This window comes from Mesoplodon bidens (genome assembly GCF_964165515.1).
Source record: "Mesoplodon bidens genome assembly, contig: HAP1_SCAFFOLD_417, whole genome shotgun sequence".
In the NCBI taxonomy this organism is placed as follows: Eukaryota; Metazoa; Chordata; class Mammalia; order Artiodactyla; family Ziphiidae; genus Mesoplodon; species Mesoplodon bidens.
In genome coordinates this window covers 179994-324172 of record NW_027671800.1, presented here as the reverse complement: position 1 = coordinate 324172, position 144179 = coordinate 179994, and the positions used below count along the sequence as shown (strand labels likewise).

The window sequence follows — 144179 nt, the reverse complement described above, 5'->3', positions numbered from 1 at the left end:
CACTTTGAGCATCAGAAAATGGATTGTAGAAATCTGGTTCATCTTATTTTAAACTTCTCATTCCCCAAATTTGAAATAGTATTTATTTAAAAACCAGGTTCTTTATAAAGATCGCAAAAACACTATAAAGTATTCATTGAAAAGAACCTAACATTTACTACTGTAGTACATTATGTACAATTTATTGACTATTTCTACTGAATATACATGTATGTATTACATAATCTAACATTTATATTAAGTATAACTATAATATGATTTTTTTTTAAATTTATTTTATTTATTTATTTTTGGCTGTGTTGGGTCTTCGTTGTTGCATGCGGGCTTCCTCTAGTTGTAGCGAGCAAGGGCTACTCTTCGTTGCGGTGCACGGGCCTCTCATTGCGGTGGCTTCTCCTGTTGCGGAGCACGGGCTCTAGGCACACGGGCTTCAGCAGTTGTGGCACGTGGGCTCAGTAGTTGTGGCTTGCGGGCTCTAGAGCGCAGGCTCAGCAGTTGTGGCGCACGGGCTTAGTTGCTCCGCGGCATGCGGGATCTTCCCGGACCAGGGCTCGAACCCGTGTCCCCTGCATCGGCAGGCGGACTCTCAACCACTGCGCCACCAGGGAAGCCCCTATAATATGATTCTTGTGTCAACCCTGACAAAGCTGGTGAAATCCTTTGCTACAAAAATATGTCTCTGCCTTATATTTTTGTTTCAGTATTAGTTTCCACATTTGCCAGCAAGATACTTTTCATCCTACTAAACTAATAGGCCACTTAGTTGAATACTGGATAAAATACAAATGGCAGAGAATTCTCCATTTCTGTTTATAATTTTAAAAATTTCAACTAAAAGTGCAAAGCTTTTATCAATTTCTGTAGCTTGCTCTCTTCCTAAACCTACTTGCTTCTTCCATCAATATTTAAGTTTCTGGTTTTAAATAACTGTGACTCTCCTTTAACGTGTTCTCTGTTAAAGGCTTTCTCTCCCTTTAGAATTGTTAGTAGGAGAAGTGGTACTTTTGTGGGAAGAAAACTGCATCTTCTCTACTACCCAGCTGTCAGGACTATAGAGCTACATCCTCAGTTGTATAATCAGAAACCTGGCCTGGCATCAACTAGTGGGATTAATAACCACTTTTTCAATGCCTTGCAATTAAAAGATTTACATCAACTTCTCTTTGTTTTAACAATAGCATATAGAACCCAGTGTGGGTGTGGCTCATGATTCTGCTTCTCTGACTCATGATCTTAGACTTCTTGCTTCCAACTTCCTAATGAATGTGCCCTTTAGCAATTGCTGGGGGCCAGGTTTGTTTACTGCTACTCCTTTCCAACAGTTCAATGCCACGAGGCATCTCTTGAATGTATTTCTTTGCTACAACGTATTTCTCTCCCCTGCCCTCACCCCACTCTCAGGTTCTGTTGCTTATTTAAGATTTGCATCTGTAAAGAGTCCTTTGGGTTTGTTTCCTTGGTGGACTGGCTGTCTTCCAAGATTTTGTTGTTAATCTTGTCTGACCTTTTAAAGATGACCTTTTGGTGTTTTTATAAAACTTCTCAAGAAAAGGAAAACAGAAGTGCTCATCTAACCCTCTTCTAAAGACTAGGCAAAAAAGCCAGTTGTTTTAAAACATTATGGCTGGTGATATAAATGGCTGCAGCATATTATATCTACACCTGCATGTTTTTAACTTCCAGAAACTAAAAATCAGCTCTGCAACATGCAATCAGCCATGAAGAAAGAAACAAACAAAAACCCAGTATTGAAAGTTTTTTGCCTGATACCTGAATGTATTGGTGAACAAGCCTGCTACTTCTAGTATTTACATAAAGACAGTAGTCAAATAACCAATGCACTAAAACAAACAATTCTTCTGTGAGAAAAAAAGAATGATGCTACTTAGAGTTGATGGACATGAACTTTAGGAATTTTAGAGCTGAAAGTAATCTTGGAGGCCTCCTTTTATAGATGAGGAATATGAGGTCTATGGTGGTTAAGTGAATTGTCCAAGCCAGAGATGGGACTAGGGTCAAAGTTGAGGTCTTCTGCCAGGATGTTGAGCTTACTCTTTGAACTTGCTGGGTGTTTACATATTGCATCAACAGAGCCCATATGTACTGGATTTTCTTCCATTTACTAATAGAAGCAAGTTAGTGCCTTTACAGGTATTGTAGTATAAAATCAGCCCATTCAGTCAAACTAGTCAAAAATTAGTCAATCTAGGAGTCCCAAAGAGACAATGCTTTGCAGGCTTTTTCTTTTCTTTTCTTTTTTTTTTCCACTGGAAATGGGAATTAGATAGATAATGCATGTTTGTGTGTATGTATGTATGTGTGTGTATATATATATATATATATATATATATATATATATATATACTTATATCTTGTTCAAATTTAAAAGAATACAATTTTTTATAGTCTATGTATGACATAAAAATAGAACGTCATTAATCAAATACATTTGCAGTATTTATTTTTGTAAGTAACTTCCTTTCTTTATGTATCTATACAGTTTTAAAGATAATGGGACAACACAGAAATATTATTCATTTTCAAGCTAACACTGATAAATAATGTTTTGTAAGTGCCCTAAATTATGTAAAGACTAAAACTTCCATTGTTCTATCTATTCTATGGAAAGTGGTTGATGTTTAGCTATGAAATAATGTATCAATCTCAGGAAACAATTCTTAGGTTAAAAAACTCATTTTCCCCGTGATGTCTTTTCACAAAGATTTAATTCAAAGAATTTGCCTTTGTAAGATCTCCATCACTTTTCACCATTGTTCCCATGCATGTTCCTGTTAAGAGTGCCTGATTCTGTTGCTAAGCAACCTTGCAGTCTTTTTGGCTCATGATGATGAACTAATAATTATTTAAAATGTGTCTGTTTGGATAGAGTCTTTTAAAGAATATCATGATACTTTTGTGTAAGAGGCTGGGTAAGAGGGTTCTTCATTTCAACTTACAGTTCTACAGGAATATAAGTGATAGAATGATGTTTTCCAGAAGAGTTGGAAGAATGCCAAGAGTACACTAAAAAGCACTAGGTCTTACTTCCTCCCGGTATGCTTTTTTTCTAGAAAAGGGTAAAAGTCAGTCAGATGAAAAGTCAAGAAATTTACCAAAGGACTTCAAAGAAATATGAGGAACATCAATATTCCTTTTATTGACTAGATTAAATTATTATGTTTTTCCTTCTCATCCCAAATTCTTAAGAAAAATTGTCAAGCCATACTATGTTGAAAAATAAGTCCCATGTAAGCAAGACATGGGTATTTGAATTTTATCAGGCTTCCAGAGAAAACTAAATTGTTGATTAAATCCTCATCCTGCTTGCTCTTGTCCCAGACATCCCTCTCCAGTTCAGGAATATCCTCCTTTAAATAGCTTATTTAACCATATGGGACTGATGCCAGTAGCCTTAATATTTTCTGTACGGTATACTGCGATATATAAGGGGACTACCATCATATCTCTAGCATGTAGTGAGAGTTAGTAAATAGCATTCCCAGTGTGTATCTGGAAAAACAAAAAGGTTGTTCCTTTAAACCATCTTTTTTGGTGATAAAGCAAAGAATCAAAGGTATTTCATTACTAAAGAATCCGAGAATGTCCTAACTCTAAGAGAAGAGCACTTCTAATGTCATCTCAAAATCCATCCAATCCAGAAGCAGAGCTGATGGTGCTACCAAGAGACAGAGTCTCCTTGTGGTGACACCACCTTCAAAAGTTTTGCAAGGTACCCCCAAACATCACCAGTTTTCTTTACAACCTTGCTTGTCTCTAGTATTTAAAGACACATCTGATACTTATTGATTCTATTTATATTTTGAGGGTGATCCCTTCTTAGGGATATCATCTCATATGCAAAGTTAAAAGTATTGGTCATTTTTCTCTCCTAAACTTAAACTATTATAATTTATGTTTAAGGCAGCCAAATTTAACAGCTTTGGGGCCATAAAGGTGAGTGTTTAAATCTTGGTTCACTGTTCTGGAGGTGGTATATGGCCACTCCAGGTATCAGTTTTCTTACTTATAAAATAGGGTTTGCAGTGCTTTCTTCACAGATAAAGGATTAAATTTGATATGCTAACATAGTGTCTACCATATAGTGTACATTAAATGTGAGCCCTCTTTCCTATCTCCACTGGGTGTGGCCAACTTCTAGTTTTCTAGGATTTACTAGAAAATTTCATACCTTCTAGGAATATATGGCTTCTGATCATATTCCCTTACCATCTTCATTTTACTAAACTAAAGGCTCTTAATTTTTTTGTAATTCCCACATTCTTATTTCCTATCTCAGCTACTTTTCTGTTATTTTTTTAGAATTCAGTTTATTTTAGCAGGCATGAATTGAGGTAAGGGGAATTACAGTAGGTCCTGTGGTTACAAATGTCAACAGGATCCCTGTTCTCAGGTACCTTACAGTCTAGTGTCAAGAGTAGTAAACAGACAAAAAATTGCAATTTGACCTGATAAATTCTGTGATATTGGTAAGCCTGTGACAACACAAGGGAAATATCTAAATCAGATTAGGGAGGATGGGAGATTAAAGGTAAAGGAGCTTGCCGTACTTGTAGGCTTTTCTCTAGAGTTGGCAAACATCTTTACCTGTGTTCAAGGTTTAGATGGACCAAGACAGCCTTCACATTCCTTTCAGCTTAATAAAACTTTAGACAGGTTTCTTCCTGACTTATAGGCCCTTGACCTCCCCTTATTTAGAACATTCACTCTAAAAAACATGCAAATTCTTTTTTCACCCCTTTGACACGTAAATCTTCTTCTAGTAATCTTGCCAGATTTACAACCCAGGAATGTCTTTCTCACGGACATGGGAGCCATTTTTCGAAATGTAATCATCAAGAAAGATAGCACCGCATTCTCTGTGGGAGGGCAAGAGTCTAACTTCAATAAGTGCTGATTAGCAAACACAGATGGCCTAATCACATTAACCAGTCTCCTCCTAATGTCCTCCAGTACCAGTCCACTAGCTCACTCCAGAATTGGTAAACTGTCCCACCTTTTGTTTCAGCAGAGTTTAGTCCAATCTCTCTCTCCAATTGCAATCGTTTTCAATAAACTTTCCCTTGCCTGTCTAAGTCTGTCCTTGGACAGGATGCATCCAGGTTTTGTACAAGGGGGAAAGACTGATTTTTGCCCAATAATCTACTCACTGATGCTTGGCACTTGGTCAACTTTTGTAATTGCTGATTAAAATAAGTCCATCATGTCAATGTCTAGGGGGAAATGTTTTCAATGGCTCTAAACACTTTGAGCAGTGATCAATGAAATCTCTGAGTTCACCATCTTCTAACTGGAACTAGAATTATTTTTCCAAAAATATATTTCTTTACACTTATGCACAAAATGAGCCTCTGCCTCAAAGAGACTGTGAGTAGGCTCAAGTATCCACTCGTCCTAATAGCTTTATACTCGTTCTTTTGGTATTTCAATTATCTCAAGTGTTCAGAATCATGAATAAAGTTGGGAGCAATTCATGATGATGTTAATCAACTATAAATTACTCAACAAGGGCTCCCCTTATTATACTCTCCATGAAGCTCCCTAGAGGATCAGCTCAGGTACTGGCCTCATGCACAGTCTACATTGAGAGGATTTCCAATAATTGATGGTTTTAGCCAAAATTTTGAATTCTAAAAATGGATGGAAATTTGGAAATTCTAAATCAATCATAGCAAATTACAAATTATCATCAAGAAAGACTGCATAATAAAAATTTCTAAAGGTTACTGTAGAAATTAAGCTTAAATTCAAATTTAATTCTAAGGTAAATAAAAATATGTACTCCATTTTCTTTTTTTCATTATAAAATTTATAAAACCAGAATTTTCCTTCTAATGTGCGCATTGGGTGTACTTGCTTTTTCTTTCCAAAAAAAGTTTCACTAACTTAAGGACATATACAACATATGGCACCTTAGAATTAAGGAAATATGGGAGAATGATTTTGATTACCTCCTCATGCTACATGAAAATTCATTACTTCAAACTTTCTTGAGCAGTTTTTTAAAAGATGCCAGTTATCTAACTCATACAAACACCCATATACATATGTACATCTTTCTTGTTGGGGAACAGACTTATATTAGTGTAAATAAGTGGTCATTAAAGTTAATGGGTTCATTTTATATAGTTATAATTTAAGATATAGTAGAAATTGGTTTGAACATGATATATACCTTTTTAAAATATATTAGAGACTTATAGAACCACCTCACAGTGACTGTATTTGTCCATTATGAGGTTTAGAATATACTTTACTACTTAAATGAGTTGAGTATGATATTTTATCATTATACCTTTGCTTTTATCATATATTGTGGATGTAGAGTCTTTGGTCAGAAACACCCTCTATATTATAAAAACATCATTATAGAAAAATGCAGTATTCTTTTAATATATAATTTAACATGAAACTAGGACAGATTTTCAGCAGAAGAAGGGAGCTGCATATATTTGGCTTTTACTGGCGGGCCTGTTTCTGCCCAGTAATTACCCAGTCTTTACATACATGTTACAGTTCAGTGCTTTTAAGGAAATCCAGCTTTCTTTGCTCTCTGATCTTTTCTGCTCACAAAATACTTAGCAAACACATAGCTATTAGCTCCAAAGGAAGTGGTTGTATATATCAGGTATTTTTCACAAGCCCACTTAACCAAGGTACCAAGTAATTTGACTAAAATCCAAACCAAATCAGTTGAAGAGCTAAGTGTGCAAAAAATCCTGTAACACACTACATTCCAATGAGCCACAGTTTTATTAACACTGCATCACTTAGCAAACTCAGATGGGGTCTTTGGGTCTTTATGTTGAGTTTCTTTAATTGGCAAATGCTTAAGAGCACACTTTATTTATTGATTGATTGATTTATTAAAGAATCATCTTTTTTTCTAATTTATTTATTTTTGGCTGTGTTGGGTCTTCATTGCTGCACGTGGACTTTCTCTAGTTGCGGGGAGTGGGAGCTACTGTTCGTTGTGGCGCGCGGGCTTCTCATTGCGGTGCCTTCTCTTGTTGCAGAGCACAGGCTCTAGGCACGTGGGCTTCAGTAGTTGTGGCACACGGGCTCAGTAGTTGTGGTGCATGGGCTTAGTTGCTCCACGGCATGTGGGATCCTCCCGGACCAGGGCTCGAACCTGTGTCCCCCGCATTGACAGGTGGATTCTTTTTTTTTTTGCTGTACGTGGGCCTCTCACTGCTGTGGCCTCTCCCGTTGTGGAGCACAGGCTCCGGATGTGCAGGCTCAGCAGCCATGGCTCACGGGCCCAGCCGCTCCCCGGCATGTGGGATCTTCCCGGACCAGGGCACGAACCCGTGTCCCCTGCATCGGCAGGCGGACTCTCAACCACTGTGCCACCAGGGAAGCCCCGACAGGTGGATTGTTAACCACTGCGCCACCAGGGAAGTCCCTAAGAGCCCACTTTAAATGCAGTTACCCAATGACATCATGATAAGAAATGCTATAGGAATATAGGCATAGAAAAAAAAATTATCATCACTCACATATGCCCTGAGCATTTTCTGCTGAAGAGAGAATCTGAACTCCATAATGAGGGTACTAATACATTACATGCTTCTGACAGTAAGTTCTTATCACTTGAGAAATATCATTAAACATTATATCTCTGCAGCTTAATCCTTCTTAACCTGAAATATACCTTTAGAAATAATATTTTAACAGTTTGAGAAAATTCAGCTATTACATAGCTATTTATCTAAATATTTACGTGAGATAATTATGAAGGCATTCTATTAATAATTTTGTGAAGACATTGTAATAACAATTTAGTCTTAGAATTTTAGAAAAAAAAATAAACCAATAAAAAGGTACTTCTTCTGGTTCAAACTGTACAAATGAAAATTCTGAAGCTAAGTAAATTGGGCAAAGTATGTTGCTGTTTCATAAGTTAATGAAAGTAAATTTATTTATTAAATTTTTATTTATTTATAGTTTCATGGGTTTATCACACATAAGGTTCAGGTGTATAATATTATATTTTGACATTTATATAAACTACAGTGTGCTCACCACCAAAAGGTTAGTTGTCAACTGTCATCATATTGTTGACCCCCTTTACCCATCTTGCCCTCCCTCCACCCCCTTCTCCTCTGCTAACCACTACTCTGTTCTCTGTATCTATTTGTTTCAGTTTGGTTTCTTCATTCATTTTGTTTTGCTTGTTTTTATATGCCACATATGAGTTAAATCATATGGGATTGGTCTTTCTCCATCTGGTTTATTTCACTTAACATAATACCCACAAGGTCCAGCCATGTTGTCCCAAATGCCAAGATTTCATCTTTTTATGGCTATTCTTCCATTGTAAGTGTGTGTGTATCTTCTTTATCCATTCATCCATCAGTGAACACTTAGGTTGTCTCCACATCTTGTCTATTCTAAATAATGCTGTGATGAACACAGGGGTGCATATATCTTTTCAGATTAGTGTTTTTGTATTCCTTGGATAAACACCCACAAGTGGAATAGCTACATCATATGATAGTTCTAGTCTTAATTTTTTGAGGAATCTCCATGTGATTTACCATAGTGGCTGCACTAATTTACATTCCCACCAAAAGTGCACAAGGGTTCCCTTTTCTTCACTTCCTCTCCAGCACTTATTTCTTGTCTTTTTGATAATAGCCATTCTAATGGGTGTGAAGTGATATCTCCCTGTGGTTTTGATTTACATTTCCCTGATAATTAGTGATGTTGAACATTTTTCACATGCTTGTTGGCCATCTATATACCTTCTTTGGAAAAATATCTATTCAGTTTCTCTGCTCGTTTTTTAATTGGATTGTTAGCTTTTTTGTTGTTGAGTTGCTTGAATTCTTTATCTATTTTGGATATTAGATACATGATTTGCAAATATCTTCTCCCATTTGGTAGGTTTTCATTTTGTTGATGTTTCCTTTGTTGTACAGAAGCTTTTTAGTTTGATAATAGTCCCATTTGTTTAGTTACGCTTTTGTCTCCTTGCCTGAGGAGGCATATGCAGAAAGATATTGCTAAAACCAAAGTCAAAGCGAATACTGCCTATGTTTTCTTCTAGGAGTTTTATTGTTTCAGATCTTACATTGGAGTCTCTAATCCATTTTGAGTTGATATCTATGTATGGTATAAGATAGTGGTCTAGTCTCATTCTTTTGTGTGTGGCTATCCAGAAAAACTAAATTTAGATGCTCTCCATCCTTTCATCAAATTTTCAACCCATTCAGATTAATCTGCAAAACTGCATCAAGAGGTTTGAAGGTAGAGAACTTTTTACTGTCTAGCTGATTTTTAAGAGTGATTAGGGCAGAGTTATAAATCAAATTACTGCAAAAAACGTTCTGGCTAGTCCATGTCAGTCACTTTCCTAAATTTCAAGGTTATTGACTGCTCAACTTATCTTATGACTTTAAATTTGAAAGCCTCAAATTAGCAACAAGTTCTCATAGGATTCAAAGCAGTAGGGGTTTTACAGAATGATTCTGTTAAATTAATCTTTTCCTCATTTGAAACGTAGATGATTAAGATACATATTAATTTATTCAGAAAAGTCATACATTTTTTCAATGGAAAAAATCTTCCCTTCTGTGCTCCCTAGGGCTATTTGTGTGCAAAATTTAACAAATATTGGTTCAACTCTTTTTTTTTCTGATTCAAAACTTCAGCATGAGTGATGATTAGTTGGATGGCTAACGAGACAGTAATCTCCTCAAACATCTTTTAACCCACTTGTACATTCTACATGAAGCAGCAGCTCAGTAACTGTTGAATGAACGAGTGGACAGATCCCACTTACCCAGAAGACTGAATTCTTCTTTAAGAATCTTCTTTAAGAGGTTTAATTTTGCGGTCAAATGTTTAGAAATGGAAATCGAACTCAAAGTTCCACTTGACTTATAACGTGACTTCTGTCCTCAGCAGATGGTTAAAAAGGTTAGTTCTACCAGTGGCTTCAGAAAACACACAAAAGGTGTTAGCAGAACCATGATATTTACGGTATACATTTGATTGTTTCAAGAACTGAGTGAACAGGTAGTACTTGTAAGGGCAATCAGGTGCCAGTTTCAATGGTCAGGCCTGAACTGCAGGGGTTCCACACTCAGCCCTGCTACTTGTTAATTCTGGCTTCACTCATTATGCTTCCCGATGCTGCCACACAGCTCCTTATTTTGAGGTAACAGGTGATCTGACTATGCTTTTTTGTTTGTTTGTTTTTCTAACGTTACACAGAAAGCTAGAGTCAAAAATTTGTGTGTAGTCTGAGAATGATACTTTGGATATATTGCTATTTATGATAAGCCCAGATTTACATGTTTACCTCGAACTGGAAAAAAATTGCTAACTAGCATTTTCCCCGTAAAAGTAATTACTGACAATGTCTTCCTCCTTAACCACATGGACCTATATCAAGGCTGCTTATCTGTGCAAGATACCAAAGTTGTTACCACAGGACTATGCTATCAGAAGCAGATTTTCTGCCAGTGGGCTGGGCCAGCTTTTGCAAACTACAGGAAACCTGGGCTCCTAAAATAACCTAAGGGACACTCCTGATCTAAACTCAAACAGAATGGGGTTAATACATAAATCCTTGCAGGAAGTTTGGACACTGAAAAGATCTGTCACTGAGGATGGCGATTCAGCTTAACAAATGAGGCAATGAGACTGATGGAATACGCCCTTTCCAAAGAAGTTACAATGATTTCCGTTGACACTATCAGTATTTCCACAGTCCTCTGTTTCCAGGAGGTTATATATAGTATCACAGAAGAACCCTGAGAACAGATAATCAAGCCTTTATAAAGAATCAGAGAAATATATTAAATGTCTCTTAACAAGGAGAATTGAACTTTTTTTACTAACAATAACCATTATTATCATTATAGAATTATTATATTGTTCTTAATATTTTATTATTAAATAAATATTATCTGCAGGGAAGGCAGATTGGCATCACATAAGTGTTACGTCACTGAAAACTAATCAATACACACACAAAATAATGTGCTAAGGCTACACTAGGGAGTCTCACTTCTGATCTCAAGGTTCTGCCAGGTTATCCCAATTTCTCAACAAAACTCTTTATCAAACTTATTGTATCTTATCCCGCACTATATCGGAACTGTTTTAAAAGGGATCTTGTTAGTCATTTTCCTTAAAAAAAAAAAAAGAGAAATCCAAGTCATGCCTTTTCTATGAAATCTTTGGAGGTTGCTATGACAATGTTATTTGTAGCTCAGCCCACAATTCATATTCTTCAGCTTTTACCCAAAGTAACCTGGTTCTGCTTGCTAGGTATCATCTTCTAAGACTCCAAGAGATATTGCCAAAGCTTTCTCCAGAGACTAGGATTGGAAAAATGACGGCATTATTAAATGCTGAACTTTACAAAAATCATTTCTATTTTGAGCACCCTAACATAGTTATCTTCATTTTGCATAATCCTTTTTTTTTAACAAGGATGTATATTTTTACATGGTTGCAATTACAGCAAACACAGAGTTTTGTGTTATTCCTTCACCATTTCCAATAACGAAAGCATTTTTCATATATTACAATTGGGGGATTATTTTAATGTTAAAGAATACATGATATTTAATGGATACAATCTATATTTAATTTAATCCGCTTCCTATTACTAGCTATTTGTCTTCATTTTTTCCTTATTACAGATAGATTCACAAATAATATTATTATGAATATTTTTTTCCTCTACAGAATTGTTTCTTTGAATGAGACAGGGGTTATGGTTTGTTTGGCTTGTATCGACAGTATTTATAAAAGTGTAAATCTGAATGTGTTTAGGTGAGGCAAGTACAGTAACCTGTATTCCCATTGCCTTCCCCCAGGCCAACATTGTACATTTAGATTACCTGCTTGACCCTGAAAGCATTTGAATTTTTGACTCCTGGATTACTGGGTCAAAGGCGTAAGTATCTTTATGACTTTCAATAACAATGATCATTTAACTCTTCTAAACCAGTTATACATGTATTTCAATGTCACCAACTTTCATTTATTTGAGTACTTTCCAAACGTTAGGTGCTGTATAGGCATTGGGGACACAATGAGCAAGTAAGACAATGAACAGGGAGTTACAATGCAGTCTGAATTAATAGAACTTAGAATAGGGTACTAAGGGAACCCATAAGAGAAGCAGAAACAAGTCTTCTCCAAATCGGGTCATTACATGGGGAAGTGGTAGCAAGTAGAAGAACGGAGGAAGGAGAGAAGTCCAGGCAAAGAGAGCACCACATGCAATGGCCTGGACAACATAAAGCAAGCATATTTTAAGTATTATGAGAATGGAGAGGGTGAGGTTAGTGTTGAAAGACATGAATATATATGAAAAAGCATATATATATGATTTTATAATGTAGTCATCATTAGGTATCATTTAATAATTTTTTGTCAAATTTACTAACTATATAAGCATGTTATACGTGTAAAGTAGATTTAGTATGCATCGCATCTAAGAAAATCCGATTCCTGACATAATCAGCAGAATGAAAAGTGACACAGAGATTAGAAAACTCCCCAGCACTTGAGAGAAGAGAGGTTTGTGCAGTTTGATGGCAGCACAGGCCCATGTGTAGGAGAAGGGGAGGTGATGGAGCAGCAGGGATAGGTTAGAACAGTTGGAGTGCCTGGAGGGCCAGGCCAAGGAGTTCACTTTGTATTAACTCAATGGTCAATGAAATTACATAGCCATTTTAGAGGAAACAAAATTATAATTAAAACTGTAGAGGAAACACTCATTCCTTTCACTAAAGCAAAATGCAGAACATCCTGGTGTCAGCACTGGAAAACAATCTCCAGGTAATTGAAGCAGGAAAACCACATCCATTTAGGGGTTCTCTCATTTTCATTATGACTGCTACCACCATAGCAGCCTCTAGGCTTCCATTCTAACACTTTTGTCCAGGTATGGAGCAATCAAAAACATCTTGCTTTGTTTCACTTTAGTACAAATGATATAGAAAAGACATCAAAAGAATTTATTAAGTGATAAGAGAGAATAACTGGGAAACAAAGCGTGTGTATGAAATATATAAACAGTCTAGTTTACAAAGAACTACTTTATTCTTTATAGAACACTGTTAGCCCATAGTCCATGTTATTCTACATTGGACACCAAGTATCTGTTAACCCTATGAAATAATATGTAAGACATTATGTGCACTTATATAGTCTTTGTATACAGGATGTGATGGAAGAGGACCTCTACCAATAGATAGAAAAGAAGTTCTTGTAATTGTGTGTTATGCAAGCCAAAAGCGGATGGGGTAATTTGCCAGAAATAATACTATAAGGGATATAAGTAATTTGGTCCAAGTACTCCACTCTCTGGGTTGCATTATTCAAGAGTAAATTTTAGAATGTCTGGAAGCAGAGGTCTTACCCAGTGTTCGAGACATATGAGGTCTCTGAGAATTTCTCTGAAATCACACTGAACATCTTGTGTACATGTATGTGTGTGTGTATATCTCCTGGGAAGTCTTTAAAAGGCTCATAAGCTCTTTTGTGGCACTTCTTCAATTCACTTCTGTGCTGGACCTCCCCATTTATGAAAGCAGAAGTTTCAGCCTCTGAGACTTTGGGCACAAGTCAGCAGGTGGTGACAGCTTTCTCTTCCAACACTGCATCTTTTAAGCATTCTTAAGAAAGCAAGCAGCCATCAGTTATGAACATCATTCAGGTGACGTTCTGTATGTATGAACTGTATTTGAGATTAAAAGACGGGGAAGAGATGGGAAGTGAGTAGACATGAGACTATTATAGGGCTCAGGAGAAAAGTGGCAGAATCTAATTACGATGGGATGAGTGGGAATACAGAAATGAGGATGGGCAGAGGATGCACATCTTGGTATTTGGTATATACCGCAGGGTTTTTTTTCACCAAGTTGTCATTCTGTGTTTGGAAAACAAAATTGGGGGGAAAATGAAATCAAAGAGTAAGTCAGTGCTTGGCATATAATAGGAATGTAATAAATTTTGGAAAGACTCACACTACCATGGTGAAACTTTTAGTACTAAACATATATTTAGGATTAAACATATATTCATTTGCAGAACAGACAGAAGTTGGACTTTTATATTACTAATGCTTACAATACTTCAACTTCTGGTCATCTTATACAAGTTCATTAGACCACTGATCGTTGTTGCAATGGAGTTCTGAAAGTTTAATTTTGAGATGTGAATGAGAAATGAGGTCATGGCATAGATGAAGACAGGCAATGAAACTATAAAATTGGTAAGCTTGGTCTATGAGAACCTATATGAGCAAAGAATCTGAAAAAGAATAGATATATGGATATGTATAACTGAATCACTTTGCTGTACACCTAAAACTAACACACTGTAAATCAACTATACTTCAATAAAATTAATTTTTAAAAAATTAATTAGTTAAAATTAAAAAACATTAAGCTTGGTGAAGTGTAGTTGACCTCATTCAGGAAAGTAGAAGTAGGCGCTGGTTCTGGAGGATACAGGAGTGGTTTGAATAGAGAGAGGGCCAACTTTACTTCCTAACAGTAAGTTAAAATTAGGGGAATACAGAGATTATAGAATAATAATCAGAAAGTGGCCTAAATGTAAGAAGCAGGCTGGCTCTTCTTATACTAGAGAAAGAGAAAGCTAAATTTGTGGTGGAGATGGTAGGGGAATCATTTGAAACAATCCAGATTTCAATTGAAGTGAAGAGGTCAGAAAATATTAAGGATAAATAAAGCTTAGTTTATTCATTAGGAACATGGAAATTAGGAACATGGAAGTTAGAGTTAGTAAAAACCAGTCTCAAAATGGTAATTCTCTAATTCTGAACTAATCAGAAAAAAATATGAACTATAGTGCACATTAAGTCAATGTTGAGGAAAATGATGTATTTATTGGAGTACAATTCAGTTGTTATTTTACAATGCTTTAACAAAAGTACACACTAAATACATAGAATTTATATATACTATAGTATAAGTATACTTTTTAGCATAGAAAATTACAAAATTATCTAATCACTTAAAAGAAAATAGCATTATCCTTCTCACAAAGTTCTGAAATTAAAGAAAAAAATTATGAAGATATAAACTATTCACTGAAGTTTCTGAAATAATCAGAAAGCTTGAATCAAAGAGAGATTGCATTTAAGGAGGATGTGTTATTGTTTAATTCAATGGTTAAAGAAACAGAAAAATTAAATGGGAACACTTTTCTGTTAAACTTTCCCCTCGGGCAGCTGGTATAAATAAGGGAGCTAGCATGGACCCTCCATTTCCCTTGAACAGGTGTTAACTTCTTCCTGTTTAGAGGGTTTCACTTCATGGTTAAGAGCATGGCCTCTGGGCTCAAATCTTTTGTGCCTGAATCCTAGACATGTCACTTGTTAAGTGTGCAACTTTTGGCAAGTTTCTTACTTTCTCTAAGCCTCAATATTTAACTGTGTAGTGTGGATAATATTTGTGAGGGTTAAATGCCACTGACAAATGGTAACTGGTATACATTTAAGCGCTCAATAAATTTGTCTATCAGGAGGAGTTTGGACATAGAGGGAGATGGTAGATAGATTCAGAAGGGAAATGTGAGAATTCGTTTAGAGTGAACAGTTTCGAGGAAGATGACAACTGAAAGGGGGGTCCTCCTTCCCATTCAGCTGCTAGAAAAAGAGGTGTGTTTAACAGAACAGAGAAAACAGGCTGAAAACTGGTGGCCCTGTGGGCATTGGAGGAGGGGAAGCATGTTAGAAGTGTTTCACACACAGACCGAAGAAGCTAAATACTACACATCCAACAGAGCTGCGGATATCTATTTCAGTATGTCTGTGGGTCTATCTGTACAATAAAAATGTTTCTCTTGAAAAGTCAGCAAGCGCTGTGAAGATAGAGCTCCAATCCTCTCTGACACTTGTTTAAGGGAGGGGAGGCAGCAGAGAAATCTCAGGGTGGAAGACAACCTACAAATACCTGCAGGGACATACATGACTACTTTCCACTTTCCTCCTGGTGTCAGAAGGCAAACAAGCTAGCACCTCTGTCTTGGACTTCCCAGCCTCCAGAACTGTGAGCAATAATTGCTGTTGTTATAATCTACCCAGTTGGTGGTATTTTGTTATAGCAACATGATTGGAGTAAGATAGCATCTTTCTACCCTAGAGGAATAAGTCCTAGACTAATTACCTAGTAAAATTTGTGCATTACCTCAACATACACCAAGTGATGCTGGATGAGGTAAAATCCAGAAACAAGGTTGCTGAAGAGTTCTGTCATGATCTACTCTCACATACTATCACATACCTCAGAGATACTACATATTTACTTGTGTTAGGAGCTTCACATGGCAGTGGTTTTCTTCATGGCAGTGTGAACACCAGCATCACTGCTACTTGCTACTCCTAAAGGAGCTCGAATGCCTCACTCCTCTTCCTTGGGAGCTATTCAAGTTTTCACTTGGCTGATCTTCAAGCTACTTACCATAAGTGTCCATTCTCTTGATTTTCAGGAACACTCATTACTATTATATCCCTCAGGGCAATTTTAGAAGTTTAAAGCAATGAAGAGTAGCTTCTTACGATAAGAAAAAAGAATAAGGTGGGTTGTTGTTCATTTATTGATCATTTATGAGTAGCTGTCATATGCCAGGCATTGGGGCATTGTGCTTTTGACGTCAGAAGCAGTCCCTGCTTTCAAGTGGTCTCTGGTAAAGCTGGGAGGAGTTTCAACTGGACAGAATAGTATAACATAATGAGTAGATAAGTGCCAGGACAGGGTGCCAGGGTGGGAAGGAGGACACAGAGAAAGAATGAGTTCATCATGAAATATTTTTGAAGAACAGGACACCTGATTTGTGTTTTGAAGGAAATGTAGAAGTGTGAAAGACAACAAAAAAGTTTCAGAAGTGAACATTCTAGGCAGAGGCTACAGCAAGATTTAAAAAGCAAGAGGGCACAAACCACAGAGCTGATCTCCCTGTGCTACGTGGCTGCTTCCCACTAGCTATCTATTTCACATTTGGTAGTGAGTGTATATATGTCCTGTGACCACCTAGAGGCGTGGGATAGGGAGGGTGGGAGGGAGACGCAAGAGGGACGAGATATGGGGATATATGTACATGTATAGCTGATTCACTTTGTTATAAAGCAGAAACTAACACACCATTGTAAAGCAATTAGACTCCAATAAAGATGTTAAAAAATAAAATTAAATTAAAAAAAAGACACGAGGGCATACAGAGCAATGGTGGGCCTAAAGAACTGCCAATAGGTACGTATGGCTGGAGTGTAAGATCATTTGAGCAAGTAATGCAAAGGATACCAAAATGTGCAGTGGATAATCTAAGGTAAGGATATATCACCTTTCTTTTTTTCACCCTAGAAATATTTACTGAGTGACTCTTATGTGCCAATGATTGTTGTAGGTTCTGCAGTGAAAAAATCATGACTCTACCTGCACGGAATTCGCATTCTACCTAGGGAAGAGACCGAAAATAAACCAATACCAAAATATTGATATATTGTTTGGCAGACGGGAACAAACATATGGAGAAAACTATATCAGAGATGGAATGGAGCATGTGTAGGTTAATGTGTGCACCTGCATGGGGATGCACAACAGCTGTTTTTTATAGGATGATCAAGGTCTCACTGATGTGGTGACATTTGACCAGAGACTTGAAGGTAGTCATATCCTATCTATTATCATAACCTCTAGTATCATATTCTATTTATATGTGTATGGATTACTTTTCTAGAACATTTCCAGAAGATGAAATCGTAAATGCAAGGGCCTTTGGATGGGAGAACGTTGAGTGTTGAAAGTACAAACTAAGAGGCTGGTGTTCCTGGTGTGGAAAGAGTGAGAAGAGCAGTGGATAAACTGGAGAGCTGGTGGTGGCGAAGCGGGTGCAGAAAAGATAGGGCTTTTTAGAGTCTCTTTAAGTACTTGTTCCCTTGTGGCTCCCCACCTCTTAGACAGAATCAAGGAACTGTCTAGCCCCAGGCAGTGGAGAATAGGCATTTGATAGTTTTTGCTAAAGAGTTAAGCTTAAAAGCCTAAAATCTTTATGGACAGAGAGAAATTTTGCTAAATTTCTTCTTTACTACATCAGAGTAATAGGTGGATAAATCCAAAGAATTTTCCACAAAGGGAAAGCACCATCAGGATTTGCGTATTTTTTGTTTTGTCTTGTTTTTTAACAAGAGGGAAGGGAAATTACCGTTACTGTTTGTAATCTAGAAAGACTGGGGTAAAGAGAGGTTAAATGGCTCATTCACTGCAAACCTGGGCTTAAGAGGACAGTCGAGAGTGTTCAACATGATGCCCTCGGGCAATCACTTACTCAGAGGAGGGCCAATTACTTTTTAAATTAAATTAAATTTATTAATTTATACAGCAAGTTCTTATTAGTTATCTATTTTATACATATTAGTGTATACATGTCAATCCCAATCTCCCAATTCATCCCACCACCACCACCCTTGCCCCGCTTTCACCCCGTGGTGTCCATACGTTTCTTCTCTACATCTACGTCTCTATTTCTGCCTTGCAAACTGGTTCATCTGTACCGTTTTTCTAGATTCTACATACATGTGTTAATATACGATATTTGTTTTTCTCTTTCTGACTTACTTCACTCTGTATGACAGTATCTAGGTCCATCCACGTCTCTACAAATGACCCAAGTTCATTCCATTTTATGTACGTACTACGTCTTTTTTATCCATTTGTCTGGCAATGGGCATTTAAGTTGCTTCCATGACCTGGCTATTGTAAATAGCGCTGCAATGAACATTGGGGTGCATGTGTCTTTTTGAATTATGGTTTTCTTTGGGTATGTGCCAGTAGTGGGATTGCTGGGTCATATGGTAATTCTATTTTTAGTTTTCTAAGGAACCTCCATACTGTTCTCCATAGTGGTTGTATCAATTGACATTCCCACCAACAGTGCAAGAGGGTTCCCTTTTCTCCACACCCTCTCCAGCATTTGTTGCTTGTAGATTTTCTGATGATGCCCATTCTAATCGGTGTGACTTTCAATACGCTTCCCTGGGGCAGTAGTGATTATCTTCCCAATAGCTTGGGCAGCTTGGTGAAGAAGATCAGAAGCTGACTTCAGCTTTTCATAGCTCTCCATCTTTCTACTTCCTAAATTCCCATTCCTTTTACTTGAGCAGTGGTTCATCAAATATGTAACAGCAGCAGAAGCTTCTCCTAGAAACTTGTTAGAAATGCAAATTCCCAGCTGAGGCTCCGGAAATCATTGTTTTGACAAGCCTTCTGATTCTAGCTAAAGCTTGAGACCCATTGCTCTTCTTCTGATCTGAGAGAGAGCGAGGGGTGGGGGAAAGATAGAGAAAGCCCAGGAAAGAATGCTGGAAAGTAAATTCAGAGAGCTTTTTATATGGGGTTTTTACTGTGGTAACTTACAAATGGTTGAAAAACACCCACAAATTGAAACATGTAGCTACTTTAAGGACTCTTTAGCAGAAATCAATCTTATTCCCGATCTATTACTTAATAGGTCATTTCCTCATGGGGATGACTAACAGCAATTCAACAGGAAATGCTTTTTTTTTTTTTTTTTTTTTTTTTTTTTGCGTTATGCGGGCCTCTCACTGTTGTGGCCTCTCCCGTTGCGGAGCACAGGCTCCGGACGCGCAGGCTCAGCGGCCATGGCTCACGGGCCCAGCCGCTCCGCGGCATGTGGGATCTTCCCGGACTGGGGCACGAACCCGTGTCCCCTGCATCGGCAGGCGAACTCTCAACCACTGTGCCACCAGGGAAGCCCAGGAAATGCTTTTTATATTTAAATAACACTTTCTGTTCCAAGATGTCAAAATGTTTGACAAGTGGTCAAAATGCAGCTCACTAATATTCTCAACCCCATGGTAGTAAATAACCCACATCTACCATCACTGCTGTTTACTGGTGATTGCTTTTCTGGGAAAGTTGAAGCGCCTTTGCTATCTCTGTAGAAAGTCAATGACTAAAGGAGGAAACGTCCTTCATCTTGGTTCCCATAGGAAACCAAATTGATAAATCACTCACTGACTTCTATTATTGCATCTCAAGGATAGTTAACAATGCTCATCAAGGAAAAATCCCAAAGAACACTCTTGCCCTATCTCTGATTAAACCTGATTTTGGAAAATCATCTGGCTCAATCTACATTTAATTACAATATGAATGCTACTTAATTCCCTATTACTTCTGATTACACAGGATCAATGCCACTTGAAGAGTAAGAAGCAAAGGTTCACTACATTGGGGTCTCCTGGACAGCCAAGCCTGTGCCTTAGTCATTTTGACTCCCTAGTGACCAGCTTGGTATCTGGAATAGTATATGTGATCAGTAATTATTTCTTGAATGTATGATGTATGAATGAGTCAAGATATTTTGAGAGTTGGACTCATGGGTCAAGAGGAGAAAACGTGGTTTAAAAAAACCCACTGAATTCTCAGAAGCCGGTGCTGCAATGAATGCTAGTAACAACTTGACAATGTCCTCTGTCATTGCAAATAATGTGATACCAACATCTACTAATCAATCAAAAAAAGACTTTCAGAATTCAAATTTGGATAGGATTTTGAGCTGGGGATTCCTCTCACCCACCTTTTCTTATGATAAAACTTGGAACTGTAGTGTCAATAGATAATATGCCAGGTTTTCACTTAAAATTGGAAAATTTAATCTAATTTCGGAGGCATGAAATAAAACTGATGGGCAAATATTAGAATTTCCATCAGTGAAAAAGCTTAATTTCTAAAATGCTGAAGGTTAGTTTATCAAAATAGTGAAATTGCCTCATATCATAAGTCAAAGCACCCTCTCCTTACTAAATAAGGAGCTACAAAGTTGTACAATTACTGTCAATAATTTTTTTACTTGGTTTGAAAAAAGGTTGCTTGTTTTAAATAAAACAAAGTTCAACTGAAGTGACTATAATACCATCAGTCTTGTAAAACTCCTTGTGTTAGATTTCTTCTATCCCCAAGATGCCAACCATGCATATTAAACGGACTCTTGTTTTTTGCGTATGATTTCTGTACATCTTTCCTATATGAATTTTCATGTTAAGTACCCTTTCTTAGAGTGTGGATTGTAACCACTCTGTTTAAAACTCTATCACCAGTACCTAGAACCGTGCCTGCCACATAAGAAACACTTAATAAAATTTCTAAATTATCTTGATTAAAATCCATACTCATCCTAGCCTTAAGCACATGAAGACAGAAATAGGTTCCAACTGCATAAGAACACGTGACTAATCCAGAGTAAATGTTAACTATACGTACAAATTATCTGTTGATTAAAATACAGAACATGTCTGAGATTTGGAATTCCTTCCTAATAGCCCTGAGTCGGAGCTGTGGTGAAGGCTTACTGGGGGCATGGTACCATTTTCTGAGGACACACTCGGACGAGGAAGAAGTTGATGAGACAGCATGCAAGATTTTCCAGGCTCAAAATGGAACTTGACTCATCTGCATGGAACCACCCAGCGAAACACAGAAGAGCTCACTCTTCTGCTGGATTAAGCTCACCCTGGTGGAACGGAATGGAACAGAAACAAGAGACTGAGGTCGAGGTTTTGAGGATCTTCACTCCACTTACCTGCTGTCACAGGACCAGGCAACGGACAAGAAGAAATGTGGAACTGTTGCTGTGTACCTCTAAACAAATACAGTCACCCTACGTAATAGAATGTGTCCTAAATCTGACCAATTAGAATAATTCCTCCATTCTTGGTGGAGTAGCTCTGATAGAAATGGACAGAGCTGGGCTCGGGGTGGGAAGGGGGTGGTTTCCTTCTGTTACAAGCTCTAAACTTTCTTCAAGTTTCCTATGATTTAAGCCTAACTACAACTTATGGACTTTTGAAAAAGAGTAGGTACTAAAATTAAATAAGCTGAGAGTGTTGAGGGTGAAAAACATGATAACAAATTTAAGGAAATGTAGAATTATTACTATGAGAATTAACAGAACTGTGTTTGTTCCAAATATGAGCCTGCTATAGCATTTTAATTATGAATAGAATTAAACAGAAATTCACTTGCTGTCACCATCTGATAATATTACCAGAGACTTCCCTTAAGGAAATTTAAAATTATTTCTTCTATGTAAATCTCTACAAGTCCTTAATTTCAACCTTATTATAAGAAATAAAACACAGTAGCAACAAGCTGGCAGAATTTTGACAATTCTCCTGCCTCCCTCCATTCCGCCTTCTTTTCCTCTTTCCCTCCCTCCCTTTCCCTCCTCTTCCCTCACTCCCTTTCTTTCCACAAAGCAAGTAAATGGGTACATAGAAAATAGTAGGGGTCACACGCTTTCATTACAGGGGTTGGGAATGTGGACTCTCACAAAAACAGACTTGATTTTAAATACTGTATCTGTGCCTTACTAGCTGTGTGACCATGAATAATTTAATCATTCTGTGCCTCAGTTTGTCCGGCTGTAAAATAGGTGCAAACGGTACCTACCTCTTAGGATTGTTGTCAGGGGGGATTCCAACTGGTTTTAAAATAGTATTTAGCACAGAGGAAGCATAATAATTATTATTTTTCACTTCTCTGAATATATAAAACATTTAGTATTGGGATTCATAGTCTCAAAATCTAACACTCACTGATGTGAATATCTGATTGGCTAAATGGAGAAAAACATTGTTATAGTAATTATTTCTTTAGTTTCTCATTTTGTTTTTTTAACTGAAAACCAGAATCACAATTTCTTGGTATTATCTGTTATCAATGAACAGTATAAGACTGTAATATTATTTTTGACAAGGCACTGAATATTCGAAATGAAGAAAACTAAGAAATAGTAGTAAATAAAACTTTTCTGGTACTAATCCCAAGTGAAAGATGAAATTAATGATGATATATATGTGAAAACTCTGGAGAAGTCATACAGAAAGAACCTCAAGTACTTGAGGCACACTTGAAATTCAAATGACATTAAATGACTAATTCTTAAATCAAGAACCCTTCACTAAAATTAAAAACACAAATGCTTTCTTTTTCTTTATTTCTTGTAGGAAGTGAAAGAGTACTCAGTAGGTGTCAGACTATTTTAAAAAGCAGGTTATAGAGATGATATTTCAGGAGTGTAAAAATACTAAGGCGGATCTCATAAATGATTGGTATATTATTTAATTCAGGTTAGCGTCAGAATTGTCAATGTTTGTTTCTTAAGCAATGCAATCCTTTAGGTAGGAAGCATGGTTCTTTGGAGAAGTTGAGAGACACAAGATACACAAACTGGAATATGGTGAAAAAACAGACAGTATCGATTTTTTAAAATTAAACCTAGGAATTATTTAACATGGCCATTTCTTTGGGTTGAAGAAAGAAATTCATATAGATTTTCCTGGTTCAGGCTCCAGTGAGGTCTATAGGCAAATTTGCAACTAGAGCAAGATTCAGACCTATTTCCATTTTTGTGATATGTCCAGTTCCTACAGCATAGAGGAAAGCACTAGATTGGCCATGGCATGAATGGCCAGGTTAGGATTCTGGCCCTGCCACTTAATAACTGTGTACGGCTTAAATAGGCAATTTGCTAAACTTCATGAATTTCAATTCCCACTCTCCAACCCCCACCCTGGGCAAAATGCGTAAAATCCTTTTTCTACCAACTCTAGAGAGTTAGGATGGTCTGAGGAGAAAATGTACATAAAAATGCTTTGAAAATTATTTAATGCTTTAAAAATATTATTTATCATTATTATTTCAAGATGAGGGAAAACTCCCCCTCCGCTAATATATTCAGCTTTTTATGGCCACCTAGATCTTCCAGAAAGCTACATAAAAACTGAACATTTTAACAATACTCGGCAATGTTTAGATGTTAAAAAAAAAATTATCCAAACTGGCACATTTCTTCTTAAACAGTTCTAAAAGTAATACATACATAGTGCAATGAATTTGGAAATACAGAATGAGAACGGGAGGAAGTAAAGGTCACCCTGACTCTCTTATGTCTTGAGTTAACCATTGATAAATAATTTTTACATTTTCTTTGGGTCTTTTTTCTCTATGTGTGTGATATTCAAAACCAAGTTGTGAATATGCTGTATTTATTATTTAACATTCTTCTCTTCTCACTTGACATTTTACAAAAAACAATTTTAATTTGTTAACTTCTGTATTGTTTCCATTTCTAAGCATCATAAAATACTTAATAGTGAAGGTTACCTATGAGCTATTATGTAAAAAAAAGTTCAGCATCTATAACCTAAATAAATATATTAGAAATTCATATGCTTTAAAGCAGTGATCCCCAACTGTTTTGGAGCTAGGGACTGGTTTCGTGGAAGACAATTTTTCCACCAACAGGGCGGGTGGGGGGAGGATAGTTGGTTCCGGCTGTAATGCGAGCGATGGCGAGCCATGGGGAGCAGCAGATGAAACTTCGCTCGCTCGCTCGCTCGCCCGCTGGCCGCCCACCTCCTGCTGGGCGGCCCATTTCCTCACACAGCCAGGGGGTTGGGGACCCCTGCTTTAAAGGATATCCCTATGTTTTTATGTGATTGACCATTTCAAAAGTTTCATAGACAATTCCACTATTTATATTTAATTAAAGACCATGAAACTTGTTTTTAGTATTTTTAAATAAAAGATAAAGATGACTTCATTTAAAAGCTGATAACAAACCTCTAGAACACGTCCTTCTACTTAAGTGAGGTGTTAGATAAAAAAAGCACAATAGATATATAGATTATACTTGACTTTAAATAAAAATCTGAATAAATACTATAGAATTGTTATCTCCCCTTTATTCTGTTAATAATTGCTAATAGGAATATTATGGAGAATGATTGAAGCTTAATAGTCATATGTCAATTACCAAGATCACATTTGTGTGGTACAATGAATTTGCAAAGGTAGACTATCAAATGTATTTTATTGTCAAAGGTGGTCTGCCAATCGGCAAGTCATTTCGTAAGTTATGCTCTAAAATATATCATTTACCGATACCCAAGAGACATCTCGGTATGTCATTAATAGCGCAGAAACTCTAAGCCAGGGATATTATTGTCTTTATAATTAATTTGAGACAGCAGCTAATAAAAACCAGAATAATAACACTAATAACCTTCAAATTAATTTTGACCCTAAGCTATAGCAATTTCAACAGAAGTTAGTATATTTACATACCAAATTAAGATTCCTAAACTTGTATTACAATTGATGCAATGTTTTTATGAAATACTACCTATATAATATTTCATTAAGATAATAAAATGAGAATAATATAGAAATGTCATAAATGTTGGTGTCCTAGAAAGGATTTAGAGGGAATTTCTGGTAGTATAAATTAATACATGATTAATCATATTACTTTTATTTATAAAGCATCCAAACATACACATCTGTAATCTTATATGTCTTTACCATCAAGAGAAATATATTCCAGAATTAATTTTAAAAACACTGCTTTTACTGTGCTTATGTATTCTAGTTGAGAAGTCTGGACTTTAAGCATTATTAAATTATAGAACTCATCAGAAAGCAGGAGGAAAACAACAATACAACTGATGGCATTTGTTAATATAAACCTTTGTGTAAAAATGTTGTGAAACTAAGAATGGAAAAAGTAGAATTATTAAGCAACAAATGGCTGTTTTAAAAAATCTCGTTAATAGTATATACTACCTGGGTTATTCTTTTACTTGAAAAAATTACAGTATATTAGGTTGTCCTAATTTGGAACTATGTAACTGCCACTCTCATGTTTCTAGTTTTACTAGAAGAGTGCATTTTTTTGGTATAAGCGTAAGGAAAAAAAAAAAAAACTGGAACGTTCCATACTGCAGTTTCCTTCCTCCCTTTCCCCAACAGAAAAAATAAGAAATACTATACCTAACCAACAGATCTGATGATTCCAAAAGGGACAAGTCTCTATTCTGAAACACTATTCAAGTCAGAACATTCCAAATTATGATTTTGTGAGACACTGGAAAATTATGGCATGAAAAATAGAAGAATATTTCTAATGCACTATAAAATGTATTCCTCAAAGCAAAAGAGCTAATGGAAGGCCAGAGCACTTAATGGATAAAATATAATCAAATGAAACAGAAGCATGTTCCAAGCTGAAAGGCAACAATCTCACTATTCTCACATAATTGGATAGTAGACATAACCCAGTAAGATCAGGTTTAAAAACATTTAAATATATATAAATACACATATGTATAAATAACATATATAGCACCTGAAGTAAATACATATTCATATTCATATATTAAAGAATCACTTTAAAATTTAAAAATATTTTTTTAACTATTGAAAAATAAACAGCTAGTGAAAAAATAAGTTTTCTTTGCAAAACTTGACTCTGGAAACAAAGATTCTTCAAATGCTTCTCCAAGAACTTGTCTGTTTATTTTAAATATAACCAAATAAAAAAATAAAAATAAAAAGTAAATAAATATAATCAAATATTTGAAATAGAAGGCAAATGTTCATGAAAGCAGACATATATACATGCATTTATATGCATATATACACATAATTGGATAATATAATGAATATGTATAATACACATAAAATACAGATCTTCCTTAACTTACTATGGCACTGCATCCTGATAAACCCATCATCAATTGAAAATATCATAAATTGTAAATGCTTATACTACACCCAATCTACCAACCGTCATAGTTTAGCCTAGTCTACCTTAAATGTGCTCAGAACACTCACATTAGCCTAAAGTTGGGCAAAATCATCTACCACAAAGCCTATTTTATAATAATCTGTTGAATATCTCATTTGTTTTATTGCATACTGTACTGAAGGTGAAAACCAGAACGGTTGTAAGTGTGTCAGTTGTGATCGAGTCGCTGAGTGGGAGGAGTGGCTTGCTGCTGCTGCTGCCCAGCATCACAAGAGAGCATCATGCTGCATATCAGGAGTCTGGGAAAAGTATAGTTTCTACTCTAAATTCAAAGTATACTTTGAAAAAATGAAAAAATTCAAACTATAGTTTCTACTAAACGAGTATCACTTTCGCACCATGGTAAAGTTGAAAAATCGGTAAGTCGAACCATTGTAATTCGGGGAATGTCTGTATATAAATTTTTGTATAATATATGTGTATATGTGTTTGCACGTGTATATTTAAAACTGGAATTTAGACTGTTTGCTACATCTCATCTTAGAAGCAGACTGTGCCCAAAATCTATGCCTCAAGCCTTTGGTGAATAGCTAATGAATTCAGTATTCAAACAGGGATTAAAAATATTGACTTGGAAATTCAGGACAAACTTACTACTAAAAATGTTTTACACTTTTTACTTAAAAGAACATAGTTAGGTACACATGATTAGACTCTACCAACTATAATAAATTATTGCCGATTTGGCTAGAGTTGTTGATCACCACAAAATTCTCTCTTGCGGACAACTATGGCTTACATATTAAATGGAAGGCTTTAGGCAGTTTTTGTACTTGTTTCCTTAGACCTAAATGGTCCACATAATGATAAAAAGTTAAATAAGAAAAAAATGTAAAATTATGTGCTTTTCAAGCTCAACAAAATTGTTATCATACTAAAGCTCGCCTGTGTACTAACAGTGCAGTTTTTATAGGCAGGTGTTTCTGCTACTAAAGTTTTCACATTAATTGAGGCTCTACTTTTGATTTCAGTTTAAAGGTGTTGCTAGTGATTGAATCTACTCAGTAGTGCACTTTTATGAATAAGACTCTGAATATTAAAATTCTTACATGTACTCTCTCAATTCATTGAGATTCAGTCAAATAGAAAGATATCATATACCAAGAAGATTCCTTTGTATATGATGTACAATGGAGTAACAGATTAATTTTCCTTTTTGGACAACTTAATGATATTGATTAACATTAAAAAATTTCAACAGTTACATATTTAAAAAAAAGACTGGGGTACAAGGCAGATAATTAGTAGTATTACCTTTAAAGGCTTTTGTTAGAGGAAGTGAATGTTAACAACTCTTTATAAATTAAAGTTGCCCTCTCCCAGGAACTTCAATACTGTATCAGAAAAAAATAAAATAAAATTGTCAACTATTGCTTTTAAGAAAGGGAACAATTCCCATTTTCTATAACATTACTTCTGAAATCAACACCCTTATTCAACAACCTTGATATCATTTCTGATAATGAGTCAGTGAAAAGAGTGATTAGACAAATGGTACAATTCAGAAAGAAAATAAGATGCAGAAAGAAATTCAGAAAGAAAATAAGATGCCAACTGAGTTTTCCCAGGTCATCCAATCAACTCCTTGCAGAGTTAAAAATAGAAGCTAAGACTAATTCCCACAGCTACTGCCAGATCAGAGCCTGACAACTTTGCATTGTGGTAGCTTCAACCTCTCCTGCTACTGGGATTCCCTGCATTGAGACATCTTCCTATGAGGTTCAGTTATTTCAAGGTTTGCTTTAAAATGGAGAGGGGTAGGAAAAGGTTCATAATTTTAGGGAAAATCTGTGGTAATGAGATCTCATTGTAAACTGCTCACGAGAATTAGAAAGATAAAAACTGGAAATATTTACTAACCCTTACTATGTCTCAAACACTGCAGTAAGTTCCCTTTTATGTTATCTTCTTTAATCTTCGCAACAACCCTGTGATTTTCCTGTTTTAAATATCCAGAAACAATTCACAGTGGCTAAGGAACTTACCCTAAGTCATAGAGATAGAAAACAATAGAGGTAGGATTCAAACTAGGTGAGGTTCAAAGTTCAAATTCACTTCCTGAAAAACATGATTAGAACATAAATGGTAGCCAAAACTCCCCAAAATAAATTAAAAAATTAAAAGAAAGAGAGAAAGGAGGGGAGGAGGGCCTAGTGATCTGCATACCTTAAAAATAATGTTTAGAACTTTTTGATTTATCTTAAAAATGACCAAAAGCTAGCTGCCTGAGAGCTCTAAGAATAAAATTATTAACAAACTAAACAAAAAATATTTTTATACTCACTCACTTTGAGATCACCCAATTGCTTTCCTTTCATAACACCGTACTGCCATTTTATTTCATTTTCTATTATATTTATTAAGGGATAATTTAAAGACAAGTATTTTGCCTAACAGGTTAATGATTTTTTTTTCTTCTAAACGATGACCAAGATGCCGATCCTCCTCCCCTTATTCAATGGACTAATTAGTGTCAGATCACTTTAGTGTCATATTTAATTTCTGTGGTGAAATAGTGATTTCACAAACCCTGTGAAGATGTTACACATCCACTATAACATGCATGCAGGTGGAAAAAATTTTCAACTGATGTAGATTTTGCTTTCTCTATGATTGTATTCTTCACAATCAATGAGATAGAAAAAGACACAGAGATAAGAGAACTGTTGACTCATATTTTCTTATTAAAATGTGTATCTTGGGCTTCCCTGGTGGTGCTGCAGTTAAGAATCCACCTGCCAATGCAGGAGACACAGGTTCGAACCCTGGTCTGGGAAGATCCCACATGCCACAAAGCAACTAAGCCCATGGGCCACAACAACTGAGCCTGCGCTCTAGAGCCCGCGAGCCACAACTACTGAGCCCATGCGCTGCAACTACTGAAGCTGGCATGCCCTAGAGCCCGTGCTGTGCAACAAGAGAAGCCACCGCAATGAGAGGCCCGTGCGCCACAACGAAGAGTAGTCCCCACTCCCAGCAACTAGACAAAGCCCAGGCACGGCAACAAAGAACCAACGCTGTCAGAAATAAATAAATTACTTAAGAAAATAAATAAAATCTGTATCTTGCATTTTCAATTTTCTAAAAGTTCAAATCCATGGTGGTTGAAAAAAGAAGAGTAATGTCATATGTTTTCTTGTCCTGGGTAAATGGATTGTGCTTGGTTGAGTGTCTTTTTTTTTTTTGCCAAAATTTCTTTTTTATTATTTTTATATCTACTATTACTTATTTGAATTCTACTCACTGCTTTTTGTTTTTTCATCTTTATTGGAATACAATTGCTTTACAATGGTGTGTTAGTTTCTGCTTTATAACAAAGTCAATCAGTTATACATATACATATGTTCCCATATCTCTTCCCTCTTGCGTCTCCCTCCCTCCCACCCTCCTTTTCCCACCCCTCTAGGTGGTCACAAAGCACAGAGCTGATCTCCCTGTGCTATGTGGCTGCTTCCCACTAGCTATCTATTTTACGTTTGGTAGTGTATATATGTCCATGCCACTCTCTCACTTTGTCACAGCTTACCCTTCCCCCTCCCCATATCCTCAAGTCCATTCTCTAGTAGGTCTGTGTCTTTATTCCCATCTTACCCCTAGGTTCTTCATGACCTATTTTTTTTTCTTAGATTCCATGTATATGTGTTAGCATACGGTATTTGTCTTTCTCTTTCTGACTTACTGGTTGAGTGTCTTGAACTGCTCAAACTTTAAGGTCCATCATCTCTAATTTCCACCCTACCAAAACCTCAGACAAGAAACAGGAGAAAGGGTAGTGCCATCCATAATTCATTCCCACCACACCTACAAAAATAATCACAAGGAACTTGTGTAGAATACCAATTCTTTTGTATTAGGAAGGCAGTTTTCAAAATTAAATGGTATTGGTTCATTTGGTTGTTTAATAAATATCTTGCAGATGCCTATCATAAAGCCAAATACCAAACTGACCATTTAAGTTGCAGGAATTTTTATGGTCTTGATATTTTACTATTTTAAAGTAACAGTTTACATTTGAGTGCTTACCACAATATGTAATACCAATAAGCTCCCTAGAAATCTAAACATTTATAAAATACACCAAATGCTACTGTCTCATGCCCTGCTTTGCAATCCTGGATTGCTTTCTACTATGGAGATGATGTAAGAAATATAAGCTAGATATCTCTTCTATGGGATCACCAGCCATGTCTCAACTAACTTTTATCAGTGGAGACTCTCAGTACATACATATTTATTTATTATAAAACTCCTCGGTACTGATCATTAGGTAATTCCGGTAAATGTGGGCGCGTAATAATAGTTAAGAATGTCAGCCCCATTTCATTTCAGCTTGATCCACTGCAGGAAAGCACAAATTAGATGAAAGCAATTTCCCCAAGAACAACTCACTTCCTTGAGATGAGACATAAACTTGGGTGAACAGTGATTTGTCACAATTTATTTTTGAGGGTAGTCGTTTAAAAAAAGTGCTAATGTAATCTTTTCAGAATGAATCCTTTTAAAAATGCATTAATTCTCCAGTGAATATAGCTTATAATTAAAAACCTATACATGTAATTTTACTTTTCTAAATTTTTACATATGACCATATATAATAAATATGGAAATCTTAAAATCTTCATTATCTTTAAAATTTGATGGCCTTTAAATCTGAATTTGGATTTGGTGAGTCTGACGGATTATTCTTAGTGACTCTATTGGGTACCACCAATTCAGATTCAACATTATTTCTGCAAGTCTCAGAAGCATTAAGTTTTGTGAATGGATAGAGGGTATTAACATCCTGGTGGTTTTTCACTACATTGAGATGACCAGAGAACCTGAGTGTGAAAGATCATGGAGAGAAGTGTAAGAAATGGCACTAAAGGTATCACTGACTTCTCTCTATTTACTCAGATTCTGCAGTATACAACAGAAGGAACAAAGCAGGTTGTGTTGTTGCTACTGTTGCAATGACCAAGGATCCTCAGTCTCATAGCCACTGCAGTCCATTGTTTAAGATGTGAGCTTGTTGTTGCTTATTCAGGCAAAAGTCAGAATGCTTATTTGTTTTATGTCTGTTTTTTAATGAGGGTTTGATTAGACAGCAATAAAGACAAAAGTAAATAGGAGAAATGTTTATTAATAGGTCCCTCCATCCCTATCAACCAAAGAAAAGGCATACCTTAAAATATTGTAGTGTAATGTCTAGGGTGTGTCTGTCTGTGTTCTTGCCAGCCTTCACCTTTAAGTAGCTTTTCAAAAATATGTTATAAACATGTTGCTTCATCCTTGCCCTTTTAGCCTGTTAATGTCTAACTTAAGTAAAGCAGGATGCAATCCCCAGCAAGTTATCTGTTTCTCCTTTCTTGGACCATGCAAATCAAAACAGTCTTCTTCTAAGGAGGGTGGTGAAAAGTTGTGCCAATTGTGTTCGTACTTCAGCTATTCCAACGTTCTTTAGTTTATCTTAAATGAGACATTCTCATCTTTGGGCTTTAATTATTCTGTTTAAAAATAAATTTTAAAAGATACTCTGAAGAGAAACTAAGAAAAAAAACAACAAAATAAAAGATTTACCATAATGCAGGTACATAAATATGAACTAAAAATACTTTTAAATTAAAAATTAATCTTTTTTATTTTAAAAATTAATCTAATTAAAATTACAGATTAGGCTGGATAGAATTGATCCATTGCTGAAGCTTAAAAACAAACTAGCTATAAATGTTACTAGTTTTCTACACTGCTGTTACAAGACTTGACTGACATCCGTGATATACTCTGTAATATTTTTGAAATGATGAAATGTGTGATCCAGAGACTTGAAATATTTCAATACTTGTGTATAGGAATTTTCTTCCATGAACTAGAAATGAAAAAAGTGAGAATGTTTCCTTGCTCAAATCACATTAAGTGGATTCCCTTACATTACTTGCATTCATTTTTAAGATAGTCATAAATGGTTACATAAAATACAGGAATATTATCTGTTGAAGAAGTTGATGGTTTTTATAGTCAATGTATGTATTCAAATGATAAATGTTTCTGCATAATCTCTGACCCAACAATACCATTCCATGCCACTCCAAGAATTCTTCCATCAAAAGTAAAGGCTCCAGGACATAAAGACATGAACCTCTATGTCCATTACCACATTTCTTGAAATCATAAAACTGTCTGGAACTTAATAAATGTTTATCAATGGGTTTTGACTGAATGAAATTATGGCTCACTCATAGTACACATTACTGGGCATCTACTAAAGGTAATATGGTAGTGATATATGCTAGATATCATTAATATAATAGAAACACAATGTACTAAAAGTGTTTTGCAACTAAAAATCACTATACATTGTATGGCTTTAAAAAGGAATGAAATGCTGCTACATGCTATAACATGGATAAACTTTGAAAACATTATGTTAAGTGAAAGAAGCCAGACACAAAAGGACAACTATTATATGATTCCACTTATATGAGGTAGTTAGAATAGGCAAATTATAAACCCAGAAAATAGAATAGAGTTAACCAGAGGTTAAGGGGAGGGGAGAAATAAGGGGTTATTGTTTAGTGAGTACAGTTTCTGTTTGGGATAACAAGAAAGGTCTTAAAATGGATAATGGTAATGGTTGCTCAACATTGTGAATGTACTTAATACCAATAAATGATACACTTAAAAATGGTTAAAAAGGTAAATTTTACATTATGGGACATTTTACCAAAATAAAAAATAAAAATATACTATAAAATAAAGTAAAAATTTACCTCATACTAGGCATACTATGAAGTTTGCATAAAATTGCACTTATTTTAGGAGCTTATATGGTTATTATCATATTTGGAGACGTGTAAAGAAAGCAACAGCTTAAGTAGTCCTCTTGAGTTCTTTCTCTCCATCTTTCCAACCTGGTGTTTTCTAGATTAATGGTTTTGTCACGCCTCTCTTTGAATACTAGCATCAGTAGGAATGCTAGCTAGTACTCGTTTACTTAAGTATCAGCTAAAAAGTTTAATGTATTTTTATGCTGGTAATTGTTTTAGAACCTGGGAGGGATGTCATTGTTTTCTTAACTTGCCAAAAGCAAATATAGTACTGTAGACAGCATTACTAGAAAGAAATAGTAACTTTGAAGTAGACATATGTCCATCCTAAGCAAACTGAATATATTTCAAAGCAGACCACACCACTCAACTGCTGGCAATGTTCTTCCACATACTTGGCAGTATACTACTCGCAGTCTGAGAACTGTTTCTTTTTTGTAAAAATGATTTTGATTGGAAAACCCTGAATAAATCCTTTGGAATGTGTAACGTTTAGAGCTCCTTCTGGGATTCCTTTTCCATGAATCAAGGTTCTTTGATTCACTATCCTCCTTGGCACTTGCTTCCTAGTCATCTCAGCAGCCTTTGTGCCAGTGCTAATGAAGAGCTCCCACTTTAGGTCCTAAAGCAGGGAGAACAATAAAAGGAGAACCTCATTTCAAGTACCAGAAATGTCTGGGCTATAAAGGACACACATATTGTCAAAGTAAGCCCAGAGTGGGGTGACATCACCAAGGTCATTCCTGGCTCCACGTCCCCCACAGGAGGAACAACTAACAATTATTTGGAAACAGGACACTATTTGAGAGAATCCTAGAACATGGAGGTGAGGCTGAAGCACCCCCGTGCACCACAGAGACCAAGACAGACTGCATTAGAAGGGTGAGAAAAGGAGCTTGACCACACTGCCCCTCCCCCAAGCCAGTGGAGCACCATGGGTGAGGTCTCCCCTGAACCTCTGGTTCCTCCAGTAGGGGAAGAGAACTGGGGGACAGCAAGCACCACCACTAGCATTGGGGTTGCGTTGTGGGAGCCACTGCTCTAATCTGCTCCACTGGGTTTGCAGGGGAATCTGCAGGGTTTGACCACTAAAAGTTGGACTGTGATGAAGGGGGAAGGGGCATGCAACAGCCAGCACATGGATTGTGACCGATGGAATTCATACCTGCAGTGCCCAAGTAGTGATCACAACTGGCACCTTTGCTTATCTACAGAGCCAGGTTGGTGGGACACTACAACCGGGGAACTCAGCAGGGTACAGATCCACCTGATACGCATCTGGCCCTTGAACCTGGTTTGCCCATACCCAGGGAAAGAGCAGAGTCACAGCCCACCCACTGTGGAGAGTGTCTTCTGGCCATCTGACCAAAAGGGCTGGCAATAAATCCTGGAAGCTATTTGGCCCAGTCGTGCTCCAGCCAAGAGGCAGGCAGCCAGAGCTCATCACTGGCTCTGGTACAAAGCAGAGCCAGTATCAGGTGTGGAGGGATCCTGTACCATGCACAGGCAGGGAGATTAATTCATATCCAAGGCTGAGAGGAGCTCCCAGCTCCTCCCAACTGGGGAGTCTGTTTGAGAAATTAAGAGTCGCCTGGAGTGGTCCCTCCTCAACCCACCCAGGCAAAGGAACTGGGACTAGCCCCATCCCATCTGCTGTGGAGAGTGTCTTCCTGGCCCATCTGACTAGAAGGATTGGTGACAACTCCTAGAAACTGTGCGGCCCAGCAGTGCTCAAGCCTAGAGAAGGGTAGACAGAGCTGATAGTCTGCAAAGCAAAGCCAGTGGCCTTGTTCAGCCACAGAACGTGGAGTGTGGATCAGCTTGAGTTAAGACAACAAAGAGCTTTACTGGCTTTAGAGCTGCTTCTCCTGCTGCACCCAGGCAGGAAATCTAATTCATAGCCCTACTCATCACTGAATACAGCCTTCAGCACGTCCAACTGGGGAACCTAACCAGAGAACATGGGAAGCTGTACAGCCCATTAAACAGCCCTAGATACAGTGGCACTTGAACAGACAGCACAGCCTGTGGCCTCCCCCTTCTGCAGGGCAAAACCAGTGCCCTCACCTGACCAGGGAATTAAGTGCACACTCTGGCCTGATTTGGGTTCCCAAACAATGAACTATACAGGCTCTGGGTCCTGTCCAGAGCCAGGTCCTATACAAGCTCTGATTCTCTGCCAGGAAACTAATTCATAGCCCCATGTACTACTACTACTGAATATAATACCCAGTTAAGTCTGGAGGAAGAGCCCAATTATTCAGATATGCAGATACCAATGTAAGGAATCAAGGATCACAAAAATTAGGCAAATAGGACACCACCAAAGGAAAGTAATAAAACTCCAATAACTGACCTTAAAAAAATGAAGATCTGGGCTTCCCTGGTGGCGCAGGGGTTGAGAGTCCGCCTGCCGATGCAGGGGATGCGGGTTCGTGCCCCGGTCCGGGAGGATCCCACATGCCGCAGAGCGGGCTGGGCCCATGAGCCATGGCTGCTGAGCCTGCACGTCCGGAGCCTGTGCTTCGCAACGGGAGAGGACACAACAGTGAGAGGCCCACGCACCGCAAAAAAAAAAAAAGAATATCTATGAACTGTCAAAGAATTCAGAATAATCCTCCTAAGGAAGTTTAGTGAACTACAAGAAAGCACAGACAGCTAAGTGAAATTAGGAAAACAATGCATGAACAAGACAAGGAGTTTGACAAGGAAATAGCAACATCAAAGAAACAGGAACACTAGATTTTAAAAATACAATAACTGAACTGAAGAATTCAATAGAAAGTTTCAAAGGTAGATTCGACCATGCAGAAGAAAGAATCAGCAAACTGGAGGACAGGACTTTAGAAATTACCCAGTGAAAGGAACAAAAAGGAAAAGAATAAAAAGAGTGAAGAAAGCCTATGGAAATTATGGGACACAATAAAGTAAACAATGTTCATGTATGGGAATTCCAGAAGAAGAAAAGAGAGAGAGAAAGGGAAAAAAAGTATATTTAAAGCAATAATGGATGAAACTTTCCCAAACCTAGGATGAGAAATGGACATCCATATCCATGAAGTCCAAACAAGCCCAAATAGGTTGAACTCAAATAGGGCTACTCTGAGACACATTGCAATTAAATCATCAAAAGTCAAAAACAAAGAAAGAATTTTAAGACCAGCAAGAGAAAAGAGAGAAGTTACATACAAGGGAACCCTGGGATAATTGGATATTCACATGTAAAAGAATGAAATTGGACCAATATCTTATACCACTCACAAAACTAACTTGAATTGGATTAAAGACTCAAATGTAAGACCTGAAACTATGCAACTGCCAGAAGAAAACATAGGAATAAAGCTCATTACATGGGTTTGGTAATGACTTTTTGGATATGACACTGAAAACACAAACGACAAAATAAAAAATAAACAAATGGAACTACATCAAACTAAAAAGCTTCTGCACAGCAAACAAAAACAAAAACAAATCAACAAAGTGATTGAAAAGACAACCTATAGAATGCGAAAAACATATTTGTAAACCATATATCTGATAAGGGTTAATATCCAAAATAAATTAAAAATTCATACAAATCAATAGCAAAAAAAAATTACCCAATTAAAAAAATGAGCAAAGGACCCAAATAGACATTCTTCCAATGAAGACACACGAAAAGCCAACAGGTACATGAAAAGATGCTCAATACCACTAGTCATTAGGGAAATGCACATTAAAACCACACTGAGATATTACCTCACACCTGTTAGAACAGTCATCCTCAAAAATGTCAAGAGATAACAAATGCTCGTGAGGATGTGGAGAAAAGGGAAGCCTTGTGCTGTTGGTGGGATTGTAGATTGGTAAAGCCAGTATGGAAAACAGTATGGAGGATCCTCAAAAATTAAGACTAGAACTACATATATCTAGCAACTCCACTTCTGGGAATATATCCAAAGAAAATGAAAACACTAACTCAAAAAGATATCTGCACCCCCATGTTCATAGCAGCATTATTTATAATAGCCAAGACATGGAAACAATCTAAGTGCCCATTGATGGACAAATGGGTAAAGAGGTTGTTTTATATATTTATAGATATATACGTATTATATGTATACACACACACACACACACTGAAATATTATTCATCTGTAAGAAAACAAAGAAATGCTACCATTTGAGACAACAGAATTGGACCTTGAAGGCTTTATGCTAAGTTAAATAAGTCAGAGAAAGAAAGGCAAACACTATATGATCTCACTTATATGTGGAACCTAAAAAAAAAGAAAACAGTCATAGAAAAGGAGATCAGACCTGTGGTTACAGGAGACAGAGGGTCAGGGGAGGGGAAATTGGAGGAAGATGGTCAAAGGTACAAGCTTCCAATTGTAAGATAAATACATACTATGGACATAATGTACAACATGATGACTACAGCTAACACTGAGGTGTGATATATAGAAAAATCGTTAAGAATAAATTCTAAGCATTCTCTTCACAGAAAAGTATTATTTGATCTCATTTATATAAATTTGTGTGTTTGTGTGAGAGAGAAGGACAGAATACAAAAATGCAAAAAGAAAAGTTGTAAAGTATGAAGCTGCTTAGGTTTATATCTCAATCTATAACAGATAACAATTTGTTTAATTTTAATAGGTACAAAAATAAATATTAAGCATAGAACAAGCAAAAAGAAAAACTGAGCCCAGCGTAGATGTCCTTAAAGCATTTGCAAAGGAGGGCTTTATTAGGTCCGCGAACACCTGCAATTACAGGCAAAATTCTATGTGTGTGTGTTGTGTATGTACTTGGGGAGTGGACGCATAGCCTTTAGTGAATTATTAAAGGGGATGTTAAGACCCAAAAGTTTAAAAAGCACTGGAAAGCCTGACCACAAAACCATTTTAAACTACTCTGATTATGTTTTTATAGTTTTCCTTCACTCGTTAACACTTCAAAGAACAGCATGTGAATGTGGAAAGAATCTCTGCCATTTAGGTAAGATCTCTGAGTCTCAGTGTAAAATTAGCATATAGTAGAAGGATGAAATTATACACCATAGATGAAAGTACCTAGCAGAGCGCTTTAAGACTAGTACTTATTTATGCAAGACATCTTCCCCTGCTTACTTGTTTTCAGTAGAATGAAAGCATACTGAAAGCTGGTACAATGTCTTCTTTAAAGTTTTCTTTTGTAATGCTTACTATGCTTTTTGATACGGATGAGCCAATATCCACTTAAGGGCATGTAAGCTCACAATAACTTTTGTTGAATATAACTGTTTGAATGTACTTTCACTATATTATTATATAGGGATTTTAAACTAAAATGTACCTGCACACACTATTTAGAGCCTAACTTGGATATTTGAGTAGGTGGATATACACCCCTGGAAAATAATAGCTAATTTCTTCACTAAAATCAAATTGCTGAACATCTACTTTGCATATACATAGCTAGGCACTGTATTATGAGTTTCAGGTAATAAAAAGTTGTTAGTCAAAGACTCTGCTCCCTAGGGTTATTTTACAACAGCAAATCATGTTCAAACTAAAGGATAGACCAAAATAGAAAGTGCCACAGGCGTTTAGACAAGGGAGAAACACATCTGAAATGAGAAGGAAGGTGGGTATGGGGAAGGGTTCATGGAAGAGGCAGTGTATGCTGTGAGCAAGGTTTCAACGTGTAGCAGGGTGAGTGAAAGGAACAAATGAAGACATATAGTCGTGATATCATGAGGCACAAACTAGAAATAAACAGCACTTGTTCTAGGCTGGTCATGAGGTAATTTAAGGGGATTAGTGAGAAACTAGATAAAGAGATATCTCTTTATGTATTACTTATTAATAATACTTTTGAACACAAGTATTTAATTAAAAAAAGAACAATATAGGGATAGGAGACTAGGAGGTACAAACTATTATTATAAAATGAGCTATAAGGATATACTGCATAGCACAGAAAATATAGCCAATATTTTATAACTATAAATGGAGTATAACCTTTAAGAATTGTGAGTCACTATATTTTACACCTGTAACTTATATAATATTACACATCAACTATACTTCAATTAAAAATGCTATTTTAGTGAATAAAACACTAAGCAGTAAAATTTTTAAAAAAGAACTTAGAAGAGAACTTAAAAATAAAGACATAAAGAGCAGGTTGAAACAGCGCAGAAATCTGGCAATTAAGAGGCCATTGATAACTTTCAAAATAGCACTTTTTCTACCTATTCTCAGTGGAGGCAAAGCCTTATGAATCCTACTATTTCTTTTTCTGTTTTTCAAAATCTCAGGATAAGTCTACTTCAATTGTAGCTAATGGCAGTAAAGCAGCACCAGAAAATGCCTTTTGTAAAGAGAGGGCAACTTTGTGAATCCTAAGTGGGTACTCAAGTCTTAAATTACTGATAACACTGACCACCCACCAGACTAAATGTTTTTTTTTACGTGATTGGAAAGCAACAGATTGATTTCAATTCTATCTTGTCATATCTACAAAAAAGTTCCTACAGTTCATTTAGCAACTAATAGAATACATCCTTCTATTTGGTATTACTCCTCCTTAACACGGGGCAATTAATTTTTCCTTTCTCTGGGAAACGTTTTTAACAAAGGAAATAGAGTCATAAATTAATTTCGGTTAGGAAATCATACAACTATTTCTACCTAGGGCTTTGAATTTAGAAACTTTCCTCAGAAATTGTTTAAATATAACGAAGTCCAAATTCAGAAATACCTTAAATTTAATTATCTTAGTTGCACTAAAATAACAAATTCTATTTTCTATCTTGTTTTCTTTCTTCCCCAGAAGGCTTCTCCAACCCTAATCCATAACTTAATGCATTCATCTCACCTATAAAATCACTGGCAGGTATGATGCCGGCTTTGGCGGCTCCAGTCGCCTAATCCTGACCCATTTCTTGCCAAAGAACTCAGTTTCTTCAGAAACCAAGTAACAGACATTTCAATTTCTAACCATCATTAGCATATTTTCATGTACTAATACTCAACATAAAAACACCTTTCAAAATTACAGAAATTTTTACTGTACTTAAGATCAATTGCACTAACCTGTATTTCATAAACCTTGGGCTACTTTCAAAAAAATGAATTATTATTTTAATATGTTTTTCACCTATTATTCAGAATAATTATTCATATAATTAAATATTTTACAATTAGGTAAGAAAGGTGGAAAATCCGATTTCGGAGGAAGATGGCGGAAGAGTAAGACGCGGAGATCACCTTCCTCCCCACAGATACATCAGAAATTCATCTACACGTGGAACAACTCCTACAGAACACCTACTGAACGCTGACAGAAGACCTCAGACCCCCAAAAGGCAAGAAACTCCCCACATACCTGGGTAGGGCAAAAGAAAAAAAGAATAAACAGAGACAATAGGATAGGGACGGGACCTGCACCAGTGGGAGGGAGCCGTGAAGGAGGAAAGGTTTCCACACACTACAAGCCCCTTCGCGGGCGGAGACTGCAGGTGGCGGAGGGGGAAAGCTTCGGAGTAGCGGAGGAGAGCACAGCAACAGGGTTGTGGAGGGCAAAGCGGAGAGATTCCGGCACAGAGGATCGGTGCCCTCAGGCACACACCAGCCCGAGAGGCTTGTCTGCTTGGCCGCCGGGGCGGGCGGGGCTGGGAGCTGAGGCTCGGGTATTGGCTTTCAGTCGGAGCGCAGGGAGTGGACTGGGGCTGGCGAAAGGACGAGAGCCTGAAGGGGTTAGTGCACCACGGCTAGCCCGGAGGGAGTCCGGGGAAAGGGTCTGGAGCTGCCGAAGAGGCAAGAGACTTTTTTCCCTTTTGTTTCCTGGTGCACGAGGAGAGGGCATTAAGAAGGCTGCTTGGGGAAGCGCCGGAGACAGGCGCGAGCCGCGGGTAAGGCGCGGACCTCGGAGACGGGCGTGAGATGCTGGGGCTACTGCCGCCGCCGCCGCCGCCGCCACCGCCGCCGGGCCTGTGTGCGAGCGCGGGTCACTGTCCGCCCCGCCTTCCGGGGGGCCTGTGCACCCCGCCACTGCCGGGGTCCCAGGATCCGGGGACGGCTTTCCCGGGAAAGCGCACGGAGCGCCACGGGCTGCTGCAACGTCACGGCGGCCTCTGCCGCCGCAGGCCCGCCCCACACTGCGCGCCCCTCCCTCCCCTCTGCCGGAGTGAGCCAGAGCCCCCGAATCAGTGGCTCCTTTAAACCCGTCCTGTCTGAGTGAAGAACGGACGCCCTCCGGCGACCTACGCGCAGAGGCGGGGCCAGGTCCAAGGCTGAGACCCGGGAGCTGTGAGAACAGAGCAGAGACAGGGAAATCTCTCTGTGCAGCCTCGGAGGCAGCGGATTAAAGCTCCACGGTCCATTTGATGTGCCCTGTGTCTGTGGAGTGCATGAATGGACAGCGAATCATCCCAAATTTAGGAAGTGGAATTTGAGGACAACATTTAAGACTTTCCCCCCTTTTCCTCTTTTTACAACGAATTATCCCAAATTAAGGAGGTGGACTTAGAGAGCAAGATTTCAGACTTCTCGCCCTTTTCCTTTTTTTACAACGAATTATCCCAAATTGAGGAGGTGGACTTGGAGAGCAAGATTTTTGATTTTTCCCCCTGCTCTCTTTTTGTGAATGTGTATGTGTAATCTTCTGTGTAAGATTCTCTCTGTATAGCTTAGCTTCCACCATATGTCCCAGGGTTCTATCGGGCCGTTTTTTTTTCAATAATTACTTTTTAATTTTAATAACGCTACTATATTTCATATTTTATTCTATTTTACTTTACCTGCTCTTTTTTTCCTACCTTCCCTTCCTCCCTCCCTCCCTCGGCTCCTCCTTTCTTTCTTTCTTTTTCTTTCCTCCCTCCCACCCTTCTTCTTTCCACTTTCTTTTTCTTTCCTTCATCCCTCTCTCCCTCCTGTCTTTCTTTCTTTCGTTCCTTCCTTCCTCCCTCCCTCCCTTCTTCCATTCACTCTTCCTTTTACTTTCATTCCTCACTCCCTCCCTCCCTCCTTTCTTTCTTTCCATCCTTCCTGCCTCCCTCCTTTCTCTCTTTCTTCCTTCCTTCCTTCCTTCCTTTCTTCCCTTCTTCCTTTCTTTCCCTCTCTCTTTCTTTCTTCTACTAATTCTTTCTTTCTACTTTTTCTCCCTGTTATTCTGAGCCGGGTGGATGAAAGGCTCTTGGTGCTGCAGCCAGGAGTCAGTGCTGTGCCTCTGAAGTGGGAGAGCCAACTTCAGGACACGGGTCCACAAGAGACCTCCCAGCTCCACATAATATCAAGCAGCAAAACTCTCCCAGAGATCTCCATCTCAACACCAGCACCCAGCTTCAGTCAACGACGAGCAAGCTACAGTGCTGGTCACCCTATGCCAAGCAACTAGCAAGGCAGGAACACAACCCCACCCATTAACAGAGAGGCTGCCTAAAAACATAATAAGGCCACAGGCACCCCAAAACACACCACCAGACGTGGACCTGTCCACCAGAAAGACAAGATCGAGCCTCAACCACCAGAACACAGGCATTAGTCCCCCCCACCAGGAAGCCTACACAACCTACTGAAACAACCTTAGCCACTGGGGACAGACACCAAAAACAACGGGAACTACGAATCTGCAGCCTGCAAAAAGGAGACCCCAAACACAGTAAGATAAGCAAAATGAGAAGACAGAAAAACACACAGCAGGTGAAGGAGCAAGATAAAAACCTACCAGACCTAACAAATGAAGAGGTAATAGGCAGTCTACCTGAAAAAGAATTCAGAATAATGATGGTAAAGCTGATCCAAGATTCTATTTCCAAGATCCATAATCTTGGAAATAGAATAGACAAAATGCAAGAAACAGTTAACAGGGACCTAGAAGAACTAAAGATGAATCAAGCATCGATTAAAAACACAATAAAAGAAATGAAAAATACTCTAGATGGGATCAATAGCAGAATAACTGAGGCAGAAGAACGGATAAGTGAGGTGGAAGATAAAATAGTGGAAATAACTGATGCAGAGCAAAATAAAGAAAAAAGAATGAAAAGAACAGAGGACAGTCTCAGAGACCTCTGGGACAACATTAAACGCACCAACATTCGAATTATAGGGGTTCCAGAAGAAGAAGAGAAAAAGAAAGGGACTGAGAAAAGATTTGAAGAGATTATAGTTGAAAACTTCCCTAATATGGGAAAGGAAATAGTGAATCAAGTCCAGGAGGCACAGAGAGTCCCATACAGAATAAATCCAAGGAGAAATACACCAAGACACATATTAATCAAACTGTCAAAAATTAAACACAAAGAAATCATATTAAAAGCAGCAAGGGAAAAGCAACAAATAACACACAAGGGAATCCCCATCAGGTTAACAGCTGATCTCTCAGCAGAAACTCTACAAGCCAGAAGGGAGTGGCAGGACATAATTAAAGTGATGAAGGAGAGAAACCTGCAACCAAGATTACTCTACCCAGCAAGGATCTCATTCAGATTTGATGGAGAAATTAAAAACTTTACAGACAAGCAAAAGCTGAGAGAGTTCAGCACCACCAAACCAGCTTTACAACAAATGCTAAAGGAACTTCTCTAGGCAAGAAACACAACAGAAGGAATATACCTACAATAACGAACCCAAAGCAATTTAGGAAATGGGATTAGGAACATACATATCAATAAATACCTTAAATGTAAATGGACTAAATGCTCCCACCAAAAGACACAGAGTGGCTGAATGGATACAAAAACAAGACCCATATATATGCTGTCTACAAGAGACCCACTTCAGACCTAGAGACACTTACAGATTGAAAGTAAGGGGATGGAAAAAGATATTCCATGCAAATGGAAATCAAAAGAAAGCTGGAGTAGCAATTCTTATATCAGACAAAATAGACTTTAAAATAAAGACTATTAGAAGAGACAAAGAAGGACACTACATAACGATAAAGGGATCGATCCAAGAAGAAGATATAACAATTGTAAATATTTATGCACCCAACACAGGAGCACCTCAATACATAAGGCAAATACTAACAGCCATAAAAGGGGAAATCGACAGTAACACAATCATAGTAGGGGACTTTAACACCCCACTTTCACCAATGGACAGATCATCCAAAAGGAAAATAAATAAGGAAACACAAGCTTGAAATGATACATTAAACAAGATGGACTTAGTTGATATTTATAGGACATTCCATCCAAAAACAACAGAATACACATTTTTCTCAAGTGCTCATGGAACATTCTCCAGGATAGATCATATCTTGGGTCACAAATCAAGCCTCGGTAAATTTAAGAAAATTGAAATTGTATCAAGTATCTTTTCAGACCACAATGCTATGAGACTAGACATCAATTACAGGAAAAGATCTGTAAAAAATACAAACACATGGAGGCTAAACAATACACTATTCAATAACGAAGTGATCACTGAAGAAATCAAAGAGGAAATAAAAAAATACCTAGAAACAAATGACAATGGAGACATGACGACCCAAAACCAGTGGGACGCAGCAAAAGCAGTTCTAAGGGGGAAGTTTATAGCAATACAATCCCACCTTAAGAAACAGGAAACATTTCGAGTAAACAACCTGACCCTGCACCTAAAGCAATTAGAGAAAGAAGAACAAAAAACCCCCAAAGTTAGCAGAAGGAAAGAAATCATAAAGATCAGATCAGAAATAAATGAAAAAGAAATGAAGGAAACGATAGCAAAGATCAACCAAACTAAAAGCTGGTTCTTTGAGAAGATAAACAAAATTGACAAACCATTAGCCAGACTCATCAAGAAAAGAAGGGAGAAGACTCAAATCAATAGAATTAGAAATGAAGAAGGAGAAGTAATAACTGACACTGCAGAAATACAAAAGATCATGAGAGATTACTACAAGCAACTCTATGCCAATAAAATGGACAACCTGGAAGAAATGGACAAATTCTTAGAAATGCACAACCTGCCAAGACTGACTCAGGAAGAAATAGAAAATATGAATAGACCAATCACAAGCACTGAAATTGAAACTGTGATTAAAAATCTTCCATCAAACAAAAGCCCAGGACCAGATGGCTTCACAGGCGAATTCTATCAAACATTTAGAGAAGAGCTAACACCCATCCTTCTCAAACTCTTCCAAACAATATCAGAGGAAGGAACACTCCCAAACTCATTCTACGAGGCCACCATCACCTTGATACCAAAACCAGGCAAGGATGTCACAAAGAAAGAAAACTACAGGCCAATATCACTGATGAACATAGATGCAAAAATCCTCAACAAAATACTAGCAAACAGAATCCAACAGCACATCAAAATGATCATACACCATGATCAAGTGGGGTTTATTCCAGGAATGCAAGGATTCTTCAATATATGCAAATCAATCAATGTGATACACCATATTAACAAGTTGAAGGAGAAAAACCATATGATCATCTCAATAGATGCAGAGAAAGCTTTCGACAAAATTCAACACCCATTTATGATAAAAACCCTGCAGAAAGTAGGCATAGAGGGAACTTTCCTCAACATAATAAAGGCCATATATGACAAACCCACAGCCAACATTGTCCTCAATGGTGAAAAACTGAAACCATTTCCACTAAGATCGGGAACAAGACCAGGCTGCCCACTCTCACCACTCTTATTCAACTTAGTTTTGGAAGTTTCAGCCACAGCAATCAGAGAAGAAAAGGAAATAAAAGGAATCGAAATTGGAAAAGAAGAAGTAAAGCTGTCACTGTTTGCAGATGACATGATACTATACATAGAGAATCCTAAAGATGCTACCGAAAAACTACTAGAGCTAATCAATGAATTTGGTAAAGTAGCAGGATACAAAATTAATGTACAGAAATCTCTGGCATTCCTGTACACTAATGATGAAAAATCTGAAAATGAAATCAAGAAAACACTCCCATTTACCACTGCAACAAAAAGAATAAAATATCTAGGAATAAACCTACCTAAGGAGACAAAAGACCTGTATGCAGAAAATTATAAGACACTGATGAAAGAAATTAAAGATGATACAAATAGATGGAGAGATATACCATGCTCCTGGATTGGAAGAATCAATATTGTGAAAATGACTCTACTACCCAAAGCAATCTACAGATTCAATGCAATCCCTATCAAACTCCCACTGGCATTTTTCACAGAACTAGAACAAAAAATTTCACAATTTTTTTGGAAAAACAAAAGACCACGAATAGCCAAAGCAATCTTGAGAACGAAAAACGGAGCTGGAGGAATCAGGCTCCCTGACTTCAGACTATACTACAAAGCTACAGTAATCAAGACAGTGTGGTACTGGCATAAAAACAGAAAGATAGATCAGTGGATCAGGATAGAAAGCCCAGAGATAAACCCACGCACATATGGCCAACTTATCTTTGATAAAGGAGTCAGGAATGTACAGTGGAGAAAGGACAGCCTCTTCAATAAGTGGTGCTGGGAAAACTGGACAGGGACATGTAAAAGTTTGAGATTAGATCATTCCCTAACACCATACACAAAAATAAGCTCAAAATGGATTAAAGACTTAAATGTAAGGCCAGAAACTATCAAACTCTTAGAGGAAAACATAGGTAGAACACTCTATGACATCAATCACAGCAAGATCCTTTTGGACCCACCTCCTAGAGAAATGGAAATAAAAACAAAGATAAACAAATGGGACCTAATGGAACTTCAAAGCTTTTGCACAGCAAAGGAAACCATAAACAAGACCAAAAGACAACCCTCAGAATGGGAGAAAATATTTGCAAATGAAGCAACTGACAAAGGATTAATCTCCGAAATTTATAAACAGCTCATGCAGCTCAATAGCAAAAAAACAAACAACCCAATCCAAAAATGGGCAGAAGACTTAAATAGGCATTTCTCCAAAGAAGATATACAGACTGCCAACAAACACATGAAAGAATGCTCAAGATCATTAATCATTAGAGAAATGCAAATCAAAACTACAATGAGATATCATCTCACACCAGTCAGAATGGCCATCATCAAGAAATCTAGAAACAATAAATGCTGGAGAGGGTGTGGAGAAAAGGGAACACTCTTGCACTGCTGGTGGGAATGTGAATTGGTACAGCCACTATGGAGAACAGTACGGAGGTTCCTCAAAAAACTAAAAATAGAAGTACCATATGAGCCAGCAATCCCACTACTAGGCATATACCCTGAGAAAACCATAATTCAAAAAGAGACATGTACCAAAATGTTCATTGCAGCTCTATTCACAATAGCCCGGAGCTGGAAACAACCTAAGTGTCCATCATCGGATGAATGGATAAAGAAGATGTGGCACATATATACAATGGAATATTACTCAGCCATAAAAAGAAACGAAACTGAGCTATTTGTAATGAGGTGGATAGACCTAGAGTCTGTCATACAGAGTGAAGTAAGTCAGAAAGAGAAAGACAAATACCGTATGCTAACACATATATACAGAATTAAAAAACAAATGTCATGAAGAACCTAGGGGTAAAACGGGAATAAAGACACAGACCTACTTGAGAATGGACTTGAGGATATGGGGAGGGGGAAGGCTAAGCTGTGACAAAGCGAAAGAGAGGCATGGACATATGTACACTACCAAACGTAAGGTAGATAGATAGAGGGAAGCAGCCGCAGAGCACAGGGAGATCAGCTCGGTGCTTTGTGACCGCCTGGAGGGGTTGGGAAGGGGAGGGTGGGAGGGAGGGAGATGCATGAGGGAAGGGATGTGGGAACAGATGTATATGTATGACTGATTCACTTTGTTATAAAGCAGAAACTAATAAAAATAAATAAATAAATAAATACATTGGGGGAAGAAAAAAAGAAAGGTGGAAAATAGTTTTGCTATTCTTGTTCTTTGTTCTCTCTTCTAGTTGGTGTGCCTGAGTCAAAATTTTAGAATATTGAAAATTTAATATTTCAAACCCAAACCACATTTAAAGATAATAATAACAACCAGCCAAAACAATATCGGTCCAGAGGTTTGCATGGTCCGGGGAACAATTCTCTGAGTGGGCCACTTGGAGTGGGATTTGCCCACCCCCCTCCACTCCTTCTGCCTCATATACTGAAGATAGAGACAAAGAAACCAACTCAAATCTTTCCAAAGTGTATTTATAAATAGAGAATTTGTAATCAGAAAAACAATAACAATATATAATAGAAGTAACATGATTTTTCAGAACCAGTATCTTGTTCTAAAGCAATATATAAAAAAGAAGGTTAGCTATAAACCCTGGACCTCTTTTTCATTGATCTCCTATTTTAATTTGTTAAAATAAAATCCATGGCCTTTTGAGTCAAACTGTCTCTTTAATTTCAGATTTAAAGATAACAAATCTCTTCTTAAATGGAATATTGGCACACAGACACCACACAGTCTGGCTTATTGCAACTGTTCTCTGTTGGTGAAGTGGCACATTTGTAATCCCCACCATAGCAATCTTCACTATTTCACAGAATATCATTCAATTGTACATCCCTAGGTGGCAACAAGAATGGGCACTTGAGCTCAGCAGCAAAGCGTTTGTGGGGAAATCCTAGGTCAGAACCCCTAAAAGGGGAGACTAACTTGAGGATGCCCAAATAACCTGAGGTTTACCTTGGCCACCTCCCCTGGCTTTCTGACTGCCTGTGGGAAAAGCCTCTCTGGAATCTCTTTTGAGGTTATTGGGGGAATCCTAGGACAAACACACTGCTTGCTTTTGCAGGAGGACTTGCCCCATACCCTACCCAGCTAGGTGTCTCACAACCTAGCTGGACTAAAAAAGCTTCAAGAAAAACGGGACAGACTGACATTTGCATTTCTACTTCCACCTATTCTTATGCACGTGGAGCAAAATATGTAGGTATAGCCCTCTTTCTCACACCCCAACAGATCCTGCTGTCCTCGAAACCCATCTGGTAGCTGCAGTGACTACAATGAAGGGAGTTATCTGAAACCATGTTGGTACTGAGTTTAAAGGATTTTTCATGCCATGCATTTTGGGGAAGGACACAGATAATAGTCCAAACATGGTATAAGGCAATGCCCTTTCTGGGTCCTTGAAAAATCAGTCACGGAACAGAGGTGGTGGACAGGAGCTGACAAGAGCTGGCTTGTTAATGAGCACAGCATCCCCGGGGTGGGGGGTGGGGGAATCCATGAAATGATTGACAAGAGAAGATGGTAAATGAAGGGAGAAGTGGGGACAAGTGCTGCTCAACCCAAGCTGAACTCCAGGAGGTAAGTTTCTCCTCTAATTGGAGATTCTTTCTAAAGGTTCAGTATTGAAGTGGGTGTTTGACGTTGAAATGTGCAGACCCATTCTAATAACTGGAAGGGGAGAAGACTGAGGAAGGCAAAAGAAGAGGGAAGATTTCCGATTACTTCTCCAGGCTGCTGACAAGAACCTGCTGCTCGCAAACCAAAAATAACCAAGCGAAGGTTGAAGGTAGCAACGTAAAAGTGCAACTCAAATTATTTTACATTCTGAATCCTCTTCAATATCTAAGCGAGTGTGGCACAGCAATGGTTGATTATCTTAAGATTACAGAGGCTGACCGCCTTCTTTGTTTGCCCACTAACACCGCTCCTCCAATAATCTCAAGCACTTGGCTGATTGATAATTCAATTCCAGTTGCTGCTCCTTTTCCCATTGCAGAAGGCGGCAGGGATATTCCCCTTCTTCCCTCTGTATTACAAACCCCATTAGTGTGGCCGAGGCTAATAATAGCCGGGCTGCTTACCTTCTCCGGAGGGATCGAATCAGCGCATGTCCCCGCGCCGGCTGCCCCGGGGCCGCAGTGCCGCCGCGCCGGGTCTGTGCTTGGTCAGTTCGGCCGGCCCCCACCCCACCTGCCAGCTGCAGCAGCTGCTCCCGCCGCTTCCGCCGCCGAGCTCCGGCCGCAGGAAGTCATCCCCCGCGCCGGGCCGGATCGCCACATTCCGCGCCAGCCGCGGGGGGAGAGGGGCCTCTTCCTGCTGCGGGGACCGGCTCCTGGAAACTGCGCTCAAAGATCGCTACCCTTCCCGGTTGTAGGGTTATTTTCTAGGAATGCTTTTACAGAAGAAGCGTCGCCGGCTGGTGGACCGAGAGAGAAGAGCCAGAGTGACTTTCTCTGCAGAGCGCCTTACCTCTGAGCGCTCCCCTGTCACTCCCGCGGCATGCACAGCTCCATTCCGCTGTGTGGGTTTTCCACCCTCTTCATCTTCCTTATCTGTATTGTTCATTTCGCTGAATTTGAGAGTGGGATTAGCTTTGAAGATATCATTCAAACACTCCGAAAATATTTTAAATTGGCGACTAGTTTTTCCAAGCCCCTGTAGCAAGCTCCACTTTCCCTCAACACACACACACACACACATACACACACACACACAGTTACTCGCACGTACACACCCAGCCAAACCACTCACAATTAGGAAAGCTGGGACCTCTCGCCCTCTTGCCTACGTAATGGAACAGGAAACTCCCAAAGGAGTGGGGAAGTAGGACCGGCTAGCAAAAGCACTCGAGGAAAGAGAGAGGGGTCGCCCCAAGATTTTGTTGCTGTTCAGTAGTGTCCTTAGTGGACAGATGTTCCCCCTCTAACCCCCTGGCCCCGCCCCAAGTGGAATGGCTGGTCTGGTGACAGCTGTAACATTTGGACACAAAGAAGCTGAAGCCACATTAACAGGTGGCTGCATCTCTTTCTTTCCCGAAGGATTTATCAGAATTGGCTTTAGGAATAATATTAGCATATACGTATATAATAAACCCTTTCCTTCTCTTTAAATTGGCACCAGCTATTAACAGGTTTCTCTCTCTCTCTCATTTTCCTCCCTCCCTCCTTCCCTTCCTCCCTCTCCTAAGCTGACCAGATCATCAGTTTCCGGACTTAAGGGGGAAAAAAAGGCCAAGGATGTGCTCTCTTTACAGCTGAACCAGGGCTTATTTTCCCGGTGTTCAGCCATTCCCAAGTAGAGAGGCTTTTTGACCCTAGGGTTCTCTGTGAGTGAACTTCTCACATTCAGCTTGCTTTTGGAATTGCCCATCACTAGGTCCAGGCCAGTTTTATCCTTGGATTTGTCCAGCAACCTAAACAGTATAATTGCACAAGGCCAAGGCAGTACTTTTAATCTAGGAAGAGTTCCCAACTCTCTGTTTAGCAGTTCCAAAATTAGGAGGTAGTGTAGCAAACAGTTTCAACAAGGCTCAGTAAGAATTCTTGACCCTAGAATGCGGGCTTTTAAAAAGCTGGAACAACCTAATTCATCTCTCTGAGTTTCACTTTCATAAAATTAGACCTCACCAAAGAGCAGGGGATTCTTAATATGTATCAAAGTGTATGTGGAATCTGGATGGGAATATTACATCTTTAATTTCACTAACCTCTAGCTGCAATTTAGTATTTAGCATGTCCTTTAAATCTAAATGCAGACAACAAACCACAATAATATTAGGAGTACCTGTGACTATATCCCCAGCAGATACCACAGACAATTTCCTAAGGCAGTTTTTATAGATATCTCAAAGTATCACTAGTCTGATGTTACAATCAAATCATCATTACCTTTTTTGTTTTATCTAATAGACTATATCTATTTTAGAATGGTTTTAGATATACAGAAAAATTAAGGGGATAATACAGAGTTCTTATATATCTCATTCCCAATTTCCTCGATTATTGACACCGTACACCAGTGTGGTACCTTTTTTACAATTAATGAGCCAATATTAATACAATAATATTAACCAGAGTCTGTACTTTATTCAGATTTCCTTGGCTTTTGCCTAGTGTCCTTAATTCCATTTCAGGCTTCCATCCAGGACACCACATTACATTTAGTTATCAAGCCCCCTTAGGCTCCTCTGGGCTGTGGTAGTTTCTCAGGCTTTTCTTGTTTTTGATAACCTTGACAGTTTCTTTTTTAAATGTATTTATTTAATTTATTTATTTTTGGCTGTGTTGGGTGTTTGTTGCTACGTGCGGGCTTTCTCTAGTTGCGGAGAGCGGGGGTTACTCTTCGTTGCAGCGCGCCGGCCTCTCATTGCAGTGGCCTCTCTCATTGTGGAGCACGGGCTGTAGGCGCGTGGGCCTCCGTAGTTGCAGCATATGGACTCAGTATTTGTGGTTCACGGGCTTAGTTGCTCCCTGGCATGTGGGATCTTCCCAGGCCAGGGCTCGAACCCGTGTCCCCTGCATTGGCAGGCGGACTCTCAACCACTGCGCCACCAGGGAAGCCCCAACCTTGACGGTTTTGAGGAGCAGTGATCAAGTGTTTTGTAGCATACCTCACTAATGTAAACTGTCCAATGCTTTTCTCACGGTAAGACTGGGATTATGGTTTATTGGGAGGACAACCAGATAAAGTGCCTTTTTAATAACATCTTATCAAGGGTACATGCTATCAATGTGATTTGCCTGTTGATGTTGACCTTGATAACCTGGCTGAGGTCGTGTCTCAGATTTCTCCACTGTAAAGTTACTCCTCCACCCCTTCCACACTACACTTGTTGGAAGGAAGTCACTATGTGAAGCACAAACCCAAAAAGTGGAGAGTTATGATCCACCTCCTTGAGGACAGAGTATGTACATAAAGTATTTGGAATTCTTCCACACAGATTTGTCTATTTTCCCCTAAACATTAATTTATTCAATTATTGATATTTATTTATATCAGTATAGACTCATGGATATCTATTTTATCCTTTGGGTTATAATCCAATACTACTTTATTTTGTTGTTTGAATTGTTCCAGCTTTGGCCATTGGGAGCTTTTGCTTTTGGCACCTGTGCTCCTTTGACATACTCCTTTTGGGGTGTGTGAGTTTGTGTGTGTGTGTGTATCTGTGTGTATCTGTGTTTAGCATGCATGTTTGTGTGTGTGTTTAATACTTCCTGACTTTTTGGTACCACAAGATGCTCCAGGCTCATTTTGTGTATTTCCTGCCCCAGTCCTAGAATCAGTCATTTCTCTGAGGAGCCCTGATTCCTTTTATTGGAGAGTAGTAATAGAAACCAAGATCTGGGCTCTAGATGTGCTGTTGCTAGTGGGCTATTATTTGATTAGGCTCTCTTAACTGAGAGAACAAAGAAATATATATGTATACTAACCCATGTATATACACATATCAGTAAATACTTCTATATATAACTATCTATATCTATATTGAGCTGAGTGTATACTGATGTCTGCAACTATAATGCATTAACGCTGAGATTAGTTTAGCCTTCTCCTCTTGTTTATCTGTAAATTCATACTTCAATATTGAGAAATGTGGCTACCACCATCCACCATCTATTTATTTAATTGTTCCAATTTCAGTACACATGTATCAGAGTTGTGAACCCATCTCCCCAACATCACTATTTTTAAGTATAGTAGTTAATAGAGTCTCTGTTATATCTTGTTATTTGATGAGTTTAAATACCCATTCGTTTCTATATCACAAATTTGGTTTTTAAAATATTCTAATGACTACATTTAAAACATAGTAACTAGTTTCTTTTGAGATTCTATGTATTATATTTTATGAATTTAAAAGTGTTATTTTAAGACTATTTAAATGGGCTACTCCATATTGTCAAAGGGATTCACAGTAAAAAGAAGGTTAGGACCCCAACCTCACAAAGATTATTGTCAGTTTATAATGAGATGATGTGAAATTGTCTGGTGCAAATGTTGGGAGCTCATGCTTGATAAGTGTTAGCTTTGTCCACTTGGGCAGGCTTCTTTCTCCTTTAAAGTTCTAAACACCTTGGAAGAGAGAACATGCTAAACCTTATGGTTAATAATTTATAATGTAGTGGAAGGATTTGCTAGGCATCAGTGTTGGAGGTAAAGGTCCATATAAGGTTGACGGAGGATGAGTGATTCCACTGCAGAAGTTTGTACTTGATATAAATTAATATAAGTGCAAGCAATGTATTTTAAGTTCATTCTAGAGGAGTAGTGCAGAATAGCTTCATAGAGGAGAAGACCTGAGCTATCTTGGGAGATGTTTAAACAGATGAGGAGTGGAGCCGGAGTTGAGAAGGCAAAGGCAGTGTAGCCTTAGAATGCAAATGTTCACAGACATGATCTTGTGGTTTATTCACCATCCTTACCAACCTAATAAGGACACCTGCTGGTAGCTGCATCATCATCATCATCACCATCAACATCATCACCATCATGTTAATAAAGAATGGATATATTTGCCAGGTAGTCAAACAAGCTCTTTGCATGTAGCACCTAGATGTTTTCTACGATCCACCTTATGAGTTCAATCATTGTAATTATTCTCATTTTTCACATACAAAAATGAAGACTTAGAGAGATTAAGTAATTTGTTCAAATCTTGGTGTGTGCCCTCTCAACTCCATGCTCTTTACCTCTGTGCTTAACAGGCTAGGATGATTTGCCCATATTAAGGGCTCAAATATTGGTTGATAAGTATAATAATCTCATAAAAGGAAAAGTGAAGTAATCTACTTTGATGTTTATGGTGCAGTTTGGTGAATGCACTGAAGTGCCAATAGATGAATAATAAAAGTTAGAAACACACAAAAATAGAGAAGAAAAATTCATATGTGTATGTCTGCTGGGAACAAAAAATCCTCCTGAATATCTAACTTCTTAGTAAATATCAGGATATCACATACGCATCATTAGGCAGCATCAATGGAGGATCCTCTGTACCCTGCAAGAGGGCACTGTTATAGATGCACAGAAAGAAAATTCATATTTCCTGTACATTATAAATAAGGACATACTATGATCACTCTTTAAGAATGAAGTAATTTGAGTTTTTAAATTTTCCTTATCAATTGGTGTATATGAATCATGTTAGGTGAAGAATTATTGGTTGATTGGACATTTTATGTTTTAATTCTTTACAGAAAACAGTAAACAAATCCTTTTAGGCTTAAAATATCACATTCAGCAAATGAGTTATTATACTGAAGAAAGTGATGAATTCAGTAAAGTGTCTGGAATCTAAAATAAGAAGTAATTGAAGGAACTGGGAATAGATGACATGAAGCAAGACCAGGAGAGAAGTAGGTGGTCGCTCTAAACTATTTTAGGAGTTGTCCTATGAAAAAGGGTTTAGACTGTCCCACACTGAAGATTTTAGACCAAGTAGACAGGTTTAGGTTGATAAAAGGATGAATATTTTGACAAGTAGAACCTTTCAACTATAAAATGGGCCGACTGCATTTTAAACTCAAGAACTCCCTGTTACTGAAGTGCTTTAACAGAGGTTGAAGTTAAGCAGTTGGAAAAGTAAGAGCCTTTACAGTGAGAAAATTCTATGATTCTATGGTTTTCAACTCATAAATTTGTGTAGTTCATCCATTTTACTCATTGTATACACTTAAGTATATTGTTCCTTGAAATGGCCATTCAAAGTTGTTTCCTGTGCCACACACTATGAATGTTAGGGTTAGTCCTGTGTAAATCTTACCCCCATTGAATTAGTATTAACCCTAAGCAAGCAGCTTTCTTACATAAGGAAACAAAAAAAGAGGTTCAGAAATGTCCAAACTAAGTTTTTATAAAACTGTGTTATCAAATCTAATTTATCAAAAAACTTCAAACAGGGGCTTCCCTGGTGGCGCAGTGGTTGAGAGTCCACCTGCCGATGCAGGGGACACGGGTTCGTGACCTGGTCCGGGAAGATCCCACATGCCGTGGAGCGGCTGGGCCCGTGAGCCACGGCCGCTGAGCCTGCACCTCCAGAGCCTGTGCTCCACAACGGGAGAGGCCACAATGGTGAGAGGCCCATGTACCGCAAAAAAATAAAAATAAAAGGAAGATGCAGACCTGTATGCTTCAGGATTTTCTCACCAAAACCCCACACAATTTCTTTACTATTCCAGCCAAGTATGGCCTAGCCCTACCCTCATCCCTGTTTTTCTTGGTTTAGTAATAAAGAAAGAGATGGAAATAAAGAAGAGATATCAGGTAGAAAGATATAAAATAGTGGGGAAAATAATATAAGTGAAGTCAAGTACCACCATCATTTACTAGAAGTGAACTTTCAGCACCAGCATTAATATTTTTTCCTGTTATATCTGTAAATGATAATAACTAATATGTACATAACAATTTTCAATTTAAACAAATCTCATTTTTATAACTAACTACTTCGCAACAAGCAACATGCTAAGGCAACACCAATAGATGAAAAACGGTAGTACCTGGCCCCAAGGAACGTTGTCCAGGAGAACACAGATATATGTAAACAACACAATCACAATACAGTGTAGCGAGTGCAACAATCAGGCATGCAGAAGTGCAAGGGTAGCAAAAAGGAGCATGTGATCACAACACTAAAAAGAAGACTGCACAAAAGACATAATATGTAAACTGAGGTTTGAAAAATGAAGTGGGTTTCCCAGGTGCCCCATAGGGAGAAAGGAATTCTTGGAGGAGGGAAAAGCATAAATGAAGACAGTGAATTGTTCATATAATCCAGAAGTGAAGTAGGCAATGGCAAGAGAAATGATTGGACACAGGCGTCATGAATACTTGCATGTCTGCATTTTAGCAAGTCCATTCTAAAGGAAACTTTGAGGATCAACTCGGGGGTGGGGGGCCGCAGGGGGCACAGAACTAGTCATTGCTGCCAGAAACACGGGAACCACTTTCTACCAACCCACCAAAATAACGACTTCAAAGGCAACATGGTATCACAGAAAAGGTTTGTTTTTTTGTTTGTTTGTTTTTAGTTCATTAGGTCTCACTTAAAATTCTGATTCCACAATGCACTTGCTTTGGGATCTTGAACAACACTCATAACCTCTGCAAGTTTCAGTGTAGTAAGTTTATGTGATTACCTTCATCTGTAATATCCCTGCGTTGCAATCTTAATGGAAACTCAAGTTCAGGTCAAAGACAAGTTTCTCTGTGACCTCTCCTCTGAATTGATTCAAAAGCTGTCTCTCCCGTCCTCATTTGGCTTCTCTTATGGAATCTCATAAAAACTTCTATGACCTCTTTTGTGTTTTTTTGTTGTTGTTGTTGTCTGTTTGTTTGTTTTTTAATTTAAGTATAGTTGATTTACAATGTTGTGTTACTTTCAGGTGTACAGCACAGTGATTCCTTTTTCACATTCTTTTCCCTTATAAGTTATTACAAAATATTGAGTAGAGTTCCCTGTGCCAATAAGGAGATCCTTGTTGTATCTATTCTATGCCTTATTTGAATGACCGTAGCACTCGTTGTCTGTATCATTTTTATGTCTCTGGTTGCTTTGTGACTGAAAATGAAAAATTTCTATTTGTTCATTTCCTGGCCCTTCCTTAAAAATGTGTTCATTTATGTATTTCATATTTATTGACTACATCTTAGACACCGTGTTAACTGCTGGTTCTAGATGTTAGTAAAATATAGACCTTCCTGCTCAAAAGGTCACAGTATTTGTGGGAAAACAAAAAAATGAACTACCTATATCTCAAAGAGCTTTGTACTTCCCAAAGAGAACACACCTAGTAGGTACAATAAATACATGTATCATACATAAATGTATAAATAGTTAATGGGATTAAAAACTAGAGATAATTGCTTTTCGATTCTGAGGAAATGATGATTATATTTCACCAGGAGCTCAATACCACTCTGAGAATGAGGGCTTAACCCCCGTCCTGACTCACTGCATTGCTTTTCTGTATAAAAAATACACAAGTCTGTATATACGCTCTAGAAAAAGGCTTATCTGGCATGAATTTCAGAGAGCAAGAAGAAAACTTCAAGAAGTTCAGAGAAGCATCCAGCAGCTCAGATGATTGGCACTAATACAACTTGCTTGACAGGAAAATTGAGCTGTAAATCTCACAAAATTAGATGATCTTTGAAGAATTTCAAAACCTCCTGCTATTAATTGGAAATCCTAGAAGAACCGCTTCTTTTAAAGCATACTGATAATATGCTTTACAGCTTAATATTCAGAAGCCTATGTTTTGGCTAAGTGAGCTTCAGGAAAGAAGGAAACTTGTGGTTCCGTTCCATCTACTCTGCAAACTCTGGTCAAGACATCTACTTCTGTGCTCAGCCATCTTATCATCTGTAAAATGGAGGCAACTCTAAGAAAACATAGTTACAGAGATGTTGCACAGTTTCATGTGTCATTGTCTTCATTTGTTTCAGAAAACCAATAACATCTAAGCTACTACTGCAAAGAGTGCAATGTTACTTGGGGTCATCTGGTGCAGCTCTGTCAAAGTAAAGAAAAGGAAAGCGGCCTAGAATAACTATAATTTTCCCAAGAGGACACTATTATTTTATGGTAACTCTGGGACAAGAACCCTGATCTCTTTGATGCCATTCCATTGTTCTTTCGTTGGGTTCTGAACAACCCAGAGAAAGAAAGAGAAATAAAACTCCTATGTGCTGTGTCACTGGTACAGGTCGTGGCAAGATTGGAATTGGAGCACTACATATTAACAGGTATTTGGGGAATTCTTCAAACTAATTAAGATATATACCAGGTCCATAAAAAACAGTATGTTTTCTGAAGATGATTCTGTGGCATGAACAGAACTGGTAACTGAAGGTGTCTGTGTGCTGCAGTTCCAAACAGCATGGATGAATGGTTGTTTTCTGGCACCTTGAAGACTCCATCCCAACATACACATTAAAATAAAATTAACATTTCAACTGGGTCATAGTTAATTCTGCATGCTCTTGTAAGTCAGCAAAATATTCCATATATCATTTAAGTTGTCACTCCCTTTCTTTTTTTTTTTTTTTTTGCCGTACGCGGGCCTCTCACTGTTGTGTCCTCTCCCGTTGCGGAGCAGAGGCTCTGGACGCGCAGGCTCAGCGGCCATGGCTCACGGGCCCAGCCACTCTGCGGCATGTGGGATCTTCCCGGTCCGCAGCACGAACCTGTGTCCCCTGCATCGGCAGGCGGACTCTCAACCACTGCGCCACCAGGGAAGCCCCGTATCTGATTTTCGTATTAGGACTCTTCTAATTTTTTATATACATTGGAAAATAACTGATGTCTTTCTAAGGTGTATATCTTTGATTATGTTTTCTATTTTCATAAAGCTTCTTGTATTCTCTACTCAAAACAGGAGTAAATAATGGCTGCATATAACTAATCATAATCAGCCATTTTGTCCAGATTTTTAGATGTGTTGGTATAAAGCTACCATAGTATTCTTCTGTAATTAAAAAAAAATTCTCTCTGTTTTATAGCTAGTCCCATCTCTATCATATTTGCCAAATATTGCTTATTTTATTGGTGTTTGTAAAGAGCAAGCTTTTGGTTTTCTTTGTCACGTTTACTGCTTTTCTTCTCTATTTTTGACTTTTCTCTTGATTAATTTTGTCCTTCCACTCTTTGGGATTTACCTTGTTCTTTTTCTATGTCTACGGTCCATTTCCTGTAGCTTCAAGAGCCATTTTCCACAACTCAATGAGCTCTGCTGGCTGTGTCATGGCCACTTCATCATATGCCATTAAAACTTAATCTCATACACTGTGTGAAGACTCGGCGGTCTTATTTTGCTTTCAAAATTGTTCTATAGCCTTGGATCCTTCTTATTCTCCTAAATTAGCACTATCATCAGGGAAAATTCTAGTGGGCCTAGAATTCTAGGCTTGCCTTTCCTGCAGTTTCATAATCAAAGAAAAAACATTTCCACCCTTTTTTTGATGTTGATCGAAAATTTAGCAACACTTCTTTGCACTGTATTCAAATCCCAAAATATGAGCAAGCCTTCATGCACACAGGCTCACTGAAATGTCATAACTTTAAACTATGTATGACCTTGAACAATGACCTTTCCAAATACTCCACACTCTTTCTAGGTGTTCAGACTTTTTCATTCCTACAACATCTTTTACATAGGGTCGATTTGTGTCCTAAGTTCTTCCTCACGCCCACTTCTGAGTATATATCCAGAGGAAATATCATCATAATTTGAAGAGATATCTGTACTCCCATGTTTATTGTAGCATTATGCACAAGAGCCAAGGTATGGAAACCACCTAAGTGTCCATAGTAGATTAATGGATAAAGGAAATATGGTATATATATAGAATAGAATATTATTCAACCTTAAAAAAGAAGAAAATCCTATCATTTAAGTCAACATGGATAAAACTGGAGGCCACGATGCTAAGTGAAATAAGACAAAAACAAATAGTGCATGATGTCACTTATATGTGGACTCTAGAAAAATAATGAAATAAATCAACTCTTCCCTCCCTGGACATTTTCCTCAGCAGAATCTAGCAGCCTCTACTATGAGTATTATCTTTTTTCTTTTTATTGTTTGTACCAGATCACAACCCCAGGGAACCTATGTATTTACCGATGTATATCTACATTATAGTTTACCATTGTTCTTTTCCTTTGTAATTCATTCCTTCCACTTCTGGCCTCAGAACCTCATTTTTACTTTGGAGAAGTCCTTGTGATTCAGGTAGGCTGTGTGTCTCCTTCCTAGGCTGTGTGACTTGGGGCTGGCTAGACACAGTGTTTCACATATACTCTATATGTCTTAAGTACTTATTTCTCTGTTTTCCATCATTTTCCCTCCAAATTTTTGTGTAGTTATTTTTTAATTGACATTTGTATTCCTTTCTTTTGTTTGACTAAGGTACTGTTCAACCAATCTTCTGAGTGCTTAATTTCAACTTTTTTAATTCTAGAAGTTTCTTTTGGTTGCATTTCACAGATCATTTTTGCTTAAATTGTACATGTTGCCCTTCTTTTAATACATTAATCATAATTTTAAATAATAGTTTCATTGAGATATATTTTACTTTCCATATTATTTAAAGTGTACAATTTAATGTGTTATGCATCTACCACCACAATCAATTTTAGAACTTTCATCCACCCCCCAAAAGAAAAAGAATCTATTATAGGTCACTCACTCCCCCATTTCTCCAAACCCTAGGCAGCCACTAATATACTTTGTCTTTACAGATTTGTCTAGTCTGGACATTGCCTACAAATGGAATCATACAATTACTTAGCATGTTTTCAAGGTTCATCCATGTTGTAGCATGCATCAGTACTTGATGTCTTTTTATGGCTGAATAATAGTCCATGGTGTGGATATTACTATGTTTCATTTATCCATTCACAATAAATGGTCATTTGGTTATTTCCACTTTGGGGCTCTTATGAATAATGCTGCTGTGGTTGGATTTACGTGCAAGTTATGTATGCAGGTCTAGATTTGTTTTTTAAATTAACAGACTATTTCGGAGCAGTTTCTGGTTTACAGAAAAATTAAGCAGAAAGGACAGAGTTCTCATAACTCCTTAGCTCTCTACCCAGTTTCCCCTATTATTAACATCTTACATTAGCGTAAGATGTTTGTTATAGTTAATGAACCCATATTGATACATTATTACTAACTAATATCCATGGTTTACATTAGACTTCACTCTTTGTTTTGTACATTATATGATTTTTGACAAATGTGCAATAACCTGTATCCACCATTACAGAACCATACACAGGAAGTCTCTTTGCCTTTAAAATTCCGCACTTCACCCATCCTTTTCTCCCTCCCCGCAACCTCTGGCAACCATTGATCTTTTGACTGTCTCCACACTTTTGCCTTTTCCTAAATTTCATATAGCTGCAATCATATAATATGCATGTAGCCTTTGCAGATTGGCTTTTTTTCACATAGCAATATACATTTAAGCTTCTTCCATGTCTTTTCATGGCTTCATAGCATTTTCTCTTTATTGCTCAATGTTGTTCCTTTGTACCGATATACCATAGTTTGTTTATCCATTCACCTATTGAAAAACATCTTGGTTGATTTCAAGTTTTGGCAATTATGAAAGAAACTGTTATAAACATCCATGTGCAGGTTTTTATGTGGACATAACTTTTCAGTTCCTATGGGTAAATACCAAAGAGCATGATTACTAGATCACTGTATGGTAAAAGTATGTTTAGTTTTGTAAGAAACTGCCAAGTACCCTGCTAGCAGCAAATGAGAATTTCAGTTGTTCTGCATCATCAACAACTTTGGTATTTCATTATTTGGATTTTAGCTATTTGAATAGGTGTGTAGTGGTATCTCGTTATTCTAATTTAAAATTCCCTGATGACATGGAATGTGTAGCATCTTTTCATATGCTTATTTGCCATGTGTCTATTTTCTTTGTTTAATCATAGTTGTTTTGTTTTGTTTTTTAGCCAATGCCTACTAACTCTTGTCCTCCTGTGTCTATTTATATTGTCTTTTTTCTTTCTTTTTTTTTTTTGAGCTTTTGATCATTGAGTCTTTTTCCTGGTATGTCCAATTATTTTTTATATTAAAATTGGGCTTAACTTATTTTAGGAAACTATAAAGATACCTCCATATTCTGGATGTTGTTATCGTTCTCTTGAAAAGATTTCCTTTTGCCCATGGCAGACAGTTACCATAGGGACTGGAAACCTTAGTCCATTCTCAGTTTGAGCTCATTCAAAGCCTTTTTTTCCGTCTGTGTGAAGGGTGCTCTATTTCTGTCTTGTCCTTCCTCTACGGGTGTTGCCGTTTGGGATTACCATGTGAACGTTTGGATTCTCCCTATTCCCAACTACCCTTGTATTTGTTAGGCTTTAAATGTAATGGTTCCCCCAGCCCTGTGAGACTAAGGATACGTGTAACTTGTCATTCCATTAGTTGTTGCTTTTAGCCTCAGCTCTTGCCGTTTGGCTTCTGTGGTTACAGTCTTTTGAACTCCTTGGCTTTTCAGCTCCTAGGCTATAACATTTGAATCAGCAAATGCCCCAAGGAGAAAAGCTGCACCAAATGTCAAGCTTGCATCTGTGTTTCCCTTCTCTCCAGAACTTGGCCCACATGTCTTGGTGTCTCTCTAACATTCGGATGCTGGCGAACACATGTTTTCTTACTGTATCCAGGTTTTCTAAAATTTCTTTAGACTTCACCTGATCTTATGTTATTATTGAAGTATCATCTCAATTAGCCCTAGGAAGAAAATTTACAATTTTATGTTTTTTTAAATTTTCTATATTACCTCAGTTTCTGTAGAGACCTTTTACCTGATTGTTCAGTCTAGTTCCTGTGTTACCAGTAAGATGGAGATAGGTGGAGTCTAAGAATATTGGGGGGAAAATCACTGATGAATGATATGGCTCGTTCTTTTTGTTTTTCCTCTCCTTATTTACTCTGGCAGCCTACATTTGCCCTTCTTGATTTGACCCAGTTGCCCAGATAACCAACCCACTCTGGCAAAGACATGACTTTACTCTCATAAATGTCTGCATGTTAGGATAAGTTAGATGATGAACACCATGCCAAAGTTCTTTCTGTGACCAGTCAGAATGGCCATCATCAAAAAATCTACAAACAATAAATGCTGGAGAGGGTGTGGAGAAAAGGGAACCCTCTTGCACTGTTGGTGGGAATGTACATTGATACAGCCACTATTGAGTACAGTATGGAGGTTCCCTAAAAAACTAAAAATAGAACTACCGTACGACCCAGCAATCCCACTACTGGGCATATACCCTAATAAAACCATAATTCGAAAAGAGACATGTACCACCATGTTCATTGTGGCAGTATTTACAATCGCCAGGACATGGAAACAACCTAAGTGTCCATCGACAGATGAATGATAAAGAAGATGTGGCACATATATACAGTAGAATATTACTCAGCCATAAAAAGAAATGAAATTGAGTTATTTGCAGTGAGGTGGATGGACCTAGAGACTGTCATACAGAATGAAGTAAGTCAGAAAGAGAAAAACAAATACCGTATGCTAACACAGATATATGGAATCTGAAAAAAAATTCTTCTGAAGAACCTAGGGGCAGGACAGGAATAAAGACGCAGACGTAGAGAATGGACTTGAGGACACGGGGAGGGGGAAGGGTAAGGTGGGATGAAGTGACAGAGTGGCTTGGACATATATACACTCCCAAATGTAAAACACACACTAGTGGGAGGCAGCCACATCGCACAGGGAGATCAGCTTGGTGCTTTGTGACCACCTAGAGGGGTGGGGTAGGGAGGGTGGGAGGGAGACACAAGAGGGAGGAGATATGGGGATATATGTACATGTATAGCTGATTCACTTTGTTATAAAGCAGAAACTAACACAGCATTGTAAAGCAATTCTACTCCAATAAAGATGTTAAAAAAACAAAAAGTTAGAGAGTAAAAAAATTCAAAAGAATTGGCCACACTCCTCCAATAGATTCTCTAACATTTAGCAGAACAGAGTTCACACTGAATCTGGTTTATGAGTAAAAGACAAGTCAACTTTAAAGTGGATCAGAGATGACAACATTTCTTTTCCATGTGGCTGCTTTGGAGCCATATTTCTGCTGACCACTCAAAACCTTCCTCTTGAGTATTCTGTGATATATTAGAACCAGGAATAAGGGGTGTTAGTGCTGGTAGGGTCAGACAGTGGTCTGCGATTTAATTCACATATCCTTTCTGCACCAGACTCTTTAAGATCATTGAGTTATCCTAAGAATTTTGAAGCTGTAGAATTCACGACAGTACATTACAATATGCCAATATTACTATTCTCCTGCTCTGACATTCTCCACTGATGGACAGATGAAGGAGAAGGAAGGGCAGTCAGCAGTAACTGAGAGTAAATGAAACTGGAATATTATAATTCAGTATCATTTGAGTGACTGAATTGGCTGGCCCAGTGTTCTCCAGTTAAGGGTGAGGGAAGATTAATCCTGCACATGACACCACTACTGTATTTATACAAGTCTACTGGGACAGTTGTTTGCCTTGATTTGTTTTCTTCATTCATTTCAGTCAGACAGTTGTGTTGACTGATTTTCCTTTTTGATGTATGAAATGACTGTTTGACTGAATTTACCATTTACTTTACACTAGTGCACTGGAAAAATGATACATTCGTCAAATTGGATTGGCAGGTATGAAAATGTTTACCCCAGAACTAGACAGAAATATAATATTGCCTTCTACAGAAATGTAAGTCATATGCCCTGGATTTTGGGGAAATGTTCCAACTTTAACTATTTTGCCAAATTTCAAAAATGTAGGGTAACTGATCCCATAGTAAAAATAAGAAGATCTGTGAAGTCCAGATAAAAATAGTTTTGTGTGACTCTGACAATCACATAACACAAAAGAAAAAAGTATTATGAGATAAATTTTAGTGATTTTCATACTTATTAAGAGGTGTTTCTATGTTAAACTTTTGAGTCTTATTCTAGAAGTTCTGTAGGAACAAACACTTCAAATATATTCATAGAAAACCCTCTTTATTTATAATTCCATTTTTCCAATATTTATAGTTACTATGACAGGCCATTTCTCCACATCCTATCCCATGATTCTCTGCTCCTATTGAACATTTGGAAATTGGTGGCATGAGCAGGAAAGTGAAGCAGTTTTTGAGATTACTGAATAATGCTGATTTTATAAAGACTGCTTTCTTCCATTGTTGACAAACTTATTATGGTACCGATGGTTGGATACTACTCTTAGAGATGAAAAAGGTCTTAAGGAATCTTCCATATTCCATTCACCAATCTGTGTTCTTGTTCAAAGCAAAATTAATTCCTTTCAAAATTAACATATTAGCTTAATAATAATTTTTAGTCTAAAATAATCTATCTGGGAGAATGGGAATTTTTGGTGGGAAAAAGCGACAGAAGATGGGACGAAAAGAGAATTCATAGAAAGACAAAACAGCATTTTTTAAATGGTGGGTATGAACTTCTGTTTCCAACTATATCAGTTTACCTTAGGAAAACACACTAGAAAGGCCAGATAAATCATAAGCAACATTTGACTGTGAGCGTTAGAAAGCTACTGAGGTAGCCATGACCTAGAAAAGTAAAATAGAGAAAGAAACTCACTGAAGTGAGAACAATATTCTGCACATGCTTTTCTAGCCCAGACATTTAGAAACTACTGATGAAGAGCAAAAGGCTGAGAAACCAAATGCGGCTCCTAAGAGGTAGAAAAGCCAGTAGATCTTAGGACAATGTCATAGGACTAAGGAAACCAGAATTGGAATTGAGAAATAACAAGGCAGCTAGAATTTTAAGGACCAAAATCACAGAGAGAGTAAAGATTCAGAGAACAGAGCTGGATTCAGCAACAGTGTTCCCTTGCAGTATTTTCCATGTATAATAGGTAGACAAGGCAAGATGCTAAGAAGTCAAACAAAAGCTAACTGAAGTCAAAACAAAGACTTAGTTGGTTCATAATGCTGAAGAGACAAAATTGGGGTTCAGAACCTATGAAAGATTTGTGGCCCAATGGTAAACTAATGATATGAATTAGGACATTGAAATCTCTACATATGTGTGTCTGTGTTTGTGTGTGTGTGTGTGTGTGTGTGTGTTAGGAAGGTTGAGGCAACATCTACATTGAACCTTATAAAGAAGGAAAATGAGTATGAAGTTGGTCCAGTGACTGAGGTGATCTTCCCCTCTGCTCCCTACCTAAGAATAGGAAATTCTCTCCTCAAGAAAATACAGTTGACCCTTGAACAATGTAGGGGTTAGAGACACTGACTCCCTGTGCAGTCAAAAATCCACATATAACTTTATGGTCGGCCCTTCTTATCTGTGGTTCTGAATCTGAGGATTCAACCAACCACACATCATGTAGTACTGTATTACTTATTGAAAAAAAATCCATGTATAAGTGCATCTGTGCAGTTCAAACCCAGGTTGTTCAAAGGGCAACTGTAATGTCATTCAGATTCTATACAACTTGTCATATCCCAAGTCTGGTATTCACTGAAGAGCCACCAAGACAACCAAGAAAAGGAGAATTAGAATAAAAAACAAAACAGAATCAGAATCATAGATGACCTAAACATTAAAGTTCATACATATTTCGGTAAATATTATCAAGTTCAAGAAAATAGATGACAAGGTGGAGAACTTAACTTGACGAGTAGAAACTACAAACTGATTGAAGTTGAACTGATAGAATTAAAAACTATACGAAATTTAAAACTCGGTACTGGATTGGACACAGGTAAAGAGAGGTAAGTGAACTGGAAGATAGAGTAGTAACAATATTAAGAGTAAAGCATGGGAAACGAAAAGAATAAAAAGTAGACAAAAGCGCATTTGAGACACATGGGCCACAGTAAATATTTTTTATCATATGTGTAAACCGGAGTCCAAAGAAAAAAGGAGAGAGAGATTGGGATGAAAACAATATTTCAGAAATATTAACAGCTGAGAGTTCTCTAAAACTAAAAAGAATATATGGAGCCATAAATTCAATAAGCACTAAAAAATGCAACAAGAACAAATCCAAAGAAAACCACACATGAGATCACCACAGTACAATTCATGAATAGCAATGAAAAGCATAACATCTTAAAAGCTGCCCGACGAAAAAGAGAGAGATTACTTTCAAAGGAACAATAGGATTAAGATTACAGCTTTCTTCTCAACGAAACTGACTGGATACTAGAAAATAATGGAATAATATTTTTAAGTGCTAAAGAAAAGAACTGCCCATTGGGAATTCTAGAGGCAGAGAAAATGTTGTTTGGAAGGAAAGATGAAATAAGGAAATTTGCAGACAAACAAAATTTAGAAAATATGTTCTTATCAGAACTGCCTGAATTAAATTATAAAGGGAGACCCGCAGGCTGAAGGAAGATTATCATAGACGAAAATAAGGACTTTATAAAGAATTATGTATAACAGAAGGAATAAATAAGTGGATAAACCTAAATAAAATCTAACAGCACAAAAAAGTAATAATAAAATATATCAAAAATTAAAATGCATTAAAAAAATGGAAGAGAAAAAGTAGTAAAAGATATTTAAGATCTCAGCATTGCTTGAGAAGCAGTAAAAGAGCTAATAAGTCATGGTACATGTGTAACTGCTACTTATGTACAAATAACAAGCTAATACAAGGGAAAATGGAATTTGAAGAAATCTAAAAGGAAGAAAGAAGAGCAAAAGGAACATAACAAGGTGGGACAGATAGTAAACGAGGAGTAAACGGTCTACAAGAAAATACCTTAACTGTAAATACTCAAATTAAAGGACAAGGATTATTCAAACAAAAAACGTAATTCTATGCCACCTACAAGAGACAAGAGTCAGATTGAAAATTAAAGGATTCAAAAATTATGTCCTAACAACAATAAGTAAAATTGAAGAAGATTTTTTAATATTAACATAAATTTGAAAGCAAAAAGTATCACTGGCGATAAGGCAGGATAATAAAACCCACTGTTACTTTACAAGGAATATATTATAAATCTAAACTTCAATGCAATAGATGAAGGGAAATTCCAAAAAACTAAGTAGAAATAGAAAAATCTAAATTACCTAGATCAGTAACATAGAACCACAACAACAAATCAGCAGGTTAGAGAAGATCTGAATACCATCATTAAAAACTTTGGCCTACATTTACATAAAACACTGCAACAACAATGATGGAATATATATATTATGCAGAAAATTTTAGGTGCACATGGCACATTTATAAAATTGACTATATTCCGGTTATAAAACAAGACTCCGAATAAGCAAGAAATTAAAAAATATATAACCAATATTTTGCCAAATAGTTGGATATTAAAAACATACTTCTGATCATTATGTAAGTCAAAGATAAAGTCGCAATGGGAATTAGAATTTTGTTAATTGAATGATAATGAAAATATGCCATAACAAAACCTGTGGGTTGCAAATAAAGCTGTGGCCACAGAGAAGTTTATGTATTCAAATTATATTTTCTAAATGTAAAAGGGAAAGGAATAAAGCAACTAGAAGATAACCTATCACCCTGAGGTAGGCAGCTCCTGAACTGTACCTGGTGGGGAAGGCAGGGCAGAACTTCAGGAGGCCAGCTGAGAGCACGGTGAACGCCACGTCAGGAGCAGTCTCCAAGAAAGAGCATTTAATGTACAAAGGGATGACTAAAATATATTTAAGAGCTAGCACCCTGACTCCTCTTAAGGATGACTTAACTTTGCTGGGGAAAAAATAAGAAGTGCTCGATGTAGAAGGTGAATAGCTTTATAATTCCCAGGAGAATCTTGGTACCAGGACCACACAATGAAGAACTTGGAGTCCCCGTGGCTAATCCAGCAGAGAGAAAAGGAGAAACAGAGATGCGAGAGAAAATAAAGGGAACTCTTGGTGGAATTTGGTGCTGCTGCAGGCCCAAGTCCAGGTATGTGCTCTCTAGCTCCCCATCTTAAATAAAAGCCACCATGTTCCTCAGTCTTTCAGGTACTTAGAATTTCTCTTTAGAACCTGAAAATGGGGTCAGGTTTCCTGTCTGCATTGCTACAGTCCAAAATAGAGGCAGGATGGTTGAAATAGTTCTCTATCTGGCAGAGGAGGCCTTGAAGCTGTGAGCCACTCACTGCAAACCAGCAGGACATGAAGGATTCTTGAGCAGACCTGAAGCTACTGGGAGGCCTTTCAGGTGTTAAATCCCATAGTAAATACTGTACCTTCATTGGCCCCTTCTCCCTCTCTGTCCAGTCTTCCTCCACACCCATGGGGGCCCAAAGGGGTTAAATGAGCACTCTTTGACTTGTACTTGGTGGTCCCAGAACTTGACTTGGGCTTGGAGACTTCCATGAAAAGTCTGCCTTCCACCTACTGGCTTGGGTTTCTTGGTCTCTCTGCTCCAGGCTAATCCCTTCAACCTGCTTTTTCCATTTCTGCCAATAAGCCCCCTCTCCAGACCTTCCTAATGCTCTTCTGGGGTGGGAGGAGACTTACTGAGGGCAATGTTTATTTCTAGAGGGAGAGGTGACCACATGACCTCACAGTGGTCATCCCCTTGATTACTCAGTTTCTGTCTAGATTAGTCGTGGGTGTCTGTGCACCCCAGCCTCACCCCCAGGAGTCTTTAGATCACTGTCCTTATCTCAGCCCTGAGCCTCTCTCTATCCTCCTTCCCTCTCTCTCCTTACCCATCTTTACCCACAGACTCGCAGACTTTCTGGACCTCTGAGGACGACAAGCACTTCACAGAACCTCTGCTACAGAACCAAACATACTGAAATGACTCTTTACAAAGCTATTGAAACAACAGAAAAAGAATACATGAGGATTGTTTCTCCTGAGGGTTCAATTACCTAGGGGGCCTTTAGCAAACTTTGATTGATAAATCTAACCTTTCCTTCCTTGGCAATAGTTGATCACACTGTGAGGAAAACAAGTTAGAGAAAGGAAAAATAATATTTGGATTTCAATGAAATAATAAAGATGCAGGGACTATCTTTGACTTTTGCAAGCTGAGAAGAGGTTTACATTTTGATTATTTGATGGCAGGAATCCCTTTTAAAACAGGGCCAGTATGCATGATGCATTTAAAAATCAACGTTTTCAAATAGAGCCATAACCCCCACAAGATTTCCTGATTTCTCTGGGGTCAGATAAACCATCACATTTCACAGTGGTGCCCTGTATAAGAAAGTGATAAACATAATCTGGAAGCACGGCAGTGGCTAAAAATATGGAGCTGGAAGGCATTCGTTGAAATGATTTTTTGCTTTTAATTCATTGCATAAAATGCTAATGTCCAAATTCAGGCAGGTAGATCTTACCAACCATCAAGAGCTTCAACCCTGCTAACAGCTAAGTGTGCACTTTTAAACCCTACTTTGACTGCTCCAGAAACTTACTAGGTTTCTTTAATGCCTCTGTTACTATTTCCTTTGTGTCATTTTGCTTTTCTTTAAAAACATAGCTGTGTGACCTTGGGGAAGTTATATTATTTCCTTGAGACTTGGTTGCCTTCTCTGTGAATATCTGGGTATAATTTTAGTATTGCTCAATAGAATTTTTGGTGATAATGAAAATATTCTATATCTGTACTATGCAAAGCAGTATTCAATAGCTACATGGAGCTAATAAACATCTTTGAAATATGGCAAATGCAACTGAGGAACTGAATTTTTAACCTTATTTTAAAATTTGTTTCCACATAAAGAATGCCACGTGGCTAGCATCTGTTGACAGATGCTAGACAGATCTACATAATATTTTAAGAACACTCTCCACTCAAAAACTCTACTATTCATTAAGTCAACCTAAATAATTTTGCCCTCTGACAAACAGAAAATAATTTATGCTTCCCTTGAAATTATCTGTCAAGACCTTTAGCAGTTAGGGGACATTATATTCTTAAAATTGACTTTGCTTTATGAAACTTTAATAATGTTGGAGTTCTCTGCCCTTGGTACCACCTTTGTGATGATGGGAAATACTGTGGATGATCAAGGACTATTTCAAGAGAACATGGAGAGAAACCGTCTGGATTTAATTTCATTATGAGGATGTCAAAATGTTAAATTACTTAAAATAAAACCCATATTGTTTTTATGCTAAGTTATAGTCTACATGTAGCTGGAAAAATGTTAAAAATATTTTTAAAGAACTACACATCTGGGCTTCCCTGGTGATGCAGTGGTTGAGAGTCTGCCTGCCGATGCAGGGGACACTGGTTCGTGCCCCGGTCCGGGAAGATCCCACATGCCGTGGAGTGGCTGGGCCCATGAGCCATGGATGCTGGGCCTGCGTGTCCGAGCCTGTGCTCCGCAACGGGAGAGACCACAACGGTGAGAGGCCTGCGTACCGCAAACAAACAAACAAAAAAATTAGAAGTATCTGAAATAAGCCTAAATTCAGAGTTAATCAGATTGGCCTGCTTTCTCAGGGGGACTGGAATTCACTGCTCTTTCCCCTCAACTCCCTGATGTCAGTGGCACTTTCCACAGATGAGGTGGCCTTCTCTGCCTACTGCAGAAGCTCAGTTCCCCCAGGCCCACTCCCTGTTTGAATCCCACCCTTGAGGCCAGGTGCCACCCTTCCCAGAACATTCGTGGTCTCATTTCAGTTTTTGACCTGCTCAGATTGAGTCCCTGTAGACTCTTTCTCAGCTTGAAACCTGATCTTCAACCCCTTTCCCTGACCTCGATGGTTACCTTCCTACTTTAGGTCTCAGGTGCTTTAGCTATAAAATGATATAGTTGCTCTTAATTCTAAAGTCTTCTTTCTAAAGCTCTACAATGTGGTGGCTCCTTGAAAATGTTTCTCTTTGCTGGTTTTAATTTTGTAGAGAATTAAAACCACAGCTACTCTAAAAGACAGTATGTTACATTGGATAAGGAAAGTGTGTTTTTGTAGTTAGATTAACAGGGATGGAAGACGACTTAGTATGTTTTAAGATACTCATGATCCATTCTAGTGAGAGTCAGGGGAAGAAGGGGAAGAGAGTTAATAAAATACCAAACCATTGTGACAAATTAAGTTAACCAAGATGTAGCTGATTAGTTACTACTTGAATAAGCCACACATATCCACTTCAAGTTTTCCTTTATTTTTCTAAGAAGGGATCCCAGTGAACTGAGTCCCATGTTCAGGAACTCCACGTTCAATGGCTTAGTCTTTAAAAACTGTTATGTTGGGGCTTCCCTGGTGGCGCAGTGGTTGAGAGTCCGCCTGCCGATGCAGGGGACACGGGTTCGTGCCCCGATCCCGGAAGATCCCACATGCCGCGGAGCGGCTGGGCCCGCGAGCCATGGCCGCGGAGCCTGTGTGTCCGGAGCCTGTGCTCCGCAACGGGAGAGGCCACAGCAGTGAGAGGCCCGCGTACCGCAAAAAAAAAAAAAAAAAAAAAAAAAAAAAAAAAACTGTTATGTTGCTGGAAGAAGAAATATTTCCCATCAAGTCCTAATTGATGTTTAGCTATCACGCACATTTGAAATAAATTTATTACTTTGCCTGATCTCAGTGTAATACATTCCAAAGGGGCAAAGAGCACACGAAAATTTATGGAGTCTCCATCTTCTACACTAAAGTGTGCAATAAATTACATAATATTGGGCCGTGAAATTCACAAGCCATAGAAACCACACCATTAGCAATGTATACAGTGGTAAACAGCAGGTAATGATAATCATATAAAACAAAATAGACTGTGTGTGTTGGCACTGCTGCCAATAAAGCAATCATTAAATGCATTCATAGGCATCTACGCTAGGTAAGCTCTTTGAGGGTAATTGCTATGAATTCTACATACCTGTCAGGATATTATATATAGTCCAGTTTCTACGGCCTTTATTCAGAGACGCTGAGAAACGGTTACTGTGGGTAAATTCAGACCTTTTCTCAATATAGAATTTGGTCAACATGCATTCTGAACAGCAAAATTTCACACTGCTTTCAATTTCCTACAGTAATTGCCACCTCAACAAATGCAGGATTAAGTATAATGGATTATAAGAAGTTAGAAAGGAAAGATGGAAGAAAAGAAGGAAGGTAGAAAAAAGTTGCGTATGGAGTACATCAACATTTACATAAAGAGTGGACCTAAAACTAACCTGAGGTTACCCTAAACTATTAGCGTATGATATAGAAGCATAAATGAAAAAAAAAAACCAGCAAGGAAAACTCAAAGATTCTTTTTTTGTTTACTTTACTGCATATACACGTCCGTCTTAAACAATCTATATGCTTATATCCAATAAGAGCATTGTTTTGCAAGGCTATTTGGGTTCTATCAGCAGGTAAAGGTCGGACAACTCAACTTTAGCAGAGTTAGCCTTCAGGTGAATAATTGCTTCTTTCAGGTTGTGAGCATTTCAATTTTCCAGAAATGTTTCCCAAAAAATGAAAACTAAAAGAGTCCTAGGACAGCGTCCTTTAGAAGTTTTATAGTATCAAGGTTTTTGGAGGAAGAGTATCCTTGTCGATTATCAACACAATGATTCCAAGCAGGTCAATTTATGCTGAGAATATTATATAACAGACCCCACTTCACCTCCATTATACTGACAATGATCTTCCTTACTTCAACCTTGTGCTTCTTAGTAAAGTTGAAAATACTGAGCCAAGAACAGACAGTGACAATGCCAGAGACTCAGATGTACCTATAGGTGCCTTCAGACAACATCAGTCACCCAGGCTAAAGTCCTGGTTTAAAACATCCCAACATGAATGAATCTCAAAAACCATATGCTGAGCAAGTGAAGCCAGATCAAAAGGGCACCTACCATATTATTCAACTTACATGAAATTCTAAACTGGGCAAAATTCATCTCTAAAGATAAAAATCAGATCCGTGGTTGCCTTGGGGTGGGAGATGGGGATACTTTTGCAAAAGCCTAGGAGGAAATTTTCTAGGGTTTTAGAATTGTTATCGATCTTATGGGGGTGGTAGTTATACAAATGTGTACATTAATTAAAAGTCATTGAACCGTTGACTAAACATGTCTGCATTTTATTGTGTGTAAATGATACCTTAATAAAGTTGATTACAAAATGAACCAAAAACAAAACAAAGAAGAAGAAAAACCTCTCAAGACCTCAAAGGAAATACACTGTTTTCTTCCAGGGTACCAGATTGGAAATGAGGCACTGGTCTGTTCTACCCTCAGATTATCCCGAGGATTATCTAGTCTATTTGAAAGCACTAGAGTCCCCTATCAGAAAAACTCACCCCATGTTTAATTACTTTGATTTCTTCTCTGCCTCTTCTCCCACACGGTGAAGTCATTTACGGAAGAAAAACCAGCTTTTTCCAACTTTGCATCATCACATATTCTTTCCAAAGCTACTACTTATGGAACAAAATTTGGCTACACTTTGTAAAAATCTAGTTTTTTGAGCCTTACAAATCTTAACAGTTAACCTATTGCCTCCTTTGGAATTTGGAAAAAAAATTATTTTGAAAATGAATAGCTGAGATTTGACATTTTTGTGTTTTGTGATTTTCTCTTCCCCTAAGAGAGAAGTGAGTAGGAATGAGAAACACATACATAAAGAAAAAACAAATTATCTTGCTGCCTTTGCATGGTTATAATTTATAGGAAGCCCTTTTCAACAATAATCTATTATCAGAATCAATAAAAATAATCTCCATGAAGGCCAGGCCAGGATATTTGTCTCTTTTTCAGCAGATTGCAATACAAACCACATTCATGGATATGCTTCTTCATGATCTTTGTAATACTGTAACAGCTGACCATTTCCTCATGCCTCTTCACCTTAACTTAAACCTGGTTTTTCATTAATGACCTCACATTTCCTTCTCTATCACTTGGTTGTCGGCCTCTTTTCCAACTCCAACTCCAACTCGCATTTCACTCTGGAACCAAAGGAAGACTCACACCTTCCTGCTTTTTAGTGGTACCGCAAGGTCATTACCATATTGTGATCACCCTGAAGAACAGCCAGACAATTGTTATTGCAGAGCCATCTGACAGTTTGTAGCTCTAAAAATTAACTAAGGACCGCATTTGTCAAAAATACCCTAGTTTAAGATTTTGGTAATATAGCAACAGTAATTCCGAAGTCATTTATGACGATCAGTGTGGGAAGCACCCTCCTTCGGGAAGATCCTTTGCCATACAATACACTTTCCCTGTCAGGTAATAAGGAAGCACGGCCGTGGAAATTAAACTTTTGTGGAAAGAAATACTTGGCTTCGAGAAGGCTTGAAGTTCATACATTTTTCTTGAATTAGATTCCCCATTAATTACATTATCCACAGAGAGGTAATTATCAGAATTATGTAAGCAGTTAAGGAGATGCTACTCCACATTCTTTCAGCTTGTTGACCTTTCTCACTTTATTTCATGTGGCTATCTGAAACATCAGTGATTTACATGTCTTTCTTTTTTTTTTAACAGATTTCTGTGTGTGTGTGTGTGTGTGTGTGTCCCCATGATGAAAACATCATTAAAATAAAATATCATGAATAGACTCTTAAGAAGCAGAGTCTACTTAAAGTCCTGGAAAATGTGAAAGCACTAATATTCATGGACAACTCTACACTCTGAACGCTACTCCAAATTTTATTGATCTCTATTTTGTCTAGGAGTTTTTCAAATTTTCTACCATGATCATTTGTTAGTTTTATAATTACATAATAAAGGCATTACATCATACAATCTTTTGTTATCCATTGCAGTTTTAAAACTATTCCTTTCCTTGTCCTCAGCAGATATGTCATAGATTATTAGTACACAAGCAAAGACTTTCAACATAACAGTACTTTATAGTGAGAAGAACTATACTGAGCTATCTCTATCCTAAGACAATGCACTAGGAAAGCACTAGGAATTCTTAAGCACTAGGAATACAGAGACAATCAAGGGGCAAGTCCCTTGCCTTCGAGTATACATAATCATTATAGCAAATGCTTAAATAGCACTTAGTATATAATTCACCACAGCAGTCTTATTATACTCCTTTTAAATAGGTGAGCAGAGGAAGCCACAGGGAAGTCATAAGGTCAAGCCAGAATTTGAACCTAGGTAGACTAGTACACTGTCCACGGCTTTAACTACTATGATAATATATATATATATATATATATATATATATATATATATATATGTCATATATATATCTATATAACTCCAAGTATTCCGAAGTTACAAAGCACTTATCTACCAAAACTCAAAAAGGAGCACACAAAATTGCATAGAAAATAAACATGTAAAAGGTCATAAATAAACCACAATATAACCTGCTCCACATAATATACTGACTGCAGTGTCCTGGGCCTCTCCCATCCTTAGGTAGCTGGAAATTACAATAAAATAATACTTTTCACTTTTGGAAGCCACACTATCTCTCATATCAACCAACCAATTACTTCCTTATAGAGAATAGGAAATTAACCTGAATATCAGAAAAAAATATATATATATAGCATTACTGATGTAGAATCTTTATTTAAAGACAATAACTTCAATAGCAGAGGGAACTTTACCATTGCAGGCTTCAGATAACCTCTATATTTCTCAGATTTTATGCTAAATCATAAAATGCCATATTGTGTCTGAAGCTATTTTTTCAATAGTCCATTTTCTTAAATGGACTAGCAAAGCAGTAAATACTGAGGAAAATTTTGGCTCCCCAATCCTAAAGCCATTCTGATTATGCCTGGGTCATCATGGGGACATCATCGGAACTACCAGAGGACTGGCAGAAATACCAGTGGTCTAGCCAGCTTATAAATTAGAAATTATACAGAATCCAATTTTATTTTTTTGTTAAGTAATTCCTATGAGGTTTTTGGGATGTGAATGTAAAGTCCTTTGATGTGTAATCTTTATCCATTAGATAGGGAACAATGCCAATCCCCATCATAAATACGTTCCCAATCTGACACTGAAAATCCACTGTAGGGCATAGGACCTGCAAATAGGATATGAATCACACACATTCATCCACTCATTCAGACAATCCACAAATATTCATTTTTAAGTCTACTATATGCCAATAATGTACCGGGCTCTAAGATGCTACACCATGCTAAATGCTGAAACAGACATACTCAGTTCTGGCCCTCCTGGAACTTATGACCTACAGAAGTGCCTTCATTGTAAATGGTCAGGACTCAGCCAATGCTATTATCATCAGCAGGTGACCAAATGATAGAGCTTGCTTTCTAAACAAGCTCCACACTCTTTGCTTTCAACATTTTTGCTTTCCTTCAAGCCACATAATCCAGTGGTCAGTTTCTCCCAGTTAGTGAGGTTTGGGGAAAATGTACCCAGTGAACAATTCCTTGTGGCCTCACTCTTTCCTCACACTCTCCTCTGTGCTCTTGAGCTAAAGAGACCTGGATTCAAGTCACTTGCTCTAACCTTATTATTTTAAAATAGGGCTGCTCCTGCTTTGAGGATTTCCACGGGATCAACACAGTAGCAAAGCAGCACTGAATCAGAAGCAGGTAAATTTCAAAATGACAGCTCTAAAAATATCCACTCTCCTTTTGTTCTCCTCCTATCCCTTTGCTCTGAACACCTCTGCTCTGAGGCTTTGCCTTTACCCTTCTCTGATTACTGCTCCAAAAGGGTTTCCAAGAACCGGGAGTATTTATGGTTTCACTTGCTCCCAAGTCCTTGGTGGAAAAGGATGCTTGCTTTCTGATTCTTACTAATTCCACACTCACATTGTTAACACAAAAATCATCATTTAAAAAAAAATTTCCTCAGCTTCATATTTCATCTGGGCCAACACTGAAAGAATATTTTCAAAGAAACAATATCCTCTCTCCTTTGCTCTTCTGAGTTTCACGTTTTTACCTCCAGTCTCATTTTCAACCCTTATTACGGGATGCATCACCAAAATAGAAGAAAGTTCTTTCTGCTTTCCCTGTACCAGCCAATTATTCTACTTTGTTCTGTCTCTAACGAACAGAATGCGAAATCAACACAAAGCCTGATTATGTGACCTCTTCCAAGGGAAAGGTCTGAGAGTTGTCTATTTACTAATGAAGCTCAGTGTGTATTAAGGGTTGACTGAAGCAATCATCAGGAATTTTCATCCCTTAAATTAGTGTTTTCCACCAGATGCACATCGTTCATTTCAGATAATATAACTTTTAAGTTCAGGATACAACTGGACAAAAGAAAAGAAAAAAAAGTAACCAACACAACATTTGCAGTAATAACACAGTAACAGCTATCATCCTTCCCTGAGGAATTCAGCCTACTTTATGGACACAATTTAGTACAAACTCATAAGAAAGCTAACAAAGCCCAAAACCACTTCACAATAGTGTAGAGAGGTAAAGGTCAAAACTTATTACTGCCAGGCCCAGCAGACAATGGCACCTACTGAAAAGAGCACAGGACAGGAAAACCTGGAAGCCTGTGTTCCAGCTTCGGTTATTCCTGTAAGCATTGGTATGATCTGAGTGAACTCAGCCTGCCCTGCTTTTTCCGTTTATAAAAACCTACATCATCCTCTCATTAGAATGAAATGCCGCATCTGAAAAGTTGCAGATCTCTTTAGGAAAGAAACAAAACTCATGTTTCTAACCAAAATGGAATAATTCAGTCAATGGAGACATAATAAAAAGCTGCCATAAAGCAACTGTTTACTTGAAATCTATCTTTTGTGGTGTATTTATATGGGTAAGGAGTGTAAGGATATCATAAGTAGAGTTACCAATTCTTCCAGAAATCAAGGTCATTGAGTTCAGATTCCAACTTTGACCTTGACCCAGGCTTACAGAGATGTAACATGTCCCAATACCTCATATCCACCATACATGGGAGAAACAAGGTATGCAGACAGATCTTCTTCTAAGTATCCCATATGTAGTGGTTTTAATACAGGGTCTCAGATTCGTTGCCATTCTTCACATCCAGATGTGGGCATTTTCCCTTGAATTTGGGCAGGCTTTCCATGGCTTCAAACAGTAGAGCAGGGGTCAGTAAATTATGGCTGGTGGGCCAAATCTAGGCCTCTACCGGCTTTTATAAATGAAGCTTTATTGGAACACAGCCATGTTCCTTAGTATATGTATTGTTTGTGTCTGTTTTCACATCACAGCAGCGGAGCTAAGTAGTTGCAAAAGAGACTGTATGGCGTGTAAAGCCTAAAATATTGACCGTCTGACACTTTATGGAAAAAGGTCTCCAACGCCTGCAATAGTATAAAGTGATACTATGTAACATCTAAGACTAGGTCATAAAAGGTCATGCAGCTTTTGCATGATTCTCCTGGAATGCTTCAACCCTGAACGCTCATTCTTGGGATACTCTATCTTGAATCCTAACTACCACGTTATGAGAAGTCCAAGCCACATGGGCAGCCATCTATAGGCACTCCAGGCAACAGTCTTTGTTGGGCACAGTGTTCAAGTCATCCCATCTCAAGGGCCAGACATGTGAATTAAAATTATCTAGATGATTGCAGCCCCAGCCATTTGAATCCTCATGAGCTGAGGTTTCAGACATCAGTCACAGAGTAGAGACAAGCCATCTCCTCTGCGTACTGTTTGAATCGCTGACCCACAGAATCTGGGCACATATTACAATTTTTGTTTATTTCACCACTAAGTTTGGACTTCTTTATTATGTAGCAATAGATAACTACAGCACTGTGTCTGTACACAGGAGATCTACATTTCACAGAGCACATACTTTTAGATGTGAATGTTGACTGCTCAATTTCTAAGAAGAACGTATACACACATATAGGTACAAAATAGTTATGTATATGTAAATATTAGACCTATATAAACTAATCTATATTATCCATAAAATGAGGGGCCCTTGATAATGGCTAACATTTCTTTTCAGTATTTATTGTGTTCCAAGAACTGATAAATTCTTGCATTGTATGAATTTTTTTAACCCTCATAGCAACTCGCTGAGAGAAGTAATGTTATCTCTATATTATAGATGAGAAAACTGAGGCAAAAACAGATAACATGCTCAAGAGTACTCAACAAGTAAATTTTAGAGTCAAGATTGGAACCCAAGTTCTCAAGGTTTAGATCCCTTACTCTTAGTCACCAAGCTATATACTGAGTAAGGAGATGAAAGCTGAAGCCATTACCTCATGCTCAAGAAGGTAGACAGAAACTTAGCAGGCATGGTTGAAAGAAAACAGGACTTGGAGTCGTAAGTCCAGAGCCTGAGTTATGAAATGAATTCTCCTCTCATCTAGATATAGGTTTGTTTTTAGAAAATGAAAAAGATCACTGCATATTTTGATGGTTAATTTCTGTACTTAATGATTACAAAAGAATGGAATTTTACCAGGGAGCTATTTTGCAATGACATAACTTATTGATTCAAATTCAAACCTTTATTATAAATTCTTGATTCAAAAGCAAATCTTTATTAAGTCTCCGTTGCATCAGAAGTCTTTCCCATTCTTCATTTCTTTTAAAACCCTTTCCTGTCTACTCTTGGCCAAAGCTTGAAGCCTAATTTAACATTGGAAATAAAATAATGAAATAGTCATAACACAGCAATTCCAATGCCTACTGAAATGGAAGCTCTAAATAATTTTCCAGATAATTTAGGAAATCAAAAATATTTACATCATAGATGCAAAGAGAGAAGTTACTTGTGTAATAAAATAAATGGTGAGACAAAAAGTTTCTGGTCAAGTAGATTTGTTTAAATATGAACACTAATTTGAGCTCTATCCCGGTGCTAAAACCCAGTGACAGGTTGCATACAGTTTCTAAAGGGATAGTTCAGTGCATTGGGTCAAATTCATGACATAAAATGTGGTATTATTAGTAGTACTAGAAGACAGAGTGTGACTGTCTTCTTTGGGACATAGATAAAGACCCCAAGTTAGACAATATCAAGCACAAGTTATGTAGAATAAGATATTATCTCAGTCTTTGGAACATGTCATCCAGGATTGAACAAGAGGCAGATTTATTATGAAGTACATGAAGCCAGAGACAGTAAGCAATGAGTGGTAGTTGGTTAAAATAGACAGGTTTTAGAAGTAGAGGCAGGGATGTAGAAAACAAACTTAGGGTTACCAGGGGATTGTGGTGGGGAGGCTAAATTGGGAGATTGGGGCTGAAATATACACACTGCTATACATAAAATAGATAACTAATAAGAACCTGCTCTTCTTATTAGCACAGGGAACTCCACTCAATACTCTGTAATGGGCTATTTGGAAATGACTCTAAAAAAACCTAAAAGTGGATATATGTATATGTATAACGGATTCACTTTGCTGTACACGTGAAATTAACACAACACTGTAAATCAACTATATTCCAATAAAAATTTTTTTTAAAATAGGTTTTAAGAACCATAGTCAGGGAGCAGTGTGGATTGGAAAGACCTGGCAAGAAATGTTTCTGCATCCTCAGACAATGCTCCCCAAGCTGGCTATTGCAAGGGTGAGCATTTAAGAGATCTTTGACCTAAGGAGGACAGAAGATTAACAATCAACCCCAATGTGCATGAATTATTCTCCTCTGTGTTATCAGAAATCAGATGGCATCCTAGAGCAAGGGTCAGCAGATCTTTTCTGTAAAGGGTCAGATAGTAAATATTTTGGATTTTGTGTACCATACCTCTCCGTTGCAACTGCCTATCTGCTGCTGTAGCACAGAAACAGCCATGCACCATACATTAATGAATGGGTGTGGCTGTGTTCAAGCAAAATGTTATGTACAAAACCAGGAGTCAAGCGAGATCTGATCAGTGGGCCAGAGTTTGAGGACCCCAGTTCTGGGTCAGTGTTCACAGCTGAATGAGTCATGAGGCCTTAAGTTCCAGTTCTCATTGTACTAATTTCTACCTGGGTGAACTTGGGTTCATCCTTTTATTTATATGGGCCACTATATTAGTCAAGCTTCTCCAGAAAAACAGAACCAACAGCATGTGTATACAATGTGCCCATATATATTGATAGATATAGATCTAGATATCAATAATGATACCTAGATCTATATCCATATCTATATAAAGATAGAGAAAGAGAGAGAGAGATTTTAAACAATTGGTTCACACAATAATAGAGGCTTGGTCAATTCAAAATCTGCAGGTTAGGCTGTCTAGAGACTCTAGGAAGAGTTGCAGTTCAATTTCTGTAGGTCTTCTGGCAGAATTCCTTTTTGCGACAGGGAGGTCAGTCTTTGTTTTATTAAGAGCTTCAACTGATTGGATGAGGCGCACCCATACTATGGAGGATAATCTGCTTTACTCGAAGTCCAACACCAATTTAAATATGAATTTCATCCAAAACACCATCACGGAGACTACCCTGGTGGCGCAGTGGTTAAGAATCCGCTTGCAAATGCAGGGGACACAGGTTTGAGCCCTGGTCTGGGAAGATCCCATGTGCCGTGGAGCAAATAAGCCCGTGCACCACAGCTACTGAGCCCGTGTACCTAGAGCCCATGCTCTGCAACAAGAGAAGCCACCACAATGAGAAGCCTGCACACCACAACAAAGAGTAGCCCTTGCTTGCTGCAAATAGAGAAAGACCACGTGTGACAACGAAGACCCAACGCAGCCAAAAATATAAATAAATAAATAAATAAAAATTGTAAAAAACACGAAAACACCATCACAGAAATATCCAGAATAATATCTGACCAAATAACTGGGCATGGTGGCCCAGACAAATTGACATAGAAAATTAACCACCTAAGCCATAGTTTTGTCATCTTTTACTGAGAAATTTGACTTATCTGAACTATTTTGATAACTAGAAGATACCTTCTAGAGGTAACACCCTCAGGTTTTTACATGATAGGCAGCAGAGGGAAAGAGCCCATTTGTCCAGTCCGATGACACCTAAAGGATAAAATTCTGTCTTCTCTTTCCAACCCACAAGGATGAATGCCAAAAATACATCACTTATATCTGCTTTAGCTAACATAGGATAGGTCTGGAACAGACCTATGCTCCCAGTAAGCCTCATGAAATGCTATTTCATTAAGGGGAGACTTTACTTGCTAAGATTAGAAGCAAAAGAGGGTGGTGGATGAAACACTGCCCAAGGATATAAGTTCATGCAAGGAAGCAGGAGAGAGAATGGGTATCCGAAGATGTGCGCTCTAAGCCAACACTAATTCCAAAGCATCAGGTTATAATTCAGGGAGCACAACTGCTGGGGGTTTTTTCCCCCTCTTTTTTTCCCCCAAAGAGGGACAAATCAAGCATACTGACAAAGGAAGAGCATTAGTCACCACAGATAAATTCCTTTTTAGAGGTGATCTCACAAATAATTTGGCTCAGTGTAGACTATGATTTGGTTCCAAAAACCATAAGCTAGAGCATTTCATTCCAGGTCCCTCCTCAAATATCCATGATAGGTAGAAATTTGGCATCGGTAGTTCTTGAAATCTCCCCAGGTGATTATAATATGCAACCAGGGCCGAGAATCTGGAGATGTAGAGAGAATTTAAATTGAACTTTAGTTAAACAGTAAAACAAGCTCTGACTCTACTGGCTGGAGCTAGAAAAGGGATATGCATTTACTGGGATGAGAAGATAAAGAAAACCAGGGAGTAAATCAAATGCTTTACACCTGTGCTTAGCTAATTGTTACTCAGATAATTCAGACAATCTTACAGCACCTGAACCCTGAAATTCCTTAGTTCTGTTTAAAAAAAAAGTAACTCTTCAAGTAACCGAACTCTGAGAATCATGTAAATCATAAAGAAAAAGAAGAAATCTCATTTTTTGAATTAGTTGATTTCATATATACTGTTTCACTTTCATGATATTAACTAGTTAGCTTTCTTTCCATTTTATGTTTGAGGAAAGTAAGGCTTTAAAAATCTTAGTAATTTTCTCAAGGTCACTTGTTAAGGGTGTGGTAGGCAGCATAATGGCTCCTAAAAATGCCCTCACCCTAATCCCTAGAACCTATTAATATGTTACCTTACATGGTGAAGAGGACTTTGCAGATATGACTGAAGTTACAGACCTTGAGAAAGATTATCCTGGATTACCTCATGGAACAAATCTAATTGCATGAGTCCTTAAAAGTAGAAAACCATTCCCAACTGTAGAAAGAGAAAGAGAGAGATGTCTTAATAGAAGCAGAATCAGAGAGATTCAACATTTTGGGTTTTGTAGGTGGAGAAAGGGGACTCTGAGTCAAGGACTACAAGTGACCGCTGGAAGCGGATAAAGTCCAGGGAACAGAAACACCCCTAAGAGCCTCCAGAAAAGAATGTAGCTCTGCCAACACTTTTTTTTCTTTTTTAACCATCTATATTGGAGTATAACTGATTTACAATGGTGTGTTAGTTTCTGCTTCATAACAAAGTGAATCAGCTATACGTATACATATATCCCCATATCTCCTCCCTCTTGCATCTCCCTACCACCCTCCATTCCCGATCGCACCCTTGTAGGTGGACACAAAGCACAGAGCTGATCTCCCTGTGCTTTGCAGCTGCTTCCCACTAGCTATCTATTTTACATTTGGTAGTGTATATAAGTCCATGCCACTCTCTCACTTCATCCCAGATTACCCTTCCCCCTTCCTGTATCCACAAGTCCACTCTCTACGGCTGCGTCTTTATTCCTGCCCTGCCCCCTAGGTTCTTCATAACCATTTTTTCTTTTTTTTAGATTCCATATATATGTGTTAGCATACGGTATTTGTTTTTCTCTTTCTGACTTACTTCACTCTGTAGGACAGTCTCTAGGTCAATCCACCTCACTACAAATAACTCAATTTCATTTCTTTTTATGGCTAAGTAATATTCCATTGTATATATGTGCCACATCTTTATCCATTCATCTGTCGATCCTGCCAACACTTTTACTTTACTCAATTGAGACCAATGTCAGACTTGTAAGGTAATCAATTTACATTGTTTTGAGTCACTATATTTGTGGTAATTTGTATGAAAGCAATAAAAAACTATTACAGGGGTCCTACAGGAGCCAGGCTATATATTTATACTTAAGTATTTCTGAAATGAATTTAACCTTGTGATTGACAGCAGCAGCAGCTTCCAAGGGATCCCACCACACACCTGAGGCAAAAGCAGCCTAATACAAAGCAGTGACAGCAGCAGGTCACTGCCCCACACTTGGAGTAGAGGGGGACTTGATCTACTGTAGCAGCAGCATAGCCTGAATGGGAACCCATCCTCCTGTGGCACTAGTCCCATCAACATTAGTCTAATCTGCTAGCACCTGCTGCGCCAACAGGCCCAACATATACAAACCCTCCAACTCAGCAGCATTAAGTGAGCCAGACTCAGTGTTTCCTGAAACTCATATCCAATGGCACTGGAAAGCCCAGATATCACCTAATGTTATGAAAACATAAAAAAAAAACAATAACAGAAGACTGGGAACTTCAGAAAGAAAAGGGGAACAATGGAATGGGTGAAAACAAATGGGGTAAATATAAGAGACTATCATTAGCCTCATGAGTTTCTTAAATACTATCTGATGGTCAAAGCAAATATTATGACACCATCTGATGTGGTTCTCAATGTAGAGAAAGGAAATACTACAGAAAATCATACTTTAAAACTGGGGAATATTAAGAGACTAAATGGAAGTAAAATTTTGAAACTTCACTTGAAGTAATAAAACACTGATTCCAGTAGGCTATGGTAAGTTACATATGTATACTGTGATGCCAAAAGTAACCACTAAGAAAACTATACAAACAGTATACACAAATGATTATAAATAAATTAAATTAAAATGGACTTATTAAAAAATGTTTAAGTAACCCACCAGGCAAAATAAGAGAAACACAGGATTGAGAAACTAAGGTAAAAGACAAAACAAAAAATAAAATGGTAGACCTAATCTTTAACATAGCAATAATTACATTAACTGTAAATGATCTAAATAACCAAGTCAAAGACAGAGATTGGAAGAGTAGATTAAAAATTCACAAGCATGATCCAACTATATACTGTCTATAAGAAGTTTACTTTAAACATCATGATATAGGGAGTTCAAAGTAAAAGGAAGATAATGATATATCATGTGAACGTTAATCAGAAAAAGTAGGAATGGCTATATTAATATCAGATAAAGTAGACTTCAGAGCAAAGGAAATTATTAGGGGCAAACAGGGTCATTACATAAAGATAACAGGAATAATCCACCTAGATGACCCAATGATACAAAATGTGTGTGCACCAAACAACAGAACTTCAAAATACATGAAGCAAACACTGAAAAAAGTAGTAAAAGGAGAAAATTTTAAATCCACAATTATTATTTGAGACTTCAGCACAGCAATTTATAGAACTACCAGAGAGAAAAATCAGCAAGAATATGGAAGAAATGAAAACATCATCAATCAATAGGATATAACTGACATTTAAAGAACACACTCAGTAACAGCAGAATACATATTCAAGTGTCCATGGAATATTCACTCATATACTATATACTGGGCAATAAAAAGAACCTTAGCAGATTTAAATTGTAATGTGCCTAAGTGTTGGATGCTAAGACTCAGAGGTTTTCTTATTTCTTTCATTTATATATTCATAAAAAGTTAGCAGATTTAAAAGAATTAAAATCATAGAGTATGTTCTCTAGCCATAATGGAATCAGACTAGAAATCAATAACAGAAAGACAACAGGAAAATCTTCAATCACGTGAAAACTAAACATCACAATTCCAAATAACTCATGGGTAAAAAAGACAGCATCAAGGAAATATTTTTTAATGCATAGAATAAAAGGAAATGGAGATATAACAGATCAAAGTTTGCAGAATGAAGTGAAAGCAATGCTGAAAGAGAAGTCTATAGCACTAAATTGGGAAAGAAAGTGTTTCAAAGCAATAATCTAATTTTCTATATTACAACAGTAAAAAGGGAAGAGGAAAAAACACTAAACAAGCAGAAAGAAGGAAATAATAAAGATGAAATAGAAATCCATGAAACTGAAAACAGGAAAATAGGGGGGAAAATCAATGAAACAAAAGGCTGGTTCTTGGAAATAAACAATCTAATCAATAAAGATCTAGCAAGACTGATAAAGATAAAAAGATGGATGGCACAAATCACAGATATCAGAAATGCAACCAGGGATACCATGGCATATCCTGCAGGTTAATGAGGAACAAGTTGTTATGAGCAAGTCTACACTATAAATTGAAAAATGTAGGTGAAATGGGCCAATGCTTCTACACTCAAAACTACCAAAACTCAGCCAAGATGAAATAGATAATCTCAGTTTTCCTGTAACCATTAGAAACACTGTTTTTTCATTTAAAAACTCCCAAAAGGAATATTCAGGCTTAGATGTTTCACTTTTACCCAAGACATAAAGAATTAACACCAATTTTACATGATTTGATAAGAAATAGAAGTAGAAGGAACAGTTCCTAATTAAATTTATGAAGCCAGTATTACCTTGATACCAAAACCGGACAGGGATACGATAGAAAGAAGAAAACTACAGACCAATATTTTTTATGAAATTGGCTGTAAAAATCCTCTGCCAAATATTAGCAAATTAAATCCAGAAATATATAAAAAGAATAATATACCATGACCAAGTGGCATTTATTCTAGTTATGCAAAGTTGGTTAAATATTTTAAAATCAAACAATGTTATCCACCATATCCAATAGATTAAAGGGAAAAGTCATGTGATCCTATCCAATAATGCAGAGAAAGCACTTGACAAAATCCAATCCCATTCATGATTTTAAAAAAAGAAGAAAAAAGAACTCCAAGCAAACTAGGAATAGAAAAGGAACATACTGAAACTCATAAAGATGATCTACAAACAACCTATACCGAGATTATATTTAACCGTGAAAGACTGAATGCTTTCTCTGTAAGATCAGAAACAAGGCACAGATATCTGCTCTCACCACTTTTATTAAATGTATTACTGGAGGTTCTAGTAAGAAAATAAAGCAAAAATAAATAAATACATACATTTAAAAGTTAAATTTTTAAAAAGTTCATTTAAAGGATAAAAGGACTATTCCTACTATGTTGAATAGGAAGGAATATATCCTACTGAATGTTGAAGAGTAATATATCCTATTATATTGCCTAAGGAAAAGTAAAACTGTCTGTGTCTGAAGAGGACATGATAATCTAAATGGAGAAAATACCAAGGAATCCACAAAAAGCTTGAGAAATAATATTAGTTTGTAAATGTTTTAGAGTACAAGATCAACACAATTTTATCACATTATATATTAATAACAAATGTGTAGAAGCTTAAATTAAAATATGTGATGCCATTTACAACTGACCTAAATAAATACTTAAATACAAGCCCAATAGGACATTTATAGGACCTCTATACTGAAAATTACAAAATGCTGATGAAGAAAAATTTTAAAGTCCCAAACAAATAGGGAGACATACCTTGTTCATGGATTAGGAAACACAACATAATAAAGATGTCAATTCTCCCCAAGTTAAGAGGCTTAACACAATTACTCTTAAAATGCCCTCAAGGTTTTTGCGGATATAGACAAGCTTTTTCTAAGATTTGTATGGTAAGAAGAGGCTGAAGAATAGCTAAAACAATTTGTAAAGGAAGATTAAAATGGGAGGAATTAATCCACCCAATTTCAAGACTTTGCAGTAATTTTGGAGGGTAGATACATAGATCAATGGAATGGAATAGAGAACCCAGAAATAGACTGACATAAATACATTTAACCTGTTTTTGACAGCAGTGCAAAAGCTATCAAGGAAGAATAGACATTTCAAAAAATGGTACTGAAACAGTTGGACATCCCTTGACAAAAACAAACAAAAAATGAACCTTAACCTAAACCTCCACACCTTACACAAAAATTAAATCAAAGTGGATCATAATCTTAAATGTAAAAGCAGGACATTTTTAGAAAAAAAAATAGAAAATCTTTGGCATCTAGAACTAGGTGAATAATTCTTAGACTTGACACCGAAAGTATGATCAATAAAAGCAAAAACTGATAAATTGTATCTCATCAAAATGAGTTAAAAATGCTTCATAGAAGATCCTTTTAAGTGGATGAAAACTCAGATTACACAGTGGGAAAACATATTTGAAAATCCCATATGAGACAGATGACTTGTATCTATAATATACAAAGAACTCTCCAAACAACTTAAAAAAATCCAACTAGAAAATAGGCAGAGGACAGGAACAGACATTTCATGGAAGAGAATATACACATGGCAAAGAAGCACATGAAAAGATGCTCAACATCATTAGCATTAGGGAAATGCAAATTAAGACCATAATGAGATATCAGAGAATAACTAAAATTATAGTGACAACATCAAATGCTGGCGAGTACGTAGAAAAGTTATATCACGTCACTGGTGGGAAAATAAAATGGTTTAGCCACTCTGAGAAACAGCTTGACAGTCTCTTTTAATCCTAAAAGTAGATTCACCCTACAACGCAGTACTTGTACTCTTGAGCATTTATCCAAAAGAAACAAAAACTTAATTAAGTTCCCACAGAAACTTACACATAAATGTTCATAGCAGTTTTATTTATCATAGCCAATAACTGGCAACTACCCAAATGTCTTTCAATGGATGAATGTTGAAACAAATTGTGATAAAATCTTATGATAGAATACTACGGAGCAACGAAAAGGAACAAATTATTAATATATGCAAAAATTAAAATGAACTTCAAGGGAATGATGCTGAAGAAAAAATTTTTAAAAGCCAATCTCCGAAGATTAAGTAATTCATGATTATGTTTACGTATTATTCTTAAAATAACAAAACTGTGGAGATAGAGAACAGATTAGAAGTTGCCAAGGGTTAGAGATGGGGGTAGAAGGTACAGTGGGGAAACTTTGTGAGGTTTTTGTGGTCCCAGTACAAATAATACAGCACTCTTGGTTTTAATCCCTAAAGATTTTTAAAAACAATTCCTAATAAGAGTTGTCCAGATATTTAGCAATGGCAGCAGATTACAGGTATAGCTCCCCAACATGACAACTTCAAAAGAGATTGTACTAATTCAATGCATATGTTAATTTTAAAAAGGCCAGTCACAGTACTTAAATGGTATATATCTTAACGATATTATTCTAAGTATCTAGCTGTACCAGATGGACTAGCAGGATTTTCTGTACATTCAATCTTATTTAAGACAGTAAATCTTATAATAAGAGAGTTAAAAAAAGAAAAAGAAAAACAAACAAACCTCAACTACAGTTGGATATTCTCATAGGAAGATGAGGTGAAAATATGTAGCAGTGGTTCAAAAGCTTAAGCAGTGGCACCTAAATTTGGCTGCATATTAGAATCATCTGAAGCACTTTTTAAAAACCCTCACACTGACTGTTGGTCATCCTAGACCAATAAAATAACTTTAAATCTCCTCAGACGATGCCAGTGTCTAGCCAGAACTGAGAACCAGCAGACTAAGCAGAAGGGGATGTTTCTACAAAGATTTCTTAACAATAAGTCCTTTCACCCAATCAGATTTACCTTCCCACAAAGGGGTAAAGAAGGCTAGATGCTGACCATACTTGCTTAGCTTTAATTAGCACTTGTGACTCGCCCAAATCCTAGATCATGTTTCCCCTAAATTTCATGTTATTCCCTAAGTTTTTCAAATCCAGGGCTAAGGGGTTTGCCAGGATGAGGTTTTAAGTGTTCACACAGGGGAAGTCCCTGGCAAACCAGGACAGCGGTCACTACATTGAATTGTAAAGCATCCTAAATAACCCTGCCACTGCTCCCAGATACTAGTCTGTGCCAACCAGTGGAGAAAAGGCATTCTCCATTACTACCACGGCAAATGCTGCTGTACTTGCCTTGGCTACTCCCTATCTTTTCCAGGCATCACTCCCCTTCACCTGCTGGTGGACACTTTGGCCAGCTGACAATGCAGATATTTTCAAACTTTAAGGTGAATAAAAATCATATGGAGGGCCTGTTATAACAGAGATCACTGAGCCCCACTAGAGTTGCTGATTCCATAGGGCTGGGATAGGGCCCTAAAACTTGAATATCTGACACATTATCAGGGGACGCTGGTAAAGCTGGTCAAGTTGTTACTGAATGCAGGTTCATGTGTCTGAAGCACAGTGAGGCCAAACAAACCTAAAGGTTGGAGTCTGGAGAAGAGAAAGGTTTATTGCAGGATCGAGCAAGGAGAGGGGTGGTCCGTGTTCCAAAACCCCTGAAATCTCCAAAGGATTTCAGCAAAGCATTTTTAAAGGCCAGGTGAGGGAGGGACATCCCAGGGCATGTGATCAGCTGGTGCACAATCCTCTGATTGGCTGATGTTGAGGCCACAAGGCAGGTAACATTATCCATCCTTAGGTGCCAGGAGGTCTGAGGGCTACGTGCTCATGATCATCAAGGAGTTCATTTCTTCCATTGGGTGGTGGTTTTTAGCATCTGAAAACTCAAGAAATATGCCTGAGATACTATTATCTGAGTACTTCAGAGAGAAACTACAATAGAGGATATGGGGGATGGGTCTGTCCTAGGAAGGCCCCATAGGGTACTGCTTGGTTACAAGGTGACCATACTTTGAGAACCACTGCTCTAGTGGCTTGGAATGTTAAGAAAGCAATGGAAGAATCCCTTCCCAGATCTAGATTCTAGTATCACCAGCTATTTTGGTGGGAGGAAGGGTAAGTTTTGTCCTTGCTTGGACTTCTTGTTCATTTATATCAAAGCCTATTTGAGGCAGTGCGTTCGGCAGTCCTGCAGATCTGTCTTTTGCTTCAACAGTGTTTGGAATGAACAGACCCAGGGACGCTCCTTGCTCCAGCCCCCGACCACCTTCCAACCTTTCTTCCTTTCGCAACCTTTGGAATCAGACACTCAGCTATCCTCAGCCTCCAGGACAGGCCAACACCAGTTTTTGAGCTTAGCTCCTTATCACTGATCAACCACGAGTTCACAGGTTCGTCAGAATTATTCCACCGAGGTGGAGGCCGCCGTCCACCGCCTGTTCAACATGCATCTGTGGACACTTACCTCTCTCTGAGCATCTATTTCGACAGCAACAATGGGACTCTGGACAGTATGGGCCACATTTTTCGCCAACTGGCTGAGGAGAAGTGTGAGGGCGCCCAGCGCCTCTTGAAAATGCAAAACCAGTGCTGCGGCCGCGCCCTCTTCCAGGATGCGCAGAAGCCTTCTCAGGATGAGTGGGGTAAAACCCAGGATGCTGTGGAAGCCGCCATTCTTAGGGAGAAGAATCTGAACCAGGCACTAACGGATCTGCGCGCCCTGGGTCCTGCCCGTGCAGACTCCCAGTTCTGTGATTTCCTGGAGAGCCGCTTCCTGGAGGAGCAGGTAAAACTCATCCAGAAGATGGGAGACCACCTGACCAACCTCCGCAGGCTGGCTGGTCTGCAGGCTGTGCTGGGCGAGTATCTCTTTGAAAGGCTCACCCTCGAGCCAAACAGGAGTCTCTGAAGTCCAGCCGCGTCTGAGGAGACCCTCTGGCGTCAGAGCTTCTGCCTGAAGCCCCGCTCTGCAGCCACTAGGCAGCTTTGTAACCGCCCTGGAGCCCTCTCCCAAGCCTTGGACCAAATGGAAACAATAATGTTTTTTGCAGAAGGAAAAAAAAAAGCCTATTTGAAATACAAACAGAATAAAGTGAAAAAAAGAAATATATACATATATTCACGTTCTTTTAACATATGAATTGCCCCACTTTATCTGTGTGAAATAAGTTTGTTCCCATTATTGGGCTGGTTCTCAAGCTTTGCTGCTCGTTTGAATTACCTAAAGAGCTTTGAAGAAAAACATTGGTGTCTGGGTCCCAGCCCCAGAGATTTTGATTCAGTAGGTCTAGGGAGGAGCCTGGGCACGGGAAGGTCTCAGAGTTCCCCAGGTGATTCTAATGTGCAGCAACTTTGTGAACCACCTCTTGGCTTCAATGCAGCTAGTCATCAGATATTAAATCTAAGACACATGGACTACTAGTGCGTGAGCTCTGTCGCTAGGTGTATTCCATTTTCTTTCTCCTGGAAGATTCGTGCCAGGGAAAATGATTGATAGTTGTGTTACTTCTCTGAAATGGATGGAAATTTCCAATTAGCGTGAACAGGGGAGGGTGAATGGGTGAATGCAATAAGGTGTATCATTTACGTATTGCCCTATGTGTATGGCTAGAAGCTTTTGCAACTGAGGTCTGCCCTACTTTTCATGCTAATGGTAATGCTTGTCCTCCTAATGCAGCCATAAACTTTATAAGCCCATAGGTAGACAGCATCACAAAATATTTACCCCTCCCCACTGGCCCACTCTCAAGCTTCACTCCCCTTCCCCAATACACAAATGTACATCAATGCGCTTGAGACCAATATCAACATACTGACCTTCAATTCTTCTACTCTGCAGCTTCCCTCTTATCAGGAGATGTCAGCATTTAGTGCAAGGACAAATGCTTGCCTCTTGAGGAGTAATGTAGACAAAGCCTCCAAGAGACAAATAGCCCTCAGGGAGGGGGAAAAAGTCTTTCAAAAAGGTTGATGCCCAGAGGAGGCATTTTCAGTCATCTCAGCTTAGAGGTCAAATATCCAAAATTAAAAAGGTTAAAAAAAAGAAGAAGAAAGCAAGGAAGAAAAGAAGGAAACAATTTTCTTATCTCATAGTAATAAGGCAGTTTTCCTTAAAAAAAAAAAGACTTAAATTCTCTTTCCTAATCAAAATGTGCTTTTCCATCTTTAGACTATTCCTCTTATATCCTGTATTATTCATGATGTTTAATTCTTGAAATAGCACATGGCTGAAAACAGAAGCTAACCTCTTGTTCACTATGAATTGAATCTTCTTTTCCTAGGACCCGTCTACAATGTACAATTTGGGGTTGGCCAACATAATTATTTTCTCTGAAATACGTTACAGCATTTTGCCTTTTCAATATATAGTTATACAATACATTGATAACACAACATATTTAATATAGTCAATATAGTAAATACAGCTATAACACACATGATATGATGCCACTTTGGTGATTTTCTTCATCCATGTAATTCTGAAATTTGACAGTATAGTTTTCATATTCTAATGAGCTGAGTATTACCTTTGCAAGGATAGAAAAATAAAATAAATTCATAATATTCTTGTGTGGTTTGCCCCTGGGGTGGATTACCATAATGGGGGGATATTTGAGCCTTTCCCCAAGTCATTAAAAATCCTCCAGCGAGCAGCCCCTTGTCCTCTCCAGGGAGTGGGGGGAAAGGATCTTTAATCATAATAATCCTGGGGGGAGAAATCTCGGAAATAAGACATCTGCTTCTGTGCCTTGTTGTTTTGCAGAATAGCAATGATTGCCTTAGCAGCTTCTATTGCCATATGTATACAATAAGTAAATGAACAGAAAATTGAATGAACGCATAAAAGAAGGATAAACCCACCCAGCTTAACAAACCCACTCTCTCACCTGCTGTGCCCCGAAACATGAAAGAAAGAATCATGGGATCATAAGGATTAATAAAATAACAGTCTCTGTTAACAATATTGACAGGAGGTATAAGGATAATTTGTCTGATGTGGGACCAACAGCTTAACTAACTGCTTAATTCTTTTTTTTAAGGGCAATTCATTCATTTATTGTTTAAAGATTGTAAGACATCTGAATTTTTGTAGCACAATTTAAATGTTTTACTTTTTTGATAAAGCAGAGTATAATAGCAAAAACAATTAGTTTCCAGTAATATCTATATCTCTATTCAGAATTAAGTCTTCCACAGACATGTAACCTGGAAACAAAAGCCTGTTACAATAAGCAAAGCTTCAACGGAGTGGCTACTTTTTGGGCCAGGGAAAGGTTCATCCCTATAGGAGGATGATGTGCTATGTAAAATGGCTGCAAGGTCACAGCCTTGAGGGCGTTGGAAGTCTACTATCCTATTCCACATTACGTAGTTCAGGGAACTTCAAATGTCTGTTCATCTGCAACCAAGCTGGCAACCTTTAACTGATATTTCAAGCAGGTAAGAAATAAATGAAAAGAAATCCCTACATTGATGTTCCTTGATTTACACTGTTAAATGGTTCATTAACATGTAATTCTGGCTAAGAATTACATTTGAGACTCCTTGCTCAGATTTTGGTTAACAGTACAAATCTTTCAGAAATTCATGTTTTTATTAATCAATAATTTGTCAGCTAGGATACGTTCAGGCATCAGCTGCAACATCAAAATAGGTGCACTGCCTCAGCGCTTTGGAAAGACATAATCTAAAACACTAATAGCAGACAAAATATCTGTTACTAGACAGCATATGTGCAGTACAGCAAGACAAAAACATATTCATATGTGCCACGGACCAGCCTCAGAAAGAGGATTTCACCGCCCAGGGTCAGAAGGGACGGGGTAAGGAACTGAAGTAGCACCGACGAATGGGGTCAGAAGGACCAAGACAACTGACGGTTGCAAGGCAAGTTTTATTATGCTACAGTTGCAGATTATATAGACTAGAAAAGGGAAGGTTGCCAGACGGTGGTTTACATTATCTAATGACTGTCTCGGCTCAAGGTTAACTTCCCTGGCAGAAAACCCATAAACCCAGAATCATCCAAAATAACCTGCACGTGCAGGGTGGAGACAGATTGGCTTGTCTCATTTTACATACTTTCTGATTTCTGGACCCTGGTGATTTATCTCCCGTGGAATGGAACAAGGAGGGGAACAAGTAGGGACAGTCCCTTCGAGCAGCAGCGGCATGCCTGGCATGTCTGTAGCCTGCTCTCAAGGCTGATTGCTTCCCACAGGTCCCCCTTCTTTATTTTTTAATTTTTGCTGCAAAATAATTCCATGAAGCTTAGTGCCGAGAGTAGTATACTGAAGCATGAGGATACGAAACAGACATGAGAAGATTATTATCAATAATAGGCAAATTATGGCCAGGGTAATAACTCCTGACAACCCTCTAGTAATCCACGACTAAGGGTTTAACCACTTTAAATGATCCAGTAAAGTTTGAATTACATCTTCTGGTGAAATATCATCAAGATGTGCATGTTGTATATCCTGAATTTCAGCATTTAATTTCTTAAGATCAAGACTAATATTATTATCTGACCAAACACTCAGCAGATGCATTTTTACTTTTTCCCATTCCCAAATACAGTCATTGTACTTGTAAGGAATAACACAAATCCACGTATACTTTGCATGACAAGCTAAACGCATCCTCAATTTTAATGCTGCCATCTGATCTCCAATCCTCAAAATTGCGTTTTTAAATTCATCTAACTTGTTATTAATCTGTAAATCTATGTGACTTTGTAAAGATTAAGCAAGACTGGTATTTTGAGATAATTGATTAGCAAAGTGAGCATGATTAATACTCTGTGAAAGAGCAAGACGGGCAGTAGCCGCGGTAGCAGACAGAGCAGCCAAGGCAAGTAAACTTACTATTAGCCACCCAATAAAGCGTCTCCTTCTCTGCAAGGCTTTAGAGAGTTCCACCCATGCCTGTACTCCAGTATCTTCATACCAAGGTTCTCTCAGATGTACAGGCACCATAACATATATGGGTTGCCTTAGTATAAGCACAGATTGTGTTCCTGCAGAAGGGAACATACAACTGCTAAAAATACAATGAACACAGCTAATATTATATCCTCCTTTGGAAGAATTACCAATGTTAATAGAACCAATCAAAAGTGTATATGGAGGAGCAACACAAGTTATAACAGGTGTATTGGAATAAGTTAGAGCTAGTTTCCATATATCCCAGTTCTTTTGAAATGTGATAAACCTATCTATGATGGGAATAGAAGAGAGAAGAATTGACCCCTTGGTATGATCTGTAGTACACCATATTTGGTTATTATTCCAAGATGCATTGCAACATTCAAAATTGGATCCAGCAAAGTTAATGGTCATAAAAGGAGGAAATTGAGGTTTTGATTTTCTGTTAAGAATAGTAACCTTATGTCCAACTATAAGTATCCCTTGTCCTCCAAGTAAATGCTTCATACAGAAATAATTTCCTGAATCTTCACCTGGAACCTTGGCTATAGTAATAGCGGAATCCCAAAGTGGCGAGGCATATGAGATTCGACCTCTAATATTAATAGCTTGCCCATTTTTATACCAAATGATGGTATCCTTAAGATCCTCTCGTCGGCTGGTAGCCGGGCCTGTAAGAGTAATGTTGGTTCCTGTAAAATGAAGGTTCACAAAAGCAAAACAGTGTAATAAATGAGTGATAACATGTTTAGTAGCTTCTCGGGTCTGTGCTGTAGCACAGAGGAAACCAGAATAAGTATCAATAGTGACATGAACAAATTGTAATTTCCCAAAAGACGGGATATGAGTAACATCCATTTGCCATAAATAACTAGGTAATAATCCACGAGGATTAACACCATAATGTGGAACAGGAAGGTGAGGTAAGCACTGTGGGCATTGCTTAACAATTTGTCGGGTGGCTTCACGAGTAAGGGAAAATTCTTTGCGTAACGTAGCCGCCAACTGATGGTGTAAAGCATGCGACTGCTGTGCTGCTTGTGAAGCAGTTTGATCATAACTTACCATAATATGAGGGTGTCCAGGACATGGACCATGAGTATCAACAGTATGAAGATAATGAATGCAATACCTTAGCCATTCTTGACAGCATGACGAACGGAAAGGAGGAGGACGGTAATTTGGGATATGTCCTGCTTTAGGGAAAAGAGATTGAGGAGGAAGAGTAACTTTAACTTTATTTTTGGGAGGAAAACGCACAGGATAAAGATCACGTTTAGATCGAGTTAAAACATCTGCAGTCACATTAAGTTTAGACAATGGACCAGGCAAGTTAGAATGAGCACGGATATGCAGAGCTGCAACACGGCCATCGTGGGAACGAATAAGCTGTTGAAGCAAACGAAAAGAGGATGATAATTCAGGGTCATTAGTATGTCCTCTGGTCACAGTCTCCAGAAGAAATAATAAGCTGATAAGATATTTACTATCAGAAAACAAATTAAAAGATATAGAAGGCAAATGTTTAAAAGCCATCATGACAGCATACAGTTCAACACGTTGAGCTGAAGTCAAGGAAGTTTGTTTAATGAGTTTTGTTCCGTCGTCAGTGATTACAGTAGCCCCTCCTGAAGAAGAACCGTCTGTAAAAACCAAAGGTACATGAGGAATAGGCTGTTGCCTAATTATAGAAGGAAAGATATAACAGTTAACTTTGTCAAATTGGATCAATTTATCAGCAGGGTAATGGCATTCCAAGGCACCTGAAAATCCTGCAAGAGCAAGACCCCATTCATTACTATGTTGAAAAAGCCAATTTTGTTGACTAACTGAATAAGGGATAATAATTTGAGAAGGTTCTATACCCAGAAGTTGTAAGCATCTAGTTCTACCTTGCATTATTAGCTTACTACTAAGTTCAAAATAAGGGTTAATAACCTTAGAGGATGTAGTTTTCATATGAATCCATTCAATAATGCCAACAGTTTGCCATAAGATGGCAGTAGGCACATGAGGTGTTGGACAAGCAATTAAAGAAATTGGCAGGTGAGTATGCATTCGAGTTAACTGTGCAGAGCTGATAGCTCTATTAACTACTTGTAAAGCTTGAAGTGCTTCTGGAGTCATAGAGCGTGAAGTAGAAGGAGCTGAGTCACCTTTAAGAATATCAAACAAAGGCTCTAATTGAGCAGTAGTAAGTTTTAAGGAAGGCCTTGGCCAATTAATGTCTCCAAGTAATTTTTGAAAATCCTTTAATGTTTTTAAATTATCAACTCGAATTTGCAGTTTCTGAGGCCTAATGGTAGTGTTATCAATATATTTTCCCAAATAGAAAAATGGAGATTGTCTTTGAATTTTTTCTGAGGCAATGACCAAGCCAAATGATTGTAAGGATTGTTGTAAAAATGGAAAAGCAGTCTCTAATAAAGAAATATTATCAGTGGCTAAAAGTATATCATCCATATAATGTATGAGATATAACGTTGGAAACCTTTTTCTCACAGGAGTTAAGGCCTGAGCCACATAGTTTTGGCATAATGTAGGACTATTTGCCATGCCCTGAGGCAATACTTTCCATTGAAAGCTCCTCATGGGCTCCTTAAAATTTAAGGAAGGCAAGCTAAAAGCAAAATGTTTTCTATCTTCAGGAAACAAAGGAATAGTGAAAAAAACAATCTTTTAAATCTATAACTAAAAGATGATAATCGTGTGGTATGGCTGTTGGAGAGGGTAGGCCTGCTTGAAGAGCTCCCATTATTAGCATAGTTTTATTAACAGCTCTTAGATCCGGTAATAACCTATATTTTCCAGATTTTTTCTTGGTAATAAAAATAGGAGTATTCCAAGGACTATTGGAAATTTCTAAATGCCCTAATTGTTTCAGTACTAATTGTTCTGCAGCTTCTAATTTCTCCTTTGTGAGGGGCCATTGGTCCACCCATACAGGGTCATCACTCAGCCAAGTAATTGGATCGGCAGTGAGTGGAGGAGAATCCAAGGCCCCTAAGAAAAACACAAACCTTGTCTATCATATTTTATTTTCACATCAATAGGATAGACAGGTCCTTGTTGATTTGTTCCCAGCCCTTTTGTGGGAAGAAATCCTTGATCCAACATCATATTAGAGACTTGAGAATTTGGACTATAAAGTAATACTCCCATTTCTTTTAATATATCTCGGCCCCAGAGGTTTAAAGGCAGCCTAGGCAAAACATAAGGCTGGAAGTATCCTGAATGGCCCTCACTATCTTGCCATAATAACTGACTACTTTGCATAGGAGAAGAACTCTGTCCTATTCCTTGAAGTTCTGTAATAGTAGGACTAACGGGCCAATGTTTATGCCAGTGAATCTGTGTCATAACAGAGACATCAGCTCCAGTGTCTAACAAACCTGAAAAAACCTTTCCATTAATGGTTCATTTCCTTTCTGGATGTTCTTTCCCTATCTTCTGAATCCAGTAGGCAGCATTAGATGATCCAAAAGCCTTTGTGTCTCTCTTTTGATGTTGTAAAATTTGTCCATGAGGTACAAAGGGCAAAAGTAGCAATTGTGCAATTTTATCCCCAGGAGAAATCATTATTATATTTTTAATAGTTTGTGCCATGATTTTTATTTCTCCTTCGTAGTCACAATCTATGACTCCTGGCATAATAGTTAAACCCTTCATGGTGACACTACTTCTTCCCAATAGTAGTCCCATCAAACCCTTGGGTAAAGGTCCATAGATGCCCGTAGAGAAGGCCTGAGGACCCATTTCAGGAGTTAATACATATCGGGCGGAGGTACTGTGGTCCAGTCCTGCGCTTCCTGCTGTTTCTCTGGAGAGCAAAGATATTGTATGTTTTTGTTTTTGGTTAATGTCTGATTGATAGTTTGAGGAGGATACACAGACATTGCCCCTATTATCTGTTGGGGCCGGGGAAGGCCCCGGGAGGAGTTTCCCGACAGTGGTGTTCCATCCTTGTGGGCCACTGAGCGACCAACAATCGCGTGCCCAACGTTTTCTCCTATTGCATTTAGGGCATAAACCAGGGATTTTCTGACCATCTGGAGGGTTTTGAGTAGGGAAGGAAGGACCAGGGTTACAGTGAAAAGATCTACATTCTCCAGCAAAATGACCTGCCTTTCCGCATTTAAAACTAGTCTTTGTTCTCTTTGGATTGTTTTTAAACCCCACTTTAGTTGATGCTGCAGCCATAGCAGCACCCTGTATATAAGCAGGCCCAATGTCTGCACAAAGGCGAATATAATCCTCCAATGTTCCCCGTTTTCTCCAAGGTCGAATCGCAGCCTGACATGCATTATTAGCATTTTCAAAAGCAAGTTGCTTAACTACAATTGTACCAGTGAGTCCATCCACAATGAGTCTCCCCACCGGCTGTAACAATCTATCTACAAAATCAGCATATGGTTCATCAGGTCCCTGTCTAATTTTTGAAAGATCCTCAGTTTTGTGTGTAGAAGATAATTTCCTCCAGGCTTGTAATGCCAAATGATTTATTTGAGGATAAGCAACAAAGGGATAAGTTAATCGAACTTGTAAAGAAATATATGGTCCTTCCCCAATCAGCATATGATAATCAACTGGAATATCATGGGTAGCATTCTTTTCTGCTTGTTCAGCAGCCCGTTCATAAAAATCAAACTTCCATATTAAATAATCTCCACCATTTAAACAAGCTCGTGCAATAGACTGCCAATCAGCAGGGGGAAGAGCTTCTCCTGTAATAGTGTCAACCATAGCAGTAGTAAAAGGAGCAGTGGGCCCATATTGAGCACAAGCAGATTTTAAATCTTTCAAAACTTTAAAAGGAAGAGCCTGATGCTCCCTAATAGCCTGTTGAGGATTATTAGGATCAGGTCTTTCCGTGACAGGACAACAGAAAATAGGATCTTCTCCTCGTTTTATTGCTGCTTGTACAGCACGTTGCAAGGGACTGAGCAGTTTTACAGATGGAGAATTTTGAGGAAGACAGTCCTTACTAATTTGCAGCTTTTTCACTGACTTATCTATTATAGCCATTAGAAAATCATCTTCAGGATACTTCTCTCTTTTATGTTTAAAAGCCTCATCTGTTAAGTCAAAATGTTCCTCTTCATCTGAAATATTTAAATTTATTAGCTCTTTTGGTTTAGGAAGTGGCGACACAGTAGCTGATAATACAGTCGTTTCTTCTGTCAGAGGCTTATGTTTTTCTGACTTTACATTCAAATCAACACTATCATGAGAAGAACCTAAACATATTTTTATCAGATTCCACAAACTAAATGTAACAACGGCAGTATGAGTAGGCCCTCGAGACTCATAATAATTTTTAAAATCTTCTCCAACTTTCTGCCAGATTTCTATGTCACAGAGCCGCCATCAGGAAACCAGGGAGATACATCATGGATATGCTGCAAAAATTCAGTCAACTGTGAGGTAGAAACTTTATTACCCCGAGCTTTAAGCATCGAAAGTAAAACCGGAGCAAATAATTCACGCTCCTTTGAGCCCTTTTGCCCCATCTTATTTTACTTCTGACTGTTGCCTTATGCCTCTGTTAGTTTCACTTTTACTCGTGTCCACACATATTTTGCATAAGGGTTCTCTTACCTGCACTTTCTTTTTCTTTTCATTGGCTTCACGCTTCAGGTCCCTGTTCAGGCGCCACTTGCCGCGGACCAGCCTCAGAAAGAGGATTTCACCGCCCAGGGTCAGAAGGGACGGGGTAAGGAACTGAAGTAGCACCGACAAATGGGGTCAGAAGGACCAAGACAACTGACGGTTGCAAGGCAAGTTTTATTATGCTACAGTTGCAGATTATATCGACTAGAAAAGGGAAGGTTGCCAGACGGTGGTTTACATCATCTAATGACTGTCTCGGCTCAAGGATAACTTCCCTGGGAGAAAACCCATAAACCCAGAATCATCCAAAATAACCTGCACGTGCAGGGTGGAGACAGATTGGCTTGTCTCATTTTACATTCTTTCTGATTTCTGGGCCCTGGTGATTTATCTCCCGTGGAATGGAACAAGGAGGGGAACAAGTAGGGACAGTCCCTTCGAGCAGCGGCGGCATGCCTGGCATGTCCGTAGCCTGCTCTCAAGGCTGACTGCTTCCCACACATATGTTGGCTTGTTTAAGCCTCAAGCCCTCGATCCTTTGATGAAATACAATAATTTCATTCCTATGGTTTTCAATACCAAAAACTCAACCTCCAGGAGGGCTAAAGTCTAATTTGTACTCCAAACCAAGTAGCAGTGCAGTTCGCTACTACTGAGGCTGAATCCATAAAGACTTCAAGACCACGACCAGAAGACAAGTTATTATATATAATACCCTAGAAGGCCTGAAACATAATTATCATATACATAGCTGGTCCTTCAGAGCTTTTCACCTATAACATGTTTTTTGATGAAAGTTATTTAATGTACTGGAGATAACTGTGACTTACTGATCAAATATTTGAATACTTATACTTACCTGGGATTTCATTTCTGCTGAAAGAAAAAGGAAAAACAGGACTCACCTAAAAAAAACAAACTTTAGAAATGAAAGTAAAAATCTTATCACACACTCTCACTTTTGGAAGCAGCATAGAGGGGCAGTCAATGGTAAAACACTGGTGAAATAGGTCAAAACTCTAGGCCAAAAATCCATTATTATTATCGTCAGTGACAGTACCACAACTGTGCCCTTCATAATTAATAAGCACTCCTAACAATCTTCATTTGGCACCAGATGATGTGTTGAAGAGAAACACTCTGGGAGGTTTTGAATCACACTTGGTATTTTGTTAGCCAAGTTACAGGAGAATTTTTAAAGTGGGGGGAAGGGAAGAAGGAAACGGACCAGAAAAAGAATTGAAGCCATCATCTACAGACCAACAAAGCACTGAGAGTTCCAAACGTTATGTCAGACACTAAAGTGACTGATAGAGGCTCAAGTGGTTTATAAAACCTATAAAAAGACTACACCAGCAAAGTCCCCATTTATCGGTAGAGTTCAGAAACTAAAACAAGGAATATTTTAGCTTAAAACCTTATCTCAAGAGAATCATATACACTTCACATGAATAAAAATACCTGAAACCAAACATTTTTAAAAGCTCCAATACCCAAAATATAAAGAAAAAAATTAATTCAGAAGACTCAATCAATCCGTGATAATCACAAAACGGCCGGGCAATCTCTATCTCCCTTCCACATTAACCATCCATCCCCTGGAAGACCAAGGGAGATCAGACCTTCCAGACTTACCTTCCAGACTCACCTTCCAGACCTTCCAGACACCTGGCTGCTGCAAAATTCGATGGAGACTCCTTGTGGAACAGCAGTTTCGCATCTCTTGGGTTTCTCCCTATCGTGACCATGCAGGAAGCAAGTCTGGCTGTGCTATTTCTTATCATTGTCTGTCACCCATCTGCACCATGATATTGAAAAAGTAGTTCCCTTTCCCCCAGAAGGTTGAGGCTCAGCTACAGGGGTAATTCTCCTGGGCACACAGTCATTATTTAGGCCGACTCAGTGACTTCAACCGGCTTAATCATGTGATCAGGTTTGTTGCCGGCTGCATAATGCTCCCACATCTGTAGGTAGAGCCGCTCTAGTTCCATTGTATATTGTTTGGTGTTGAACAGAGGGCTAGATGTTCTCTGCTTCCAGACTTTGCCACGAATTTTCTTCAGGTATTCGAGATCAGTTCCCAGTTTCACAGCTATCTCTTCATATTCTTGCCGATTTTTAGCAATCAGCTCAAGACAGCCTAAACAAGTGAGCTGGGAACCTGCAACTCGGGAAGCAAGAGTCTCTCCTGGCATAGTCACCATGGGGGTCCCTGCCCAAAGGACATCCATCCCTGTGGTGTGGCCATTACAGAGTGGAGTGTCCAAGCAGACATCAGCCAGCTGGCCTCTCCGAACATGTTCCTCTTTAGGAGCAACAGGGGAAAAAATGATACGGTTTGGGGGAAGGCCCATATTTTGTGCGTACTGTTGAATATTAGCTTCTCCTGCTGCTGGAAAACGCAACAGCCACAGTACACTATTGGGAACACGCTTCAGAATATTTGCCCACATCTGCAAAGTAGATGGGTCAATTTTGTATAACTGATTAAAGTTACAGTACACAATGGCATCTTCCGGTAACCCGTACTGAGAACGTGTGGTTACAATAATGGTACGGGGAACCTCCTCTCCAGTGGCAGCCTTATTGTTGATCAGGGTAGTTGCCAGGCCATTGCTAATACTGAATCCATTCATTGTAATCTGAATTTGTCCTCTGTTAATCATTTCAATAACTGCTTCTGCAACAGTATTCATAGGAATGACAGGCATATTAAGAGCTGTATTACTGCTGTCTGCGTTGTCTTCTCCATCAGGACATTTCATCTTGACTATTTGCACATCTGATAGACTATCAAGAAATGCTTGGAGGTCGATGCCATTCAGCACAATCCGATTGTCATAAATGTGCCCATTGGACTTAAAATCGATGACGGCTTTTTTCTTCAGGTGAGGGAACATATTAGCATGATCACCAATAAAGAACGTATGGGGCATATAAGCCAGTTTCTCAGAATACTGCTCAGCAACTTCAGCAGGTGACGTTTCCTGATCAGTGATGATATAATCCATGAAAAGCACGCCACTAGTCCCAGGGTACCCCAGCCACATTGCCTGAATAGGAGCTGGCCTGAGAGCAAAGAGTTCATTTCGAGCACCCCTGGTATAACCATTCATATTTAGAAGGATGTGTGTACCATCTTGATGGATGCGATCAGCTGCTTTCCCATTGCATGGAATCTGAGAAAGATCAGTGAAATGATTGGCTTCTGCCATCACCTTCACTCGGAAGTTTGTGCCATCATGTGGGCTCAGGGCATAACAGAATATCTCAAATTTATCAGGACTGTGCATGCCTGGAATAGACTGCATAAGGTGAGAAGTAGGATGGTTCCCAAAGTCAGAACTCACGTATCCTACACGCAGTCGACCATCACTGAGCTTCAAGTCTGTTATATGTTCATACGGTGGTTTATGAAGGGCACTTATATTAGCCAAGCAGAGGTTCCCATGCCTCTCAGCAATAGCCTTCCTGAAGCCATGAGGAAGAGGATAGAGCATACTATGATGAGGCTGCACAGAAGGCAACCTATTCTTCTCCAACTGGTCAGCCACAATGCTGACCAACTTCTTCATTCGCTCATCATAGTCTGTCCAATCACAGACAACCTGCAGGCAATGAGCCAAATTACAATAAGCGTCAGGAAAATCAGGTTGAAGCTTCAGAACAGTGCGATAAGAAGCAATTGCTTCTGGAATATTCCCTGAATCCTGGTGAATGGAAGCCAGATTGCTGTGGGCATCCGCAAATGCAGGGTTGATCTGCACGGCACGAGTATAACACTCTAAGGCTCCCTGAACATCCTGCATCTCCCATAGAGTGTTTCCCATATTACAGTACGCATCAGCAAAGGTAGGACTGATTCGAATAGCCTCCTTATAATGCATCAGAGCTTCGTGCAGTTTTCCCTGCTGCTTCAATACACTTGCTAAATTTGAATGGGCATCAGCAAAGTCTGGGCAGAGCTCTAATGCTTTACGATACAAGTGAACCGCGTCTTCACTGTTTCCCTGTTCTCCTTTGATATTGGCTAGGTTATTCAGAGAGTCTGCATGGCGGGGACACAGCCGGAGAGCTGTACGATAACAATCTTCTGCTTCAGCAACACTGCCCTTCTCTTTGAGAGCGTTGGCTAAGTTGCAGTAAGCATCAGGGAAATGTGGTTGCAATTCAATAGCTCGCCTGTAGGTGTCTATTGCCAGATCCATCAGGCCTTGCTCATAGTATACACAAGCCAGGTTGCCATGTACCACTGCATGATTTGGACTCAAGCTTAGGGCACGAAGGTAAGCTGCCACAGCTCTGTCAAAAATCCGTGCCTCATTGAAGACATTTCCTAAATTGATATAAGCATCCAGAAAATTGGGGTCAAGGGTGACAGCCTTTTCAAAGTGATGAATTGCAAGCCAAATCTCCCCTTGTGCATTGAAAACACAGCCAAGATTACTCCAAGCTACTGCAAAGTTCGGTTGCATCTCAATTGCTTTCAAATAACATGCCTTGGCTTCTTCTAAGCCACCCAGGGCTTTGAGCAGGTTCCCCAGGTCACTGCGAACACAGTACAAAGAAGGATTGTACTGAAGAGCAGAGACGTAAGCTTGTACTGCTCCTTCCATGTCGCCTGCTGCTACCAAAGCGGCTGCCAGGTTAATATAACCATCGATGAAATCTGGTTTGAGACGCAATGCATGCCGGTAATGCTCAGTTGCTTCCTGCAACTGCCCTCTTTCCTTGTACACATTCCCCAAATTCGAATAGGCTTCTGCCAGAAGAGGGTTCTGTTTAATTGCCAGAGTACTAAAGTGGGCAGATCTGTCCAGCCTTCGACACTGGAAGTGTATAGATGAAAGTAATAAAAGTACACCAGTATTGCCTGGCTCTTGTCTCCAGAGCTGCATGCAGTGTCTCTCAGCTGTCTCAAAATCTCCTGCCTGATATTCTCGATGTGCCAGCTCAGCTAACCCTTGGAAGGAAAGCATACGTTTCGTTGGTTCTGTGCTGTCGGCCATGTTGCCCATGGAAGACGCCATCTGGAGCTTCTGGAGAGAGTGAAAAAAGGGAGTAATTGAGTCCCGCTGCCGCCACTACTGGCAAGAATGTTTCTAGTGGTAGCAAACACGAGCGCAGCAGCCGTACCACTGCTTTGGCACGCTTAAGCAGCGGCAACAGTTACAGGCACCGAACCTTAGGAACTATGGTTGGCCATCTACCTCTCATGCTCTTGAAATCTTAATTCTTAACCCTGCCCTCTTCCCCCATTTTTCTCCTAATCAGGGAATAAAAATTACCTATCCATTTGCCTTAGAAGAAATCAAAAGTCAGTAGGCCAAACACTTTTCAAAATATTGTTTTCTGTCCAGTTGGAAATGAAATACATGATTGACTTTTCTTCATCATTCATATAGTCAACGTGGAGAACATTAGGGCCGTGAATTTCAATACAGTAAGATGAGAAACTTTTAAATTGGCCTTCCCAAACCACTAATAAGTAACCGATGTTGTATAGAATGCTAAAATCTTAGAGACTGAGTTTGATATTTTAAAAGTTCTGCAAACATGAGCTAATTTCTCCTCATCAAATTTCTCATGCCTCAAACCTGAGTATCACTTTTTAAAAGATAAATTTATTTTTATTTATTTATTTATTTTTATCTTGGCTGCGTTGGGTCTTCAGTGCTGCGTGCAGGCTTTCTCTAGTTGCGGCGAGCGGGGGCTACTCTTTGTTGCGGTGTCCGGGCTTCTCATCACAGTAGCTTCTATTGTTGTTCCACAACTCTATGGGTTCCTTTTTAGGTCCTACGAAGAACCCTAGAAATTAGTTCATGTAATTATAGGTTTTTGGAAAATTGTCAAAAGTGAGATATTTTAATTTCCATCAGGTAAGTCCAGCGTCTATTTCTTTGTCAATTTTCCTTCTATCATATTCTGCTATGTTGGATCATATTGGATTGGTCACAGGCTTTCTTGAAATCTGGCTAAGGAGATGTTTTAAGTGAGGCTATTATGTGATTTTCAGACACCACCATATGTAACTGACTATATAATATCCCATTACAGGAATAACTTCCAGTACTCTTACTGACTACTCTACTGACTTAACTAGCACAAGACACAGAAGCGTAAGGACAAAAACCACCTTACAATATAGCCATGTCTTGCACTTCACAGCTCTCAAAGCATGTGCGTTTGAAGAAGAAAAAAAGAACTGAAAAGTATAAAACCAGAAGTTATTCTGTGGAAAATTATTTCAATCATCAGGCATGTGAAGGATAAGTCAAAGATTCAGTTTTCTTCAATGCTTAGTCAAAACGGAAATTTCCTTCTGTCAAGAATATACCCCAGGGCTTCCCTGGTGGTGCAGTGGTTGAGAGTCTGCCTGCCGATGCAGGGGACACGGGTTCGTGCCCCAGTCCGGGAAGATCCCATATGCCACGTAGCAGCTAGGCCCGTGAGCCATGGCCACTGAGCCTGCATGTCCGGAGCCTGTGCCCCACAACGGGGAGAGGCCACAACAGTGAGAGGCCAGCATACCGCAAAAAAAAAAATAACCAATATACTCCAGGGGCTTCCCTGATGGCACAGTGGTTAGGAAGTCACCTGCCAATGCAGGGGACACGGGTTCGAGCCCTGGTCCGGGAAGATCCCACATGCCGCGGAACAACTAAGACCGTGTGCCACGACTATGGAGCCTTCGCTCTAGAGCCCGTGAGCCACAACTACTGAGCCTGCGAGCCACAACTACTGAAGCTTGTGTGCCTAGAGCCTGTGCTTTGCAACAAGAGAAGCCACCACAATAAGAAGCCTGCACACCGCAACAAAGAGTATCCCCCAGTCGCTGCAACTAGAGAAAGCCTGCGCACAGCAACGAAGACACAACACAGTCAAAAATAAATAAAGAAATAAAAGAATATACCCCATCAATAATGTGTGTAATGGAATGGTGTGAATGAGTATTTTATCAGAATTCCTGTAATGCACAAACCTATAGCAGTACTGAAATCAGTAATGCATTTATAATAGTAAATATTTATGAGGAAGTAATCCATAGAGGTTTTCTCAAAGTTAACAATGAACATTAATGCGACATTATCAATAATAAATTGTGATGCTGAAATAAACTTTTCTAAACTATTAATAACTAAAAGCAAACTCTAATCAACCATGTGAAAAGAAATCTATGTCTATAAACTACAAAGTTTATTTCTTAAAATTTTATTTCTAAAACAGGAGGCAGTTAAAGAATATATAGCTACAAGAGTGGGGAAAAAGTTTTATAGAGACACATCTGGCAGTAGTTAATTTTCAAATGTCATTTTTCTAGATTTTGTGACACCTATAGTATTGATATTTCAAAGCATTTAACAAATTGTAATTTGAAGATTTGCTACTTCCAGGTAGAGTAAAATATTTTGAAGCAAAACAACATTTCCACTGAGAAAAATTTTAAAAGCCAAATAAAATAGTCAGCATTCAATCAAAAAGTTCTAGACATACCAAGAGATAGAATCATATGACTAAAATTCTAAGAAAAGAACAGATAATACACAAATATTTATATAAGATATTGTGTATATTTATCAGGAAAAGTCTTTATCAAGAAAAGACTTTTAAATCATCAAAATTAATATTACATTTTATTTATTTGTATATTTTATTTATATATAGATATTTAGATATTTATATAAAGAACTTAAAGTTAAAGCTCTAGTTAAGGCAGTGACAAAAGCAGTAGCAGTGGCAGTGAAAAGAAATGGTTATATTCAAGGATATTTTGTCAGTAAAAGTCCAAGATCAAATGTCTGACTGCATACATGGGATGGATAGACGGTGTGGGAAAAATCAAAGTTAACTATAGAGGTTCTAGTGAAGATGGGGTTGCCATCCCCCAACCCAAGGGGTTGCTATCATCCCCAAGGTCTAGGAGACTCAAAAGGAAGGTCATGGTCGAGGAAAAGTTAATTGCTGGGAAAATAAGACTCCCAGTCTCTCCAGCTCCTTACACTAGTTTTTTTTTAAACATCTTCATTGGAGTATAATTGCTTTACAATGGTGTGTTAGTTTCCACTTTCTAACAAAGTAAATCAGTTATACATATACATATGTCCCCATATCTCTTCCCTCTTGCAACTCCCTCCCTCCCACCCGCCCTATGTCACCCCTCTAGGTGGTCACAAAGCACAGAGCTGATCTTCCTGGGCTATGCGGCTGCTTCCCACTAGCTATCTATTCCTTATACCAGTTTTGTTTTTCTGCTCATATACGTAGCAGCATTTCATTCAAGGGGAAAGTCATTGATCTGACTGGTCAAATTAAACACCATAGTTCAAGGCACATTTACAGTGGTTAGTTCCTCCACAATTTAGAAAGTAACGTTCACAATTTCCCTCTTCCTACACTGTGGAACACATTGGCCATTCCTCCAAAGTTTCCACTCCATAGAGTGGACCAGAGATGACATTAGCCCAGAACTGAGAGCTTGGCATGAGATGGTGTCAACCCCACCTAGAGCTCTGGCATAAGTTATGACCCAACCCAGCTCTACAGAGAGTTCTGCATGGAATCTTGTCTCAGCCATAATAATGTGATTCTGTTTTTCATTTGGTTTGCTTCTTTGCTTAACTTTCCCTGGCCACTCTGACAAACAAAATTTCAGGCAATCCTGGGCCACTCACTAACTTTATTCCATCTAATGTTATCCAGATTCCCAAGAAAATTACTAACTATAAAGGGGGAAATTTGGAACATGGTGAGTTTTAGGTGCCTGAAATATACAGGTAACTGAATCCAGTTAAGTAGCAAATTATTTGGATCTCAAATATGCCAGTAGAAGAGCAGACTAAGCTCAATTTAATGTACTCTTACTGGAGACACATGTAAATTCTGGGTCAGTTTTCAAAATGTTAAAAGCACATAGCTGAGATTAAAAGAAAGAAAGGAGCACCTGCATGTTTCAGAAAGTAACAGAGAAATTAAATCCAGAGAAATAAGAGCAGACTGATGTGTATACGTTCTGTTCCTTAGTAGAGGCCTTATGTACATAGGGGCTGGAGCTAGAAATCTAACATTACCTTGAGGCCAGGAATTTAGACTCAGGATGGAACAATATGGAGAAGTTAGTACAGATATCCTACAGAACTTTCATGAGGAACTGCTTAGTCCATTAAGAGGGCCAAGGGAGGTGGTGAGGAAGATTGATATCTCTTGAAAACCTTCAGGTACAGAAAACATCAGCACCTCTGAAAAGTAGGCCTGTCCTTCCCAGAGTTGTGATGGCCAGGTTGTCACTAACCTGTAAGGCCCTGTATGAATCAGAAACTGCAAGGAGAGGAATTCAAAGAAAACCAGATGCAGGATGGGTGTGGCAATAAATCCTAGGACCCTATCAGAAACAAAATTAAAACCACTCTAGAGGGAAATTTTAACAAACCAGGGCAGAGAGTATCCTAACCAGAATAAAATAATAATTCTGAGGAAGTTCCTTTACTTATTTAAGTAAGATTCAATGCATTTCCATGGCCAGGCCCTTTAGAAGAATTCTAAAACATATACAAACAATTCATTTACATCTTATATATCCCACCATCCAGAGCAAAATTCACTTAAGAACTGTACTGGTGGAAATTGGGCAGCACTATGGAGAAAATAAAATGTGTTTACCATCAAAAAACATGAAGGTAAGAAAGATAATGTCTAATTTTTTAATTATCCTGTGGTTTCTTGAAATCTTTTGGAAACCCAAACTAGAGAAACCTAGGAGGAAATGAAGATTTAAATGTTTAGAGATTTATCAACTCATCTATAAAAGCTTTATTAATCTCTTCTTTTAATAACATTCCTGAGAGGTATAAATGTGTCCAGTGATAGGGTTGAATAAGCCTGAGAGAATTTCAATTGTTTACTATTCTTGGTCAGCTCTTAAGACCTTTCAGGAGCATCTTGATTTTCATGGCCTCATCCAACAAAAGCAGGATATTTTACAGAAAGTCCTGGGCCACTTTTCGGCTTGCTTTTGTGTTTATGCTTTTGGTTTTTTCACATCGGGCGGTACATTAGGCTACCTATTGCATACTCCCTCATTCATGCATGCATTCACTCAAACAATATTGACTGAGTTGAGACATTTAATTAACACTCAATAAATGATGTTTAGATGAATGAATGCGCTTTCTATCAAAGTAAGTGTAAGTACTGAGAAAAATTACAGAATGTATGATCCCAGCCCCACAAAAGCTTATAACTGTGTTGAGGATATAACATATGCTGATGAAATAAGTAATATATCATATTGGACAGGGTCTAAGTTCAAAAATGAGTTTTTATAAATAATCAGAGCCTAAGGAGCACAAAGAAGGGACAGTTCATTATGGCTTGAATCTATCAATAAATGTACATTTCAGATGAGATTTGAGATTGACCTCAAAGAAGAGGACTTAGATATATGAACAGAGAACAAAAAAGGCATGGTGATAGCATGTGCATAGATAGTGTGGCCAATATTTATGTTCTTCATTAAAGATAGTCAGAGATAACCCAAATGTAACTGTTTCCATGGGTCCATTCTCAGTATCCAAAGAAAACGGCAAATCCTATCTTAGTAAAACTAATGAAAAACACAGTCTTTAACAAAGAGATTGTGAAGGAAAGGGGGAGAGAAAGGCTTGCATCCCACACCACACAACAAAACTTATTGAATTATTTGTTTAATTGTCTCCCTCTGAAAATTTCCTCTCCCTCTCTCGGTACGCGTCTCTTCTCCCACATCTGACCACACTCTACCAGCCATCTTTCCAGATCTTTCCAGAACTCTCCATCCTAGTTTCATTAGGCCACAATTTAAACATCTCACAGGTCTCCAGGATGCATCCCCATCACTTATTCCACAAAGACAAACAAAGGACACTTCTCAGGATCACGTTTCTTTGAAGGAAGAGGTCATGAGGAGTGATTATAAATAATATAAGGTGGAGAGCAGTGACTTAAAATACCATTTTTCACCTTAGAATGTGAATACAGGGAACTTTGGGAAACTAGAAAATCTAGAAAGGATTCACTGATAATTATTTATGTTCAATGAATAAAATAAAATGTAATAATACGGCTGAACTCTGACAGATTCACTTTTTCAAAAGTTGCTTTCACACACTTTCACTATTGGGATGTTTGATAAACACACCTTTCCTTCTTTACTTTCTTCTTTCTTTGCAGATACTGGCACCAAACTTTCAAACAATAACAACCTTCCCATAAGTCCCTTGCCAGGCAAGGTTAAGGTATAACAATCCAAACAAAGTTTTGAAGAAGATAACTGCTTGAAAGCACAGGAAAAGAGCTGGGTTTCTCTTATTCAACAGTCACATAATGAGTAATGTGTGAATTGGTTTAAAAAGTCTCTCTGCATGAGGGGCTAAGGTTAAGATTAGAACTTCTGAGGCCAGAAGAGCAAAATGACTACAACAATCCACATATTTTCAAGAGCTGCCCTTTGGATGTGAGGCATTGATTTTTCCCACTATTTTTTCAGCAACCCAACTGGTGTCTTTATTAAACGACATAAGAGAATACAGTGTGGCCAAGAAGGCTTAGATTTCCTTAGCCCCAAGTCAGATATTCTCCAGTGACTGTCCACTCAAATGAAAAAGAGAGATTTACAAGAGGAAACTGGATACAACTGAGTGTACTTTAATTTTACCTGAATTATTTGTTTTGTTTTCAATTCTCCGCTGAAGTGCCTACATTAATATATCTTTAAGAGCATTTCCTTAAGTTGAAGTATTCATTCAGTATATTCATTTACTATAATTTAGAAAAGCCAAATGATTTAGACAAATTCATTTCTATATTGCCACAACAGTGTATTGTGAACTAAATGACACCTGGCAGTTCTTTACTCAGATACTAACTCAATTAGAAGGCAGAACAAGGATACCTACCCATTCAGGGAAGGATAGGTCACTTAGCCTCTGTAGCTCTCTTAGGTCTCTTATCATCACAGTAACAAATTGAAGACTAAAAACCATATGATTATCTCAATAGATGAAAAAAAAGCTTTTGAAAAAAATTCAATATCCATTCATGGTAAAAACTCTCCAGAAAGTGGGCATAGAGGGAACACATACCTCAACATAATAAAGGCCATATACGACAAGCTCATAGCTAACATACTCAATGGTGAAAAGCTGAAAGCATTTCCCCTAAGATCAGGAACAAGACAAGGATGCCCACTCTCACCACTTTTATTGAAGGTACTTTTGGAAGTCCTAGCCACAGCAATCAGACAAGAAAAGTCAATAAATAAAAGGACTCCAAAATGGAGAGGAAAAAGTAAAACTGTCACTGTTTGCAGATGGCATGATCCATAGAAAATCTGAAAGACACCATCCAAAAATTATTAGAGCTCAAAAATGAACTTGGTAAATTTGTAGGATACAGAATTTATATCTAGAAATCTACTGTATTTCTATACACTAACAGTGAACTATCAGAAAGAGAAATTAAGGAAACAATCCCATTTACAATCGCGTAAAAAAGAATAAAATACAGAAGAATAAATCTGCCTAAGGAGGTAAAAGACCTGTACCCAGGGAACTATATGACACTGATACAAGAAATTAAAGATGACACAAACAGCTGGAAAGATATACCATGGTCACGGATTGGAAGAATTAATATTGTTAAAGTGACTATCATACCCAAGGAAATCAATGGATTCAATGCAGTCTGTATCAACATATCAAGGGCATTTTCCACAGACCTAGAACAAATAATTTTAAAGTTTGTATGGAAACACAAAAGGTCCTGAATAGCTAAAACAGTCTTGAGAAAGAAGAACACAACTGGAGGAATCATGCTCCCTGGCTTCAGACTATGCTACAAACCTACAGTAATCAAAACAGCATGGTACTGGCACAAAAACATCGATCACTGGAACAGAATAGAGAGCCCAGAAAGAAACCCATGCACTTATGGTCAATGAATCTATGACAAAGGAGGCAAGAATATGCAGTGGAGAAATGTCTGGGCTTCATTAGGGATGGTTTCATCAATTAATTTGTTTTCTTAAATGGACCATACTTTTCCATGTCTTTGTATACCTTGTGATTTTTTTGGTTGAAAATTTGTCTTTCAAATATTATAATGTGGTATCTATGGAAATCAGATTCTCCCACTTTCCCAGGGTTTCCTGGGCTTTTGATTGTTGGAGGCTGTAGTAGTCTGTTTGTTTAGGGACCTTTCCAAACTATTTTTGCAATGACTGTTTTCCTTATCGTATGTATGCACCGAAGTCTCTGTTCCTTTAGTTCATGTTTAGCTAATGTTTTGACAGAGATTTCCTTGAATTCCTGCACCTAAAACAAACAAAAATAAATACACACAAGCACATCCACATGCACACCCAAAACCACACACCTCTGCCCATTGTGCAGATTGCTGGATCACTCCTTCAACATTTAGCTGACCTGCATTGAGTTCAGGGCTCAGCCCATGGTAAAAGCTTAGAGACTCCTCTGGTGTTTTCAGAACATGCATCTTATCTCGAGTATGCATGTGGCTTTCCTAATTTCTCTGGACACATGTGTACTTTTTGTAGGTTCTAATTTCCCAAAGAATCTCCCCCAACTTTGGCTCCTGCATCTTCTGTGGTCTACTGTATTTCAATGCACAGTCTTCTGCCCCAGCCATCTGTGCTTTGTTAGTTCAACTTGCACTTTTTTGAGCATTGACCGCTGCTTTTCCAGACTGTGTTCCAAGTTAGCTAAGACAGAGATAAGCATCTTGTGTCAGTCCTTCAGGTAGCTCCCAGACAGGTTAGAACAGATACACATAATAATCTGAGAGTACAGTCTCTTCTGCTCCCTCCTGAAGCAGGATTGAGGGTCCCATTCTAGGAATGGTCTGCTGTTACTTTAAGACTATCACTGCATTAAGACTCCACCACTTTAAGACCATCACTACACTAACAGTGGATGGGGCAAGGGCAAGTAAAAATGCCACAAAGCTTTCCTGCCATTTTCAAATTGCCTCTTCCCTGGTTCACTATGTGTTTGGTTGCTATAAATCTTTGGCTGATTTCAGGACTAAGAGAAACTCAAAGAACCCCACAGCAAAAACCAGTATAATCAAACTCTCAGAAGCCAAATGACACAGAAAGAATCTTTTCTCCCAAAGGAGAAAGAAAAAAGAAATTTGTTACAAAGCAGGGATCCTCAAAAAGATTAGAGCTAATTTCCTCTATGAAACCACGGAAGCAAGAGGCCAGCCATATTTAAAGTGCTGAAAGAAAAAAAATTGTCCACCAAGAATTCTATATTTGGCCAAACTGGTTTCAAAACGTAGGGAGAAATTAACGCATTCCCAGATGAACAAAGGCTGAGGGCATTTATTTTACAACTTCCTACCACTGCCCTATGAGAAATGCTAAATTGAACCTTCAGGTTGAAATGAAAGGACACTAGACAGCATCTCGAAGCTGTAGAAAGAAATAGAAATCTCCAGTAAAGATAAATACATGGGCAAGTACTAAAGCCAGTATTGTGTTATTGGCTTGTAGCTCTACTTTTTATTTCTTACATGATTGAAAAAACAAATGTATAAAATAATCATAAATCCATGTTATTGGGCTCACAAAGTAAAAAGGTGTAATTTGTGACAATAATAATGTAAAGAGGAGGAACAGAACTGTAGAGGAACAGAGTTTCTGTGTGCTACTGAAGTTGGTTTCAATTGAAATTATATTGTTTTAACTTTAGAATGGTAAATGTCATCTTCTTGATAACCACAAAGAAAATATCAATAGACCATATGCAAAAAGAAATGAAAAGGGAATCAAGAGTTCACCACAAGAAAATCGGCTAAGCACAGAAGTCAGTAATGGAGTAAATGAGGGGCAAAAAATGCATAAGACATACAGAAAACAAGCAGGAAATAGACAGAATTAAGTTCTTCCTCATCAGTAATTTTTGAAAAAGTAAGTGGATTAAGCTCTCCAATGAAAAGATAAACATTGGCAGAATGGACTTTAAAAACAACCATAATCCAAGTATATGCTGTCCGCAAAAATCTCACTTGATTTCAAAAGACACAAGTTGCTTGAAAGTTAAAGCATAGAATAAAATATCCCATGCAAATAGTAACAAAAAAGAAGGAAAGAGAGACAGAAAAAGAAAGGAAGGAAGGAAGGAAGGAAGATAGATCTGGGATGGCTATGTTACTATCACACAAAATAAACTTTAAATCAAAAACTATCACAAGAGGAAAAGGAGGCCACTATATGTTGATAACAAGTTCAATCTATCAAGAACATAGAACACCTATAAACATATATGTACCAAACAACCCCCAAATATGTGAAGCAAACATTGACAGAATTGAAGGAAGAAATAGATAGTTCTAAAATAATAGTTGGAGATCAATACCTTGCTTTCAATAGTGGAAAACACATCTAGACAGAAGATCAGTAGAGAGGTAGGGGGACTGAATAACACATTTAACCAACTAAACCTAACAGCGTATATAGATCACTCCACTCAACAACAGCAGAATACACCTTTTTCTCAAGTACACATGGAACACTCTCCGGGAAAGACCATATGTTAGGCCACAATACAAGTACCAATACATTTTTAAGAAATTGAAATCATACAAAGTATCTTCTTTAGCCACAGTGAAAGGAAGGTAGAAATCAATAACAGAACCATTGATAGCCATTTCCCATCATGCCTGCCACACATGATATAAAGCAATGAAGGGAAAAACATAATTTACCACTTAGAAAAGTGGGAAGGAGGACATACCATTGACACAGAGTGTATGCTGTTTCCCATTGTCAGGGATAGAAATAAATTAGCATCATTTATTCATTAGTGTGTTAATTTCTTGGTCAATCATTGGGCAGCCAGTGTTTCTGCCTGATGGGAAGATTTCCTATACTCAGTGTTGAGTGGAGCCAACCTTGAAAGGGACATTTTAAAGGATTATACTGTGATGGGCTTCGCAGTACCCTTCCTCCTATGCCAGTATTTAGGCTGGGGTATTTCCATGGAGTGTGTACAATCGTAGGCCCCAGTTCACCAGAATTTAGTTTGACTCGTTCTGTTAATACATTCCCTCAGTACTTTGTCTTTTGTATCCTTTTGCATTTACTTCATTCTTTATTATCACTGCGAAACAACTTTGTTTCCTGTTCAGATGCCAAAAAGTGGATATCAATACCTCCTGAGTTTTACACATCACAGATCAGTTTTGGATATCAGGGACAGAGACAACAGCTATTTCCAATGACTTTGAGACATACTTTGAACATGTGATTAACATGTTGAGTGTTGAAATGTGTGTCGAGCTCATTACACGTGCTCTAAAAGGTTTCAAACTGCAAATATTTAAAAATCTCTATCTTTGAATCGTTTTCCTGTGCTGTCCCTTTGTGTCAGACTGTTAATATGCAGTCTGGCACCTTCAAATAATGTGGCTTTGTAACCAATTATTTACATGTTGTTTTATCCACAGAGAATCTTTTTTTTAAATAAATTTATTTATTATTTATTTTTGGCCGTGTTGGGTCTTTGTTGTGGCACACAGGCTGTCTCTAGTTGGGGCGAGTGGGGGCTACTCTTCGTTGTGGTGTGCGGGCTCCTCATTGCTGTGGCTTCTCTTGTTGTGGAGCACGGGCTAGGTGCTGGGACTTCAGTAGTTGTGGCACACGGGCTTCAGTAGTTGTGGCTCATGGACCCTAGAGCACAGGCTCAGTAGTTGTGGCACACGGGCTTATTTGCTCTGCAGCAGGTGGGATCTTCCCTGACCAGGGCTCAAACCCATGTTCCCTGCACTGGCAGGTGGATTCCCAACCACTGTGCCACCAGGGAAGTCCCCGCACAGAGAATCTTAAGGTCAAAACATACAACTCGATTAACTACACTTCCTCCTGTTCACATTTCCCTCATCTTTTCTTCATCTTCTGTCTATGTTTCCTTGGCCCTGTTTATATTAAGTGCTTTTGCCATTATATTTGATTGTTTGTATTCCGGTGAGTTACCACAATGCTTTATGAGACACGCTAGGATATAAATGCATTTAAGTAATATATATATATATATATATATATATATATATATACACACACACACACACACACATATATATGTAGTTTGCTTGAGTGCAGTGTTTTTTGTTTTCTGTACTGAATTCATTAGCATGGGTTGGTATAATATTTAGCATAGGTCGATATGTAATTTGTAAACTAATAAAGTCTTAAAAGTGAGGAAATAAGTCTTTCAAATTTAATTATTTATTTTAAAGAGCAGAATAGCATACATAAACAGGTGCCTAATGAAAACTTGTATTCTAATTTGGAACTCTCATGAACACCTATTCTTTTGTTCTTCTAATGGTATGATCGTAGGCCATTTGATTATTTTTATTTTTATGGCTTTAACTTTAGAATAATGAAATATTCGTAAATTTAAAAAAGTATTTTTCTTTATTTGATGGGGGTGGGATACTGGAGAAATGAAAGGTCAAACACCTATTGAGGAATCCATACTTGTCTATATAGTGTGTACTTTTATTTCAATAACTGATTTAAAATTCCTAAAAGGATGCTATAATAAGTTATTATGCCATTTTACAGACTGAATTAAGTGAATTTCAGGGAGGTATGAAACTTGCCTAAGGCTATCCAGCTGCCAAGTGGTAGAAGTGAGAATTAAATCCGGGTATACCTATCGCCAAAGTTGCTGCTCATCTCTTTACATCATCCACTTTGAATAGCCAATGCTTTTCTGCTTACAAATATGACTGAGGTTTCCAGACAGTCAACATTGCTTTTTAATCAGATAGAAAAATTACTGTTGCTTCTCTAAAGACATATTCCTTTTCCATTAAGTGACTTTAGTTGTTCAGATAATACTTCCAGACAGTAGTCATCATACAGTTGGAGACTAAGAACAGAACTCAGGGATGTGTCTAGCACTCAGTAAAGACCAACTGGGCTCACTGATGGTACTTACGGTCATTTCCTCTAGACTAAAATAATCTTATTAATAAGAGCCTAATAATTCACAGTACTGCCCTTGCCTGATTGTTTGTTCTTCTCCCTCTATCACTCTCTCTTTCCCCATATGATTATTATTTTTGACAATTTTTGGTGAATTAAATTCAGGGATTAGTATTCAGGAGCGCTAGTCACAAAAGCAGAGAATCTTAGCTCACACCAAAGGAAGAAAATAGAGAAAAAGTATAAATTATATGAATACACACATATCACACGTGTACCAACTATATGTTGCACTCCTCCAAAATCTATTTCGTATCTGCACATTTATTGTATATTAGCAGGAAGACAAGAAATGAGCGTAATGCTCTGTTTACAAGATACAGAAAACAGACCCAAATATGGAAATTACTAGCAATGAGAATGGGGAAGAAAGACTACAACAAGGAATGTAGATGATATTTTTGTTTCTTAGCTATGATGCCAAATATTGAACTTTCAACTTGAGACAAGGAGGCCATAAAAAGTTGTATTAGTTTCCTAGAGCTGCCATGACAAAGTACCAGAGACTGAGGAGGTTAAACAACAGAAATTTACTCACTCACGGGTGTAGAGGCTAGAAATCTGAGATAAGGTGTCAACAGGATTGATTTCTTCTGAGGTATCTCTTCTTGGTTTGTAGATGCCATGTTTTCCTTTGGTCTTCACATGGTCTTCTCTCTGTGCATGTCTGTGTCCTAATATTTTCTTTTTATAAGGACACCAGTCATATTGAATTAGAGCCCACCCATTTGACCTCATTTGAACTCAGTTACTTATTTAAGGGCCTTATGTCCAAATACAGTCAGATTACGAGGTATTGGGGGTTAAGACTTCCACATATTAACTTGAGCAGGACACAGTTCAGGTGATAATAGAAGATAAGAGTAATTTAAGCAAGTAAGTAACTATTGTTTACAGTGAGTTGCTTAAGGATATGTATTTACTCAAGAAAAACAAGAAGAAATTACATAACACTCTGTGTTATACAAAGATATTAAATTAATCATAACATCCTGTGAGATGGGCATTAAATTAGACTAAGCAAGAGTAAGCAACTTATCCAGAATTGTATAGTTGGTACTTTCCAGAATTTAAACCAGGTATTTTCCCAGTTCCATTCTACGTTATATATTCATTTCATTATTTGAAATGAATTTTGAGTCTTCATTTTGCTTAGTTCCTGAAGTTATATGGGGATAGAATGGAGTTGGATATTTTCAGTGACATTCACATATGGGGAAGGAAATTGAGTCCAGAAGCTTCAGCAGTGTTTCCATGGAGAATGCTAACAACAGAACCAGAAACACCGTTATCCTTTTGGTTCAGTGATCTTTCCTATAGCACTACAAGAATCAATTTTAAGAAGCCCCATGTTTTCCAAACTTTCACCAATGGGCTCTGTAGGGTCCTCTAACAATATCTAAGAGACTAACTAGTTTCACATTCCAAGCCACTTAAGACAAGGAGTTCTGATTGTTCTCTGTGAGGAAATCAAGTGACAATCATAGCTGGTAATTTAGGATAGTTTCTTCAGGGCCCAGGCAAAACCTAATACACAAGTGATAACCATTGTTAAGTGCATCTTTGACAAGGATTCATCAAGTATCAAAGAGGTCTATAAATTGGGAGAAATTATGATCAAAGACAAACATAGACCACAGATATCTAATTAATGCTCAATTATTTATGAGTTTAACTTTGGTTAACCTCATTTTCCTTCTTCTAGACAATTTCCAATTCATCTCCACAAAGAGACCAGAATACTTACCTTCCAAAACAAGATTTATTGTGTTCCTTTAATTCAAAGCATACAGTGACTTCTACATTCACTCCACCAAGTTTTGCTAGGAGAGAAAAGGAGACATTATATTTTATCTTGAATTACATATGCCACCATACTTGACTTAGCTCATCCTACTGGAAGCACTTTGACGGCAGATTCTACAGTCTGGTCTGACATCCTCTACGGAATCAAGCCAAGGAAATCACACATAGTTACAGCTGGAAAAACGTTTGTTCTGGGTTGATACTTTTAGCCTTTACCACCAAGACTTTATCACCAAGATCTATCTTGACAGCCTCTAAACAGGAGACCTTCTTGCCTTCCGTTTTCATATTGACAAGGAAGGTAAAGGGAAGAACTGAGAAGTACCCAAAGTCAGCTAGCAGCCAGCACAGATAAATCATCTGTGGAGATATTGTTTCTTTCAAAAGATATAAACATAAGAGGAAGTCCTAGTGTTTGAAACAATTGTGCATAATAAAATACTCCATGAAAACCTAGAAATCCAGATGCAGATCAGTAACATAGTGGCTAAATAAGCTGTTATGTTCATGCAATGGACAAGTGTACAGACATTAAGAAGAACGAGATACTCTTTTCTATGAGATTCTCTTTTCACTGAACTCATCAGTGCTGCAAAAACAATGTTACATAATACTTTTTCTTTAACATTATATCAGGCATCCTCATCTTGTCCTGCATTTATTGCCAGTGTTACTAAAGTTTATCATTTACCTCTTTCTCTTGTAGACATATAATTTCTTCTTATTTTGGAAGCATTCATCAATCCCTATTTTACTCTTTCTTTTAAATTACAAATGAATATTGAATTTTATAAACTATCTTTTGCGGGATATTTCAAGTGATTGTATAGTATTGCTCTCCTTGGACCTTGTTATATGGTAAATTATATTTTGTTATTTTATATATGCTATTTATTATATGTCGTATTATGTTTACTAATTACATTTATTATATTATAATTACATTATAACTAAGGTAGCATTTTGTTTTAGATAGGCAAAACAACCAGTGGAATAGGAAGCATCTTAAAATTAGATGCAAGAGCATAAGGGAATTGAGTTTAAAATAAAATTCACATTTTGGATCAGTAGCAAAAATTATTCAACAAAAGTGGGAAAATATGGCTATCATTACTAAATTCTAGATACAGCAAGTAGTTAAAAGTTAAAAAATAATGAAACTGTAAAAGTATCAGAAACCTGGGAGACATGAAATAAAGTATTCATGAGGAATACCTTTCTCAGATACAAAGAAAAAAGGATACATTTAATGATATAAGAAATAAAATTTGCCTCATGGCAAAATGCACTACAAAGGTCAGAAAACAAGCAAAAGAAATTGGGAAATATATTAAGAAATGGATATGCTTTCTTTACAACTTTTGAGGAAGCACATGTTTCTTTTTCCTTTAACCTGTTATGGGGGTATTAATCTATAATGTAAGTGCATGGTTCCTTTCCTTTAACCTGTAATGTGAGACTTAATCTATATGGTAAGTGCATGGTTCCTTTCCTTTCATCTGTAATGTGAGTGTCAACATGGGGCACTGTTTCCAAGCACAGACTTTGGATGTTCCTGTACTGGTCCCATCACTGACCATCCACAAAAACTTACAAATGTTGCTTCACTTTCCTGGGGGTTAGAGTCTTAGCTAAGAAATGGAAGCAAAATAGAACTTTCCCGCAGGGATGATAGAAAGTTTAAAGGAGTAAATATGTAAGTGACTTAGCACAGTGCCTAGTACAAGAGAGATCAATATAAGTACTTATCATTTTTTAAAGAGACAGATGAAAGAAATAAAATGTGGTGTTTTCAATCTATTGATATATATCCTTGACATTAAACTACCTTTTCATTCATTGGATTACCTAACTTGCTCATGCTTTTTCTTACTCTAGTGAACTTGGGTAGCTAATATCATAGTTTAAAATTTTTGCTTTTATATTTACAAGTAAATTTGACCTGTAAATTTCTTTTTCCTTACAGTCCTAATCTAGTTTCAGTATTAGGATTTTATAGACTTCATAAGATGAATAAAGGAGAATTCTTCCTTCGCTATCTCTAGAAGTTTTTCTTTGTTCATATTGATGTTATCTGTTTAATAGAAGTTTCATAGAATTCACCTCCCAAATGATCTGGCTGGGTCTGGTATTTTCTTGGTGAAAGATTGTAAACTACTGACATAATTCCTTTACTGGTGAAAGAACTCCAGCTATAAATTTCCTCTTGTGTCAGTTTTGGTAAACTTTAGGAGCTAGGAAATTGTCCACTTTACAGAAATGTTCAAATTTACTGGCATTTCATATATTCTCTGCTCTAACATTGTCCTGATTCTTTCTGTATATTATTTACTTATGTTTTTGTTTTGCTTAATCAAAGTGTGTTTTTTAAATCTTTTCAAAGAATATTCTTTTGACTTACTAAATCACCTCAATTTTATACTTTTTTCTGTTTTATTAAGTTCTGCTCATATATTTATTATCTATTTTTCTATGTTCTCAGGGTTTATTGTTTTACTCTTCTGATGTCAATTAAAACACTTGGTTATTAATTTTAAGAAATCTTTTTAGTTATAAATAGTTGAACTTTTTGAAGATTCCAGATTAGTTGTAAGTATCTAAGGGTCAGCTCGTCCACACTGTTGCTAGCCTAAGGCTTAGTTCACCCTACCGCAATGTATATATTGACATGTTTTCCCCTCGACTTTCTGTGTTTTGCTACTTCTCACTTTTCTTTGGAGAGAAGCCCTTTGACATAACCTTAACTTATTTTACAGCCAATAAGTCTTTAAAGTAATGTGTATTTTTTAAAGATAAATCTACTTATATAATTAGGCAGAAAATCTGACCTGCCATATTTTTAAAAACAGCATAAATTCACACTTCTCCATGATTAATCTGCTGTATTACACAACCTTCGAGTTTTTAGCTTTATCAATGACATGTACTTGAAAAATGTTTTAAAGATCCTACCCAGTCTTTTAAAACATCCTTGTTCCTTGTTTCAGTTCTAGTTTTATGTATATTTTCTGCCTTGCACCTGATTATTCCAACATCTGATGGATGGCCTTGGGAATATAATTCTGGTATTGATTGTTTTTTGCTGATTCTCTCCACTTCTAGCTGATTTCTTCATTATTGTGTAAATTTAGATCATGAGCTCATGTTTAGCTAAACTTTATCTGTGGGAATGCTATAGGCCTGTGTTGAAGGTCTACCTCTCCAGAAAGGGTTTAGTTTTGTGTTTGGAATACCACCGATTTGGGAGCATTTTAAGTTAATTTCTTAGCTTCTGTTTGCAAGACCGCACATAAATTTGCAACCCAAACACTGGGAACACAGATCTGGGGTTCAGAATTCTCAAGATTTCCTACCTGTTTCCTACCCAGAGCAGAGGCCAAGAGAATTTGGTCTTAGTCTCCCTTTGCCAACAGATATTTTTTTCTCCTGGCACACCCTTTCATTGAAGGTGAAACTAGGGATAGATAGGTTTAGTTCTAACTTCCCATCTAGTAGGGATGGAGTCTTACCTCCTGCCTCTCACGTGGTTATGGCCATTTATAAACAAGTCTCTATGTCAGGTGTGTCACTAAACTATGGCCTGTATTACAAATCCAGACACAAGCCTATTGCTATGGCCTGTGAGCTATGAATAATTTTCACATTTTAACTGGTAACATTTTAAATGGTTACCTAAGTACCTAAATAATATCCTCAATTTTGCTCTTTGGTCTACAAAGCCTAAAATATTTGCCACTTGGCTCCATAAAAACAGGATTTCCAGCTTCTGTTCTAAGCTATCAAGATCTTCAACCCACTCCTAATATAGCTATAACTCTCACACATGTACCACCCTTCTTTCATGGGTCCTGGAAATTTCTACTGCATACTTCAAAAATCAACCACGCACTTAAAAATAAGTTGTGTACATTTAACCTAGCATACCTAACCCTTTTCCTTCAGGAGAGTTTTTCAAGTCATCTTGCCCACCGTATTCTTTAGAGCTTCATTAATAATGGCAAAAAATTAAAACAACTTAACATTCAACAAATGGGAATTGTTCATAACAATTATAGAAGCACATACAGTAGAAAACTATAAACTCTTATTGAAACAGTGAGACATAACTAGTTTTATTCTTAGAGAACTATGTTTATTTAGGTCCCTTTTGTTTAAATAAGTATATTTCTGTGTATGTATGTATATAGTCAGGTATTTATATACACATACATTATTTGTATGATATAGTTATATAAACGTATGAAATACATACCTATACACATACCTTTGATTTATATTTGTATACATACACAGGAATATAATTATATATATTATATAGTTATATACATTGAACTGAAAACTGGTAGTATACATATATATCGTGTATCAATGTGTGTCGTCTATGTGCATGTGTAGAAAAGCAGGTTGAGAGATATGGAAGCATGAGTTAGACAGGGCTCACGATTATAAAAGTAGTTATGTGTAGGTAGTGAGCTTAAGGCCCATTTGATTGAAAATATTGCATATTTTTACATCAATTGTTAGGATGAACAGATTCCTATGTAAATAAAATTATAAATAGCTATACATACTTGTATGTGTAATGTACAATTAAAATGTATATAGTTTTATAGATGTATTATATTTATATTACATAATATAATTGTCTTATACTAATACATTACGTATTGTGTTATATAGAATATATGAACTCTAGTGTATTATATCAGATAATAATAAATATATATTTATAATATATATAAATATATATTTATAATTTATATATTATGATATAATTGTTTTATAATCAATATTACAGGATATATCTTATTAATATTATGAACATATTAACCATATAAATACATTTCATTACCCATATATTTTGTATATAATATACGCTAGGCAAAAATATATATTAATATAATACATAATTGTTATACATTAATATAAATATTAGCATATTAAATTTATATATCAATATAATATTTAATATTGGTATATTTATATTATATTTAATATATACATAGCTAATGCTCTTTAAAGCCATCTGCTACAAGTAGAATAAGACCAGGAGTATGGCCAAAGCAAATTCTAAAAATATTAGATTACTTCTATTCATTTATATGTCATTTTCCTGGAATCTGCATCTGGCTATTAGAGAGGACACACAGCAAAATCAACACAAAGTGCCCAGGAGGACATAGGATCCTTTACTTATCGGAGCCTCAAAGGAAACACAGTGCTATCCAGTCCCCCATCAAAGAGCCAAGAGCAAACCTTGAAGCACCCAGTAAAAGCCCATTCAAACAAAAAAGCTTTCCCACTTAAACTGGAAAAAGTTAAGTTCCCAAGAGACCCCCTACACCAACCACCGAAGCTCATTTGGCAGTAAAAACAAAAATGTTCACCGAACAACAAGAAACCCAAAACAATAGTTGTTTTAGCACAAACAAAGAAAAAGCAGCTAATTAGTGTCTCTCCTGTTTGAAAGAAGGGGGTGGGAAGTGGGCAGAAGACCTGATAGGAAAGATAAAAAGAAAAGGAAAAGGAAAATAAGTTTCCAGTTTGACACTCAAGCTGTCTTCTGCATCCATTTTGTCAAGACCACCAAGTCAATGTGGAGGCTTTTTCCTCTTTCCCTTTTCTTTTCATGAGACTGGTCACAACCAGCACTGCAGATTCCATCGAATTAAGGAACGCTGTTGCCTACATGTGTGAATGAGCTGTGAGTAAAGTACTGAAGTAGAGGACACCTGAAGTGAAATGTCTTCATGAATGTCCATGTGGCTGAGCAGGAAGTTAACCTTTCACAGATGTGCTAAAGAAGAAGAGTTGGCTTTTATTTTATTTACTTTTCCCTGCACTGTGTTGAATGACTATCATCTACAAGTTCAGGCTACTTTTTGCTGAGGATTAATGCACTGGGAGAGCTGAGAGAAAACTGAACAGTAGAGCTGTCTTTTTCTTGACCAGTTCACCTTACTTTCCCAAACTCTAAGTCTTTCCCTAATTCTTTCTCCTTTTTATTGTAGTAAAATGAACAGAACACAAAATTCACCATTTTGATCATTTTACAATTCACTGTACCATTCAGTGGAATTTAGTACTGTCCCAATGTTGTGCAACTATCACCGCTGTCCAGCTGAAAAACATTTTCATCACCCCACGAGGAAACCTACACCCATTTTAAGGAGCCATTCCCTATTTCCCTCTGTTCCAAACCCCTGGCAACCACTAATGTATAATATTTGCCGTGTGTATGGATCTGCCACTGCTGGACATTTCGCATAAATGGAACCATATCATATGTAGCCTTTCCTGCCTGATGATAAGTTGTGCAGTGGTAGGAAAAACTAAAATGCGATGTACTGTATGATGTATGTTTTACTGAAGTGGCTTGGTCAGATTATAATGATTTATGATAAAATCATGTAAAGCAAGCATCACAATTCTCCAGGAATGTTCTGAAGAATGCTAATGTTAATTATGAATATGTGAATCCCAAATCTTTCATTTGTATTGACCCTATCTCATTAATTCTTCTCCCAACACTGCTATAACTAGAGTTGAGTTCTAAAATGTACCTTCCTCTTTTCCCATAGAAATTGTCCCACAATTTCAAAAAGTTCTCAAAGGTGAAAAAGTGCACACGACGTTTATCACGTTTGCAAATGCCAAGGGAAATGCTAAGCTAACACTGTCCAAAATGCAATATTCTTCTGTGAGAGCACCCAACTTTAAACAAATACACATATTCTAAATACAGCTTAGATCTGTGACATGTTTTGGCCACTGAAGTATGAGCAGACATGATGGCCTTAAATGAGCAGAAGAGGCCTTAAATGGGCTTGTGCGGTTGGGCTCACCTCTTATGTTTCAGTGAACTTTTAGAGAAGACAGGGCCTGGGAGCTGCGGCCTCACAGTTGGGCTCCAGACGAAGAGGTGTGTGACAGACCTCAAACTGACCCAAAACACGGAGCAAAACTAGCCATCTAGAGGTCTAAAAGAGAGCCACTGCAGCTAGCCCATAGGTCCAAGAGAAATAAATTCTTGTTTATGTAACTGACTTTGGTGTGATTTGTTCCAAAGCATTATCACAGCAAGAGCTGACTAACACAACATCCTCCAAATCATTGTTATGTAAATGGATGCCACCATGCCTACATGTAAGGCAACTGTGTACTCAAATTGTGAGAATTCTTGAACTCTTGGTGCCTCTCCAACACAATGTACATGGCTAAATTTCCACAAATAAGTTCACTAATATACCACAAAGATCTCCCTAAACTTTTATTAAATGTAATGCAAAGTTCTTTCTTTTCATTTTCTGCTTCTCCATAGTTAAAATGCTGTTTATCAATGTAAAACGGTTCTTGCCGTTTGGCTTCTGTCGTTAGAGTCTTTTGAACTCTTTGGCTTTTCAGCTCCTAGGCTGTAACATTTGAATCAGCAAATGCCCCAAGGAGAAAAGCTGCACCAAGTGTCAAGCTTGCGTCTGTGTTTCCCTTCTCTCCACAACTTGGCCCACATGTCTTGGTGTCTCTCTAACACTCAGACGCCAGCGAACAGAAGTTTTCCTACTCGATCCAGCTTGTCTAAAATTCCTTTAGACTTCGCCTGATCTTATGTTATTATTCAACTATCATCTCAATTACCCCAGGAAGAAAATTTACAATTTTGAGAGAAAAGGGAACCCTGGTACATTGTTGGTCGGAATGTAAACTGGTGCAGCCACTGTGGACAACAGTATGGAGGGTCCTCAAAAACTAAAAGTAGAACTACCATATGACCTCGCAACTCCACTCCTGGGTATAAATCCAAAAAGAACAAAAACACGTGTTTTCAAAGACATGTATTTGAAAAGATACATGCACCCCAATGTACGGAGCATCAGTATTTACAATTACCAAGATAGGAAGCAACCTAAGTGTCATCAACTGATGAATGGATAAAGAAGATGCGGTACATATAACCAATGGCATACTACTCAGCCTTAAAAAAGAAAGAAATGTTGTCATTTGCGGCAACATAGATGGACTTGGAGGACATTGTGGTAAGTGAAATAAGTCAAACAAAAACAAACACTGTAGGATATCACCTATATATGGAATCTAAAAAATACAGCAATCTACCGAATATAACAAAAAGAAGGGGAGACACAGATATAGAGAACAAACTAATGGTTGCCAGTGTGGAGGGGGAGGAGGGGGCAATACGGGGTGGGGAAGTGAGAGATGTAAACTACTGGGTGTACGATAGGCTCAAAGATGTATTGTACAACACAGGGAATATAGGCAATATTTTGTAATAACAGTAAATGTAAAGTGACCTTTAGAAAGTATATAAAAATATTTTAAAACAGAAATCATACTGAAAATTGGAAACAATTTAAATGTCCATCAACAGGAAAATGCACATATAAATTATTGTACTTCCCTACATGGGAATCCTACATTGTGAGGAAAGTACATGAACTAGACAGATCTTTATGTGTCAGCATGGATGAACCTAGCAAAGATAACACTAAAAAAAGCAAGTAAGAAGAGAAAACATAGTAGAATACTATATGAGGTTTAAGAATACTTAAAAATGTAGCCTAAATAGAAAGACATCCATGCAGTGATGGAGACCAAGTTCAGAAGAGTGGTTACCCAGGGTCAGCTGGGGAGTGGCTGTGTTTGGGAAAGTGGTCGCAGCAGGCTCTTCAAGAGGAATGGTAATGTTTCACTTCACACGCTGGCTGGAGGACGGAGGAGTGTCTGCGATATTATAATGTGAGCATGCTGCATGTGAAAGCCATTTCTGACCACATCTAGGGGATCTGATACGCGGGAGCTGGTAGTGGGTGGAGGCATCCAGAAGGTGGTGGTAGAAGAGGAACGTTGTATGCATAACGCCTAAGGCCTGACCAGAGAACGACCACTGTTCTAGAAACTGGACAGAAATCCAACTTCTACGACCAATGTTAAAAGACAAACTGAGGCATATTTAAAATAAGACTTTACGTGAGCAAAAATAGATTCAATTCAGGCACCACCAAAGCGGAAATGGTGAGGAGCACTCCAGCCACAGGAGCTGCAGAGATGTTTATTTTAAAAGGGCAGAAGCAAAGCAAGGTAATGACTGACTTGTTATAACTTTAAAGCCTAGTTGGTGATTTGTGACTCGTTGTCCTCAGCAGTGTTCGCCACCCTGAGGCGTTGACAGACTTAGATTTTTGTTGGTTTACATAGGCGGCCGCATCACTAGAGCCACCGCAGGCTAACGGCCTCCTTGCAGGGTTAATTTACTAACACCAGTTGTCTGAGTCCTTACTCTTACTCAGTCACTTCACTTCCTACGCCTCAGTTTCTCTTCTGGAAAGTGGATATTCAGTAGTAAATTCTCTGTGGAGTTGTCAGTACCAAACAAAGTGATTATTAGTAACCACGATCATGTCCTGAATGCATGGAACACGTCACCATTTGCCAACTACCGTGTCAAATTAGCAGAAACTACAGAAATTAAGAGCTCTCCGCATAAATTCACACACCCGTGCACCAGGTAAGGGACCACAGGCAGACGTTCACTCAGCCTTTCGTGTGTCCCTCACGGAGTGCAGGCTCTCTCCTGGGTGGGGGGAGCACAGACACTTACGGGAGTTTACTTTTAAAATGCGTTGATACAACCAGGTCTCAGTTTTGTTTGGATGAGTCAGCAAACGCTTTTTGGAAACCCCAAAGTCTCCACACCTCGTATGTTTCGCGCTGCCTTAGTCTCAGAGCTCAAGCCCCTACTCTTCAGGCCGCGTCACCATGGGAGACAGGGCTGCGTGCGGGCGCACGGCGAGCGTGCTGACGTCCTCGAGCCCCGCCCCAACGGTCCCGCCCGCTGACGTAAACACCAGCTCCGTGGCATGGAGGCCCTAGATGCCTGCGCCAACACCGGGCCGCGCGGGGTCTCTGGAGCGCGGCATGGGGGGGTCGGCGTAGCTGGGGCCCGTGGCCCTATGTCTTCTGGCTGCGACGCCGGTCCTGCGCAGGCTGCGGGGCCGCAGCCGCCGGGCGGTGGGCGCCCGAGGGGCCGGGGCCCCCAGGCGGGTGTGGCCATCGTGTCCGCAGCCAGCGTTCCCGAGGCCGTGCTTGGGCCATGATCACTCGGTGAAGCTGTGCCGGGACAGCGCGGCCGACTTCTTTCCGCGCTCTGAGGACCTGTGCGCGCTGCAGGACTTGGTGCCTCTGCCCTCTGTGCACGCTTCCCTGCGGGATGCCCCGCCGGACTTAAGGCCGACCGCCTCCGCGGGGTGCACTTGGCGCTGCTCCTGAGCACCCGCTGCCCCTGATTTGTATCCAGAGCTTCTTCCATCCACGGCTTGTCGAGACAGGTTTGTACTTCCCGCTTCCAGGGCCCCTCGTGTTGGCGCTGAGAAGCGGGGTTTTTGATGGTGCAAGGTGGAGGGTGGGCACTAGAACCAGTGCCCAGTGCCCGGGTGTGCGTGCACTAGACGGGGCGTGTGGCCTAGGACTCCTGCCAGCTCGGTGACCCCGGCCGAGTGCCTTAAGGCTTCCTGGTCTCAGTGTTCTCATCTGTAGCGTGGGCTTAACAGGTCCCAGTCTCTGTGGTGGTTACAAGGATGCACTGTATTAATGCTTCTAGACTCTACAAAGTAGAACACTTAGCACAGTTTGGAGCATCGTTAATTGTTGCACAGATGTTTCCTGGTCTGTTGAATGACTTTGCCTGGTACACACCAAAGCGATTAGGAAATGGATATATCCCAGCTTCATTTCCTTTCCATTAAAACAGGGTTCAGGAAAAAAATTTTTTTTCAATAGTCGTATCAGATAGTGCAAAGCTCACTGGTGTGAAGGCAGCTTAGGGTTTGAATTCCAGGGCTTATGCTGTCTGTGGCCTGGGCAGGTTTCTTATGGACTACAATCCCCACACTTGTAAAATGACATTAATAACCACTCTTTCTGTGGGTTCTTAGAATGAATTAAGCAGGTTATGTGTGTAAAGTAGCCTGGCACTTGAATGAGTTGTCAGAACCAAGGGCTGCTGGAGACGATGCTTCTGCCCTAGGTAATCTCCCCTTCTACTGGGCGGCAGGTAAACACAAGCACAGTAGTCAGTGCTCTGGAAGAAGTGAGTTCTGGTGCTATAGAGCATAGAATCTTTTTTTAAATTTAATTATTATTTTATATTGGAGGTTAGTTGATGTACAATATTGTGTTAGTTTCAGGTGTACAGCAAAGTGATTTAGTTATTCATGTATCCATTCTTTTTCAGATTCTTTTCCTGTAAAGTTTGTTACAGGATATAGAGTAGAGTTCCCTGTGCTATGCAGTAGGTCCTTGTTGATGATCTGTTTTATATAGAGTCGTGTGTCTATGTTAATGCCAAACTCCTAATGTATCCCTCCCCCCGATCTTTCCCCTTTGCAGAGCACAGAATCTTGGAAGGGAAAGTTCAGGGTAGGCTTCTTGGAGGAGGTGCCATCCTTTCTAAGGATATGTAGAAGCTCCTGGGGTGGCAGGAGAGAGCAGTGTGTGTTGATGTTTGAGAAATATAAGAAAATATGGCAAAACTAATGTACAGGACTGGAACTCAGGGTTTGGGAAAGAAATGAGAGTTGATACTGGAAAGTTAGTGGGGCCCAAGAGAAGGGGGCCTTGTTTGTCCTGTCAGAAGTTTGGGTGTTTATCCTGAAGGCTGTGGGAAACACCAAAGAAGACTGAGATGGACTTGTGGTTCAGAGGCTCACTCGGACCTCCATGTGGAAGGCAGTTGATTTGGTGCAGGCTGAGTTGTAATCTGAGGGTCCCACTTAAGTTATAAAAGGTGGGACTGGATTTTGCAGATCTGAGAGAGAATGGGTGAGGCCTGGTGACCAGTTAGAAAAGAGAGGGCAGCAAGCGTGGGTGACAGTTTACAGCTGCATCTTTTTGAGAGATACAGAGCACAGTAGAAAGGGATTGGGGGTGGCGAGAGGATCTTACTTCATCTTCAGTGCTTTAGAGGGGCCTGGTAGACGGGTCTGGACCCAAGGTACAGATCTGGGCTTTTTGGGAGGACAGGTGTTTGAAGGCATGGGAGAGACTTAGGTTACCCACAAGAAGATCCAAAGAATCATAGGTCTTAATCATAGACTTAATAACTAACAGTTGCAGCCTCTTCCAGGGATGTGACTTTAACCAGTTACTCTGGAATTACCTGGTTAGTTCCAGTGAGATAATCTGCCTCATAGACAGGTGACATCCCCCCCAAAAAGGTGACCTTGCTTGAAATAATACTTTGTTAGAAACTTCTTTTTGCCCCCTTCTGTGTATAAAAGCCTTCCATTTTGTACAGATCCTCAGAGCTCCTTTCTGCTTGCTAGATGGGATGCTGCCCAATTCATGAATCATTGAATAAAGCCAATTACATCTTCAAATTTACTCCATCAAATAATGTTTTTTAACACAAGAATTAATATTGAAAATGTAATCATGTTGGTCAAAGCTATTTGTGAGTATATGAAAATATAACATTTACATCTAATGCTTATACTTATAAATTATAGTAAGTCCCCTACATATGAATGAGTTCCATTCTGAGAGCTCATTCATAAGTCCAATTTGCTCGTTAAGTCCATCAAAGTTAGCCTAGGTACCCAACTAATACAACAGCTATATACCATTGCTTTTACACTTGCTTCCAAACATCCTGGGCTTGAAATAAAGATACTGTATTATTATACTGTATACAGTACTGTACAGTAAAATACACAAAAGCACAACCACTTGTAGAGGACGCATGCACGTGACAATGGAAGCCAGACACATGAAGTAACTTACATGATTGGACATGTGAACACACGTTTGCATCTTTGAAAGTTTGCAACTTGAAGGTTCATATGTAGGGGGCTTACTGTATTGCAGAAGTAAAGTAAAAACTATGTCAGGATAAAATATTGGAATTAAAGAATTCTGGATTTATTATATAATTTGGAAAGTAATAATTAACATTTTAACATGTACTATTTTAGAAAGTAGCCATTGTAAGATAAAAACAGTATATAATATCTAAAATAGTGTGACCAAAACTGCAAGAACTGATAAATTAATTTAGCAAGGTAGCATGATACAGGATTAACATACAGAAATCTGTTGCATTTCTTTACACTAATAATGAAATATCAGAAAGGGAAAGTTAAAAAAAATCTCTTTGAAAATCATATAAAAAGAAAAATACTTAGGAATAAAGCTGACCAAGGAGGTGAAAGACCTATATTCTGAGAACTGTAAAGGAATTTGAAGATCATTCAAAGAAATGAAAAGATATGCCATGTTCTTGGATTGGAAGAACTAATATTGTTAAAATGGCCATACTGCCCAAAGCAATCTACAGATTTGATGCAGCCCCTATCAAATTACCAATGGCATTTTTCACAGAACCAGAACAAATAATGCTAAAATTTATATGGAACCATGAAAGACCCAGAATTGCCAAAGCAATCCTAAGGAAAAACAACAAAGCGGGAGGCGTAACTCTCCCAGACTTCAGACAATACTACAAAGCTACAGTAAACAAAACGGTGTGGTGTTGGCACAAAAACAGACATATGGGTCAGTGGAACAGAATAGAGAGCCCAGAAATAAACCCACACACCTATAGTCAATTAATCTCTGACAAAGGAGGCGAGAATATAAAATGGGAAAAGGACAGTCTCTCTGCAAGTGGTGTTGGGGAAGTTTGACAGCTGCATGTAAATCAATAAAGTTAGAACACACCCTCACACCCTACACCAAAATAAATTCAAAATGGTTTAAAGACTTAAATATAAGACATCACAGAATAAAACTCCTTGAAGAGAACTTAGGCAAAATATTTTCTGACATAAATTATACCAATGTTTTCTTAGGTCAGTCTCCCAAGGCAATAGAAATAAAAGCACAAACAAACAAACAGAACACAATCAAACTTATAAGTTTTGCTCAGCAAAGGAAAACATAAACAAAATGAAAAGACAACCTATGGAATGGGAGGACATATTTGCCAACAATTCGGCTGACAAGGGATTACTTTCCAAAATATACAAACAGCTCGTACAATGCATAACAACAACAACAACAACAACAAATCCAAAAATGGGCAGAAGACCTAAATAGACATTTCTCCAAAGAAGACATACAGATAGCCAAAAGGCACATGAAAAGATGATCAGCTTCACCAATTATCAGAGAAATGCAAATCAAAACTACAATGAGATATCACCTCACACCAGTCAGAATGGCCATCATCAAAAAATTCTACAAATAATAAATGTTAGAGAGGGTATGAAGAAAAGGGCACCCTCCTACACTGTTGGTGAGAATATAAATTGGTGCAGCCACTATGGAAACTTGTATGGAGTTTCCTTAAAAAAATAAACAATAGAACTATCATATGACCAGCAATCCCACTCCTGGGCATGTAGCTGGAGGAAACTCTATTTGAAAAGATACATGCACTTCTGTGTTCATAGCAGCACTATTCACAATAGCCAAGACATGGAAGCAACCTAAATGTCCATCGACAGATGAATGGATAAAGAAGATGTACATATATACAATAAAATACTACTCAGCCACAAAAAAGAATGAAATAATTCCATTTGCAGCAACATGGGTGGACCTAGAGATTATCATACTAAGTGAAGTAAGCCAGACAGAAAAAGACAAATATCATATGATATCGCTTATTTGTGAAGTCTGAAAAAAAAATGATACAAACTAACTTATCTACAAAACAAATAGACCCACAGACCTAGAAAACAAACTTATGGTTACCATAAGGGATAACAGGGAGAGGAGTGGAGGGATAAATGAGGAATTTGAGATTAACATATACACACTACTATATATAAAATAGATAATCAACAAGGACACATTGTGTACCACAGGGAACTGTATTCAATATCTTGTAATAAACGATAATGGAAAAGAATATTAAAAAGAATATATACATATATATATATATATATATATATATATATATATATATATATAACCAAATCACATTGTCAGAAAATAACACATTATAAATCAACTATACTTCAATCAAAAAAAATAAAATAGTTGTGTGAAATGCAATTAGAGTAGTATATAAGTGAAATCAATCCAAAATTGAAAAGTTACACTAAAACACACACACACACACACACACACACACACACACACCCAAGTATATGTACCTACATGCTAACCAACAAAACAAATGTTGAAAATCAGATAAATAGAAAACATTAAATAAGTAAAATAAGATTGTAAGAATGAATCAATATATATGAAATTAAATGTGCCAAAGAAATAATCCAGGTTAAAAAAAATCAATAAGTCAATTTAAAAATAAAGTTATATGCTTTTTTGCAAGGGGATAAGTTTTAGGCCCTAAGTAAATTTAAAAAAACCCAAAAAACTTAGAATTTGAAATTAAAAGAGCATAAATTTATAAGCAAACCAAATATTTAAAATATCAATGATGTATTTGTGTTCATGTCAAACAAACAATACGTTAAATAGTAGTATTAAAGTCATCAGGATGATAAAAATCATACTGAGTATAAATTATAAATATGTATGCATCTAATAATAGCACCACATATATACACATGTAGCAATGTAGAAATGCTAAGAAGAAAAAAAAACTTAAATCCAAGCCAGGAATATTAACAAGATGTTAAGAATTGATAAAGATATAGAAGATTTAAACTAAACAAGATCTTGATATAATGAGTATAGATAGAACATGACACCTAACAAATGTAGAATGCATATCATTTTCAAGCAAACATAGCATATCCATAAAAATTAATCAGCTACAAGGTAATAAAGCAAGTTTTATTATATTCCCAGAACCAGTATCCTAAAGAACACATTCTTGACCAGAACGCAATTAAGCTGGTATTTGATATAAAGGGATTACTAAGGAACAACCACATCTGAAGTTAGGGAGAAATAAACTTACTCTTGTAAGTAACCCTTAGATGAAAGAAGAAATAATAAAGTTTAAAATAATATGACTGAATAGTAACAAAAATACTGCAGAGTGAAACTTCTCTGTTGAAGCTGAAGGGGTACTTTGCACAAAATAAAATACACTTAATTTAAAAATAAAGATAGTGACAGAAAATGCTGCAAAAAGAAGAAAGTGTTATAGCCGACAAGCCTACAAGTACAGGAAGGAAAATAAAAATCTTATTTATTGTCTAACCATCAGCGAGTGTGTGGAAGCCAGGAGAAATCTGGCTCCTTTCCCAGCTGAATATAAATGAAATTAAAGGAATTACAAGGCACAGGTTACTGATCACCAATAGACTTGCGTGCAGTATCAATCACATGAGAAAATGTATAATTGCTCCTACTGGGATGCAAAATTATTCCAACCAACATGTTCCTGCTCTCAAAGATGAGAATTATGAAGAAAAATGGAAGGAGTTAAGCTAGCTCTCGTGAGAAATAGAATGGTAGTCACTTAACTGAAGTTTTAAACCCAGCAGGAATCAACAAAATTCCTCCAAGTGAACTGCTTATACTTGTAAAATGGACTCACAAACCAGATGAAATGTTACCAAAATGTTCATTCAGGATTAACGGGTTTATAAATCAAGGGAAACACATTATTTTGCCATGGTACCCTTTATTTTACTAAGTCTATTTCTTAATTTTTTATCATGCCTTTTATCTAATGGATTTGAGATCATTTATTAGGTTACCATATAATATAATTAGGGAATCACATAAAACAGTTTGAAGTGCAAACATTGCAATGGGTGTTACAAGTCACCTGGATTGAGCTATTTATTATTATTGGGCTCTAAATTTGATTTATATCTTCATGGCACTAGAGTGTGGGCACCTTGAAGGCAGAACTAATGTAACATAACCTGTAGTTATTTTCCTAATTAGTAAAATATTTTCTTAAAGGAGTATTTAGTCCTTAATATGAATATTAGTCATACTATTCTTCCTCCTTACCTTTCTCACAGCCAAAAGTAACAAATAAAAATATTTGAATTACTGATTTTTGAAAATAAAATAAATGTCTTCATGATAAAAGTAAGAGTAACTGATAAAAAGACAGTGACAAATTGGAAATATACTTGCAATACGTGGCAAAAATATTAATTTCTGTGAGGAGAAAAACCGAATTTATAGGACACTAAGAATACAACTGGACATTAGACATGAAAACTTAACTTTGTTTATAATAAGATTAAATCTTACATTTTAAATTATTTTATCTAGAAAAGTGTGGGGAGGAAGAGTAGAAATGGGTGGAGATTGTAATAGGGGCTGGGCAGGCGTGAACCTACCCCCCGTCCCTGCCTCAGCGACCTAATGGCAGCAGCGGTCCCCATGGGTCGTGGTGCACAGAGGCCTCAGCACCTGGAGTACACGGACACTGTCATCCAGGTAAGAGCTTCAACCGGCTTCAGACTCTCTGCTCAAGTTTCAAAACTTGGTCCAGCTTTGATCAGTTGTCCACCCCAGGAAGAGGCCAGAGGTCAAGGTTCAGCTGCAAGGACTTTGCACATCATTACTTCAGGTCCGCCTCTGTGGTTGGGCTGTTCTCGTCAAAGGGCAGTTGTTGGCAGCTGGGAATTCACCTGACTGGTATTTGCTACAAATGATTCTCTCCAGTTTAAAGGAAAAGCCTGAGGGCCGGCGGGGTCCTGGGCGCCTGGCTCCCTCAGTGATGAAGGCTGGGCAGGGTCTGGGGACCTGGCCTGGAGGGCACCGCCACCTGAGATCTGCTTCTTCAAGCAGGCCTGGGCACTGGTGGGAGAACCCAGACTGGTTGATGGACGGACACTCCCGGGCAGGGTAACCAGCCTGCACACAGACCCCCTCCTCTTGGCCAGGACCTGGACTCTGGAGAGCAAGAGTTGAGCCTCGGGACCTTGCCCTTTCTTGTCAGTACAGAGAGTAACATTTGTTTTGATGGAGGCTTACAGGAACATCGTGACCTGACCATGACCTGACCTCAAGAAAAGAGGATCTGACCTTAGAAGTTTGAAGCAACTAACCACACCCCTCCCTTACCTTTCCCATGAAAGGGCTTTGCTGAAAGCTTTTGGGGAGTTCAGGGTTTTCTAAGGCATGAGCCGCCCATCTCCTCACATGGCCCTGCAGTAAACCTTTCTCTGCTCCAATGCTCCAAGCTCGACATGTTGGTATTGTTTGGCCTCACTGTTTGTCAGGCACATGGACTTGCGTTCAGCAACAGGATGATATTTCAGTCAAGAATAGAACCTCTTTTTATTCTCAACGTGTTACCTTTGTCCATCTTCACCCTGAAATGTGCACTATCAACTGTATTTGGGGGGGCAGATCATTTTCTCCCATATAAATTATTTTCTTAATGAGAGAGTAAATTGTGCGCCTGAGATTCAACTTCGGAAATAAAATGTTTACTCTGAAGAGCCAAACTTGTCCTTGGAAACACACTTTCTAGACAACAGCAGTTGGACCCATCCTGTGCAGAGTCCAGTTCATTCTGAAAGTTCTATTGTGACCTGTCACTATGGTAATATGATAATACACATCTTGGCATTCCATTCCAACTGCCATTCTGTGAACTGAGAGGTTCACATACGGTGACGGATGAGAAGCTCTCACTCTCACCCCTTGAGACTTTGAAAATGGACAATCTGAATTGTTCTGGAGGTAGGTTCATATTCATCCTCTGAAGGCTGTTCCTTCAAATGTGCTGGTTAACTTTTACTGATATATGTTCCTCATCTTTTTTGTTTTCTTTTTTGATTTCTACCACATTTATCTACAGTTATAAATATATTTTATAGTTTGTTATATTACTTAAGTTATATTTTTGATTCTTCTATCAAGCCAGCTGCCTTAAATATTTTCCTAAATTTAGAAAAACATACTATCTCCAAATGCCAATTTTGTACACACTCTACCAGAGAACAGATAAAGGGAACTCACTCATTATGCTTTTACTGAAGCAGGAGAATCTTCATATCTCCTCAGCAATGGTCATTATAGGAGGAAAGGGGAATTACAGCTCAGCTCTTCTAAATGTAGCTGTCAATCTGAAACCAAATATTCAAGGTCTAAATCCAGAGAGTTTTATAAAGGAAAGAACCTGGGATTCACTGGTTGGATTTCCATGGGTTGCTGTGGACAAGATCACTGGCTGTTTGGCGGCTGCCAGGGAGTTTGGTGAGAAGGGCCAGTGCCATCACATTAGTGGAATGAACATTTGGTCACTGAGGGAAGGAGGGTCTGTCTGGTGATTCTCAAGGAGAATCCTGGGGTGGGGTCTCCAGCCTCTGAGTATGGAGATGACTTTCAAAAAGAATGTGGGATTCTATTGCCTTCCACTACAGGGTCTAGAAAATGATGAGTTTATAGAGCCAGAATATTAGTGAGGAAAGACTTGAACGCTTGCCCATTCTTAGCAAGCCCTTGGTCCAGGCTGCTCGAATGGGTGCTCAGATCAATTGTCAGTGAGACTTTGAGCATCACACACTTAACTAAGCCACCAAAGCCCAGCAGAGATGGCCACCTCCCCAGTTAATTCATGGTAACTATTCATCCAAACTTGGTCAATTGAAGGGAAGCTGATTCTTGGTAGAGCCATCATGTGGCCTTTTGCTTAGAGGTTTTGAGCTCTGAGGCAACCTAGGAATGTAACAGACCACTGGTCACTCAGCATGGTGAGCTGGTCATTGTGAAGGATGCTTGTGAGATAGTTGACGGTATGAAGAGGCTGGGGAGAACGGACACAGTTGGAATTCCTGTGGTCCTTCAGGGGAGCTTTGTTCATAAGAAACTGATGTATTTTGAATGAGGGATTGAAATATAGAGACGAAAAGTAGGGTAAGGATTTGGGTTCTTTTCTAGGCTCAGGCAGCTCCTCCAGGGCATCAGCTCTCACCCACAGAAAAATTGGGGCAGGAGAATTTGAGAGAGAGAGTGAGGGGAACTCCTGGCTCAGGGGTCCAGGGGTCTGTCCTGTCACAGATCCATCATTCATCATGGTTGTGATTCTTGGACAGTCACTTATCTCTAAATTTCCACACCCTCCACCATAACATATGGGTTACAGCCCCCACTTTGCCCTCCCCTTCACCCCCAACAGGGCTGGGTGTCAGACATGATAATGGATATTCTCCATGAGCTGTAAAGCATTGTTCCCATGAAAAAGCTGAAGAGTAAGCTTGAATCCCCCTTTACTTGGAGCCGTCAAATCACTTCTCTGCTTTCAACAGCTACGAAATGTCCAGCTTCTTCTTGCCATCATTCAGGATTGAACACTTATAGCGCATTTGTGAAGCACCGGTCCTTTATTTTTCAAACATTTTACCTATATTCAATCATTTTTGGACACATGACATAATGCTAAACTTAGGCCATATTAACATTCCTACATCTCAGAACAGGGAACTGAGGCAAAGAGGGATCTACATATCTTTCCCAAGTACATGCTTCTTCTAAACGGGATTTGAATCCAGTCCATCAGTCATGGTCCCAATGGTTTGCTGAGTTTCTAGACATTCTCAGTTAAATAAAGATATTTGCCCACAAAACCTGTCTGTTGGGTGTTTTCACTGCATACCAAACTGCAAGATCTTCCTAAGTCCAACTTTGATTCAGGAGGCTCTGCTGGGCAGCTGGTGAGGAAAGGGACCAAAGGATTGAACTGTGAATAAATTATTGCTAATTTCCCCATGGTCTTCTGCCAGCAAGATGTCAATAGTTGTCTCTATTGTAATGCATTTCCCAGGATGCTGCTCCCAGAATGCGAGAAGAAGAAACACTCATCAGAGGTCAAGAATATCAACCCCAGGCTGGCTGAAAAAGATCCGCATCCGGCCACATTTTAGGATGCACCCTATAAATGACCCAGCTGAAGGTACTGTGGAAAATGTCTCATTCGGTTCACTCAAGAATAATTATTCTAGTTGATTCCGTGCCTCATATTGAAGAAAAAGCTATGAAATATTAAGCAGTATTCTTCTTTTATTCCATGTGTTCAAATTGAAACTTACTAAGCCAGCTGGTACAGTTTTAACCATGGAAGTAAACATGCATTTATTTATTTATTTATTTATTTATTTATTTATCTATTGAATTTTATTTTTTTTATTAGTTTCTGCTTTATAACAAAGTGAATCAGTCATACATATACATCTGTTCCCACATCCCTTCCCTCATGCATCTCCCTCCCTCCCACCCTCCCCATCCCACCCCTGCAGGCGGTCACAAAGCACCGAGCTGATCTCCCTGTGCTCTGCGGCATGCATTTAAAATTCAACATTTGGTTCACGTTTAAGAGGGAAGATGGTCTCTAGTTATGGTTTAGACATTAGCTGATTTTTGAACGTCAGCAACAACACATCCCGCCCTGAAACCATGTTTTGAGATTTCTTTAAATTATTAGACATTATTTAGAACAGGATTATATTGACATAAAAGTTGTACATGCAATACAGAAAATTCCTGTATCCTGTCACTCCAGTTTCAGCTATTAATAATATATAGCATAGGTGAAGTACATTTGTTACAATTAGTGAAACAATGTAAGTATATTTTTACTAATGAAAAGTCCATAGTTCACCTCAGAGTCACACCTTGTGTTGTTATATTCAATGATATTTGAAATATGTACAATATTATTTGTCACCATTATGGTGCCACACAGAAATGTGTACACTAATGTT

General features: G+C 38.2%; 1 pseudogene across 1 annotated transcript; it reads left to right on the top strand.

The window, feature by feature from the left end:
* Positions 1-53470: 53470 nt before the first annotated feature.
* Positions 53471-93028, top strand: LOC308611043 (ferritin light chain-like; annotated as a pseudogene). Its single transcript has 2 exons — positions 53471-53484; positions 92504-93028. The product of its transcript is annotated as a ferritin light chain-like (transcript).
* The last annotated feature ends 51151 nt before the right edge of the window (positions 93029-144179 follow it).